General features: G+C 41.4%; 2 protein-coding genes across 2 annotated transcripts; both read left to right on the top strand.

The window, feature by feature from the left end:
* Positions 1 to 24838: 24838 nt before the first annotated feature.
* On the top strand, positions 24839 to 127087 carry prkg1b (protein kinase cGMP-dependent 1b). The gene is made up of 18 exons (XM_036529058.1): positions 24839 to 25362; positions 33075 to 33241; positions 50870 to 50983; positions 79957 to 80062; positions 84005 to 84068; positions 92242 to 92319; positions 93697 to 93791; positions 102180 to 102245; positions 109267 to 109341; positions 120420 to 120516; positions 123092 to 123231; positions 123985 to 124074; positions 124698 to 124839; positions 124955 to 125118; positions 125483 to 125605; positions 125709 to 125771; positions 125996 to 126062; positions 126337 to 127087. Exons 1-18 carry the CDS (start codon positions 25058 to 25060, stop codon positions 126433 to 126435), a joined length of 2055 nt encoding a protein of 684 aa, XP_036384951.1. The 5' UTR covers positions 24839 to 25057; the 3' UTR covers positions 126436 to 127087.
* A 5855-nt stretch (positions 127088 to 132942) lies between these two features.
* Positions 132943 to 134509, top strand: dkk1b (dickkopf WNT signaling pathway inhibitor 1b). The gene is made up of 4 exons (XM_036548380.1): positions 132943 to 133273; positions 133497 to 133638; positions 133847 to 133990; positions 134115 to 134509. Exons 1-4 carry the CDS (start codon positions 133061 to 133063, stop codon positions 134366 to 134368), a joined length of 753 nt encoding a protein of 250 aa, XP_036404273.1. The 5' UTR covers positions 132943 to 133060; the 3' UTR covers positions 134369 to 134509.
* Positions 134510 to 138431: the final 3922 nt, after the last annotated feature.

The following is a 138431-nucleotide window of genomic DNA, read 5'->3' as shown; positions in this document are numbered from 1 at the left end:
TGGCCAGGAATACGCCGGGACTGTGATCTCAGGGCAAGTGTACCTGCTCTGCACACTTTACCTGCCCCCGGCTGTTGACCAGATGTTCAGCCCCGCAGTCTTTCACATTAGCAGTGTACCATGTCAGTCAGCGCTGTTCTGGTCAGTCTTACATGTGCCGACATTGTGCTGCTAACCTGACATTTTGCGGCCTTGATAAAAGAGTAATTTGGCCTATAAAGCCTTCAGCAGGTTACATGGTGTTTGTAAGGAGGGATGGCAATTTCTATCCATTATAGAGGTGTTATATGAGAAGTGCAGCCTAAAAGCATATATCAGCACTCTGTAGTATTGGTTTGCATTTATAATATCTGAGATGTGCTTAACATTAAAAGTCTAAAATACTGTAGTTTGTATTCCTGCACGTGAGTGATTATAAAACTATGACCATGAAAAGACAAACTAGCCACACCTTGAATAGACCCCCCCCCCCACCCCCCCGAATTGTCTCATATTTATGTAGTATACCATGATGACCAGTAAGACATGACCCAGTTCTATATGTATCTTCAACCTTGTACACAAGGAATTGACATTGGTGTAGCATGTAGTGCCCCCTTGTGGCTAAACCTGATTACCATCATCCACCTTGATAGACTGGGGACCAGTTTTGCTGAAAAATAACGAAAAACATTGTCACATCCTCCTATAACAGAGGCATTCTAAATATTTAAATCCAGGTAAGAAAATCCATCTCTTTAAACTCTCCTTTCCACAGAGTGAGCACTGTGTTTACTTGTAGCTATGCGGCCGTAGTTTAGCTGTCGAGGTTTCTCGTGTCACCTTAGTCTGGGCTAATATATGACATTGAAAAGCTATCCCCACCATCATACACCAGCTACATGGAGCCTCCAGGCTGCCCCCTTTTTTTTTTCCTTTCATTTCTCATTATGCAGGATTATGTTGAGAGTCCATGTCTCCTACAGATGCTCTGTCATATTCCTAGACCAATGACTCTTTTATTCTGTTTCAGATGTTACTAATTGATACTACTTGAGTAGTATGAGTCTGCATCTTTTCCAACTTATTTCCGTTTCAGGTAAACTTAATTTATCTGATCTACCGAACGAACAAAATGGGTCTATCTTTTGTCATCATTAAAAGGTACCAGGATGGAATTTCCCCTATATTCCTTCTCTAATGCCCCAGTTTTATGTGGTGATTGTTAATTGTACAGTATATACTTTACCTCTTTACACAGACAAGAGTATTTTGGACACATATCATGGTTTCAGATCCTGTCACTGTCTGACTCCCCCCGCAGGTCACTTATTCCTGTCTTCTGGTAAAGAGTATTTGCCTTGTTTTCCAGCCACTTCACGTCGCGAGTTGCGTTGTTTTTGTGCAGAGTCTTATGCGAAACTTACCGTAGCAATTGCTTTGTTAATGCAACTGTTTGATTGACGTAAGTTAGCTTGTGGTTAGAGGAGAGGGATTAATTAGTCCTGCTCTTCGAGCACAGTGGATTTGTTACTTGCGCCGAGGGGAGCAATGCGGCCCCAGAGGATTATGGGATGCGCACCGAGAGAGATAGTGTATTGCCGGTTCAGCGCAACGTTCTCCACACCATTTACACTGGGGTGTGCGACGCCGCGTTTACCACAGCATCACGTGTTTCAAACGCGGTACTCATACCCCCAACGCTGCTCCCGACAAAAGCACATCGTCATGGTACGCTTTTCCCCCTGTTTCCAAGTTATGTAACCTTGTGAGTTATTAAGAAGTGGGCTCCACGGGAGGTCGCACATTGTGCATGTATAATATCTGACAGGAAACACAGCTCAGACTGTCCAATTTCCCCACATCACATTAGCGAACAGTTGTCTCGGGGGGATAGCTCCGTTATTCTGGGTGACCTCCTCCGGCGCCTCGCGCTGTCGGACGGAAGGGAGGGATAAGGGCACCTCAGGCTGCTAGGCAACAAGGCCAGTTTGCAATGTATAGTTATATAAACGCATATAAACATTAGCGCTATATTGGCTAGTTTAAACCAGATGGTGTTTTTCATGCTCGTCTTAAAACTAAATTTCATTTAATTACTGAGGCTAGCTGTTCGTTTTTATCCAAAGTTCCAATCAGATAAAAAAAAAACAAACAAACAAACCATCCAGCGCATAAGTAGGAAAGCATTCTGCCCTGTATGTGTAATCAGCAGCAGCGTGAACAAATTTCTGCTGGTACATTCACTTTAGTATGATGGCATGTTGCCTTAACGTCATCCTCTATGTTATACATAGCGTTTTTAAATATATGCTTTCATCTTTTACTGTTTTTCAGCTTGTGTACATTTAGTGTCATTCTCGTTTTTCTGTACCAATGCTGTTATTGTTGCACCTGTTATTTGTATTTAATGTGTCATACCATTTATCCATGTAGGTCCATCTGGATTAGACTGCTTGGCACAAAGATACAGCTACTATTTCTACCATTACATCTATAGCCTCTAATAATAATGATGGAAAAAAAACTCTATTTCAGCCTGCGAAAGAAGTCAGAAATAACAGACAAAGTCAACAGAATGTCAGTCATGTGGCTAATTATCATCCTCTCTCAGGGACGTGGCCGCTTCCTGGCTTCCGTTCTCGGCACTGCCTCTCCTGTGGGAGAGATCTGCAGGGCACCAAGGTTCTGAGCGCTTTGGTGGGATGATTGATCCATCGATCATCTCCCCCAGAGCGTCTCACACATGAGAGACACATTGACATGACCGCATGAACCAGGCTCAGAGCTCCCCACAGACAGACAGGGGCTCTGTTCGAGATCTGACCTCTTGCGGATAGATACGGGCGTCTTGGAGAGATAGCTCGGCTGAGAGTCTGCGGGGATATCTGAGCACTAATGGAAGGTTGGCCTCTGCACTCATGATCCTCTGGGTCTCACAGGGAGCATGTGAAACAGGCTTGGTTTGGTTGTCGCTGGGTGGATTGAACTGGAGTGGATCAGTTCAGAGTTTAACCCCTTCACGCGTATGGTCAAACCGGTGCGATCATTCTAGAGTGGTCCCTACGGTGTACGGTGAAACCGGTGTGATTAGAGCACTAGATTAGAACAGCTATTTACAAGCAACACAACAAAGCAACATTCATTCAAAACCCAAGGTATCACATAAAATGTTCCACAAACGCAACATGATTATTTATTTTTTTATGCAGATTCACATACGTTGCAACATAAGCAGCATAACGCAGTTCTGACTCCCAAATCAGAAAAATTCTAGCTAATGTTAATGAAAATAAGGTATATGAATATTTGCTATGTGCAGTTTATATCATATTATGTATTCTTAAAATTGTGTTTTGAAATATTATTATGACATCATAACCAAATTCAAGAACAGCAGGTGTGCATGAGCCGAAATAAGTCACGTTGAGGGGCAGTTGGAAATATTTAAGAATTTATGTGCACAAGGGTTAATGGTGGAAGGGTCTGGAATGCCGCTGGTTCAGAGGCTGTGTTGTAGATTGGTCTGAAATGGAACTAGCTTGATGGCTTGAGGGGGAGATGGGTCTGTACTGGGATTGGTTTTGTGGTTGTTTGGCTGATGTGTCCTGAGTGTGATTGATTTAGGGTTGTGCAGCAGATGGGTCTGGAAATTCACCGGTTCAGGAGCTGAGTTCAGATGGGTCTCGATAGGGCCTGGTTCCGGGATTGTGTGGTAGAAGGCTGTAGAATATAATTCAATCAGGGGTTGTGTGGTGGGTAAGTCTGAAATGGGATTGGTTCAGTGTTTGATGCACAGAGCTGAACAAATAAAAATTCCACCCCTCAGGTGTTTCAACATAAAGGCAACAAATTCCTTTTTCTCATTAATCTTCATCCCACAGATGAGGTGTTTTATCTATCTCGAGAGGCTTTATGACCAGTATGGTGAAGAAAGAGGAGGATAATAAACTCTTTGAAGTGAATTATGTTTTCTGCTTCACTTCAAGCAGTTAGCAAAATTCTGACCAATAAATCTACACTACTCTGGCTTCAGTCACTACATAAAAATATAAATGTGGGATGACAGGCGGTTGTTTCAACGTGTGGAGATGTCATCCGCTGTTTTTTCAGAATCTGTTATAATTCTGCCAAAGTGGTGGATATGTGTCACAAATGTGACATTATGTTACACCCTTCTTGTCCTTGGTGTGGACTGCGGGGCAAGGGCTGTTCTCACTTTCCCCAGCTCCTGAAGGGCTCGCCTCTGACACCCAGCTGGAACGGTCCATTTTAATATCTCGCCAGCGCATCACCTGAAGGTGCCGCGGAGTTCATCTGCTTTGCCTTTGTTTTCTGACCTACACAGCATATAAATAGCACATATCACACCATGTTATAGTCAAGCGTCTCCCTGTTTATCACCCGCTGGCCATTTGGACGGTACTGGGGGATGTTTTCTGCGTTAACCCCTTCACTGCGGGGACGGCATGTGGCGGCATGGCCAGCCCCAGGCCGGACACCGAGGAATGTCTCCCCGGGCCGCCTCAGCTGCTCTTCGTTACAGGGGGGAATGACAACATGGCACTAAAACTGCTGGGGAGGAATTCGGCCGGGCCCGCGCTGACAGTTTATGACAGTCTCTCCCGCCGCCTGAGTCTATGTTTAGCGACGGACCTGCTTGCTTTATGGGGGTCTTAAATCTGAAGCAGGAGTGCTGCGTAGGCTGGCCCCAAGTTCCAGCCACACATGTGAAACAGCGCAGAATGCTCTAAGATTTCTGTGCCCATAGAAAGCATGATGTGCAGTGATGGATACGCTTGTCACTTTAGCGTTCTGATAATGCATTTTGGTGGTGTGAAGTTTGTGCAAGTAAATTGAAATGAGGCCACAACCACAGTAAAATTCTCTCAGCTGCAAATGATCACAATAGAAATGGTGAGCTTAGTTGGGCTGAATGGCCTGTTCTCGTCATCATATGTTCTTATGTACAATGTATGCATGCTTTTTTCCAGTATTTTTTCTAGTTGACATTCATTTCTTATTTTATTTATTTCAGCTTCTTTTCTTTTTTCACAAAAGCATAGATGTTTTCTTTGCGCAATCCACTCCCCAGCTTTTAACTACTTATAAACAGTTATGCTTGATGATTAAATTTTTTCATATTATTCTGTTCATTGCTGCATTATTATTATGCAGCCTAACAAACAACCAGTCTAAAAGCTTCTAAAAGCACGCCACCTTCTCCATAATCGTATTCTGGTTGACATACTTATTGAAGTCGCAAGACATTTAAAAATCAAAGCTTAAAGTATGCATAATTCCACGCTTGTGATTAAAAAATGCTGTAAATAATGGTATAGGGATGATCAAAGTCATATATTGATTTCATGGTTTATTGGTATTGCAGATAATCATTTCCAGTAATGGGGAATTAATAAAAAAAAAAACACACAGGCAGTGATGAGAAAAGATAGCAAAGAAGCCACCGCAGAAATAGCTTCCAGTATTGGTTTCATTCTATACTTTTCTTCTCGTTCTATAAATAGCGTCTTATAATATCCATACTATCTCCTGAAAAGGGAGTCGTGAGATCCTGTTGGCCTGTCATGTGATGTTTATTGATCGAATGAGCTACAGAGGAAACCAGCTTTATTCACTGCGCCAAGTGACGTGGAGGTAAACACACAAACCCCCTTAGATTCAAGGTAATGAGCTCATCTGAATGTTCTGCCAATACGTGGCTAAGTGGGAATTAGTCATGAAAAAAAGAGCACAGTGAACTAATTGCAATTGCAGGCTGTAGCATTTTTCTCCTGGGCAGCGATGTAGAAGTAAGCACCGTGAACCCTTGACCTGAGGTGTCAGGGGTTTGATTTCTAGCTCTGTCTCTATTGTTGCACCTTCCAGCAATGCAGTTTACCTTATTTGCTCTGATGTAAATATTTTATAATAATTTATACCATGCAAAAAAGTAGTACAGACAAATGATACTGTTGAATCTCACCTTGGGTCAGTCATGAGTGCCACACCGTATTTCTGGAGGTGTGACAGTTTGGTCTGATTACTGTGTAATGCTGCTCTTGATAATTGGCCTCAAATACAGTCTATAGATTCATATATATTGGATAGATATTAGTCAGCAATGTTTTCTATGGTTTCGGGCTAGGTATTTATATGTTCCTCTCTGTGTATCCTGATAGAATCTTTACGAAACATCACAATACATTGCATATATGTATATTATTGTTCTGCAGCTATAGTTGCCAGCTGTGATCGACAGATGAATTTGATCATTTGTTCTTTAGCTAAAAAATAACATTCAGATGTTGCATTGTCTTTGATATAATAAGATAAGCATGTGTGGTCGTGCAGCTCAGAACAATACAAAGGCTACTAAAACAATGCTAGTGTCGTTAAAAAGAAAATTGTGGTATATATCTATATTTATTCATTTGCTTTGACTGCTGTTTTTTTCCCCTTAATCCTCCCAAAAATGAAATACTCTCAATGCATAACAAACCTTTCTCTCTCTCTCCTGCTTCCCTGCCGCATGAATTTGTGCTCTGTCCTTCATATAAACATAAGCAGTAGAAAGAATATGCAAATTACACTGACAGTTACATTTTGCATTTCTGTTACAGCTTAGATATGTGTGTTGATGTTTGAAAAAAAAAAAAAAAGCTGCACTCAATCCAGGATTAAAGCATATTCACCATACAACATTTATAATCTTGCTTTCATTAATCATTAATTAAGAACATAAGAAGTTTAATGATGAGAGCAGGCCATTCACCCCAGGTAGTGCTCTCCTGGATTGGGATCACAATCGACAAATGTTCAGTCTGGACCCGGAAAAAAAAAAGAGAGTGACCTCTGCACCTGTTGACCTTTGGCTGCTGCACTGTGGGTTTCCGGGAACGTCCTTACATGTCTGCTCCGTCTCCTTGAAAAAAAAAAAAACATGGCAACCACCTCGGCAGCACTTCCCCACTGGTTACGCCCAGTCCCCCTCACCTTTGCCAAGGGTGATGTTTTACTCCCAACAATAATTTTGTTTCCCTTTCAGGGCAAAACAAATAGCATACCACATTAAAATTCAGTTACAGCCAGAGCAAGGGTAATCCATTCACCTTTTTTATCCCAAATGGCCTCTAAGTATCTGCCTCACGGTTCAGTGAGCAGTACAATGCGTCACGTGGGAAGCAGGTCTACATTCAATAAAGCACTGGCGAATTATGAGGTCAGGGGCCAGTGCAGCACCATTAGAGAGCCATTACTGAGAACCCTCTGGTTCTGAATTAGGCTCAGAAGCCCTGGGCAATATCTTCCTTTATTTGAAATAATGAGCCTCACCGTTAGGAATAAATAATTTTAGATGTGCTTTAATTTATACAGAGATGAAATTACATTTGTCCCCTTAACTAATAATGATTTGCATCAAATGTAATTTTTCCCCCAAAACAGAATGGAATTGAAAATCTGAAGCAGGATCAAGGCATTGTGAGTCTTTGCCATGCTTGCAGATATAATCACAAAGGCATCATTTTCAATGACAGGGTATGTTCCAATCTCTCTCACTCCCCTTCTCCATTAGGGAGTGAGCGTGGTGAATGGAGAATAATCATACCAACAGCCTCACACAGAGAAACATGATTTTTTTTATTTGACTTACTCTGCTATCAAGCTGCTTCAGATAAGACAAAATTGATGAAAGTGCCCTGTTTTCCATTGTTCACTGCAACAGATGTACAGTTTTCCCCCCAGAACAGTTAATAAAAATACATTTACATTTACATTTATTCATTTGGAAGTTGCTTTTATCCAAAGCGAGTTGCAAGTGAGGCAGAGCACAACACAAGTGAAAGCCATACACGGAGTCACAATATTAGAAGTGCTGCATGACCAAGTTTAATTGGCAGACAAGGTACAAGCTAGCTGGTAGAAACACAAGTGCAAATCAGGTAATCAGGTGAGTGCGGAAGAACTTTGCCTTGAGATGTTTCTTGAAAATAGTGAGGGATTCGGCAGAATGGATGAAGTGTGGAAGGTCCAGAGAAAGTTCTGGATAGTGACAGGCAACCACTGAACACATAAGAGCCCACACATTACGCCCCACATTACCAAACTCTCTCATAATGTAACACTTTCAGCCCAGTGAGGAGATCAGCCCTGATGTGCTGTGAGGTGTTGAGCCCACGTATCTGAGGTGTTCAGTCCAATATCTTGCCCACCATATGTGAGTCCGTCATTTTATTTATCTAATTATGTTTCTGCATTTTGTATTCCTGAGATTTAGCTGTGATTTGTGAGAAAGCCCAAAGGACACTTTGTCTTTTTTTCTGTTCTGTTTTGGCTCTGAGTGTGTAGCGTTATCAAACCATGCTATCAAATTGCTAGATTATCAAACCGCACAAAGGAAGTGAATGACAGTGAATTGTTGAACAAATAAAGATAGGTAAAGACAGAGGTGATTAATTTCCGTTATGACTGAAATATAAAGGGTAAAATAATCTGTAAATGGACCTGTTTTAACATGTCTTCTAATTTGATTCAAAACATATTGTTTATAAGAAAATAGAACTCATACCTAAATAAAGACAATACATGGTGTTTATATATATTCCTCTACAAGATAGATACATAGTAAAGAAATATATCACTCAAGTTTATTAGGAAATCACTAATGTTATTTGATAACAATTAACCCACCCATAACTTAATGACTTCATAAGTGAATGAAAAACATGGACAGAGAAGAAAGATAACAAGTGTTTTTTCTGTATCATTTAAATGAACTGGAACACCATGTTCTCCTTTTTTCATTTAACCTATGACTTCTTTAATTGTTTTCAAATCATTTATTTTGCCCAAAATATACATTTGTTTTGTTATAGAAGTGCTCCTTTGCTGACACTGCATTGTACAAGTTTTATGGCTGTCTGCCCAGACGACAGAAGTATTATTTTTCTCATTTGTTATCCTCTCCTCAAAAGAAACACCCAGAAATGTATCCTCTCTGACAGTTTCTCTCTTTCTGTGTTTAAAATAGTACGATAAGAGTGCTCTGACCTTTCCAAATGTGCATTCGCTTAATACACACAGCGAAACAGAGAGATGGATGGAGAGAGAGAGAGAGAGAGAGAGAGAAGGAAAAGGGAGGGGAGGTGAGTGGTGGGCAGTGTGTTTTCCACTAAATCTGTCATTAGGCGCAGTTGACAACTGTTTCAGCCTTTGTTTGTTGTCTCAGGCATTTACTTGAAGCTGTCTGTTGCAGTGAACATCTGGAAAACTACACACTTGAGTGCGTCAGAGCCGAAACAGGCAAGTGTGAGGGATTCCCTTTGCAGCCTGAAAAAGGTCAAGCCATTTTAAATATTGTGTAGTCTAGGCATATCATCAGCAGTAGCAGTGCATTTATTTACCTTTTCACATGCAAATCCTACTTTCATACTTTTAAAAATATGCACTCCCTTCAAGCAGAGGATTATGTAGTTGCTCTCCAGTGTAGTCAATGTCTGAGGCTTTCAGCTACTGATATCACTTGCCGCTTGCTCAGCAGAGCTCAAAATCACAGCATCCAGGCATGAAAAATAGTTTGCTTCCAGTGCCTCAGACAATATGGGAAAAGTGATAAAAATGTCTGTCTGATCCTCAGGTTATTCTAGAGCAAAATATGCTGGAGCAAAAATAATCCATTACAACTACGAGATCAAAGTGAGCCAAAAAAAGACCTAAAAATACACAGCCCTTAAATAACTCGGGAGATGTTGAGCAATGAAGCTTCATGGCAAAACAAAAATTTACAAACGACAGCTGACAGTTTTATGAATGTCCTCGGGAAAAACTTCACTTCAAGAATAGGGGTTTGAAAAACGTTGGTATTGCACAATTGCCATAGATTGTTAAAAACTGAAAAAAAAGTTTTTGTTTAACCAGTGGTTTCATATTTCAACCTGGAGGGATATCATTAACAAAGAAAGCTAGCTCACATTACTGATACCACACCTGGACATCTGCATTTGTGTGTGGGACTAAATTGGGACAACACACATTCCAGCTACTGACCATCTTGACATTTTGTTTTTTGCATTAAAACGACACCCCAGTCCTAGTTGCCAATGGAATGAGGCCAGTGTTTCTCTGCCCTAAGACGTGATTTCTGCAGGCCGGACACAAGAGGTAAACGGTATTGATCTTGAAAAACGCTGTCTTCTCATTGAGGACCCTCTACGGTTTCCATGAGGGACTGTGCAAGCATTACAGGAAGGGGATGACTAATGTCTGCTGTGCTCCTCTGAAACATGATATCTCCTATGGAAACCAGGAGGCTACTTGTTTATTCTGATCTGAGGCTTAGTAATGCTCAAAAATTTGTGAATTACTACATCCACTCAGCAGGAAACAGACAAGACGCAAATGGCAGAGCACAGAGCGTCCTTCCACCAAATGCACTCGGATTAGGAACTGTGGGCCTTCGTGTGAATTTTCGGCAATGTGAAACAATGAGATGAAAATAACATTCTAAAAATAATCTGTCACAGCACTGAGGTATTGTTCCTCTGTGCATGTGTATAACATGTCTACAATAACACACTGCTCAGCTGCTAAAGTACAACACACATGGGTCCTATGTAAACCGATTATTTTTAAGAAGAAAAAAGAATTTAAAATACTCATACACTGTACACATCACTTACAGGAAAAACATGCCCCTCTCTTGCCTGTTTTCAGTTTCCAGGTCACACTTCACTAGATTTCGAAGAGCTTGTAAATATTAACTAAAGGTCATTCCAGGGTGGCTGAAGGGCTTGCATTCCATAGCCTTACACGCTTACCATAAACGAGTGGAACATCCAAAGAAACTCCTGATCTGATATAACCAATGCAGGATGGATTTTGTGTCTCTAGTTGAGTGTTACTGTATTCTGATACACAGGTACACTGTGACTGCTTGGCAAGCCTCTCTGGATAAGAAAATTAGCCAAATTAATAAATACTGATAAATAATAATTAACAGGTTTGCCAGAGCTATTACTGTGCCATTAAATGAAGCACATATGTATTTAAAAAAACATACTCATATCACGTTAAAACCGTGGAGGATGAATTAGCAGAACTAAATGCAATAATAAGGATATGATAAAATCATCAAATTATGCTGCTTTGAAAATATGTTTAACTCTTTTAGGTGGATATTTTTAGACGTCTGTATTCTAGGAAACAACGCCGTGAACATGTTAGTGGAACAGAATCGAACACAGGGTGGCGCTCCTCTGCATTGGGTGTCCGTGTGATCTCACCGATGAACTGTCAGGTCGCGTCTGCTCATATTTCACCCCGCGGACCATAACCTCCGCCCAGCTGACAACGGAGCAGACTGGAGTCGCATATTCGCCAGAGTTTCCCTAGCCGCACGGGTCGGCTGAGTCAGGAAAGATTGCCTTTACCTGGTGGTGGGGTGGGGTGAGGGTTTACTAATCTTGACATGTGGGGAGTTCATTCAAAATAATTGTGTGGTAAGTGGGATGAATAAAAAAAATAAGTTTAATGAAAGTACCGATGCCCCCTGTGTTAATTAATTGCAAAACGTATGATTCGCTCTTACTAGTGCTGGAACTACTAAATGTTATACCTTGTTAGTTATTGAGTACTGATAAGGAAAACATGCTGACAGAACGCGGCAGAAGAAAATATGAATTACAACGGCTGAATGTTCCGCACACCTTGCACACATAATGAATTCTCTCATTCTATTTCCGATTTGTGACTTTCAATTAATCATCCGTCTAGCACCAGACTGACTCTGGTAATAAATTCAATGACGCGGAATAAGAAAGTAATGCAACACCAACATTAGTTTGATGTCTTTCGGGCATTGTCTGGTGAAGACGGTGAGGTGCAAAATAAACATATAGTCGGTAAAAAACGTAGCTTATTAACCAGGAGAATACGCCCAACAAACAGCTCCTTCTTATTTCTGAGCCACTTTAAAAAGACTAAATATGCTACTTCTGCAGAAACTACTGTGTGAGGAGCGTGGGTGAAAGAGATCTGTCTAAACAGATTAATCCTTTTCAGATAGTTATTACGCCGTCATGATCTAACATCCTTTAATGTGGAGAAATGTCGTCGAAGTGGTCAAATGCGTACTCACCCTAAGGTTTGAGCTCATACAAGAAGGCAGAGCAAGCATGACATTTTGCTAACATTTGAGACTACAACCTAAACAGTGAAGGTTTTGCCTCCTGTTCTCCAGGGACGGCACGCTGTTCAGGACTATCATGATGTAAACATTGTCTTTAAGAACGGGATCGAGTTACATGGGACTGCGTCACGCATTGGATCACATGGTAATTGCTGCCATCTCAAGCATCAAGACTTGGGTTGAACAATTTGTCGGGTTTTTTCTTCTTCTCCTTCTGTCAGTTCGTGTTGCTTGCAGTAGATGCTATCGCGGGTAATTCCAGCTCTGATCCAACGCTCACTCCGCAAGCGCTGAACCCCGGCAGAGAGCGACTGTCTCTTTGGAGTGAAGGGACCGTTCTAATTGGTTTCCTCAATGAAATCTAACCACCAAGTCCCGGAGGGTTCTTAGGATTAGCACTGAGTTTACCCATCACTTGCCGCCCTGAACATCATTTTTGTCTTTACCTTTCAGGCGAATCAGCAGTAACTACTGTAACAGGATCGGAAAGGTTCTAATAGGAGGTTTTTGGTGCCAGGTCTTTTCCTCACAAGCGAGAAGCAGCTCGACCACAGCAACATCCACCGGATTTTTCCAGCGTCAATCAGATCGCGAGCGGAGGGAAAGTTTGTACAGGTTCTAAAATGAGTGACCTGGAGGAAGACTTTGCCAAGATTCTCATGCTGAAGGAGGAGAGGATACGAGACATGGAAAGACGCCTGGCTGAGAAGGAGGAAGAGATCCAGGAACTGAGGAGGAAACTCCACAAATGTCAGTCCGTTTTGCCAAGCGCTCAGATAATTGGACCTAGGACCAGGCGAGCCCAGGGCATTTCTGCGGAGCCACAGACGTACAGTTCCTTTCAAGACCTGACCAGTCAAGCATTTCGGAAATACGCAAAGACTGACAGGTGGGGCAGTTTTGTTTATCTTACTTCATTTTGACGAACAATCTGATAAGAGATAGTGTTTTATTTGTATTGCACATACCTGACATGCAAATCTGCCAGTGTGTGTATGCATAAAAGCATACATGAGCAGAATTCATATATATATGTTTGCATTTGTAAATACATGCATATATGTAGTTATCTGTGTATGCACCATAGTTAGCTTCATACATAGTTTGCCCTTTGAATATCCTAGTATCTTCGTATAACTGAATTAAGAGAAGACGAGGCAACCCACAAAACTGTAAGATAGTCCTGTAAAATAGCAGTCGACAATAAAAGTAAAGTCAGACAACACTTAGCTACTTTTTGCAGATGTCATCGGCAGATCAATCGGCCAACACTTTCATTCTGAAGGGAAAAGGCGGTTCTAAGTGGAGAAAATAACATAAGCCATCAACGAGTTTAATTGATCTGTTCCATCACAGAATTCCCTAGGGAAATTCGGTGGAGGAAGTATAGTGCATTATTGGCTTTTAGTAGATGGACGCTGGGAGCCGAAATGCACGTTTAAGGACATTTAATACTCAATTAGAAATGCTTTGTGTGCCAGCATGTTTCCCTAGGTTTTGCACGTCCTCTCTTTTTCTTGATGTTGTTTTTAAAAGCTCGCCAGTTGTGAATAGTTGTGTCTTATCAATGAGACAGACGAATCACTTGGATCAGAAAAAAGCACACATATTTAACGGTAACAAAATAGTTAAGACTTTTCATTTTAAGCATGGTTGTTGCCGAAGAGCTGATGATACTATATAATGAAAATATCTGAATGAACCCTTCCCTGTTGAATAACTTGTTAATTTGACGCACTCGAAACTCGAAATGTCATCATTATTGAACTAGCTGGTGTCGCTGCTACATCTGTGTTATGGAAATCAGATCACGACGTGACAGGAGATAATTAGTTGAATAAATTAAAACTGTTGCAAAAATGAGCTGTAGTACTTTTGAAGTAATCAAACGTTTTTACTCATTTAAAACCTTAAGCGTTTTTATACGTTTTGGCACCGAGTTGAGACTGACGTTTACCTGATTAGGTCTGTCTCGTTTGAATTGAACTTGCTGTATAGAAATGTTTCACTCCTGCATATTGTGTTGCTCTCCTCTGATGAATGCAAATGTAGTCAGATTAAAAGAGCAGCTAAGTGTGTGGACTTAGCAACCAGGAGACTTAAACAAGATGCCTGAGGCCCTAGAGAAGAAGCAACTGATAAAGCATTACTGAAGTTCCTTTTAAGATAAAGCACTGTGAATAATAATAATATGGGAAACAGCCTTAACAAGTGTTAAAAAATGACAAAAAACAATGTTCAGACCCAAGACTGAACAGATTAATGTAATAGTTGCTGTGATTCATAATGATCTTAATAATTTGAAGTATTATGGCACTGTACCTCAGATTATTTTAGGAAGATTAGAGTGTGGAGGGGATGTACCTACTGTAGCTTTCCAGTATGGCAGACTCCCACTTTTTTGACCAAATCCCACTGACAAGGTTATCACGGACAAAGTTTTCTCTAGTCTCCTCAAAGAACTAAGGAGACTTTGGCTTGAAGTAGTGTTTTTGATTAACTGCCGCAGTGAGTGGTAAGAATGTTACATATGTCATTGGACATTTACGACAGATGTCACCACTACTGTTGTGCTGGATTAAAACACTTTTAAATACCAACACCACTAGAATTGTGCTCATGTTTATCTCTACAACATATATACCATCAGTTTGTGATTTATACAATAGGATCTGTATCAACATACTGTACACTCTGTTGAAATACTATGTAACTAAACAATCTATATCGAACATAACCTCAGATTTTACATATGGATCATAACTGTGTATTTCTTTTTGAAATAGTACTGGTATGTTCCTGATGAAATCTTTTACTCAGGTATTAATATAGCAGGTGGCAATATGTAGAGTGATGTACACTGCTTACAGTCCTTACACTTTCTCCATGTAAGGCAAGGTAATTGTTAGCAGTATAACAGTATGCCATGTGGAAATTGAGCCAACAACTTCCAAATGAAAGGCTCCTGGCTCATAAATCATTAAACTACACTACTGTCCTTTATGGGGTATAAGGGAGTGTAGTCTGAAACTAAGTATTCCCATAGTTTCATGTATACAAAGGCTGTACATACATTTCAGAGTAATGTGGCAGAACTGCAAGCAGAGGATTTTTAACATGGGTCACAAAGGCAACTCAACATGTGGCTACATGCAAGAACAGCACGCAAGACACAGCTGACCTTTCACCTCAGTCAGAGAACACACCACCCTCAGAGACTGCCATGAAATTGTGACCACTGTTTCTCACTCCCTGAGGTAAAGACATTCACCCTCTCCGCTGTGGCCAAGCTGCCAGACAGTCTTCCTTCCTGTTCTCATCATATATTAAATATTTGATGTCTTTTGCAATCTAAAAAAATAATTTTCAAGGGAATAGACAGTATTACTTTTGACTTTTAAAATAAACCCCTGATGCTGGGTCCATTTTATAATCTGATCATTCCTATTTGTCACAGGGATACTGCAGATAGTATTCCAACACCTGCAAGCAGTAGATGTCAGATTCTATTAAAATTCCTTATCCTCATTAAAATTTTAAACTTTCTTCATTTAAAATTTATTTAAATTTACATATATTTCTTGTGAATATTAAGTAACTTGCAGCAGAGTTTTGGCTTTAATGTCTTTAAAATGCAGTGCTCTAAAGAGGAAATCCGAATCCTCATTCTGCAGTAAATTATGACATTGCTCAATTAAAGAATCTTTGATTCATTTTAACTTAGGTCTCATGAAGACTTGCAAACTTACTGCATAGCTGAATGACAATATGGAATATTCATCTTGATCAGTGTGACCTTGCACCTGATGTAATTTGTACTCAAAGTTACCACTGGATGGCAGCAAATTTCTGTTTCAATTTTGAATCATTGACAGTTGAACGTTTCACCAAACTGATTCATGTTAAAAAGCAGAGATTAAATATGCACAGACCATAAATTTTAAACAATTTTAGTAATTTTTGATTAACTAAAAAGGGCTGTGATGCAAATAAATATTTAATATATTTACTAAATGTTTGTAACTGAGTTTTTTTCCGGTTTATCCTGAGTTCTGTAATGCTTTGTCAAGAAACTATTTTACAATACAAACTGGAGTAAAATATTAAATATTAGTCAGTATCCCTCCTGACTGCTTAACAATTTCAAAGAAACCAGTGGAGGAGTGGTGTTTTGTCCTTAACTTTGAACAATAAATTTAGCTTTGAATAGCAGATTGTGAATGAGGAAATTAATTTCTTTGATACTATAGTATATGTATTTTTGACTAATGTCAGGAACTGAAAAACACATGTTAATGTATATACATGAAAAACCTTGAATGTGTAATTCAAAGATAAGGACAAATGGCCATGGTTAGATTGAATTCCATCCTCAGTCTTAAAAAACGGACCGTCAGAAAAAGGAAGGCTCACACTGCACAACCCATACCTGAAACTTGCAACAGATGTGGCAATTAACAAGCAGAACTGCAGACAAGTTGCAAGATATGCTAAGGTCTGTGACAGTGAGCCAATAAAAATTGCCAATCAAGTAGTATTGCTAACTTGATGCTTGTACCAGAAAGCCATGGGATAACGCAAATATAAAACAATATGTGTATGTTCACCTGTTATATTTGTGTTGCAATATATGTGGCTCAGCCAAAACCCATTTGATTTAAACACTCTCAAAACACTTTCTGAGGTGAACTGGTGTTTGCTGAGCCATGAAATATTTGGTATTCTTGTTCAATTGGTCTTTTTTTATTTCAAACACTGAACTCTCTTGCTGCTGCCTGAACTCTGATGGTGCTGTAGAAGGAAGCTGGAGGCTGTTGAAATAGATATGACTTTGCTGTGTGGAAAAAGAATGGGGCATGGACACAAATTTGCATGCCATGTGATCAGTTACTCGGATGCCTGTCTCAAAGAGTGGCGATTCATAAGAAAATTTTCCATTAGTGTTAATATGTGGAACTAGAGTCCAGCCTTATTCATCATATTACACTGTCATTAAGCAATGGGTCTGGTTTCTATTGATCTGAACAGGAAGAGGCAGAGCAGGAAGTATTAAAAATTCTCAGTTTAAACCCTCTTTGCATTATAAAGCAGTGGTACTTGCAAAAAAAACTATTCTCAGAAGGCACACACAGTTCTTTAGATATATAACATTTTTGTTTTGTTTTATGCTCAAGAGTCTGTGTGGTTAGGATACACACTGTATGGACAAAAGTATTTGGCCACACCTGTTTTTCAGGGTTTGGGCTGGGCCCCTTATCTCCAGCGAAGGGCAATCTTAATGCTTCAGCATACCAAGACATTTTGGACAATGCTATGCTTCCAACTTTGTGGCAACAGTTTGGGGAAGGCCCTTCTCTATTCTAACATGACTGTGCCCCAGTGCACAAATCAAGGACTATAAAGACATGATTTGATGAGTTCGGTGTGGAAGAACTTGACTCAACCCCATCGAGCACCTTTGGGATGAACTGGAATGGAGATTGCGAGCCAGGCCTTCTCATCCAACATCAGTACCTGACCTCATAAATGCTCTACAGAATGAATGGGCACAAATTCCCACAGAAACACTCCAAAATCTTGGGGAGCCTTCCAAGAAGATTGGAAGCTGTTATAGCTGCAAAAGGGGGACCAACTCCATATTAAAGTATATGTATTTGAATACAATGTCATTACAGTCCCTGTTGGTGTAATTGTCAGGTGTCCAAATACTTTTGTCCATATAGTGTATGTATATATATATATATGTATATATATGTATATATATATATATACACACACACACACACACACACACACACACACACACACACTCCTGAACCTAAACAAAATCTCTGTTGCTTCTTAGCTAATGACATGTCAGAGAAAGCCCAGAAGCCTTTGCAGGAGATCCTCCTCAGGTCTAGTTCAAGTAAAGATCTGTAGCCCTCTTGTTTGAATTTCCAAACTTTTTGTCTCTGCTCTGAAAAAGCTCTAGCAGTGCTTGCCAATACAGACTTTCCTTCACATGCTCGCTCTTGCTTTCCCTTAAAACACGTATATGGCGAATATGGTGTCGGTGAACGGCTCGGGTTCATGAAGTGCAAAACCATGAGTTCTGTCAAATAAATAATTCAGACTGATTGAATGTCAAGGTCAAGGGTAAGCTTGCCCGTGTGTGGAGGAAAAGCCAGTCTGAGCTCGCTTTTCACAGACGTGACCGTGTTTTGTGTGCCTGTGTGTTTTCTTTAATATGCATGCATGAAACATAATATGAATGTTTAACGAGTAGCATTTATATGAACACCGCGCCATGCTACAGATGGTGGCGGTAGCGCTTAGACTCTAGATTATATTTCAATTAATGATCATGCGAATGCTGCGGGTATTTTGCACTGTGAAATGACCTGTGGTTGGGAGCTGTGGTGTCTGGTTGTAAAGGCTGAGAATTCAGCACCTGGTTGCTCTGGCAGTGGTGTACAGCAATGCTAAGACACAACATATGATCATCGTTTTAAACTGATCTTCCATGACGGTGCAAGCACTGAAAACAAAAATACGGCCACTAAGTGAGACAAATCAGCGATTTAGAATTTCCTCAGGCGTTGTCATGCTTGTAAGGATGGAAAAAAAAAATCTCCTCTGGTAAGTGGGGTTCCGTTACCATGGCAACCCAGTGTACCTCATGGGTTTGTCCAGTGAGACAGACCTAAAGTACCTCCAGTAGATAAAATGTTTGGCTTGGGATGCAATATTACAGATAATGTTATTGTTTCCTACACAAATGGCTTTAGGTAATAAGTATTTATGCAAGGGGCTAGAACACTGAATGTTAGGAGTGGCAAGAGAACGCTAAATGGTGGTATGGGACTTTATTCTGGAGTTTGACTAGGCTACAAGTAGTATACATGCTATGGTGAAAATATTTAGGGCATGCCTTTTATGGCTTTAACTGATCATAACAAAAAAAACAACCCCCAACAGCTTAAATATATCATTATTATTTTAATTTATTATTTGGTATCCAATAAAACATCAAATTAGAGCAACAAGTCAAACATGCAACTAAATTAAGTTTAAAAAAGTATATTCATTCATTCATTCATAAATAAACATTTTGGTTTAGTTTTTGTGAGCATGTGCAAATGTTCAGGGATCATACATTTTTTTCCATTAAAGTAGGTATTGCATTGATTTGCAATACATTAATACATAAATTATCTGCATAATTCTAATGTGTGACCTCACTAACAAGGAACACTGTCCTTAACTAACTTTTAGCTGAGTTCTGAGTTTGCATACTTGGTATAACATTTTTCCAAAATTGGAGTGCAAAGATAATACATGGTTTGCTTGTTATATACATTTGTTTATGTTTCAATTTACTGCTGAAAATAGAAATATCAGAATCACTGCACATTTTTAAAAACAATAATGACTGGTAGCTTTCATTAATAAGCACAAAAATACAGATACCGCTAAGACGAAAACCAGACTAGGAAAATGTAAACCCTTATGCCAGGGTTAGTCAGCCTGCCCCAGAGTAACAGGCAGTGCTGACTGTGTTGCTTCATGTGCTTCTGGAGGGGTGACACCTTTAGCGTGAACACTCCTTGCTCAAGAGAACCCTTGTGTTTGTCTACACCGCAGAAGCATTTCATACATTTCATTAGACCCAGCAATAACATTTTTATCTTACGTTATTCCGATTTGTAATGCATGTGCTTTGCCCTCGTGCTCAATTCAGGGGCCATACATCAGGCTGTACAGGTTAGCCTGATAGTCTGTCAGACCGGTATCCAGAGAAACTGACCCAGCTTTATGAATGCAAGAGCTGACAGTTCAGGTGAGGCTGCTGGATACTGTCAGATGCCCTTAAGATTAAAAACTCTCTAAACAAATCATTCATTATTAAGTCATTAATGCCAGGTATGTGAAAATGAAGCCTTCTGAGAAAATTCTGACAGGTCCTGCTACGAAAAGAGCAATAGGCATTCTGGTGAGATGCCAACAATGTGAGGATTGAAAATGTTACAGGATTTGTGCCACATAAGAGGATGCATAGATGCACTCTATGTTTTCACATGGTTTTACACTGCAAATTAGGTCTGTTATGTGATGATACCATGAGGCTGATTGAGTTCTGTTGTATTTATGTCAGCTTTATTGTTTAGGTCTAAAATAATTACTCAAAACTAAATGGTTGTGGTTTTTTGTTGCTTAGGATCCCAGTTCTGTTCTTATAGATTGAACTAGATTATAATGGAACCTGTTCAAACCTCACCTTTTCGCATACAGGTTGCTTTCTTGTTTCAACATTAATCTTCCTACTCTACTATATTGTCACAATACCATTGTAGTTGTTTCTACACCAAAGTTTGTAATGGACATGGTATGGTATCACAGGCAATGCATGAAGCTAGTTGTCCATAAAGTATATAATATTTATGTGTTAGTCTGATTTCACAACACATTGTTACATAACTTACAATTGCATTTTACATTTACATTTATTTATTTAGCAGACGCTTTTATCCAGAGCAACTTACAAAAGTGCATACAGTAAGTATAGCGACAGTACGGGGACAGGATGTGTACAGTTCCACAATGAGACAGTTCTCAGCTGAGAGCAAGGTCTGTTTGAGGACACAGTACTGACACAGTACTAACAGATTTGTACAACTACAGCGTATAGGGCAACTAATACGATGCACACATAAAGGTTGGAGTGGTTTTGGGGTTAGGTGTGGAGGTGGAGTCAGTGTTATGTTTAAGACGGGTTTTATTCAAATATCATGTGTAATTACAAGCACAGTAAATTCATGGTCTACAAAAGTTGACTGTGTGACAAGGATGTATTATACAGTAACTATGTAGTTTTAATGGATTGTTTCTGTAATGCCCTCCATAGTGTGTTGGTAGATGCCTTCAGCCATGAAGTCAATAAAATTCATTTATTACAATGGTAAGAATGCACATGTCTTGCTGTAGTTTACATTTTGCAAATTTTAAAACAGCCTGAGTACTGAGTGGGTCATACGCAGTGGCACATTGGGGTGGGATCGTATATTACAGCAGCACAGTGTTACATATTACAAACAAACGCAGCGCTGCTCTGAATGGTCAACTCAGGATGCGTGATTGGAGAACACATCTTAGCATGTGGCGTGAGGCTGACAATGTGAGAGGGCTCTCCCTGTTTTTGCAACACAAAAGTCCCTAAATGAGTAATCAACAAGCTCCTTCAAACGCACTTCAGAATGGAAAGTGCTATCTGAATCGGGCAGATAAAAAGGGGCTCTTGTGTTACCAGTGTCCCTTCCTCTAGTTCGGAACAGAGGCCCCGGGGGTGAAGGCGCAGCATTAGCATCGCGTCTCTTACGTCCGCACTTCTCAGTCACTTTGATCTGCGTCGCTGCTGACGTCTTGCGAACTCTCGGCTAAATCGACACGAGTCTCATCAGCCTTCCTTTAATTGGGCCCGGTGTGTTTCCTTAAGTGGAGTAAAACAAACGCGGTTTTGAAGACAAAATGCGTGTTTGCTCATTGTTCTGAAGTACACCTGCGTGACATCATTATAGCATGCCCCAATTCGTTATGGACTTACTAGATATGTTTGGTTTATAAACCGTGTGGAATATTTGTTTTTTCTGGACAGAGCGTTAAGGTTTTTTGTTTGACATCAATTTGTTTTCACAACTGCGCTTTTTCATGAAATCCCTCACTTCAACGTGGAGTGCAGGGTGCATTCCTTGGCCACCAGAGGGCGTTTGTGATCCTTCTGAGGTTATTTTGCTTCGGCCCGATAGCCATAGCAGAGGGGTTCACACGGTATGCTGAATATATTACAGGCCTATCTTTTAAACTTTTCACATGAAATGCCAGTAGCAGAACACATAGTCAAGCATGATTTTCACAATATGTTCCAGCCAAAGACATTTATGAGTTACAATGAGAAAAGCGCTCTCCTGAGTTATTTTAGGTGCAGAATCAATTTCTGCTGTCTGCAAAAACGGTGAATTGCCTTTCTTCTGGAAGTTTAAATTGTAAGATTTGTTGAGGCTGCATCATCCAGTATTTCTCTTGAGCAATGACTGGTTAAACCATGCTTCAGTTCTAGTAGTTCAACAGCCAATAATAGCTCATGTCGGTCTCCCTATGATCTCACCGAGAAGGTATTTCTCTGTCATTACCCTTTCTACTATTCCAGCAGACATTTGAGTCCCTTGTCAGGCAGAATAGAGGCGGAAATGTCTTCTGGAAGTAATATTTTCCTCAGGCAGGTCTCAGAGCCACATATCAAAATTTATCAGCCTTCATTCTCAGCATCTGACCACTGAACCTCCATGAGCACTGTACTTCACTGTAGGTAAAGCTTAACTAACCAGTCTATTCTCAGGTCTGAAACAGACTGACCCAGAAGTCAGTTCTTGTCCTATGTATAATACAGAATGCTTCTTAGTGATAAATGCCATTTCTTTTAGTAAAACATTTAAGTCAAAAATCTTCAACAAATAATATTCTGAATGATTCTGTTTGGTTAATGGTTTCAGTATTACTGTATCTGTATCTGTAAATATCTGAGTAAAGGAATTTTTTATTATTCCCTGGTATTACACATTGTGGTTGGATAATTTGTTCTATATTTATTTATTTGCAGCAGCCTTGTAGGTTTCATTTTCGGTAGAAAAGAAGGCTAACATTTGCAGCCTGGCTAAGAGCAGAAACAGGTTCAGCACCTGAAATCAATGGGCACGATTACAAAAGGAGCACATTTTCCAGATTCAGGATCAGACTCACATATAATGTGACTTTTTAAAGGACCTTGAATGCAATAAAAACTTTTGAGCAGAGCAGCAACATGAGCCCAAAGGAAATGAGAAAGTCTTCAAAAAGAATGTCAGATTACGCTGAACTTCAAATCTTAAAAATAACAAAATACGAACAACAAGAATGATGACGATCAGCATCATCACTACCTTCATCATCATGTGGATTTCGCAAGGCAGTTTACAGCATTGGTGGGGATGAGAAAGAAGCATATGACAGGGTATTCTGAGTCATGAGCATGGATCTGTTGACAGGTTGTGGGTTGGTGTGATTGGAGGAGAGAGCCCAGTGCAGTGTCTCAGAGTGAAGGGCAGGAAGAGGAGACAGGAGCAGATGTGGGACATGGAGCTGATGAGTGGGAGGGAGTGGCTCCTCTTTGATGTGTGAATTTGTATAGTGGAGAGATGCACTGACAGTCATTATTAGTTGTATGGCCTTGGAATCAAATTTAAATATGATTGTGGTTTTGAAATATTTATGTAGTAGACTAATCCCCCTTGTTTTGGCCTTAAGAGAAAGAGCTTTATTTTAGCTTACAGAAATGCTTTGTGAATTTGTTATTCCTACTCAGACAAAGACAAAATATATGAGAAAAGAAATGGCTAAAGATGCGAGGAATGAAGGACACATATTGTCATGTAATAATGGAGGTGGATTTGAAAAGAGTTTGTGTATACCATTAAATTGCTTTGCCTGGCAAAGATATGGCACTCATGGGAGAACAGTAATGGTTCCACAAACATAGATGAAGTCACAGCTCAGTGAGATTCAGGTAAAATGGAGAAAAATCTGGAATAAGGATGGATGCTGCTTTGTATGAAGCTGGTACATACATGCATGCATGTCTGTTATCTCTTGAAGGGCTGTTTTGCTGTTTTGGGTGCATAACATGATAATTTATGAAGAATGTAGAACGAAGAACATAGAAAATAGGAACACAGAAATTAAACATTATTTCAGTTGTCAAAGATCAGTTGTTAAGTCTTAGAACAGTCTGGCAATGCATCAACCAGCCAAACAACAAATCAATGAAGCTATCAACTTATCAATCAAACAGCATGTCTGCTGTCTGGAGAAAAACTGAAATTGCTGTGGAATGTTGAGCATGCCGCTTAAACGTATATCAATCCAGCTGGCGATCGTAAACATTTAATTGAACTGCACATTAGTAATGCTGTGCTACATTGTCTGTGCTGAACAAGCTACAGGTACTTAATAGGACATTTAATTGTTGTATGTTGTTAACTACATAAACCCGGCCACCAAAGCAGATAAAATAGAACCGTGACGCCTACGATTAAAATGACCAGTTAATAAAAAGTAAAGCTTGGTCGCTCTTTCGTGGTACTTTGTGTCTGTATTGCCTATGAAATAAATCCATAAATATCGACAAGCTGTCGATTATAGCTAGAAATAAATCATTATTAATATAAAAATGATATTATTATTGTAAATAATCTCATTTACTGTTTAAAAAACACAAATATATCAAGCCTACATTTAATTCGTGTCCTTGGTTTTAAGTCCGGCTAAAATGTATGTACTTCAGCTAATCATTTTAAGTATGTCTTTATATTAAAAAAAACCAACAACAACAACACGTCTATGGTTCCATCTACCTGCGCCGCTTCGGTCCGATAGCGCTTTCCGCCTACTCCCAGTAAGGTGCGTGTGCACGTGTTACCCCATTGGCTGGTCACAGTATTGAGCAGATCCTCAGACTTGTTACTCACGCAGCGATTGCATTGTGCTTCGGCATTCTGCGGGCGCTTCGCTTACTCTCTGGGAAGGAGTGGCCGACGTATTCGCGGAAGAAAATTACCGCTGTGCGAAACTTCAAATTTTCACGCTGCAATGCTCGAGGGCTCCACTCTGGTTCATCACGTCATCTACGATACATGTATTTCTATAATTCATCTGGACGCCACCAGGCAACCATAAATTGACTAAACGAAAGGCATTCGTAGCCTACTTTGATAGACGTTGAAGGTTTCATTTCTCTTTTCTTCGAAGGGGAAAAAAAGAAAGTCACAGGGGTACTTGGTAAAGTTTTCATTACTGGAGCGGTTCTGTCTTTCGACAAGTATGGGCACATTGCGCGATCTCCAGTATGCTTTACAAGAGAAGATTGAAGAACTGAGACAGCGGGACGCACTTATAGATGAGCTGGAACTGGAACTAGATCAGAAGGACGAGTTGATACAGAAGCTTCAGAATGAGCTGGATAAATATCGTTCCGTTATTAGACCGGCAACCCAACAGGTCCACAAACAGAGCGTCCTGCAGGAGCAGCAAAGGACCAAGAGGCAGGCAATTTCAGCCGAGCCTACCGCCTTTGACATTCAGGATCTCAGCCACGTTACTCTGCCCTTCTACCCAAAGAGTCCGCAGTAGGTTTTCGAACACATTTTTTCATGTTTTAGTATTTCATGTTGTGTTCGTCATTTTACGTCTGCTGTCGTTTGTCGGATACAGTTGTTTGCAACACATATTACAGGATAACGTTGCAATTGTGTTTCATATCATGACATCCCGAAGTACCTGGAACATTGGTTCACAACATTTTTGTCCCCTTACCCCTGCTAATTTTATCGTAGCAATTATTCGCGACGTTGCAATCTCTAACTTGTATACAGTTGTGATTAAGAAGTCCTGCTAGGCACCTTACTTACTGTACAGTTATTGAAAAAGTAGCTGCAGCATTCTCGCGTGAATCAAAAGTGAAATATTCTGGAAGAAACTTCATATGATGTTTAATGGCAGACGATTCTTACGTTTCACCTTTGATACATGTCTATTATGCAGCATCAGAATTCAGAATTTGTATGAAAAACTGAAAAATCGAAAAAAGTTTTTTTAATCATGGAGAAAATACCAAACTAGTGTTGATTACGAAGTTTACGGTTTTAAAATCCGGGGTATACATATACCCGCGGTTGAAACATATACTCCCATTTGAAATACATATACTCCCATTTGTAATATGTGTTTCAGTCATCTCTGTGTTTGTTTACATTCTGACGATGACTCATATCATTTGCTCTATCACTCGCACAAGTGTTTCTATTCCATGTAGGCCCTTCCTCGTGCATTTGTACCACAATGTTTCTTTAGTGGGTCAACAGACATGCTACTGTTGTATGACTCAGAATCTCCCACTGATGTTAGTCAAGGACTGAGATAATGGTGTTTTCTGCTGTGCTTTTTCTGGGTGTCTGTTAAAATCAGTAACTTCTGAGACAGAATGAAATGGGTCACAGTCCTTCTGTGTTGCCAATTTCAGAAACTCCCCGACAATGAAAGACAAATCAGCAAATGTGGAAATGTTTACATTTCCCCAGGCTTATTGGGAATTCAAAATTAATTTAAAAAGTTAGATAATCATAGTGTAATTTATAACAAAGGAATAGTCATAAATGTACTTATATATCATGTAATATGGAGGGCAGGACCACAGCAGTAAGGCAATATTAATATGACTGACTGATAGTTGACATTTCATGTTTGCTTTTTGCCTGCAGGGAGTGACTGTTTCAAAAACATTTACATTATCTAAGCATAAATGCAAGGTTAATGTGCTGTAGGAGCCCACGATGAGCTCCCAAGTTCAGTCCTATAAGCACAGATAAGAATAGTTTGCAAACAGAGCTCTGACAAATGAAAAGTCAACATTTAATGGTAGTAATGCAAGGTTTGTTATTTGAAGCAGAAAAGCAATTTACGGTTTCTCTAACAGCCAGTGATACAATCTAAAGCCTTTCTAATCCACTGCCAAGATGTCCTTATTTTTTCGGGAGATGCAAACATACTCTGACTCTTTCCCTGTGAGTTTGGCAACCCCTGGACCCCCATGCCAAGGGGATGGCAGCCTAGGCAACAGAACGATCTCACGGAACCAGACTCACAGATCGAAACCCGCAGAATACATGCGGAAGTCCTGCTCAGTAATGAACTACAGTAAACAGTGGAAACAGTGACGTCTGTCTGTCTGGTAAAAACTTCAGAAAGACATGCTGTAAATCCCTGCTTTAGTTACTTTGTTATCGTACTTATCTTTAGGGATGGCGCCCTTCCAAGGTTGTAAAGCTTTGAGAAAAATGCAAAAAGTTATTTGTTCTACTATTTTCAGATGGCCTGCCTCAGGGAAACAGGACTGGCTGGACAGTGCTGTTTCCCTGTGCTGTGCTTGATTTGATTAGTGTAGGATATAAAACAAACTTGAAGGTATCTTGAATGGGTAGTAGCTTTGTGCTGATCATAGTTACTCTTCAGTTTCCATCATTATTATTTCATAAGCATCTAAGCAGTTTGTACACAAGACATGCTTGGTAAAGTAATCTGAATTCTTAAATGTTCCCAAGCCTCCCACATATCATATGTGCAGGGAGATAAAAGAGGACTGCATTGAGAACTCTTGCCCACCTTTGAAACTTTACTTTAGAATGTGTGGGTTGCAAATAATCTCATTTACTGTTGCAAAGGTGCTATTGTTACATCATCCTCTAACAGCACTGTGAATAACTGGGGGCAGAATGCAGTTAGCTTTTGTCACATTAGCTCAGTATTTTTTTCTGATCATGTGAAGGACAACAGGTAGGATATATCCTGTGTTCCAACTGTAGAATTGCGTATATATATATATATATATATATATATATATATATATATATATATATACATATATATATTCGATTGTGCCAACAATTGATGTTGACCACAAGACTTCCATTTTCTCTCAGACCATATAAAACGCCTTTTTTGAGGTGGCTGTTACAATACTCACACACATAACATTTTATTTATCCATGGGGATAATGAAATCACTTAGGAACTGTGTTATCTGCCTTGCGGTATGTACAGTGAGAGAGGAGCATTGTAAATGGGGAAAATCAAAGACAATCAGGCTAACAGTTTACTCTGAAGGTACCAGAAGTTTTGAATCATGTTCATGACTAAAGAAATTAAGTTTTGTTTTGATTTTGTGTGGTGAATTGCTGCAGAAACATAAAGTTCATGCCTCCCCCCCACTCAGCGCAGCACTGATGAGCAGATGGACGAGAAGTCTCTGAGAGACCACTGTGGTAGTTCTACTTTTGTTTTATAACATACTAGTTTGTTGTTATACCACTGGTACGCTGCTATGTGCAGGAGGGAAAACTGCATTGCGTTTTGTGTTGAAGCAGACCATGGGAAGGTATTGTTCTTTCACAAGGGTAATGTGAAGTCTGGTGGAATGTGTCCATTGTGTTCCCCCCTAAAGGAGCATATTTTCTCCATTTAAGGGAATCTGTCTGTGTTTATCTCTCAGGCCTGACAGTCACAAATCTTCTTTTGCGGAAGAAAAGGAAACAAAAAAAAAGACACACGTTGGGAAAGGAGGGGGGGGGGGGGGGGAGGCTTCCAGGAGTCTGAGAGCGGACGTCACCAGCTGTTCCTGGACGGCTGTGGCAAACATGCCCAGAGTTACCCGCTCCCGTGGAACATGTGAAGGCGTCAGATGTTGTGTGCTGTGTTCCAGCTGAACCGTTCTCCATCTGGGCAAAAAGCACATCAGCATTCCTCAGAAAATGCTGCCAGGGTGCCCGTCAGGTCTCCCCTTTTGATATGAAAGCTCCTGATTAATATTGAGTTGCTTGATGAGGAGTGGCAATTGTGTACCCTTTTTTTCTGTAGTTTCTCCTTCAAAGGGAGAAGATGGCAAGCCATTGAGGTGGTGATCTTCAAAGCAGAACGCCACCTGGGGCTCATACCTTGAAAGGAATCCCTTTGGTCTGGTCTTTTTAGCCGTTTAAATGGGAATTTCGCTTTAGTTCCTTTGAGTACCTCTGAAGATTAAATTCAGAGAGAGGGGAAAAAGTTCTTTAAACTTGCATTAAAATTACATCGGATACCTTTCACTTATGATTTACAAAACATTACAATTCTTTTGTAACCTCTTTGTTTGTTATACATTATCTGTGAAGAGTGAATGTACACATAGTATACACAGTGTGTGAATATGTATTTTCAGTGTTTAATGTGTGTTCAACAAGGTTATAAATGTGAAATTCTTTTTTATGCTCATGTGTTCACATGTGTGAGTGCACATGCATAAGTTTTCCCCTTGGCTGCAGACTCTATGAAGCTATTACCTCCTGAATCAATGTTTCACCTGTCCTGACCTGGATTTTGGATGAAATATTGATGGGCGTGCTCCACTCGTACCCATAACCTCATTACATGCGATTAACCTGATTTGGGGGATCCTAGTGCATTGTTGAGCCCATGAGGATGGTGCTTAAGCGCTGCCAATCTCAGTCCCGTCTCATTCGGTGTCAGGCTGCCTCTGTTGCCATGGCGATGTAAACATACCTCCAATGGCAGACGAGGATGCAGCAGCTCCGTGGAGTGTGGCATGGTGGACTGCCTCCTAATTACTCTTCTTTTGGTTGTATGTAATTGATACCTGGCTCTGCAATAACACACTGTATTCAGTTAGTCAAAACAGCCTTTGATCTGAATGCCTTCACTGCATAATGGGTTGTTTGGTGCTTTATTTCACCTAAGAGGAATCATAGAGGGAGCAGCAACTTTGCCTATTAGTGGATCAGACATGAATTACAGACCAAATGAGTGGTCAGTTACGCAATGTTGTAAGAGAGGTAGAAAGCCTGATGATAGATCATACTATATTTTATCTTCCATCCATAAAAAGTTTTTTTTTGTTGTCAACACTGAATATCAACTGATATGGCTTTTCATTGCAATGATGAATGTCAGTTGTTTGTTAATGACTAATTAGATCGGATGTAAGAATAATTAATATGCACCCATTATCTACTTCACCAGCTGAACTAAAGCACAGTCATTTTGCTGAATCAAACTGGCATTTTACTGCTAATAATCTTAATGGTAGAACAAAGACAACAAGGCCTTGTAATTACAGGAAATGAGCATTGATGCTCCTTGATAAGTATTGTTACACATGATTAGGATCTTTAAAATCATCCAAACTGTTGTTTGGAGAAAACACTGTAGCCTAAATAGTAACATCCAGGCTTTAGTTTGCTTTCAGGTTTAATGAATGTCTTGTACACTGTTTCTTCTCTCTGTCAGATCTCCACCTTGCTTGGTGTTTTAAGAATCTGTGTCATCACTCTGATGACTGCAGCAAAGGCTTGTCGTGGGCTGCTGGTAACAACATCCAACAAAGTGTGTCAGTTTTTATCCCCAAGTGTGAAGATGAGGTGTCAGACCCTCTGTTTGTTCACCTAGTGGTGCCTGTAGCCATAGCAGGTCCAGTCTGTTTGGTGAACGGACACAACATTGTTGTCCTCTGATTACCTCTGCAGACTACTGTGTAACATACACATGAGGCTTGGCAGGAAGGGGAAGAGGAAACCAATTCTCCTTTGTAGTATCAGGCAGCAAACGAAGAGATCTGCAAATTGCTATGACGTTCACAGTGCAATGCACCTCCCCTTCCTGCTGCCCGATGCACTGATCACCTTTAATATTGGTGTGTTTTTTTTTGGCCCTGCATTTAGAGACTTTACAGAAAGTAGTTTGGGGTTGCTGGTGATATTCATACATACAGCTGCATGTGCAATTGTAATATTTGCTTTGCTGTGCACATTTCATAAAGGCAGCAGGGGTGAGACAGAGGAATCCACCGCAGATACGCAACAAGTTAATCAGCTATGCTTAAATCTGAAAACGGAGCAGGCACATCCCGTTAATGTGACTCTCACGGAATACCCTGGGGGGCAACTGTGGCTGCATTTGCTACTCGGCTTGTGGAGATATCGCTGTGAAACTTCCCACACTGTGGGAATGCGTAGGCTTTGCCAGCTTCTGTGCAGATGCAGTGAAGCACGAGATAGATTTTTCCCAAACTACTTTTATCAATACTAATCCATATGGTAAATGTAAACTGGGTCACCAGATGGGGAAAAAACCCAAACAAACCTGGAGGACCTTAAATTAATTCAAGCACGGTTCCTTTTAGGCGGTGCGATAATCCGAATGTCGTTGATCTGTCACTCGAAAGCAGAAATGATGGTGTCCTTTTTCCCACATGCTCAGAACAGATTGAGATCTGTTTTATTGGGTTTTGGGGGAGAGGACTGCAGGAAGAGATGGGATCCTTAATATTTATTTAGCAACTAATATCATCCAGTGTGTTAAAAATACAGTTTATAGCTTGGCCATTAACTTTACTGTACCTTCAATTAGTCTAAGCAGCCAAACATGAAAGGCACTTTTCAAAGTGCATTATGCTGTGGTTTGTTCCCTTAGTCTAACTGATGAGCGTGCTTATCTCTGCAAGCAGGACATCAACACACACAATGGCAGCTTTTAAGTGTAGCTGGTGGGACAGAGTTAATGCTTTGTATCGCAGTGCAATCTGTCTGTTTCCCCCTAATCTCCTCAGGGCTGCTGTAGCCCCCCTGGCAGCTTGTTTCAGTGCTGGAGATGTACCATTTGAAACCATCATGTCCCGAACATCATTTCATTTTGTGAAGTACGGCCATTATATATTTTTTGTGCTTTTCTTTATATGATCTGTGCAATCAAGTCATTACAGTAATGAAAAAAGGAGAGCTTCATTTTGATCTTTTCAGAGAATTGCAAGGGCACTCCATGCTAGTCTGTGTAATGACAAGGGCTTCCGGACAAATGGGCTGCTTATTTCAGGCAGAAATAGCTGCTTTCATAGAACCTCGTCCTCTAATAAAACATGACTCACTTCCAGCCAAAACTCAGGTTGGATCAGCACAGAGCCGTAGGTAGGAGATATTTCATTCCTCTCCGGATAACAGGTTAGTAGGGCAATTCCCTAGCTACCTAAACAGCTGTTTTTAATGCAAGGCTGTCATGTGGGAGATCAGAGCACTATTTGGAGTGAAAAAAAAGCTTTGCCTCAAGTTTGCCTCCTCTTTCTGAATGGCCCATAAAGGTACACGGTGAAGTGAAAATGATAGGGGGCTGTAAAGCCCCTATACCAGTCTTATCTAGGTTTCATCTAGTTCCATTTGCAGAACCTTCCACAGGGGTCAGGACAGCGGTATCACTGGCCATCTTCAAATACAGACTAAAGACCCACCTCTTCAGACTGCATCTTGGTTCCACCTCAATCCCCACCCCCTCACACCTGCTACTTATATTACTTGCTGTTTATTTTATGTGTAGTATCACAATGTGTTTTTGGATTCTGTGATCTTGTGACTGGGATGTATGGTAGTATACTTGGCTTACCTTGTCTAGTCAGGTTGCACAAGTTAATTTGTGTTAGGGCTTGAATAGATTTATGCTCACACTCACTAGTGTGGGAGTTTTGTTACCCAAGTCTGACACGGTTGCCCATTCAACTTGAATGGATACATTGCTGTTTTATTGTGCTGGAAGACATTCTGGATAAAAGTGTGTGTTTAATGTAATGTGATGTAATGGAATGCATTATAGGTGGCCCTAGCAGCTTTATTTCAGCACATTTTTCTTTGTGTTTTGAGAAGAAAGTAAAGTAAAACTTTACCTTAAAATGATGCAGTTACATCTAACAAAGAATATTTCTAGAAGCTTACTTGAATAGGCACTAGTTTTTATAAGATTAGAGGGAATGGTTGAGTTAATGCAGATGTATTAATAATATATGACAGCAGTGTGGCATATCAGAAAGGAGCAGGGCTTGTATCCCAGAAAGATTGCCAGTTCATTTCTCAGTTGGGGAACTACTGTTATACATAAAGTATTTAATGTGGTATTGCTTCATTAAATATCCAGCTGTATAAATGGATCACACGTAAGCCATCTAGGTAAATAAATAATGTAAATGATAATAGTGTAGCAGAGCTGAAATTAGTGGCTGGTGTGAGTCCTGCGTAAAGCCAGCAGGGTAGCAGGTAGCAGAGCAGTCTCAGCGGTAACATCACTCCCTGAGACTTGATTAGCTAGCTTTATTTCCGATAGAGCTAGGGGCAAAAATGCCTGTGGCTCAACTGGCATCAACGCTGGCCATAGAGCAGCAGGAACCTAGGTTTGAAAGTTGCTTGCTTGCTAACATCTAGTAAAAAGACACAACAGAGACTACACCGGTTACAATAGCATTCATTCTCATCCACAGGTCCAAGGAATTAATCAAGGAGGCTATTCTGGACAATGACTTCATGAAGAACCTTGAGTTATCTCAGATCCAGGAAATTGTGGACTGCATGTATCCTGTTGAGTATGGCAAGGACAGCTGCATTATCAAGGAGGGCGACGTGGGATCATTGGTGTATGTCATGGAAGGTATGTTTCAGTTAATTCTGAACATGATTACATATGCTGAAATAATAACAGTGAACAATGAAATCAATATAGTGCAAGGATTATGCGCACAGTGACCTTTCCGTACGTATAGTGTACAGCACAAAGAATATGCCCATTTTCAAAGATATACAAAACCAGATTGAGTCAGCGGAAGCATGCATGTCATACATAGTGGCCACTTGGACCCCTTGTATGAAGAAGTAACATACATATTACATGAAGCTCCAAAACATGGCATAACAGTGATGCTTTTTTACAGTCCTTTTCCTTATCCTTTATTTTCTGTTGGCTGCCTGTCAATCATTTTAGACTAGCTCCTCTAGGCATACTGATATCCTTTCCCTTTATTAGCTAAATTTAGAAACTTCCACTCGCTATTAGCTGAAATTGGCCCAAAACTTTAGATATTGTTGTTATTATTGTGCTTTCCTCCTCAGAGTCAAATTAACATTAGTAAATGGTTAATACTTAATCAAGCCAAAAGCAGTTGCATCAAAAGCCATTATAATAAACTAAGTGTGTTAAATGCATTTATGTGAAGAGATAAAAAATGACTGTAGTAAAATTTTATATTATCATATATTTCACAGCCCCCATGTCTTCTCTTTTTAGATCTTAACAGTTGTAACATTTGATTAAATTTCAGAATCCAGGGTGGAAAACCTGTTCTGTGTAGAAAAAATAAGGCCCAGGCTAACATTATGCTAAAACACAGTTTATTTGTAGAGCTCTTGAATGACTTAGCAACCATAAATGTTTCAAAATGGCCTTTGGATTCTAACAAGGAGTGTTTGTGGAATGCTAACATTAATTACCGTCCGAAATGTGACAATGAATTTTAATGCAAAAAGCTGAATGTACACCATGAATTATGTTAATGTTCAAGTTGGAATAAAAAGGGAATATGTTTTTGTGCTCATTTTAATGCATGGTGGTCTTTGTAGAATAACCCTTGCTGATTTTTTCATATGAACTGTATCTGAAACATTGTGATCAGTATGGAGGAGTGTGTTTGACCGATGAGCGTTAATCCCGCTAATTAACACAGAGGGAAGGCAGAACCATTGAAGCATTTGCACATTAACCATTTTATAATGAGTCTTGCCTGACACATTTTGCAATACAAAATCATGAGTTTCAACTTATGTGCTTATATGTGGAGTGTGACAGTGGGAAATTGCTTGTCGCTTAACACTGAAAACAGCTGGGGACAGGAGCAGATGTAGGGATCATGTTTGTCAGATGCTACAAGAACCCTGGAAACACTCTGAAAAGAGAAACAGGCTGTAGTTTGGTTTTTTTTTGAAAGCCTCATTGTGTGTTCAAAGTACACTGGAGACACTCATCTAGATGTGCGCTGATAATCAAAGGAAAAAAGCACAGACATTGAAAAGGCCAGCTGCAACGACTAGCTAAAACTAAAGATTTCAAGCTGAAGATTTCAGACTGTGAGAGCTTGCATACATACTGTATATCAGCTCAATGCCATGCGTACACGCAGTCTTAAATGCATTGAGTAGGTGACTACCCTTCCCTCTCTCTCTGTGGTCATGGAACAGGGGTGTCTTTAAACAGCAGTAATGATTGATGTCGGCTTTGTTTTTCAACAGTTCTGACTCCTGTGAAAGTTGATGATCCTGTGCTTTAGTGTCTCTGAGTTCATGAAGTCCCGTGGGGAATACACCTGGACCCTCTTAGCTCCTTCTCTCTGTTAAATCTGCTTCTGCCTGACCTAAAATGCCCTGAAAATGAGCGCCACCATGTTGAAAGGCATTTTTTTTCCTTCTCTCTATTCAGTGCTTATTCACCACTCCCTGGTCTCTTACAGGTTTGTGTTGACATTGATGAGCGGTTGACGAGATGACAGAATGATGGAGGTGTAGCCCGTCACACCCAGGGCAATTGTGGCAGCCTGCTGCACAGAGCCCTGAAAATGCCACCCGTCAGCTTATTCAAGCAGAGGAGAGCCCTGCTAGGTTTAGCAAAGGCAACAACGTCATCTTGGATTGAGGCTGAATGCCTTAACATTTAATGGAGTAAATACCAAACTAGAGTTCACATTTATAATATAAAATATCTGCAGATTATGAGGGTTGAAACCAGACTTGTTGACTCAGCAGAAAGCTAGTTATGAGGGATGTTTGTGCTTATTTACAGTATCCTCTTTTCATCTTACTGGTTTGTCCCAGTTATACCACAGATAACCTACAAGCTCTGTATAAGTTGGCAGTGATAGTGTGGTGGAATTGGGAGCCCTGCTTTATTGCTGCATAGTGATGAGTTCCTGTGGTGATGCTCAGTTGGCCATATTTTTCCCCTCTTTAGACTGTAAACAGGGACAGGCCCAAGATGAAATCATCCCTTTTTGCATCACACCTCCTACTCATCCACTTGCCACACCTCTTCCTGTCTGTACTGTCTGTTTGTTGTTGTTTAACAAAACTGTCTGCACAGTTAAACACAGTTGACTTACTCCACAAGCTAGATAATCACCCCCCCCCCCCCCCCCCCCACCACAAACACACACACACACACACACACACACACACACACACACACACACACACACACACACACGCACGCACACACATGCACCACTATCACACTAATGCAGTATACACACACTGTCACACACATACATGCACATACACAAAAACAAAATGTAATTTTGCACCAGGGTAAAACTTTTTTGTCGATGAAAATGAAAGAGAGAGGTGAGAGAGGAGAGAAGAAGCGGTGGAACATTTGGTGCATCAGAATTCTGCTCCCGGTTTGGAGTGGGCCCAGAGAAGACGTCTGAGATGAGTCTGAGATCACCCTGGCTTCTGCTGAGCTACACTCTCACGTTGATTGAAAATAAGCAGGACGAACGCTCTAATCTTACCGCAGGTGGAACAGGGATGCTGGCTTGATGCGGTTCATGGAGGGCCTGTTCAGGTAGGCGAGGTGGGTCATTTGATTCGGAATTGGAGGAAAATTGATTCTTAGTCAAGTATTTCTCATATCGGGTGGGGTTCACCTTGGCCATGCTCAGATGGCTTTGTCTTCTAAATATCAACAGATAAACATTTAGCAAAAAGCGATATAAAATGACAAACTATACGCAGTGAACGTCTTCTCTTCAACACGTACCTGCTCTGTCCTCCTCAGCTGAGTTCATTCACGCTATCAGCGACAGGGATCTGAAAGTGACAGATATTGTGTACTTTGCACAGCTGCAAATGCTTTTACTTCTGTGAAGTGCTTCTCGTGACAACACAGTCTCCCAGGGAATAACAAGAACGCGTTCTGCTGCAAGATGTTCCCTTGACGTCAGTTGCGGTTGTGATTTAGTTTAGTTTATGGTAGCTTAGGTCTGGTAAATTTACTACCCTAGTCTTTCTCCTGTAATATGTGTGGGTCTCTTCATGGTATGTAGTTTGATTTAACTCATCTGTACGTCCACACTGTGTCAGGTGTGGCACTTGTAAGTACTCACTGTTAAGAATCTGAATTGTTTCCACAGATACACAATATGCTTTCATTGTTGGTGTGTAGTTTCCCCAGTCAGAGGTGTGCTGTGATCCTACACAGGAACACAGCATCTGCGTCATTCCATTTGGTCATATATAAATATTTTCCAGTGATTAATCCATGCTTTGTGTCTTTCCTTGGGTTTAAACGTTTGCCAGTTTAAAGCTTTCTCAGGTCTTAATGGCCAAGGAAGAGGTGTCAATGCCACTTTAGCAGGAACAAAAAGAAAAAAATAGGGTCAACTAAGTGAACATGGCTTTTCAATTTGTTCTGCATTTAAATCTTGATCCTAGAGGGAAATATCTGAACCAACATGAGTGTCTATTTTTCCCAAATTTAAATTCTGTCATGTCTGACTGCTCTTCTCATTTGGTCAGAATAATTGGAAAACTGTCAGCCAAATAATAATTCGTGTTGTGTTGCGGTATGGGCGGTGGCCAGCCTACTGGAATTTCTGTTGACTTTGAGATAATGAACAATAAAGCGATGATGTGGGACCATTATTGTTGCAGGAGTTTAACGTACCCTTTGGCACTTAGGAAGAAACTAATTCCCTTTCCAAGGTGTTTGGGTGTACTGCTGTAGAGCAATGAATGTATAAGTAGGTTTTCTCAATGACTCTCTCTGTCTGGAGACAAACCCTTTGTGTCTGTATTGTGGAGGTGGCCTGTAGGCTTCTCACATGATTAATAGGCTTTTCAGAAATTTGCGGGTGTTAGGGACCTTCTGTGAGGATGGCAAAAGTCTTTCAGGCCTATCCACTGTTAGGACTAAAGAACCATTTCTCTGTTATTTCTTTGTCATTCCACATTTCCACTTTACAGATTAGCAAGCATAGCCCATCCAGATTTCCATCATGTAGCTAAAACGGTACCTAACATAAGGGTACAGCAGCAATGCCCCAGCAGGGAATCAAACCAGCAACCTTTTGGTTACAAGCCCTGCTCCTTCCCACTGTTCCACATTGTGCTCCAGAGCCGGCCCATGGCATAGGCGGTACAGGCGAATGCTAGGGGCGCCATCCATCCATAGGGGTGCCCCAAATGAGGGAAGAAAAAAAAAAGTTCAAAATTTTTAACTTTTACAATTTTTTTACTAATACTATTTTAATACGAATCGAAATATTACAAAAAAGGCCACAACAACATAACTACATAGCCTATTTTCTGGGTTGCCCGCAGCATCAAGCCCCCCCCCCCCCCCCCCCCCCGCTCTTAGTTAGACTTACCTGATTGTGGAGGATGGGCGAGTTATCTGAACTAGTGAGTGACACTGACCGTGAAACGTGATATGATTAACATCAGTAGCCTAATTTAAATATATATATCATGTCAAAAAGCCAAAGCCCTCTGGTGCCCTGGGAAGAAAAAGAAGAATAGAAGAAGAGAAAAAAACGGGAAGCAGACAGAGATAATGTGATAATAATAAATAGTTAATGTCAGATACTCCCACCTTAAATACATTAGGGAAAGTTGGAAAGACTATTCAGGTGTTTGGTTAGTAACCTACAACATCATTTTGAGACTGTGGACAGACTTGTCTTTCTTGTCCGCAACTTGTAGGGTAATGGCTTTGCTTATTTAAAACTTGTACAGAAGATACTGACCACATTTGAGGTTTTTCTTTTGTCTATTTATTTTGTTTACATTGTCAGCTAAAACACAAAATGTTTCAAACCATCTGTACAAAAGGTTTGGCATACTGACCAGAATTAAGATTTCTTTGTCCATTTATTGTTTTATTTATTGACATTATCCTTTAAAACACTTTTAAACTTTGCACTCTGAGCCATTTTACATGTATGCTGTATCACATTGCAGCACTTAATTTTTCTATTAAGATATTTATTTTGTTTTGATGTTGAAAAAAAAGATTTTATCATTATAATTGTTTTGAATGTTCTACCACAGATTTGTGAACACTGTTAGGCAAGTGTTTGTCATGTTCTGACCATAAAGAATAGTTTAAAACTACAATTAACCGTGGTGGTGGAATTGGCTGTGATGCAAGGGGCACCAGCTAAAATCTTGCCTAGGGCACCAAATTGGTCAGGGCCGGCTCTGCTACGCTCCCATTAATTTTTTATGGATGGAATTCCCAAAGTGCGGTCTCAACTGCAGTGGGTTAGTAGTGGGTATGTTCTCACAGGCAATAGCAAGCAGTGTGCTGGTCAGTAAGGCAGGATATTGGGAGGGGCGGGCGGCAAGAGTTCGTCTCGGAATTCTATTGAAATGTGCAGCGCACGTTTCTGGGATCAATAGTGCCGGCGGCAATTAACAACCGCGCCACTTCAGTGCTGACGTTAATGGGAAGAAAAACCCGGGTTAATGCTCTGTCTTTCCGTGAGGACTGTCAGTTGGCACTTGACATCTGGAAGAAGAACATAGTAAGAATTGAAATCCCCTGCATGCTGACGTCTGGCCGCGCCGTTGCCTCATGTTAATTTAGTGCTGCCGTCAGTCAGGAACAAAATGACCTAACAAGATGTGACAATTATTCCGCATGCACGGAATGCAGAAGACCTCTTGTATGTCATGCCTGGAGAAATGTCTTTTGTAGCTGATTAGCATGTATGGCAGTCAAATTTCACTATGGTGTGGAGAAAACAGAGAATGAGAGATCTCCCTTTACAAGCAAAGCACACAAATGCGTTAAGTATTAAATTTGTTTACAGTGAGTTGAAGCAGTATCTCTTTTTCGTGTATTTAACAGACTGCCTTATCTGGTGGGATGTAAAAAGCTTTGATTTTATCATGTATTTTATTTTAAATTATACATATTATCCTTTTATACCACTAAATCCTCACAGCAGTAATTCAGGTTAAGTGCCTTGCCTGAGGAAGCAACAGCCTCTGCTTCAGTTTTGATTAAAAATCAATGTGTTTGATCTTGACAGTGCTTTTAATGGGATGATGAAACACTCTTGTTAGTATACCGTTTTCTTGGTTTTGAAATGGTGTGGACATTTGGAACGTTCAAAGGCCCCAAGGAAGAGTTAACCAGTCAGAACCGAAAATGCGTCAAACTCTCTTAACAAGGATATGGTTGCATAGCAACCTGATGAATGCAAATTTTTCATATTTTATCTATATCCGTATTACAATTCATTTTCTCAACTTTTACAGGGATGTGGTGTTCAAAAGGCATGTTTGCTCATTTCAGATTTAATTAAGATGCAAAAGAATAAAAACAATGAGAACAGGGAGCACTGCTGCAAACGGCTATGGCTTGAGGACACGGCACATTGTTTTTCCAGGGGACATGCTATAAATTAATTGGAAATGTAAAGCAAATTACAGTAAAAAGCAGCTTGTTTAAAGCTCTTATGGGCTGAAATGGGGGAGGAGCTGGGGGGGGGGCTTTTGCTGCTGCTGTTGAAGGGCGACGTTTGTGCTGTTTTTTGAGCCGAAACCTGGAAAGGAGCGCGGCCTCTCACAGGGTCGGGATTCCGGTGGCATTGCTGCGGTCCAGCCGCCGGGCGGGAGCTGTACAGGCCTCACGTGACCGCGGGGAGTGGGAACGCTGTTCTGCACCGTAGATTTTAATTGCTGTTTTGTCGGATGCCCGAGTGCCCCGTCGCACCCCTCCCCTCCCCTCCCCCAGCAGCAGCAGCACGCAGTAGCATGGAAGGTGTCACGCCACCCCCTCGGTCCTGCATGCTGAATCTCGGCCCACTCTCCTCCCCCCTGCTGAGGCGGGCCCACGATGTGCCGTGACAGCAGCCTCTGCAGTGCTCAGCGCTCGCTGCATCTAAACCAACAGGCAACACCACAAAGAGGACCCGCTGTGCTAAATGATAATAAGCCACCTGAAAGGCAATGCCTTGTCTCTGCAGTCCTGAATAAAGCCTCAGGTTTCGTGAGTTGTCCCCATTCCTCCCTGCCACAGGCCCTTGTTATGCAATCAGTGCTGCAGTCCAACCCTTGAAATTAAGGGGTCCTAATATTTTCCCAAATTTTAGTGGTGCCTTTTCCCCACCTGCTAGAGAATTAGTGAAGATATTGGTAGACGTAGGTGTGGAAGAAAAAAAAATGAAAGGCAGATATTTCAGAGTTTCATTAGAAGATTGGGGGTAAGTGCTTCGAATGCCCCAGGATGAATCCTCATTGAGAAGGGCACGCCACTGCTGAAAGAGTGGCCAATCAAGTCTGCTGTGGTGAGAGGCGAAGGCAGCCACGCAGAACGAGGAGAGGTGAGAAAACAGCTCAAATGTGATTGATTCTTTTCCTGGAGGAAAGCTTACATACGCACTCAAAAGGACTAATATTGCTATGAAATTGCAGAATGGCCCTAATCTCTCTCATGCTGTACCTATGCATGCAATCAGGTAATGTGTAATTTATGTGCAAATGGTTCTTAAATGTGTGGAGCAGACCATGCAAGCTCCCCTTCAGCTGTTGCTTCAAGACAGAATGGGGAGAACACCAACTCTTCCTCATTAGTATGCGATGGACACGCTTATTCAACTCTCAAGTGAATATTGATGTTTCTCTGCACATAGGCTATATCAATATGCATTAAATGTCAGCTTTAATGGCTAATTTGTGAGATATTCCGGAGTCTTTACGTCACGGCATGTCAATGAATGAAGTAAACTATTTAGAGCCCCCAAGCAGTAAGGCAGGTTGTCAGGAAAGTGGCGGAGAGAGAAGGAAGTTTTGCGAAAAGCGTGTCCTTGATGGATACTTTCTCTCACGCAGAGACTCTTGAAGCTTGTTTAAGAACGAGCCTGCAGGCTTTCTCTGAGGCAGAGAGCATCGAACCACAGAGGCAGTAAGGCCTATTCCTCAGCGCCATATCAGAGAAGAGGCTGTGGGTTGTGCAGCTGTAATGCGAGTTGATGCTGCCGCTGTACAAGACTCGCTCGCTGCTTCTGTAGTCTTCCTGTACCTGGCCAATGAATATGCCTAATGTATCCCTCTACATCCCTCACTTAGTACAGATATTGCCTACTAAACAAAACGTTATGGGTTATTGTAAAAACCTTTAACTATTGAGTTTAAAGAGTCTTGTTTGTTCCCCAGTCTTCATCAGTCATTTATGAATGTATTTGCTGGTGTGCTGTGTTGAGTGAGTCACACTGGTTCCCTAGCGGAGTGTTTAGTACTAACATGGGCCAAATGTCCTTCCACGCCTTTAGGAAATGATTTTGAATCCCAGCTTTACCTTACCTCATGAGATGAGTATGATGACTTCATTGTGGCTAAATGAATGGCTAATGCCATTTTCCTCATGAATTAATTTTATATACAGTGCAAGGACTGAAGAATTTTTAATAACAAATGCACAAGAAGGTTTTAGTAGAACCCGTTATCCATAATATCGACTGTCCTATGGGTAGTGAATGAAGCAGGGCCGGTTTGCAAGCTAAAACAAAGAGACGCAAACATTCACGAATCACATTCATGGTAAAACAGTGTTGTGTTTGTGGAAAGCTGCTGGTGTGTGAAAAGCTGAAGGTCAGCTGGATGTGAAGGTCTTACAAAGCGCAGAAAGTGCTCTGATTCTTGCGTGAGAAGAATAGGCCTCAAAATAGAGGGGAGCTGAAGAAAAAAATCCGAGTGAGATGCGCACACGTCTCCATCCAAGCTGTCAAGCTGGTGACCAACAAAGCTTTGAGACGTTAAAACCCTAGTGGAAAAATAATGAGGCCGCATCTTGGAGACCAGGGCTTTGTCTTTCACTTAGGCTGGCTATAGCTTTGACTATATCTGTCACAGTCATCACATACTGAGTGCTTAGGGTGTGATGGCAAGAACTTGGTATGTAAACATCAGAATGGAAAGTATTGCTCTGAATTGTAGGTGAGACAAGCTGGTTACAAATGGCAGAGACTTCGTTTCATTATAAAAATGAAGATGGTGACCTTTTCAGTTTTCATGTCAGGTTATAACTTCCCTGCAATGCTGTTTGTTTCACTTATATTTTATTGAGCAGGCTTGGTCTTGGCAGATTAGGCAGGAAAAAAAAAAATAAAACTCAACAAAGGTTACAATGTTTTTACTGTTGTATATTTTATACACTGTTTTCAATAATAACAATTACAGTGACTTATGTTCTACCTCTTATTAGATTGACACTGAGAAATATGGTATTTTAATAATACCCCCCCCCCCCCCCCCTCTCTGTGTCTTGCATAAACACACACACACACACACACACACATATATATATTTACTGGATATATTGCATATATATACATATATATATATATATATATATATATATATATATATATATATATACGCAGTAAAAATATGTGTGGGAATATCAGAATGTTAGATGATGGGAATTTTCTGGATCTCTGCCAGCCCTTGGCTCCTTTCTCTGCAGATCCCTGCTAATTGGTCCATTCCACTGTCCGGGGGTTCTCACTCGAGACTAAAGTGTCAATTAAACTGACTTTCCAACATCTGGCAGTGCTGAGGCAGAGATTTTGTGTGAACACATGGGCAGTAACTTGGCATGGAGCTGGGGATGTGTCAGGAGTTTATGCTGTCTAGTGCTGAGTCATACAGTAGCTTGTGTGTTCAATGGAGTGGAGTGGCATTCAGGACCTCCAGCCTACTGCATTTTGTGTGTGTGTGTGTTTGGGGGGGCATATTCTCATATTCTTCCACTGGGTCTTTTTGATTTTCTTCTATGGTGGGATCTTTAGAGGAGAACCTGCATTTTTGCTTTTGAGCCATTAAAAGAAAGAGAGAGGGTACATACTTGCAATAAAGTAAGAAGGAATTTTAATTGTTTCATGGGCACATTTTTATTGCCCTGAAGGTATATTTATTATATGATCACAATTACAATTAAATCTTCTTGTTGTCATGAATTAATTCATTCAATCAAAAATATGTGGGAATTAATTCATACAATCAAAAATACATGGCTATTTTTGTCTTGTTCATTTCACCTTAGCATTTAAAACAGCCACTTTGTTATTCAAATGTGACACTGGAGTATGAAGAAACTTCAGTGATGATATGTCTGCAGATTATAACTTGAGCTTTCTATCCCCCTAATTAGCAGCCACAGTGTCTTTTGCTCAGATATCTTCCAGACCACTTAGAGGATGAGATGAGGCTGTTAGTGTAATTTAAATGTCACATTAATCTCTTTCCTAATGTTGTATTTCTGCAATTATCTGTCAGATGGGTAAATACAACCTTGCATCCTGGTAATGTCCATTTTATTTCCACTATTGTGTGTCTGTGTGTAATGTACAACTTGTCATCATTATCATATTTTATTATCATATCTCATCTAAATGCTATAAATGCAGCCATCAGAATGCATTACATTGTATATATGCATGTGCATGCAAACAGGGTAGATAGACAGCCATGAGGCCAAGCAAATATTTCACGTCTCACTTAGAACCGAAGTTGTGCAGGCCAAGGCAATTCGCTGGGATCCAAATGCCAGATGTGAAGTGTGTTCAGTGACAAAGTACTCTCAACGTAGTGCCCCCATTTTATCTGACTGTACATCATGTTCCATAGAGGAACTGCTCTCACAGAAAGGGCACGTTTTCACTGTTCCCATGGCATGTTATCCAGAGCTGGCAGTAGCAATAGATACCACCAAGTTGAGGTTGTTGAGAAGGAGAGAGGAATATAAGAAAAAGTGTGATTTAAGCTTGAGCACCAGCATTTGATTACCAGCTTCAGATTTGATCAAGGGAAGACTGAAAGCAGTTAATCATCATGCAGTAGAATAATAAATAGTTGGTTTGGTAAGCCAGTAACTAAAAGACACAATCTACACTTTTTAAATGTCACCTACTGTGTTGATATGATTATGTTGTTTGTAAACCACTAGTTTTTACCAGGCGTTGAGCTGACAAGAAGTATTTATTGCTTAAAATGAACATCAATAATCTTCAAATAAACACTGATTATGCTTTACAGCTTTCAAAGGAGTGCAAAATTTCATCTCTTCTTCTTGTTCTCTTGTTCAGATGGTCTCTGTATGCGGTCTGTAACATAAATGTAAGCCTTTCCCACTTCAACTATAATGAATACACTCTAGCAAAAATAACATGGGTATAGACAAAACAGATGTGAACAAAGCGGAGTGTCTTGTGACCCTGCATGGGGCATGCGGAATCGAAGGGTGTCGTTTGCATTTCAAATGAGCACATACACACGCATAAAAGAGAGCTTTACTGTAGGAGTTCGCTTTTCACTTGTAGAATGCATCTACAGTACAGCGCTCGCAGGAATAACCATGTAATTATGACATCATTGACAGTTTAATCAGCTGGGCTTGGCCTATTTAAAACCATATACAAACAAATAAACAAACTTAGCATTTGAAATGTTAGACATCAGAGTGTCTGGCATTTAAAAATGCCATTTGGAAAAATCAGTCAGCAGTGACTACACCTGAATTTTTTTTTTTTTTGTGCATGCCTTTGCAGTAGTGGAGAAACACTAGAGATCGGGTCAATTGCAGCCAGCTTCCCTGTATGAGATAGTGCCCAAATGTGGCACTATGCATTTGCATGTGACCATCCATTCTGCATGACTCTCAGTGCAGGAGTGGGGTGAGAGTTGTACTCAGCCGGAGTAGGACCCTGTATTGTCAGCCACATGAAACAACCCCAGCAGAAAAGCAAACTATGCAGTGCTCAGGTCTGCTATGTGGAAAAGCTTGTCAGACCGTTTGCCCTGTTTAATGCCTTATCTCACTCAACTAAATGTGTCATAACTCACTGAAACATATCACTAAATAACTCACAGATTTCTTGTTATGCGCAATTACTCTGTAATACTGGTTTCTGACTGACTAAATGGAAGCTGGCCTCTTCATAAATGTGGTCAAATTAGTAAATACTGACTACCCTAAGATTCTCGTAAGTTTTAGCAACTCTCTGATTAGACACTTTTGGGCTTCATCATGGTAGAGTCCCTATTATTATGCTTTAATGTATTTTGGAACCCATTGTGTATTTACAAAGAGGCTTCAGATTTTAACAGCTGCACTGCCTTTAATGCATGCTGGTTACGCATGTGTGAGTAATGCACTAGCCGATGGATTAACTCAGTTGACCGCTAGCAAACATGGCAGCAGTAAAGATCAAGGCCCTCCTATAGATAAACATTCAAATTGATTGTGCAAATACATGAGTATATTTTACTAAGAATCAGATACGACAGCAGGAAGACAATGGCTCTGAGTAACAGTATACTGTATGCTCCAGTGGCACTGCAATATTACCTTTGGCCACACTGGATCCTGTAATACCATCTTGCTCATAATGCAGCAGTGGTGAGTCATGTGATTGGACTCAGGGTCTTTATTTCTGAGCCTGACTTTCGCACAGTCTCTCCATCACCTGCAGAATGTACAATGTCATGTGTAATCACACGCTTGGCTGGGTGCCTCTGAGCACTGAGAAATATTGACCTGTTTGTTCAGGTATGTTCATCGCATCATTTCTGGCCTCAAGTACCGAGCTCGTTTCGAACATACGGACTCTATTTCAGTTGGCTAATGCACAAAAATGCATCCGATGAAGGGAAATGGATCATTTGGTTTGCTCAAGCAATTTGCGGAATTTGACATCTGCCCATAATTGGACTCAGACCTGTATTTGTGCCAAGAAGAAGAACATTGATAGACGGAGAGGAAACACCAGACAGGAAGTGCCGGAGAGCCTGAACTGGTGAGAGGGAGGGGGCTCAGGACGCCTCCATGTTTGCGTTGGGTCGACGGATGTTTTCAGACACCGGCGGCGTACATGCAGCCCGTCACCTGGAGCCCAGGCAGCTCTGTTGACAGGGCTGCTAGGAGCCGTGGCGACGCCTGTGACTGACAGTCGTCAACAGAGACTTGAGAGCGGCATCCAGCTGCGCTCGGGAAGGGGCGGTGAAGTGAGTAAACATTGACGCTGCCTCCATCTGTCCCCTCTCCTGTGGGTCACTCGTTTAACCTAAACAGGGCTGCTGGATGCCAGGCGCAGCTGCGATCACGCACAAATGCAGCCCTCCTCCTCTTCTCTCCATTCAAAAGAAAACGAGCTCCTGCCGCAGCTTGACAGAAGGGAGATTCCGCGAGGCCTAAACACTAGATCAGAGATTACGTTTATAATGGATAATAACAGAGGACTGAATCAGATAAAGCAGCCCTGCCAGACTCTGTTGTTCAAGTGAATGATTCATGTTATGATATTTCTTTTTTCTTTGTGGCAGAAATTTCCCAGAATTTGACTGTTTTTTTTTTCCTGTAACTGAGATTAAGTTACTGATTTGCACTGAATTTATGGTTGCGCGTAATTTGGAGATTTTGGAGACACAGTCCTCAGCTGATACCTCAGAGGCAGCTGTAGCCCCTGAAAAGGGTTGTGACATGTGTAAATGCTTACCATATTTTCTCTGCATCAGTGAATTCACACATTAACAGTCAGATGACCATCATTTAATACATGTAAGCATACCTTGCAAAGATACCGATGCAAAGAAAAATATGAAGTAATATTTTGTGATTTTGTATTTTTAAGTGTTGACTGCTGGAAATCAGTGAGAAATCCAATTAGAGATTTATTTCTGGAAGAAAACATTTGTAATAATATCCTCAGAGATATTATATAGAGTATCTGACCTGCAGTTTCATGTCAACAATTATTCATGCACATATGGAAAAATAATTATTTGCCCAGCTCATAATCAACCAACTCATAATCTAAACCCATTTTTGACATTTCCCACCCATTTTATCTTTCACTAGAGGTCATTTTGTAGTGAGCAGGGTGTAAATGCATATATGGCATCTGACTTTGACATTGGTATTTCACATCTCTGCCAGCTCTCAGCAGTGAAGAGCAAAGACATGATCGTGATGTCTTGTAGTACAGGGGAAGTGCCACAGAAGAGGATTTAGTTTCTTAAGTTTTGACACTTTTGGGCTTTCAGAAGAAGCTAAGCATTGTATCATGTTTTTAATCCTGGGAAAGACACCATAACATGCAATTATCTACCTATATGAAGTAAGGTAAAGACACAGCATTCACAGTGTAAATTAGCTTCTGTATAAATGATGAGTTCAATTTAATTCCTCTGAACTAAGGGAGGCCACATCCCTGAGCAGAGTTCTATCTGAGTGAAGCACTGGGCCGTCCTGGTATTTCAGTTGGACTGGCTGTGGTCTCTATTGGCCACAGGTTGTAAGGTAGGTTATAATCCAGATCACCTGCATATTTTCCATTCCCCTGCTCATGTTGGCACTTCCTGTTGAATAAGACCAGTAAAATATAAAAAGACTGCCAAAATCAGGTCTTCAGTAGCTCACAAGAAAAAGTTGTCCGTTTGGATTTCATTAAATCAGGTCTTATTCTGGAGTGTAATTGATTCTAATTGATGAATACGCACACATGCACAAGTGTAATCCCTTCGTCTCCTCGAAGAACAAATTGCATTCAGTCCTGTTTGATCTTTTAGATCGTTGTTTGATCTTGGGGCCAAAAGCTGTGTGCAAACATTAGCAGTGAATCACGCGCTGAGCTATGTCCATCTCCACGGTGTCGAAGAGCACCGAATGACACTGAACAAGAGTACTTTGATTTACATTGAATGTTTCTGTGTTGCCCAAAGTCAGGTTGCACAAAAATCAGAATGAGTAAGCGCTCAAGCTAAAGGAGATAACGTGCCTCGGTCTGTCTCGGTGCCATTGACTCAGGAACACAACAGAGATTTTTTTTTAAAGAAGGTCTGAGACTGAAAGTGCTTGTGTTAAGAACAGAGTGTCGCTGTCCCCTGGGGGTGAAGGGAGAACAAAGGGCAATCTGTTTGGGAGGATTGTGCTGTCAGAATCACTCCAGCTCTGCTTAAAACAACCCAAAGTGATTAATGTCATAATCACGCTTTAATGGGACCCCTTATCGGTTGCCTTCGACACATCGGCTCTGTCACCGCGTGGCAGTTTGACGCTTCGTGCCGGCTAGACAGATTCATTTCCTCTCCCGCTCATGATACACCCTCGAACCCCGATTCCCTGCTTGTTTACTGATAAGAGAATTTGGCTCCGCTTGTGAGCGTGCGTGCAAAGTGAGGTAATAAATAGTGGTACTGCACGGCGCCCACCCCCCCTCACATGTAATCCGTCCATCTACTCCGGCACCCTGGAGCTGGGGCACACGTCCACAGAGCGCGGGCGGCAGAAACATAGATCCACTCTCGTGCGCCGCCATCGCTGTCAGGAGTCCATTCTGTGATGCTCTCACCAGCTGTGAGAGCCGCTCTAAAAGTTCAGCACCGCTGTGGCGAGGAATGCATTGCTGGGATGCTATGGCAAGGAGGGCATTTTATTGTTATTATTTTGTATGTTTTTTGCTTGAGTGTTTACATGCACATGGACTCCTGGCTTTCGAGGCTATAACAGGGTATGGGTACACTGTGTACCTGTAGGGATATTGCAGCTGCTATCTGTGTCAAGTACTTTGTGTCTTTTGTGTGTACTTGCTCTCCCACATACTGCACCTGTACTGTGAGAGGTCACAATAAGTTATGATTTTTCTGTTGGACTATGCAGGCATTAAGTAATTAAAATCCAGCAAGTGTATCAATCCCAGTCAATTGGCTTATTTTGACATGCGAAGACAGCTGATCTTACACGGAACTTTGTGTCTTTATGGAAATTGATGTTTCGCAGTTCTCATAATGCCTGAAGGAACATCTCTGTCACTTGATATGAAAAAAAAATATTTTTCTTTTAAACAAGCCTACTTCCCTGTGACTGATCTCAGAACCATGTCATATTCTCTTGAAAGTAAACTGCCTTTGAAAAGGCACAGCTGTGCATGAGCTTGTCTTCTCTGAGTAGTAACCTCACAGCTATTAAAAGTGACATGTTCCAGGTACATTATACATTTGGTGTCAGTGAGGCCAGTTTGAGGCAGTTTGTGTTAGTGACCCCCCCAAATAAGACCTGTACATCACTGTAGGAGAAGGAGTGGCCATCCTGAGAGGTCTTAAATTGTGGGACATCTTTACATAGTGATGTTGGTGGAAAGTTGCTACAAACAAGCTAGAGCAATGGGGTTTAAACATTGCATAAGCACTCTTCTTTGAACCAGCAACAATCAAAGATGAAAGTTGCCTTAATGGAGCATGCATGGACCCAGGAGTCTCTGTGCAGTACTATAATGGTAACAGCATTGGAAAATGATGGCTGCAGGGTATGTACGAAGGGAACATAGAGGGCAAACCACTGTTTTTGAAATTAGTTGCTGTCCAAGTTCTCTTCACTCTTAGTGAAGGCGTTCACATTTGCTTTGTCATGCCTACATGTTTTCCATACAAGTTGGACAGGCAATACAATAAAGATCAAATCTAAATTCAAATGATGCTTCCGGGAGAATTTGCATTTGTTCCTTTTTTATTTGTCAAGCAAACAATAATACAGAAGAAAAATAAACATCACAGAAAGAAAGTCTGGAAAAGCATGATCACTGACTGCCTCTTTGTCACTTTTGTGTTGCTTTTATCCGCCAATGCACTGGGACCACCTTTACCTTTACCAGAATTAATATATCATGATATCAAGCCGTGACAAGGCTCATGATACCATTCTACCACTATTGTCATGATGGTAAGTCTCTGCTGCTATCACCAGTTTTTAAAAACAGGTGGTGGTACTATGGAGCCAACATGCCTGGCCAAATCACACACTGTAGTGACACGCAGAGGTTTGGTAGTGCTGTGTTTATTTCTGCGTGCCGTTTGGATGCAGTGCGCTCGGATGTCTCTCACACGCCGGCTGCTTCACAGTGACTGAAGTCCAGGACCTGGTTTACTAATGCCTCTCCCTTCATTTCTTGGCATCACAGTGTTTCTCAGGGAGCCCCCTAATTTCAAATGCGGTGCATCTCTCCCGCAACAAGCCGATTCTTTTCTCCGAGCCTCCCACTCATGTGCGTTCAGGTAACGAGATGAGACTTTTATTTCAAGGCAATAGCTGCCGCGCTCGCCGGTACGAGATGACTAACGCAGCAAAGCCCACTATTGAATTTCTTGCCTGTCATGGCCAATTTGATTGGCTTTGCCTCCACAGTGATTGTGTCCTTCTGATTTTTTTTATTTTTATTTGTTTTGTTTTTAGACGGGAAGGTGGAAGTGACGAAGGAGAGCATGAAGCTGTGCACCATGGGACCTGGGAAGGTGTTCGGAGAGCTGGCCATCCTCTACAACTGCACCAGGACGGCCACGGTCAAGAGTAAGTCGCACGTCATCATGCACGTGCCCCGGCGCTGTCCTGCCGCCAAGCGCCGCGAAATGCAAACAGGCGGTACGCCCCTGCGTGCCTGCTTATTCAAATTTCCGTGAACACAGGGCACAGGGCGCGCCTCCTTTTATTGCCACAATGGCAGCTTATTTGTTCTTCATAATCCAGTCAGCCAAGGCAAACGCTCTGGCTCCGTTCTGAGGCGTCCTGCAGACTGCGAGGAGGGACCGTTTGTTGTTCACTGTTCACAGAGGCACATGCAGTGCTTTACTGCTGATGACCCCCTACCAAGGTCAACACGCTCAAAGGCAACGTTGTTTATTATTGCCAGCCATGTTTGTCTGTTACCTTTAGCTTTAGGTAAAAGAGCACTGGAAAAACAAATGCCGCCATTAAGCTGCTAAGCTGGTGCGGATCCTGTCCGAGACGGCCATATATTTCAACTTAGGCTTCATCTGAGGACTAAAACGAATGCAAATTCTGAGAGTAGCAGCTGCTGCTTTGGGAAATTTGATTAGGCAATTTTGTGTGCTGCATCCACTTCAATTGTTTTCATATTTCAAACGGGAGAGTTCTAGGGGAATAATTCGGCAGGCATCGCACATGGACAAACACATGCCCACGACCGTGCTGACGGGCAGCTTAAAAGAACATTTGTGAATCTCCAGGCAAATTTTTTTATTTGAAATCCTCCACAAGAGAAATTATGTGCCGTTTACTGGTGCGTGATCTGTGCGAGAGACTAATTATATCAGTTGGATACCTGCATATTAACACAAACCACTTTTCAAATCAGAAAAGCTCTTTTTTTTTCAGCTGGCTTCCCGGAGTCCCTCTTTATGTTTGAGCTGAACCAATTAGGGGGCTTTGTTTGATTTGTTCTCTCAATCAAGCTCAATCCATTAAACTTCATTTAGTACATTGACTTTTGCAATAAAGTGTCACAAAATACTACAGTAAACACAGAAGAGAGACATTGATGCTCGTATTAGAGGCTGATTTTCAGGGGAGCTGCACAACAGTTACAGACATGCTCTATTTACAGCAAACACACTGAAACAGGAATGCATGTTAGAGTGTTAACAGCTGATCGTTGGCTGAATTAACACCACACTAAAGGGTTTCTCTGCAGAGCTGACTTTGCTGTGCTTGCTGTATAGGCAAATGTCGTCTGACAATATTGGCAGGCACTGTTGAAATGTTACAGCTTAAAAATGCACCATAATTTATAAAAGGGATGTCTGTTGAAGGGCAGACTGCCTAGAATAGCTCATATGCAGTGATCAGAACTGATTTGCATAGGTTGGCCTCTGAGGGCGGGGTCCCAGGAGGTAGACCTACCCAGTGCCCCCTGCTATGACTCAGCCTTCAGCTGCCTGTGGGCTGTCAATCATGAGTGACAATTCCCAGGAGCCCCCTCTGCTCCATTTGGGAGGGACACAAAAATTCATCTAAACCAGAGAGCCAGACAATGAGGCTCTGGATGCTGTTGGGACATTGTATAGGCCATTCAGTAGTCTCTTTAAGAAAATAAAAACATTTTGAATGAATGCAGTTGTGATGAAGATGTCCTTTTCTTTAATACTTGCCGCTGTCCTAGTTTTCTCTAAAGATAAGGTGCGTTGTTCCCTGTTCTGTTTAAAGAGTGGCAGAATAAGGACACTGCACATGGAGGCCCGGTGGGGCCAGCATATTTGAGCAGTCCAGCATCTAAGCAGTAGGACGTTTCAGGACGTAGGACGTTACAGTTGTGTAATTGAAAAAATGAGCTCCAACAGCAAGGAGCAGCAAGCATTCATAGGAAGTAAGAAGGTACATGACTGAATAATACTGCCATTAAAACCCATCTCACAAAGCCTGAATTGAAGAATCGATCGAAATTGAAGAAAAAAAATACATATTCTCCAGCAAAAGAGGTGGACCAGAATATCACATAAAAAACTGCACTTTAGGAGTGTCTGCGCTCATCCTAGGCATGGCCAGAGCTAAATCTCATTTGACGTGCTGTTTTGTTTTCCAGCCTCTTCACGCTCCTGCTCTTTTGTACTCTGCTGGAGATTGTCTATTACTTCTCATTTTTCACTCCAAAGCAGGGGCCGCTCACTCCTATCTGAGGCGGCCCCCTAACAGCATTTTCGTGTGAATTGAGATATCTGTCGTGAAGCTCACCTCACAGCCTGTGCTGCACCTATAGAGTGCATAAACCTTCACTGCCTGTGAAACAGCCATGGACAAATAGTGTAGTTACTATATACTGTACTTAGGGTCGTGATTCAGGGAATGAGGAGTGTGTCTCTCAGGTGTTGCCGGGGAGTGCACTCTACCGGACTGGCGCTAAAGAGGGAGACTCCGTGAGGCCTCATCTCCCTCTGTAGTGGTGCTATCTGGAGATGGGAACTGTGTGGGAGCCTCCCCCATCCAAAGTGTGCCTGCTTTGCAGTGGGATTTTCTTACATGAAAACACACAATTTAAAGGTATGAGGAACAGCGGGGTGGGTGGGTGGCTGGTGGGGAAGGGACGAGGGAGGGGGGTTTGGTGCACAGTGTTGTCAGTCAGTCCTTCTCATTCAAATAGCATGCTCTGTGAGCAGCTCGTTGCCATGGTGACGTATCCATCCGGACTATTTATACTGAACCTCAGGAGAGGGTGTATTTCACCCTTCATATGCTAGCGTGCCCTCTGGAAAGCACTCGGACAGACGAAGATATTGCTTCATTAATACTCCCTTATGGGTCCTGGGCAGTAACTTGGGTAGATGGCTTCTGCAGGGCGGTTGCTATTGCATTGAGTCGATCGGATGCAAGTGCTGCCGTGAGTATAGAGAAGTGTAGACAGTGGGGAAACTCTACAGCCTCTATGCTCTTCATGCAGATCATGTGGAATAAAGTTTTTCTTGTAGATTTGCATGTTCAAAATGAAGGTGTGCATTATCATTCCTTTTATATATTGCTTTGGAGCTAATTTTACTCTTGGGTCAACCTGTTGACCCATGCGTTGGCAGATAAGGGACACTTTCTTCACTTGAATGCCTCTCATCTGACTACCTGCATGTGGCAATATCCACTTTAAATATGCGGCAGTAAGGTAACACAGATATATCAGGATTTTCTAGAGGATCTATTTGGTTAAAATGTGTTTCTGCCAAGTGCAAAGAGACCCAATCAAAGAACTGGGTAATTAATATATTTCTGCAGTTTCATTTTACTTTTTGTTGCATATGACATGAGAGACTCCAGTACGTGACCTGTTTAAGTGTATTGAGGCTGTGTGACTTCTACTGAATACATTTTTTTCCAACACGTTTATTCTGATGTCAAAAGTATACGATTTCATATTCCTTTTGTGATTTCAGTGTTTTTTTAAAAAATTATTCTGTTGAATCCACCAAGAACCATAAAAGATGAATAAACCACGTTTATTATTGAATCTTAAGTTGACATTGCTGAACATATTGCTGGTATTTATCTGTAGATAGTCCTCCATATATTATTGACTTGGCGCATACAAAACTGAGAATAGTCTTCCACACACTCTACAGGAGCTATTTAATGTTTCACAAAACCTTAATATCCCAAACGTCAGCTTTGTGTGGATTATCAAGATCTTCTAAGACACCCCCTATTCATTTCATTCAAGCAGCAGAGGTACAACCTGCTTATCTGTGCCTAAACTATTAATATGACAGTGAAGTCTATCTACACTTTACTTTTTACCCATGTGTGCATTGTGAAGTCTTTAAATAGGTAATAGTTTAGACAGAATGTATATTACCTTATTAACATTACAGTTAGGCATTATTCAGAAACAGTGCTCTGTGATTAGGTAGGTATAGTGTTATGGTTGAATTGACCACCTTAGTCAACTGTCATATATCTTTTGTCAGATCTTCCTTATGATTTGGCTGTATAGATGGCTTAAATCTTTGATATGCTGTACAAGTGCTCAAGACTCACAACACAGGAGGAAAAATAAGTGTCCTACGTATAACAAATGTACATCTTGTAAGAAATATTACTCCCTTTTTTGGGGACATCACATTTTTCATGCTTTTCTTTTACTGATAGCTGTAATTATGTAATTCCTGTGGGTATTTGACTACATATTGTAAGTCCAGCATTGCAATCCACTCTTGGTCAGGGTATATACAGTTCACTCCCGTGTTATGCATACTGTGTGCAGCTGCACTGACCAGATGCTTCAGTATTCATATGTTAGTTCCCTTAATTGATTGGCTTTACAAGCATGAAGTGACATAACAAAGGATTCACTTTGATTAATTGAGTAGGAAAGGAAACAAATCAATGCTGTGAAGTTTGTGTAATTGAATTCACGTATTGATCTTCTCTTCTGCTCTGTAGGGGCTGTGAATGTGCCTTCTGTTTAAAACTGACAGTTTGCTGCTACAGCTTATTCATGGGAATTGCGTACAGCTAAAATAACACGCACATCATATGAATGCAGTTGTATTGGCTTTCACTCAGTAACCTTAATCTTTAGTGTGGCGCATGTGTTGGAACATGATGTTAGGATCGACTGGTTGTAAATTCGTACATCGATGAGCTCGACTTCTATATCTGTCCATGGAAGAGTAAGGAGTTGAGTTAAGGGCCACGAACTTCTTGAGATGTTGTAATCTATCTGGAAGAATTCCCACTCTGGCCACGTAATAGATTTTAGAATACGGGACTGAGCGTTACAGAGGACAGATGTGGCTGATTGTTCATTGTTGGACGCAGCGGGAGCACTGCAGATGATTGTTACCATATGTGGCTAATGAACATAATGAGCACTCACCGCATGTGAAAAAGAGTCTAAATTGCGTGGATGAATTGAATGAGATGAGCACAGGAGGGCTGAGGGTCTCACCAACCCCTTTGTGTGCACAGTTCCTTTTTAGCCTCAGCCAGCCAACAGAGGAGGACACCCTGCCGCTCTGGGCCAAGGTGAACTCTGTTCTTTTTGCTCTGACCGTAACCTGACAAAATGTTTCATTCTTCATCGTCCCCATCATCATCATCTTCACCATCATCATCACCATCATCTTCTTCTTCTTCATTGTCACCATCTACATCATTGTTATCGTCCATGTCATCACCATCATCATCACCATCATCTTCTTAATCATCTTCATCATGTCTCTTTAACTAAGCAGCAATCCCTTCTACATGATTAATACACTTTTCACCAACGTACCCCACATTACAGGGTTTGAAAATATCTGTTCACTCTCCATTCTCCCTTGTGTAAGGTACCAGACCTACAAGGTCAACCCAACCTTTCTCTGATGGCTCTGGAAAGAACATCATATTTGCTGTTATCTCCCTGTTTTATTCCCTTTTTCCAGTTATTGCTTTAGAATATTGCTTTCCAATTACACATTTCATCAACAGGATGCGTAGACACATTTGTTGACAATTGCAAGCCCATTTCCCTTTCTCATATTCCTTAATTAGTTATAAATGGAAGTAAATGTATAGGGATTGCTTCCGCTTTGATAGGCCAGCTACAGGGTGCATTTGTTAGCATGTAGACCGTCTTCACTGTAGACAACTCCTCCGTTTTTGGTTTAATTCGTTTCTTTAACCGTTGTGAAACCTGTAATCATCAAACAGAGTAAGTGTTGTTTTTAGACTTCTAGTCAGTAGTAATGGGTAATTATGTGTGAAAATGCTGAGCTCTCTCTCTCACCTAATTACATTTCTTGAGGAGTGCCATCAGGTCTCAGAGGCTGTTTTCGCTGGTGGTTTAAAAAATGCTTCCTCCACATACAGTAGGATTTATTGTTTGAATAAAAAACTAATTTAACTATAAACTTTAGTTAAAAGACTTATTTATAGTGCTGTTTACTGATGCATATAATGTAGGTGGCAGCATGCAAACATGATGTTGGCAGACCTGATTGGTAGCACGTGGCTGTTCCACCCTTTTGCAAGAGTACTTCAAGTCAGTCGCTTGAGTGCGTATCCACCTTTACAGATGGATAATATGTTAACAGTGAGCTATGCCCATTGCTCTGGGAAAGAAAAAAACATGCGGTGAATTAGGTACATGACTAGCCGGTTAGTCATACTTGCAAATTCACAGGATTACAGCTTCTGGGAAAACCTGATGTCTTCTGTTACTGTTACTCATTGCAAACCCTCACATGTTATTTGTCACTGTAATAATGCCATTGAACTGGGTACAGTGCTCTCCAGGCAAGTGGAGATAATGAAGCCCTACAGTGTTGCTCAGCATCTCCCATGATGCATTGGGAATCTGGCTCTAAGGGGGGGTAAGCAGTTTTCCTGGCTCCTGGTGTTAGTCAAATGCAACTTGTGTTGACGAGAATTGATTCAGCAGTGATGTTACTCTTTGTGAGGAAACAATTATCACTTTAATGTGGTGTACATGGTGTTTATTGCTTTGGGCAATCTAATTACTTCCTGATGAAATCTAACACAGTTGTAGGTACGGTAGATTACAGTCGCCCTGGAAATTTCGATCCTCAGGCTAATGTATTGCACTCATATACCAGCTGCATAATGTTTGTCACTGGGAGCAGCGCGTTCATACACCAGACATGCCATCTGTATAGACAGGATGCCCATTCAAAATTAGGCATGGGAGAGAAAAAAGCTAACATTATTAGCAAGTAGTGCATTGAAGATATTGCCTTGCTATTGTTTTTGACAGCACACATATGGAAAAAGGACAAAAAAAGAAAAGAAAACAAAATTGTTCTTCTGTCATTTTTTTTCTTCCATTCAGTGCTGCAAAGCTACGACCTACTTTATTGTAGTTAAAAAGAAAAAGAAACAAAATTGTTCTTGTGTCATTTTTTTTCTTCAATTCAGTGCTGCAAAGCTATGGCCTACTTTATTGTAGTATTGGGACACAAAGATTAATAATGAGGCAGAAGGAGATTTGCAGGCCAACCATTCTTTAGTGTATGGAAGTGGCCCTGAAAGATGTCACTTATTTTTACCATCCAGAGTTGTGTGGACTGAAGCAGGCTTGGAAGAACATGATGATTTTAGGTTTACTGTTTTTACAGTTAACGTCCTGTTAATTTAATTGGTAGAGGAGAGCTTCACTGATGGAGATTCTGAATGTACACTAAACATAATGACAGAGTATGTTTTTGTCCTCGCTGTAGATGTCCTTTCTAAGGCTGATATGTAATTGACATTTTTTTGCTATTGAGGCCCGCCATTAAGCCATCTAATAGCATTTTCAGATTCAAACAGGAAGGAAAAATGAAAGGGCTTGTGATTCATGTATTTCATCATTAATAACGAGTTTCCTGTATGTCATATGGCCATCATAAATTATTTTCAATACTTCTTCTTAGACAAATTCCTCTGAGCCAGTGATTCCTCAGATCTGTGCTTCTGGGTGAGTAGCAGGTGTGCTAATGTTTGATGACAGAGATGACTCACCCAGCCCTAAACCTTGTTTAGTGCTTCTACATATGTGTCTACATCACTCCTTTTTGTCATAACTCTACCTTAGAAGATACATGCAGTGTGGTAATAACTGTGGACTTCTAAGAGTTTAAACGATGAAAAGAAATTACAAACCGAATTTTTACTTGTACCGTTTAGTGGATAAAATCTAGAAGTTTTAATGTTTTGAACGTTGCTGATATTTCAGCCCATAGCTTGCCCTTGGATGTGTTTGTATTGTGAAAGGCTGTTTAGAGCATTTGTCAAGGCCCTTTCTTGCAGTGGTCTGTTGTTTCAGAGACAGGAAGCACACGCAGACATTATTTTGTTATATAAATGTTAATCCTTTTGCTACCAGACAAATTAAAAACATAGGCTGGATATATTAGGTTGTTGATGCAAGTGATTCATTGCTTAAAATAAAACCAGTCTCTTGTTGCGCCATCGCAAACTAAATTAACCATGAATATGGAGCAAAATATTTCTGTGCCTGGAGATTGTTTGGGTTCCTCAGAATGCTGTAGCTGACTCTACATGAACTCTGCATTGGTGTTGGTCAGCTCTTTCTGAGAGATCTGTAGGATGTACTGTTTCACGGTCGTTAGAGTGTATCTTCGTGTCTTGAAACACTCCTCGAAACACTTCTGCTCTTGAGTAATCACCTTCATATTCGTCAATCTAGTGACCGAGTGTTATTGACCACATCTCAACCTAATACAGTACTTAAAGCATGTGGTGTGAAGTGCCCAAGCACTGTGGAGAGATAGGAGTCAAGCTTTTTTCGTGCGAATGTCTGTGTGTTGTGTTATGTTTGCTTGTGTGTAAAACTGTACATGTGTGAACATATTCGGGGGTTAATGTATTCATACACATGGCGGATGAGGGGAAGAGTGGAACAGTTAATGCAGGGTAAATTCAAAGATGTTTTTTCAACATTGCGTAAGAGTTAAACTGTTTATTTGTAAGTTCACTGACACCAATAGTTAAAGTAATTAAGATGCACAGTACAATGCTTGCACAGTGCGTGACTTGTTGAGATTCCCACCCGGCAATAAGCTGTGACCAGTGAGTTTATCTGACCTCTGCCTGACCTCTATTTGCTCGAATGCATAAAGTAATGATCGCCCGACTGAGCGATGTGCTTCGCTTGTTTAGATGCTTTTGTTTTTCTCCTGGAGAGAGTCTGACGCAGAATGGAAATGAGAGACAGTCTTTGTAAAGAGCACTGCCATGTGTCCTGGCTCTTTATTAAATGCCACCTGGGGTAATGGTTTCAACTCATGAGGAGAGGCATTCCCAGGAAACAGTTCTCTTTTGACTGAGAACATGGTGGAGCCCACGCTAAATATGGATATAAAATGCCAAAGTCAATGCTAACTTTAGTCTAAAATAAAACCGAAGACATATAATAAAGTAGTGTATTATTGCAGTAAGAGTTGAATCAAGTTTAACAGCACACAAAGGGAGTGTAGTCAAATCCAAGTTAGCAAAGTTAAATTTAATGTCATGCTCTCATAGTCTTCCTTATGGATTTGCGAATGATACAAAAAACATGCATGAAAGTTACTCCTGGAGGAATTTTGAGGGCATGCATACATAAACAGATTCTTTTAAATTCAGATAGACAATGTATGTCCAAACCTAATGTAAGATAATATAAATAATATATGTAAGATATGTAATGTAAATAATAATATAAATGGAATATACATTTACACAAACAAATATCACATCTACATGAGCAATGCCATGTGTAATACCAAACTAAATGCCAAAAGAAAGTATTACAGTAGATACTTCCAGTATATACCTGGAGGAAGATTTGTGGCAAATATAGCATTTAAATCATATGCCAATATTTCAGCGCTGTTGACCGAGCCTTAAGCCATTGCAGTTACACAACAGAAGAGGTCATAACCTGATTGTCAGCGGAGAGTTTTTATGTAGGTTATGAAAACATGCTCTGTCTGATGACTTTACATGCTGTAAGTGTAACCCTGGGAGTTGTGCTGGGTGTATCAGTGTATCCATTTTTATGAGGTTTCAAGTGTGCTTAAATCTCCCATCTATTGTGGTCTCCCTGGCTTAGTATACTAGTCAGTATAAAAATGCACTTTCTGTGCACACACAAAATGGCTCATTATGTGAAAGTCCCTGCTTGTATTACCTTATCTTGTGAGGCTTATCCCCTGCATTTCTGGTCTGTTTTTTTCAGAGCCCAATTTATCCCAGATTTTTATGCCTCCAAAATTGAAATTCTGCTCCTGGGGAAATATGGCTTTGCTTTTTGTGGAACTCCCTCAAAAGACAGAAATGTTGTGGCCAGTTCTAAAACCCATCTTTATAGCTTGGCTCATTCAGCACTGCTAAACTCTCAGTTGCTCTCCATTGTTACTCTTACTTTAGTTGATTTAGATCTTATCTTTATCTGTATTTTTTTCCATGACTCGGTGTATTGTTTTTCCATAATTATTGGAATGCAGCTTTTTAAGGGGATGCCAAAGGCATAGTGCATCTCAAAAATCTCCATATGACAGCAAAACAAAAAACAACATACCCACCCTGTGCTGCCACTGGAAAAAAAAAGTTTGAAACTCTTAGCCTCTTGTTTGATATTCTGATTTTATAATCTGGTGTAGAATTTGGTCTAGAATCAATCAGACCAGCCCTGTGTGTAGTGCAGACATTCATAGATGTGTCGGAATTGCTCTCCTCCCAGGTCTGTTATTGCCTGTCATTTTGCTGTTAATTACATGTTGATTGTGAGCAGCTACATTTGGAGTTGCGCTGCATTTTGCCACATGGAGGACGCGAAACAGAAATGATCAGTGCCGGCAGGGTCGTTGGTTAAATGGTCCTCACAGAGACGTGAGCCACAGGGAGAGTACAGAAACAAAAACTCTTATTTCAATTAGTTGCCATGGTGACACACTCTCGCGCAGTTGTGCTTCCAATGTGCCGAGGGATGAAACAGGTTGAGGTGCCCTTTGACAAACATGAGACCAACACCCCTGTCAACCGTGGCGTACTTTCCAAGGCAAGATGCGTGTCGCTCAAAGACCACCTCAAAGACCACCCCCCCTCAGATGACAGATATGAATCATCTTCCCCTAAATGAATTGTTTGTGGTGGCTGCTGTGTTCTTTTGTTGTCTTTTCTTATTTTTGGGATAGGCCTCAGGTACTTTGTTGAAGTTGGGCGTCTCTTGACAGCTGGAAAGATTGACACAGTAAAAGAAAGGAACAATGAAGCCATGTTGTAAAGAAGGAAAGACAGAGGGAAGAGAAAATAACCACTGCAATTTTTTTTTCACCCTTGCCAGAGATGGATACAGATCGCATCTCGGGAGAGGAAACGCTGTGATCTTTCATTCAGCTATGACGCGCAAGGGAGGATAATGTTTCTATGCAAATATTGCATTAGAACGCTCAGGGTCTGATACAGATCAGATATGATTCTGAACAGCTCCATGGCTCCCCGGATGAAGCCTCCATTCATGAGTTGTTTCCTCCTCCGGCACTATTTGAAGGTTACCTGGTAACCAACAGACTGCCTTGATCCACTGAATGCACTGCAATTAAAAAGAAAATCTCTGTGGCAATATTGTTCTTTTACTGGAGGGCATCTGATGGGGCAGGGCCATGCTTATGCTGTGGAACACTGGGTTTAGTTTAAGTAGATTCTCTCTCTCTGTCAAGGTATAAACCTTACGCCTCCTATTCAAGCTTCATTTAGGGTTCATTGACTCAGTTAAACTGAGCAAATTTGAAGAGTACTGTTTCAGCATTCAAAAATAACTCCAGTCAGTTGTAGCTTTTACGTTTGTTTTGATCCTGTTTTTTTCTGTATGGCTCGACAGGGATGTCATGGGGTCATAACATAATGGGGAAGAAAGAAGATAAAGGGTCTTATGCATAAAAGATTATCTGGATGGTAAACCTGCTGGAATCAGATACCATTGCAGAAAATGCAAGGCAGAAAATCACGTATTGGGAGTTTTTCTGCCATTTTCCATCAAAGATGGTAACTAACTAAAATGGACCTAGCCATTTAAAGTGATTCGTAAAAAAGATGTCCTCAATTTACTACTTTTAAAAATAATAGCGGGTCATTTGTAGACTTAAGCAAGTGGAGAGCGAAGAGCAGTCGATGATTTTACATCATGCGTATAAATATAATACGAGTGATACATTGTAGATTTTCAAGATAATTGATAATATGAAATTTCATTTCATGGATGTGGTTATAAATTAAGTAATCAGTGATCAAATTTAACCTAACTCCCAAGACAGCAACCATTACTGATCATAGTGAGACAATTGACTTCAGCCATTGCTCGACTTTAAAGGGACTGTAACAAACCTGCCACTGAGTTTTATTCATGCAAGCTGATATCTGGAGTTCAAGGGGCAGCACTTTCCTTTTATTAACATTATATAATTGGTTAGCCTTAATTAATTTCAGTCGTTGGAAAGGAGGGGTTATGGAGTCCATGTGCAGCCTCTGCATGGACAAGGGACCTCATTGATTTGGTATAGTGAGTCCTTGCCGATGACGACATTGTCACCTTTAACCAGGTGTTCAGAGCTTTGAGGGGAAACCAGTATGGAGATTTGAGTTTGTCTTAGTGGAATGAATGTCTCTTAATCTGGAAGCTGACTGCTGTTTTAGCCCATTGCCATTCACCATACTCGCCACATGAGAAGCAAACATACTACAAGATGACAGATTTTAGATTAACCAGGTAGCCACAATTAGAGTGAGAAGTAAGTTGAGTATATGATGTTTTTTTATTTTGGTTTCTTTGGGGACATCACAAAGGAACATCTGGTGAATACATTTTTTTTCATTACCAGACAATTTCTGTTTAGTTCAAATTCTAAAAGCAAAAAGTAGTATTAATACAAATAATTACTCTTCCACAAGGATAAGATGGCTTGTAGCCTGACAAGGGTAATGAATTGATACACTAGGTTTGTGAGGAGAAGTTGGGATTTTTTTTTCTTTGATAGCAGAAAAAGCCAGCATAGAGCTGTCTGTTTTCTCATCCTTTGATGGTTGCAGAATTCAATTAGAGATTGCTCAGAGCACCAGTTAATTAAAATATTTACACCTAGACTATATTGTTCCAAATAGTATTAGAAGTGGGAAGGGCAAAAATATAAACATGTGAGGTCAAAGGGGCCATGCCTCCAATAATGAAGATTGACATCCTTTCATTTTAGTCATTTTAGTAATTTTGTTCTTGATTGAACTGCAGTTTTAGACTGGCTCAGAGTGAGACCGCAAGAAAGCAGTTTGAAGGAGCTTGTATCCATTAGGTTTCAGACTTGAGTCCCAGATAGTGGACTGCCATTGTGCCCTTGGCAGAGGTACCAATCTTGAAGCTGAATTGTATTGTTAATGATGGTAGACCCTGCTGGACAAATAATGCCCATCTCTGCAGTACTTGTGAGACTTGGGAATTAGATGTATAGTTTGGTAGTAACAGTGTTTATGTGTAACAAAGTACAGACATAATAGTAATAATAATCTCATGTAATATATAAAAACCTTAAATGTTTGACACAAAAATATACATCCAACCAATATATGTGGAATTACATTAACTATTTCACTACCATTAACTCATAACTTAAAATGCAGTGACAATAAAATTACATGACTATAACTACTGCCACATCAAGAGACATTATTAGGGTCCTGGGAAAAAATGATTGCTCATTTTTACATTTTAGTCAGTGGCATTTTGACATCATGGAACACATGACAATTTTCTTTAATGTTCATGTCATTACTGAACCCTATTAGTAGACTGCAGCAGTGAAAAGGGGTAGCCATTTTTGTGAAATTCAATTAGTCAGCCTTTCATATACATAAAGGACTTGTGTGTTCTGAAATCAACTTTCTGGGGATTACATGACAAATACAATTTGAATGGAGTTTTACATCCAAGCTGCTTCAGTACTGGGAAATACAGTGTAAATCACATGTTGAATTAATGTCTGAAATAGCCGTGGCAGTGCCGAATTGAAGCAAATGCAGCTATTTAGCAAAAAAATTGAATGCTTACATAAGGCAGCGCTCTCAAGGCTGCTGTATGGTTTAACAAGGACAAATACATCTACTTCTAACTGATTGCAGAATGCTCTCTGTCAGAAACCAAGAAAGACATTTGTTACACACTGTCCTGTTAATGATGTAGTTTAATTTCCATTTACATAATTTTAAAGGTCAAGTTAAAAAATAAAAAGAAGTTGAAAGGCTAAATCTATTGATAAGTTGAACAAATACTGGGGATCTTGGGATCTTATGTAAACCTGGAAATACGCAGCAGTCTGTGAGATACACTTGATTTTCATTACTGTTTTGTATGAATTGTGCCTGAGATGTAAGGTGACAGATCAGACAAACAAATCTGAATACCATTCCATCTTAAATACCGCACTATAACACTTTCACAGGGGCAAACTGTACCAAATAATCCAGCACATATATTCCTAGATTTAACCCCTATTGTAGCTGAAGCTGAGATTTTTTGCAGACTGAGATATGCTGGTATATCGCTTTTATTTCTATCTTTGCATGGGTGCATTTGTGTTTGGACAGTGACACATGGATACTTTGTTGCATGGAAATGGAGGTGGTGGTGGTGGTGGGGTGCTTGTGAGAAAGATGTATCTTTGGATTTGATTGTACAAATATAATCTTGGAAAACAAATGGTTTTGGTAAAATAAACCATCATTGCTGCACAGCTACTATTATCTGAATACCTAAGGGAAAGAACAATAATAATGGAACTCTCCATTGGCCTCATTTTGAGCTGATACTGGTTCATATATTATGTTCTCCAACATTAGTATAGAAGTTCATTATAGCTTCGCGAAAACCACTGGAGAAAAATGAGTATGCTGAAAGGGAGCACAAGGAGAACAGCTTTCCCTCTGATAATGCTTTCTGTTAAAGAAAAATAACATTAAATCTAATGGCATTGGTAAAAGCCAGGAAGTGGGATCATTTTGAAGATTCGGTTAAAAGCAGGCATTCCGTAATTTACATACTGTGCAATTCTTTTGGCTTTCCTTTGTTTCTATTCTTTGCTGTTTAATAGCCACTCATTATTTAAGTTCTGCCTTTTATATTTTCCAGCCATCAGCATGTAGAAAGTCACCCTCATAACCTTACCGTCCCTAATTCATGTGTTATAATCCTGGAGAGTCAGAAAAGGGAGACTTATTCAACCATTGCACAAGTCCGAATCAAAGTATTTGGTACTAAATTGGATAGCTCTGCATCTCCGCCTCTTCAGATAGTGTTTTTTGAAGCAGCACGGTCTCTGGATTATTATTCAACCTAGTCTAATTTACAGTTGATTTTGTTGCCAAGTGATTTGTGTGTCCACAGTGTGTTTTGATTGCACATAGCATTGGTGTGCATTTTAAAGAAAAGAGAGAGATAAGAGTGGTTGGTTGACTTTGCAAATACAAGCAGGGAATGGGAACTGCAGGGATATTAATGGTTTTTTTGGGGTGGGTGTAAGGGGGGTGGTGAGGGAGGGAGCTTCTCTTGTTCACTGCCCTATGTTGTGTTCTGTTGTTTGGATGATGTGCTAGTTCCTGGTCCCCCCTGTGTCCCCCCCCCCCCCCCGAAACCCTCTGGCACTGCTTGTCTGACTAGCCCTCCCAAGAGGCTTTAAAGAAATCTACAGCACCTTTTTAAAATTCCATCTCCTCCTCACACCTGTCATGACATATCTGACAAAAAAAATCTCTGCCCACTGACTGCTTGGTTAGGAAACCCAGGAGGAAAATGGCACATAGAGGCTTGTTTTATAGTGGGTGTGTGTTTTATGGTTAGACTGGTGTGTAATAATTGCGGAATGCAGTTATTTTATCTTGTCTGAAGAGTGACCGTGACAGCACTTTTGAATTGAATTGGGGGTACATATATTCACATTGAATACTGTTAATTTGCTAATACTTTGGTTGAGACTCAGGGTTTGACATGATGACAATTCTAGATGTGCTTAATGACCTGTTCTCACCATTAAAAATTTTATATTTCTATAAATGAGAAGATATTTCACATTAATATTGAGCATTTTCTACTGTAGTGGATAGAAAAATATCATGAGAATATGCTGAAGAAAACTGGTTGATAGCTAATACTACAATTTTAGAGGAGCCATGATTTTTAGACATATAAGAGGTTTCTGGGGGGGATTTTATTTCCCATGTAGAAAAGGTTTGAGGAATCTAATATTAAAGCGATGTTGTAATGATGTACTGTACCACATGTTGATTTGCTATTTGAATTTCTGAAGTTGAAATATTGTCCATTTATGATCTTATCGCAAAGGGATATTAAAAAGGGCAGCTCCTCTCATGCCGTCCATCTAAAGAAGTTGTGAGATATTTCTGTGTAAGGTATTTTTGAGAAGCAACCCCTGGATTATATTTTTCAAATATCATTTAGGTGCTGACCATACATTGCATGATAGCGTTTGAACCCACATAACAGTATCTCAGACCAGTTAAGCATACAGTCGGAAGAAGTTTTCAGAACATTTTTGTAAACTGTTTAAAATTGTAACTACAATATTTCGCTCTGATATGGATTCCACTCCATAGTGATGGGGTACCACCATGACAGTTCTCCCTGTACATGAAAAATACATGGTCATACGGTCATCAAAGATTACAACTAAGAAATGATACATTTTGTCACATCATGAATGATACCAAAACCACTTTGCTGTTGGAATCAGTCATACCCTGAAGTTACTTTTGCGCTGTCCTTTTTCCAAAGGTTATTTTTGCAGAGCCGGTAGTAGAATTTATCAGCCACATTTCATGACGTTAGCTTTCAAAACCGGCTATGTTTCACACACCAAGTTAGGCAACTGTACCATTGGATGTAACATATTAGCCTTTTATGAGGGTGGTAGCAAACAGGCCCATATATAGAAGGCAAATTAACCTGACGTGTCATTTAAATGGCGTAAGGTCTTTTACGGGCTGTCTCTTCTGAGGTAAACAGTTTTATGGCTGTATAGTTCTGCCATGTCCCCGGATGGAGCTACATTTTCAAACCTTAATGGTGCGATAAAGGGAGACATAGGCCTGTACATTAGTCAAGGATTACTTTGGAAAAAAGCTGAACGATCAGAGTTTGCTGGAACAATAAAACGAAGTTTCCAAATCTTTGTTTTCATTCACAAGTTGTTTCTTCACTGAACAAATAAGACACTCCACATCTAATGACAGAACTCCCTAGACTTTTTAATTTTTTGCAGAAATTGGTCTAAATAAGAATGGTCACGGTTCAGTCAACAATTGAATTATATGCAAATATTTTAATTTGAAATTTGATGTCTCTGCGTTTGTAGGCTTATCATAATTAGCTAAATGTAATTTGCCTGACAGATGTCTTTGTGAGGATTTTTTTTTCTGTTGAAAGAATTACTTCAGATTTGTCTGCTGTCTGTGTGGGGCTAATTGTGTCTATCTTGCTCGCACATCCTCCCTACCCTTCCTCTGGGCAGGTGTGGTATTAATCGCACATGAATTTTTGTTGTCATCATTAGCACATATCATACTGAAGCCAATGGACTCATTGCTTTCCAGCTGCAGTTAACCTTAGATCCTCAGCTACAGCATAGCTCAAAAGCTGGACATATACAAAAGAGAATTCAGCAGGAGAGTATTCATAAGTATTGAGAAGGCAGACCCTACTGTATATCCATGTCTGCTGGGAACATCGGTTAGCGGAGTTAATAAATGCAGTTTTATGAGAAATTTGTCATTTGACACTAAGACAAAGACACACAATTCTGGTGTGATGGTATAATCTCATACATCCCTCGTGTTTAAAGCTTCATTTCATATTCACATGGAAATGAGACCAAGCACCACATAACTGTGACGGAGAGGTGTATGTCCTGTAATGGTGAGGCGTTCTGCTCACGGTCATTATGCAGAGAGCCCACACTGGCAAACATCTGAGTGATGCCCGAGATACACTTGAGAGATAAAGTTGGATTGTGAACGAAGACAACGGCCCTTTTCTTTTCATGCTTTGAACTGGGGAGAGCACAAATATCGTGCTAATGAATGAATAATTCACAGACAGCACAGCAGCACTGATCTGGGATCAGCACAAGATGCTAAAATGTCCTTTTCATTTGACATCGGACGCTTCCAAGGGGTGGGGTGGGAGTAAACAACCTTTGTTTAGCTTTAAATTATGGTCTCAGGGTTCATCCTCGACATCGGCCCACTGAGTGGGAGTTAAAGAGAGCGTGAATGCTTTGCATGGTATGTGACTGTGCTGTTGAGCCCCTCGAGGGATTGGTCTGTGACACGCTGCCAGGGTAATTAACATGGGTATCCTGTTCGGCATCTCGTAGCTTCGCTACAATCAGAGGCGCACTGCCATTAGCATCATTAAAAGACCTCTTATCAAACAACTGGGTTCTGTGTGCTGATGTATTTTGTAATTGTCAGACAGTTTTCACAGAGAGGGTTGTTTTGTTTTAACCCTTTCTGTGATGTAGCCCCTTTTTGTGAGTAAGTTAAGTTAGGCTATGGCCATAGTTCAGGAAAATGAAGGCGGTAATTAGGCTAGACTGTTCTATTGGTCATCTGTTTAGAATGCATAAAAAGTTTCTGCAGCTTTAGCCAATGTGTGCATACAATTGAGTGCGTATACACACCCACGTACCTGTACACACAATCTGTCAGCATATTCGCATGTCTGCATTTAACATTTAACAAACTCTACACGTCTACATGTATTGTGTTGTCCCCAGAACAGTCATATATGATCTGAACATGCATCACTAAATGGCAGTTATCCTCAGCTGTCACTTAAAAAGAACCGCTGATGCCAGTAATTGCTGATGGTAGATGCAGTACAGTTGCTGGTAAAACAGGCTTTGTTGTAAATGCTGGACATACTGACTATCGTGACAAGGACTCTGCCTGGGAATAGCTTGATTTTTCTCTTTGACATTTTAGTATTTATAATTGTATATATTTAGTTTTGGTTTTGATTGGATATGGCACAATACGAACTTTGGAGAAAAAAATATGAATAAGTGAATGGGGCAGTAATGTCAGGCCAGCTTTGTTTACAATGACTTAGCTTTCAAATATGAACCTGTTATTGATTTCATTAAAAATTACAGTAATTGCTCAAAAAAACAGCAACAGATTGAGAACAGAAGCAAGCTCTTTGTCATTTTGACGTTTAACTCATTCAATTAGTAATTATAAAAACATACTTCCAAGTCCCAGGGCAGAAGTCAAGTAGCCTGAAGGGAGGAGCAATAACCGTTCACACATGGATATAATTATGCATTAAAGCATATGCCAGACCACCTATGGGATTTGACTGGTATGGGCCAGTAGAATTAGTGTCCAATTAGTGCCATTTCTGAAAATCATGAGATGTCAGTTGAAAAGATTTTTTTTGGTTCTTTTACGAAGCAGGCAAGACTTTTTTATCCAGTTATGCTCAGCTGAAAGCATTCTCTTGTGTTTGCTCGTGTTGTGAAGAAACAGGGTCTCTCAGTGCCTGACTGTGTGGGAGACCAATCTTTCCTGAACAGAATTTTTCCCTGGTTTGTGTAAAGGGGATGAGTCTTTCTGTGGATCGTACTGCCTGCTCTCTGGTGATAGCTTTAATCGTCCCTGAGTCTGTAAGGCCTTGTGTATTCTCTTGAAAATCGTTGGGCAACGGTTCGATGGAGTATAATGGTATGAGACCCGCTCTGTCAGAAGCACAAAGAATTCTCCTGAATATGTTGCCAACTGATGTGAGAGTAGGAAATTGAAGTTTCCATTCCCATTGGCTGTTCCCTTCTCACCGACATGGGGATCTTGAGTGAGCAGTCAGATGGTATAGTATAAAACCTTCACTGTCTCAAGCATACAAAGAATCCAGATGATTTTTTTTGTCAAATAATTATGAAAATGGGTAACTGGGGTTTTGTTCCCCATTAGCTATTCCCGTCTTAAAAACTTGTAAGTCTTGATCAAGGCCCTTCAACTATTGGCTTCTCGGTTATTAGCATACTTATTGTAAAGAAGCTGGCTGTACATCCTTGACAATGCAACTATGCATAGTTCAAGTTCTTTTTGGATCCCTTTTTTGGATTCGAACCCAGGACCACGAGTGCAGTCTTCCAACCCATTCTCCACAGTGTTGCCCTTTGCAGAATTTTCAGTGCTGCCACGTCAGCGCTCCGTGCTGACGTTAATGTCCTCAGAGTTCCTCTCCTAACATTGAAATCCTTGCACTCTGCCTTTCGCTGGGTGACATCGCAAAGACGGGGGCACTTGAAGTGGTATGCTCGTGGTCCCCTGGTGACGCCTGCACTGACACGTGACACTGGGGGGCTCCCGGTGGTTACGTTCCCTCATAAAGCGGGTGAACCTCAGGCTGTTTGTGTGATGGCCCTCACAAGACCCTACCTTTGTGTTCTCACTTCCTGTACAGGCCTTTTCATTTTGGCGCCTGTACACTGTGTTTTAAAAGCTCCATTCACCTGTGAATTAAATGCTGAATTAAATGAACACAAAGAGACATAAACAGTGCATCGAAAAAAAAAAAGATCCAAATATACCAACTGCAGGTAGGAAGATGCTGTAGCCCTAAAAAGACTATTGAATTATTATGACCGAAAAGCAATCTTGTTGCAAGTAGTCCAGAAGTAATTTATTTCACTGGGTCATGAATAACATTAACAATTGAAGAATCAATGGTGTGATGACACCTGATTTGAGCTGACCAATTTCCTTCTGTGTTAATGGAAAAATCTGTATAGCGATATTTTATTATTCATCTGTTAATCACTGACTTGAAAAGAAAATGGTGTGATTGTTTTTTAATATTATTGAAATGTGACTTATAGCTGCCCAAATCATGATTGTATAACATTTCTTTACAAAACTACGCCTTTAGATTTTCTGAGGGGGAAAAAAACAGACGGAACAGTTGATGTTGTTGGAATTACAATATGTGCTATATTTTAAGGGTTTTTTTAATGATTTTTTTTTTCAAATAAGATTTAAGATAATAGCTGACTGTTGGTGGTTGTTGGTGAATATTCATCAGCCTGGACAGCTGTGAGCATCTGTTCTCAGATGGCTGGGGGCCAGGGGTGTTATTGTTTTAGTAAACATGTCTATCAGTCTGGGTATTGTCATTATATCTGTGATGGGACATGTGTAATCACCGCCTGAGTTCTCCATACACTGTGAATGACGAGGGAACCTACCAAGCACATTCTCCATGAAGGGAGGATCCGACTCGGTGCCAGGAGAAAATACAGAGGGGTGCAATTGCAATCCACGAGGGTGCACAAAAAGTGATAAATACTGTGTCGACATTGGGATATAAGGAGAAAAGTGGGGGTGCACTGAGGTCCGTCTGGGACTGCAGTGCACACCTACGCGCCCTCATAGCACCAGGCCTAGGAAGGATGTGGCTATACTGCACAGGCCTGGCCTTACTGTAGGTATGGTGTGCATATGACTGGTAGACCTATCAGGAAAATGTATCATACAAAATTAATTTTACAGTTACTGTTTCAGTCTCAACTCTCATCAAAAGCAGAAAACTTACATGGCTGGATAGTATTTTCTTCAGTTGTGGTCAACAGAGCTCCACTTCTTCCAGGTCAAAATTGGCCTAATTTGAAACAAAGATGTGTGTTGGTGATGTTAAGTGGTGTACAGTTCATAAGCCTTGATCATTTAAAAAACAAATTACTTAGTTTGCCACAGAAGGGGAACGTATGCTGTATTCATTATGTTCAATAATTACCAATTATTTCTGATCCCACAAGAAACTGAATGGAAAGCAAACCATCAGCAAGCCATGCATCCAAGCTGTCAGCTTTTATGAGGAACTATCAACTTATTGAAGTATGTATCTTAGCTACTGCAGTTTAATTTCTGCTTCATATTACCATTACAAAACAGCACCTTATGGTAGACTCCATACTCTGTATGGCATTTGCCTTTTTCAGTCCAACCTTTGAAGACCTCGCCTTGTCACCTGGCCAAGCACACCCGGCCTTAATGGAGCCTTTAATTAAAGTAATGATGTGTTGCTTTGCCCAAACAATGAAGGAAGAGCATATCTGTGGAAACAATAACAGAAAACAAGTTGGAGCAAGAGCAACATGGATCTGTGGGCTTTATGGTCTTTGTGGTCAAGGATGCCTTATGCTCGGTTATTTCAGCCCAGATAATCTCACACTGACATAAAGCAAGCTGCAGTCACAAGTTCATAAAATGACACATTTGCTGTAGTTTACACCCCTACACAATCATTTATGTTTGAATGGATAGTCGGTTGTTCCCCTGATTGTAATGAAAGCTCATTTGGTAACAGTGTGCATGTTTGAATAAAACTCTGTCAGATGAGATAAATGAAATAAATTAAAGGCAGGGGATCAAATCTCCACTTTGCATTTCCTTTTCCATGATTCGAAATATGAAGCACAGAGGTCTATTTCTTGACTAGATTAATTTTTCGTGAACCCGTCCTCGTTGGGTGTCTCTGGAGAAGAAATTATAAGAGAGCTCTTAAACCCGGCTAGAAATGATCTTGACAGGATTAATTTGTGCGCTTGTAAAAATGATAATCTGAAATAATGTGACTTCTGAGTATGCATAATAAATGCTGTGGATATTCTCAAAATGTGGTGAACAAAAACGACACGCTTGAAGCTATTCGTCTGAAGCTGCAGTCAGTACTCCTTTTAGGAGCTGGATGCTGACCCAAATGAGCTGCATTTTTCATGCATTCCGGTCATTTCAGAGATATAAAATTCAGTTGAAAACAAAATACCTGTTGAATGGGGGAGTTTTGTTTGAAATGTGCTCTAGACAGGACTAAACGTAATCCGCTCATCTGAAAACATTCTTTGATAGACCTGTCTATGTCAAGCTCGACTATCCAGTAATAAAAATAAACAATTATCATTTTAAGTTATAAGAGAAGCAGTATTTCACAATAGAGTAGCATCTAGCTAGAGGGTTTATCTCAAATGAAGCCACGCATCCGTGAATGTGCTCCTCAGCTGTGTTGTCCTCACCTCTCAACAGGACATTATCCCCAGTGTGCGCCTGTGTCAGACTTTGAGAGGAAAAATTATTCCTGCATTTTCATGCATTTGTTATTTTGCTATCTGTCTGAGGAGTTTTCACCTCAGAACAGGACGTTCTCAATTCCCCAAGAGCACATGAATAACTGTGGGAAGCCCGAGAGTTTCTGAGCGGTTCTCTTAGCGTGGCTGAATTTGAAGGTTCGCAGCCAGCTGAAAGCCATTAACCCTGCGGTGATCCCGCTTCCTCTCGCTGCATCTGAATGTGTGCGGCCGACAGGATGTTCACACGGGTTATGGGAAGACAGCCGGCCCTGAGGCACGGTGCTGTTGGATGGGCAGTTGTGGCCAGTTCCTCTCAGGCCCGGCTCATGGACGCATGAGAAGAGGAACGCCGCCATGGGTGAATGGGTAACAGTTGCCGAATTCAGGCTGCAGCCACCGCTGTCAGCTTTTGAAGCTGTAATTGCCTTGGCAGCAGCTGTGTGGTGAAATCTCCTCAGTCTGTGACCGTCATTAGCCATCCCAGCACCTCGTTCCTCCGGGCTAAAATGCGCAGGGGTGCAAAGGCCGCCTGTATCCCCTCCAGATAAATCGGCTGGCACTAGAAATAGGCAGTGGCTGTAGTGGTATCTGTAATCGTCAGGACTGTTAGAGTAAGAGATATTTTGCTGTGGCAGGCAGGGGCTCTCTGCGCCTGGCATCGCAATATGAGTTTGATGAGGAAAAAGTCTGTCTTGACAGCTGAGGCCCCCTTTGGACGTGCTGTGCGCTGACAGCACCCTCCTCTGCTGTCACCTGATGTTCAGTTTGTCTCCTTGCAGCATGGTGTAAGCGTTTGACGGAGAAAAACAGAGCTCTCGGGTACACACGGTCCATGTTGAAGAGCTGTGAAGGTGTGTGTGTGTGTGTGTGTGTGTGTGTGTGTGTGTGTGTGTGTGTGTGTGTGTGTGTATGTGTGTATGTGTGTGTGTGTGTGTGTGTGTGTGTGTGTGTGTGTGTGTGTATGTGTGTGTTATGGGCACTGTGTCCATGACTGCCAGCTGAAATTCAATTTTCAGGAAGCCTCAGAAAACTGGGAGCTTTCACTGTATCTACTACCTTTTTTTTTCAAGCATCTGCCTTGACGTATAATACCACATGCTATATTACAATACTTCCTTTCTGGGAAGCAGTAACGTGAAGCATTTTCCTAAAGCATAACAATCGTTTCAAAATGAACTCTCACAAAAGAAATGCCTATTTATTTGCAGCGTATATTTACACACTGGTTCAGTTGTACAGCGCTGGGATATGTCAACGTCCAATGGTACATTTCAGCATAATTGCGTTCTGAGAGTCTCAAAATAGGTCTTTTTCATAGTTAGAGTTGCTGAGCCCTAATTAAACCACAGGGGATTAACCAAATTGAAAGAAGAGCTGCACAGAGATGGGGTTACCACATCCCTATTACGGCATGAAAGGTTACCTGGGCAACTGCTATCTTGATTGACTTTCAATCAGTTCACTGCTAGCTCAGAAAGACATCATTTAAAAGGGACCAATCAAAGTATTAGAGTCCAGCAATTGTATTACCATAATATAGGGAGACTTCTTCCCTCCACTCTCACATGTGGACCTGTTCTTACGCTGGATGTCATTATTGCAGTCTGTGAGGTACAAAGATCATAATGTGAACTATTCAAGGTTGGAGATTCACTGAAAATTACATCGTTTCACTTTATCGATCGTGTATCAAACACTTAGAATCACCATTCACTCTATTCACTACTCTGTGTAGAGTGTATATATATATATATATATATATATATATATATATATATATATATATATATACACCGGGGTCCAAAGTTATTGGGACACTCACTTTTTCTGAAAACCCACAATATTTTTGCTGCATATTCCATCAGACATTGGGAAAGTCATATTTATGTCAATGTCAATTTCAGCTTCATCTTCTGTGACCATGTTCCAACCTTGTTAGGTTTATATAGGCTTCAGTGTGAGTGTTCAATTAGGGGGCAGGGCAACGTTCAATCAGGCCTAATTGAAGTGATGGTCATTTTTGTTCACTTGTCTGCACTCAATAAGTATGTAGGTATCTTTTAAAATTAAGTTAACGTCATGGAATTCTCAGTTTCTTGGGCAGAATTAATGTCATACATATTATTAAAATGTTGGAAATAAGGGTAGTCATCAGGCAATCGTGTGCCAACCACATAAAGAGATGTTTTGAAAATGTTAATAGTTGCCAAAACATGTAACTGTTTTCGCCACACCATAAGTTTGAGTGATAAAACTAATAGCTACATGGACACATCCACACTTAACCACAAAATGCCCAGGTGTCCCAATAATTTTGGACCCTAGTGTATATATAATGTGTGTGCGTGTATGTGTGTGTGTGTGTGTGTGTATGTGTGTGTGTGTGTGTGTGTGTGTGTGTGTGTGTGTGTGTGTGTGTGTATGTGTGTGTGTGTATGCGTGTGTGTGTGTGTGTGTGTGTGTGTGTGTATAATTTATCACTTCCAAGTAGTACTTGAATGAAAAGTGGGCAACAGTGCAGCTAATACAAAGTCCCCGTTAAAGGCTAGGGTTATTTATATGTACTGGTGCCATGTTCTGTTGACTTACTGATTTAATTATGATTTGCGGAAAAGTTATCCAGTGTCAAATGTCCACCATCCACTGAGCGGGATGGGATTGTTCAATTATTGGAATTCATTTCATCAACGGATACATCTGTTCCATTTGCGCAATTCAACTCCTGATAATTAGCTTGATTTTTCTTCCTCTGCAGGAGCTCAGGCCATACGGAGACTCCCGGTTGCTAGTGTTTTGTTTGTCATTTGTTTGAGTCTTCTCCAGAGTGGCGCTGATGGCAAATTCGTGATTGGGTGAAGGCTTTAAGATGCTGGTGTCTGATGAATATCTTCAGCAGGGAGTACTAGATTCCTCACTTTGACACTTGGCAGAACACATGGGGGTGTTTTTCTCATGCGCTGATAATTATTTTTAATCCCCTTGATTGCTTTTGCCTTTGTTGCGGCATCGTGGTATTTCCAACCCCAGAGAGAAAGAGAGGGAGGAAGAAGGGGTTAAGGAAGGAAGTGAATTAACAAGGATCTATTCATGCCACTTGGGGTGGCAGAGGAACTGGACCTTCTCCGATAAGCATCGTTTGCAAACAAACACTGCAGCAGCTTGAAGTTTCATTTTGCAAATGCTGGGAACACCCAAACCAAGATCGACTATCAGTGAATTTAGCTGTGGCATTCAGGACCCTGCTTGTTGTCACAAACTTCATCAGCAAAGGAGTTTTCACAATATAGGGAGTTCATTAGACATCAGAGACCTGTTACTTTCATTCAGTCTTGCATTTTTTAGCATTCCTTTTCTTAAATAAGAAGAAAAGAAACTAATGTCAATCATCCATTGTATAACCTGCATTTAAAAGGCAATTTTACCTTGGGTGAAATGCTTTATTAATTCGCTGTGGATGATGAAGGTTAGCGCCACTAATGAAAAGAGCCTTGGAAGATAAGCAGAGAGTTCTCCCAGTGATGTCCTCTTTAAATGATCACACTCCCTCTCAGATGATAGGTTTTAGCCCAGATGGAAAACATTGCCTGCTTCCTCACACAAAGTTTAATCAGTGGGTTTTTTTGTCGTTTTTTTGCCAGCAGCAAGGAGGCCTTAAAATGCACCACTCTTCACCAGCAGAAAGCGGCTTCATGGCCAGGTCTCTGCAGACAAGATGGGTTTGAACGCTAGGTTTTGTGAAATCTTCTGTATAATTAGCACTATTGTTGTGGGAAACTCAGCTGGGTCTTGGTGCTGCTCTCTGCATGAAGATTGAATGTCCCCCATCTGCTTTATTGAGGTCGCTGTTCACTTCCAGCAGTAAAGCATTAATAATAACCGCTTCATGGAAACAAGAGCTTAGGACGGATAGGCTGCCGCCAAACAGATTGATACTTAACTGCCATAATTTAAGACAATCTCAGATGCTTTTGCACTGAATTGTTTTGGTGGAGCATAGCGTTACATAACCCTGATCAATCTACGCAATCTGCAATCTACGCTATATAAAATTTATGAAAATTACCTGAGGCAAGGCCGTGTGTTCATACAGTATGTCCATGGCCTTGAGACGTGGGTATTACACTCTGCCATTGTTATTGAGTAAGATGGGGACGTTACGGTCCAGATGAGGGTTGAATCATGCTTCGGGTGTGTGCGCTTTTATTTCACGCTGCATTGTGAGTACGCCATGTAATGACTTTGGATATGTCCATTGGTGTTCAGCGTGCTGGAAAAAAGCGGTCTCCCCGGTAAAGGCGCTGGCATAGTCCAAAGGAAATGAGACTTTAACTGGGGAGGAAAGGCATCATGTCCGTGTGGCTCACCGATACCTGACTCGGAGCAGACATTCAGCACACGTGTGCTCCAGCGAGCCGGCGTCTCGGAATGCAGCTCACGCCCCTGCTGCATCTCTCTCTTCCTTAGCGCGGGAATCAGTTTCTCGTACTCCTTGGAGAAATCCCACGGCACATAAACATTAATGCATCAGTTTTCCTGAAATTACGTTTACAGTGCATTCCACATCCTTAGATCGATTCATCAGAGTCCCCTCGTAACGGACTTAACTGGTTTGGCAAAATTCCCCCACAGAGCGCTCGTCACGTCTTTTGACTGTGTTATAAGCTCTCTTAAACGCTACGATTGATCCATAGAAATAAATCTACCGCTCACATACAGTAGCTTGATTATGCCTGGTTTGATTGCCCCTAACCAGCATATGTTATTGATCTAGAATAACTTGACGAAACAGCCAAAGCAGAATAATTAAAATGTGCCAGGTCTACAGTAATGCGTAGTAACTCACGTCAGTAATTTTTGATATGATAATCACTTTAGAGAAAGGCTCCCAGATGGTCCATAGCAAAGCAGCCAAGGTTTGTAGCTAGGTTTCTGTTACAGGCATGTGGGCCAGCTGTGTTATCTAGGACAACAAAGCCTTCCAGTGTCCAAAGCGCAATATTCTCCCAAGATGTGGCCTCAATTTAAAGTGAAGTAAAGGTGGTGCTCGTAAATCAACGTTGAGAGGTTTGCCATGTGTGTTTTATTCTATATCCGCATAAAGGTAGTCTTTTTGCAACTTTGCTAATACACTTCAAAATAAAAAAAGAAAACAAACAAGGAATATGGAGAACAGAAAGAAGCAGAAATGATAGACAAAAGGAGCCAGAAAGAAGAGACTAGAGAGGCATTCAGTTTTATGTCATAAACAACGCAGAATGGCTGATGAAACATTATGCAAATATTGCCATCTAGCCCTCATGCTGTGGAGGTCTGGGAGTGATCACAACACTTTTCATCTAAAAGCAATTCCGGATTTTCCCCAAAGCACTTCTCATATTCCCATTAACATCTCTGAATAACGTTGGTGAGATGACGGCTATTTCAGAGCAATCAATGTGTGTATGATGAAGCAAGACCCCGGTTGCAGATCTACAAAGTGAATGGAGTGATGTGTTGATTTGAAACAGACATGGAGCAATAGTCTGTTTTGACATACTGTATTTGTTGCTACTTTTGCCATTTTGTCTTTTTCTATGAAAAAGTAAATCCAGGGAAAGTTTTTGGTTGGTCAGGCCAAACATTTATTAATCAGACTTGCAAAGGCCATTGACTTTGGGTGTGCTTGGTATGGCCAACTCAACACCGTTCACTGTGGTGCATCTAAAGACATTTGTTCAACATTAAGACATTAAGTTCCATTTACTGTAGATATACATCTTCAATCTTGGTGATTGTGAGACAAATTGTGCTGAAAAATTTCCATGTAAAGCCCCAGGTGTCCTATAAAAAAAACAGTGCGTATGGTTGCAAGGTAGCATCTTCAGTGATTTGGGATCACAATTATTAGGGCATTATGTTTGCAAATCTGCTACTGTGCCCTCGATCCAAGCACTGAGCCTCAAGGATTTCATTAACAACCTTGCTGTTTCAGTACGCCTCGCTTCAAAATGGATCCCTTAAAAGTGAGAAATTATAAAACTGCTGTGGGTCTTATTAAAACCGGGCTGAAGAAATGCCTTCTATTATAATTTTATTATGTTTTTCTAATTTCTTCCCTTTCATTTTGTCCAATTACTTTGATAAACCAGTTTCGGCAATAGCATGGATGAACACAACAAAACGCAGGACAATCTGCTTATGCTGTCTGTGGGGATATTCCTCACAGCTATGAGATGACTCACTCATTTAGTAGGATAAATAGATCATTTACATTTACATTTTTGGGTGATAATGTGGTAGTGCTTTCTAGTTTGATTATTATGCTTAAGTGAGTTAAGCATAAGCAAGCATAAGCCAGCTGAATGAATGACACTGTTTTCTGTTTTTCTACAGCTCTCACTAATGTGAAGTTGTGGGCCATCGACCGACAGTGCTTCCAGACCATTATGATGAGGACAGGGCTGATCAAGCACGCAGAGTACATGGAGTTTCTAAAAAGGTGGGAACTCTCTACTCTACACAACTCTATTCTTCTGGCACGTGCCACACAGAACCTAAAATACTCTGCATGCAACATGCGGAATGTGGAACAATGTGTATGCACCACGCAGAACCTGGAATGCTGTGCATGCAGCACACAGAACCCGGAACACTGTGCACGCATTGTGCAGCACCCTGAGGCAATATGCATGCACCACACAAAAGCAAGAATGCTGTGCATGCAGTACACAGAACCTGGAACACTGTGCATGCACCATGCTAGACATTAAACACTGTTCATGCAGTGTGCGGAACCCTGCATGCTGAAAACGCACTTCTCCATCCTCTTCATCCTCTGATTCTTTTCATCATTCCTACCATTTGAATAAAGGCTGATGACAAAATAGCGGCAAAGCTTCAAATCTAGCTAAGCATATTTTACATATTAAAGACAGATACTGGCATTGTGGCAATGCCAGATGAAAGAAGTATTCATCAAAGAGCATGAAACATTAGTGCTTAATAAAGGCTATGTGTTTCTGAGTCTGTACTGGTTAAGTATAGTCCAGGCTTTATGTGCCTTGCATCATGCTGCAAGTCATGGCCATCATGTATTATAATATAGGACAATATATAGGATATAGGATAGCTTCCTTTTTCTTAAAGGGGGCCATGCTCACCTCAGCTATGTGTACATGTTCTCTTCTCAGTGGAATGCACTTCTCTGATCCGCAGTCTCTTAAATGCACGTGAAAGTTAATGCGTTCACTCCTGTCCGTCAGATCAACAAGTTCACTTAAATTATTTGAAAGCAATCATGAATTACGCAGTGTGTGGATGAAAAAAAGTATCACTTCAATATAAGTGTTAAAAGTGATTCATACATTTTGTTTTCATTTGTTTTTCCAACTGAAAGCAATATTAATATAATGCTGGCTACTGTTTAATTATCCTTTCAAAGTACCATAGGGAAACCGATAAAGAAATACACCGAGCACACATAATTGAATTTGCTCCATTACTGCACGCCCATGGGAAACAGGACATTATTTCAGAGTCATCAATGTCCTGTGGGTACCTAGCGCATTTGGTTTGGAGTATTAAAGCCCATTTTTTCTGTTTTATCTGTTATATGCATCTAGTGTATATTCATAGATAATATCCATTTTCAATCTTCTACTGGTGGAATTCTCACCCCAGGTGTAGCTGTGCTGAAAAAAAGACATGAAAGTGAGTGAAAATCTTTAGTCAAACCAATAAGAAGATAATAAGTCAACGGCTGTTTCTGAAGTGCGCTAATCTGCAGGCACAGAGCTGCCTTTATCATCTTAATATCTACATTTGTTTCACACTGAGGAGAATAATCCCAAGATGTGAGTGAGGAGTGTTTAATTTCCCTAATTCTCTTCTTATTTCTTCAGTATTTTGAATACTTTTTTTAATCTTCATTAAATGAGAGAATTGAGAGAACTTTCTTAAAAGATTTTAAAATGTGTCTGTCAAGTTCTTATACATTTTATCTTAGCACTACAAGAACAACAATGCAAATATGGAGGAAGAATTTAAAGTCATCAGTATTACCTGTGGTGGAAAAAAAAACTCTACCAAGTCCTTCAGGTGACCGTATAACTGTGACGTTTGGAGAAGTCGAGAGTTTCAGTCCTGTAAATTAAGAATGGACCTCAGTATGTTGGCGGAACAGGAGACCCTGATCTGGAAGTCTGTGTTCTTCCTACTGCCACTAGGGGTCTGCAGTGACTTTTGAAAGGGCAAAACTGAGGGTTACCCTCCTTGTAGTCATGATAGGAGATGATAAATTCAGACATGAAGGAGTGTCTCTTGATTTATGAGATCTCTTGCTGCACTTGTACTCAGTATCTTTCGTAAGTAATGTTTTTGTAGTATGCCTCTACTCCATGCATTCACTTGCATGTTACATTTTGAGCATGTGCCATGTGAATATGTTAGTGTGTATGATGGTGTATGTGTGTGTGTGTGTGTGTGTGTGTGTGTGTGCGCATAGGAGCATGTGCTGGTACATGTGCACCAACGAAGGTGTGTTATCTTGGTACTATTCTGGACTATTTTCAGCAGCAATGACACCCCGCCGCTTTTCCTTTCCTGTGCTAAAATAGATGATCCAACAAAAGACAAAAGATTTTGTGTGCTAATTGTGGCTCCATCCCAATGGCCTTCGATTGCACTTTACGGGAAATCTTTTGACAGATGATGTCACACGCAGGAAGCAGGGGCATTGATTTTGGTGAAGTCAGCTTTTAGCGGTAACGTAAGATGCCTTCTGCGGATTGCCGGGCAGGGAAGCGTATAGGGGCTGTAGCTGCCTCTTGAATCAATCAATAATCTCGCTTTACTCCTTCCGTTATGCCATGTTAATGGAGATGCTTACTGAAGTTTATCTGATGTTTCTGAAGTCCTTTTTGCCTTTTTTCGTGTAGCATGCAGATATTTTGAAATTTTCCAATATTTCCTTTTTTGTCCCTTTAAAAATTAAACCACATAATAGGGTGGTGTTAAGGTTTCAAGTTTTTGCCATCAGTATCTTGTGAATGATGAAATGAGAATTGAGTAATAGAACATTATCTGTTACTTTGCATAATTTCTTTCTTTAGCTGGTGCCCTTATCTGGAGTGATAGATGGAGTTTACATATCATCCATTTACACAGCTGGATATTTTCCTTAATTAATGTACATTGGGTACCTTGCTCAAAGGTACAACGTCAGTAGAAGGAAACCAACAGCCTTTGAGTTGCGACAACTGGTTCCTACCACTGTGCCACATCATTGATGCTTACCACACCTGTATCTACAGTGGATAAGAGATAATATGATATAATGCACCATTTTGTCAGGTTTTACCGTATGTGTGGTTGACATACTGCTGTATTAAGACAACGTGTCATTTGTTGCTAGAATCCAATTAAGAGAATGAACATTTTCGCATCAGTAAAAAGAAAGCACTCAGCAGATACACATGCGCAGAAACGAGTTCCCATGGTAGCAAAGAGTAACGATTATTAACTGTGGGCTTCCTGTGTTGTCTGTACTGCCTTAAAAAAACAGTCCATTGAGGAGATCATCTGTCAGGGGTATGAAACACAAAGAAGGGTATGCCGAGGCAGCCCCGCTCTGGTTTCCTGGAAAGGCGGCGTTCACTGGACAGCGCGGCTCTCCTGCTTAATCTCACACTCGAGCAGAAGGGTTCAGGCAAAGCTCAAGTCTCTCAGCAATCTCTCCCCAAGTAGCCCTTCAGAGGCCCCCCCTCTCAGGATCTGCACAGGGCGCTTATTCCCGTAGTCCATTGTGACCCTTCAAGCCCCTTCTGATATCAGCTGATACCAGAATAAAAGAAGCAGAGTACTGTCAGTGGAAAGATTATCCAAGAATGCAAAACACTTGGCGTTCCCTCTTGCTGGCACAAATGCAAGATCTGTCTATGTCCATACACGAGCTTTGCCTTTATTGTTTTCTTTTTTTATTATTGTAGCCTTATGAAGTCAGATTGGTTTAAGTCTTTGAGTATCACATACTCTTTGAATGTTGCAATTTGCAATTGTGAGCACCAGCAGCCACTGAAAGCACACCACAAAAGTGCACCCATAGTGCTGGGGATTTGGAGGTTGGGCGCAAAGAGGTGAATGCAATATGATCGAAAATGCCGTGAAAATGAAATGGCCGCTTTCATTATAAAAAATGTTTCTGAATCATAGCACGGAACCGAATAAATGAAAGAAACCTGGCGGATCATTCAGGAACTCTGTAGCGCGCTTTCGGCACTGCGCTGCGGAGCTGCGCTGCGGAGCTCTGATGCTCCGTGCTCCTGTTTGTATTGACCTGCTGGGATAGGAGCACACGTGGAGCTTGTTTCAGCATGTGTATCGAGCGCTCAGACCCCTCTCTCTCTCTCTCTCTCTCTCTCTCTCTCGTTCTCTCTCCCTGCAGTGTTCCAACATTCCAAGGCCTGCCTGAAGAAATCCTGAGCAAGCTCGCTGACGTACTGGAGGAGGTGAGGGTCACGGATGTTTGCTTTGCTCAGTCATTTATTCATAACGCACGGAAGAGCTACGAGGCGCAGTTTCTCTGGAGGAGGAGTCGGGGCATCATAGTAGCACATTGTGGAGAACAGAGCGAGCAGCTCACTGTCTCTTATTGACATTGTCCATAATGTGCTACTAACAACTACTAGCAACAAACAACATCAAAAATAATAGGGAATATTGTAACCAGTCGGTGTTTAGTGGTGAGCATATGCCTCTGATATTGCATGCCACCAGAGTCAGAGTCAGAGTCAGAGTCAGAGCGATTTTATAGTCAGCTCATCCATATGCAGTATACAGCAGGGTTGAAATAACGTTTCCCTGGGACCCATGGTGCTACATCCAAAACAACTGAATAAATACACAAGACAATAAATAGACAAGATAAAGAGACAATAAATAAATATCCAAAGGTAACATGATATCAGATTTTTAAGGTGGTAGGCAGAGAGTGCAAGTGAAGTTACACCAAAGTTACAGTGCAGACGGCAGAGCTAAAATAATTTATCTGACATGCTCATCCATGCACCATTCCCATACGGCAGCTTTGCCTGTGTAGTGGATGAATAGCTAAGTGAGATACTCTCTCTGGTCCCTATGATGCCATTAAAGGGGATTAAGGCACGGTTTGTTTTCAGGCTATAATAAACTGACTCTGAGCAATTAGCCCCATTTTCCAGCATCTACCAAGATAAACCATGCCATTAAATCTGCTGACCCTACTGTAACCACGTTAACCCCTAGGGCCAGTAGCCACGCATTACTTTACAGTTGAGTGTGATGGCAATTGCAGAAGAGGTTTAAAAGGTCCAGAAACAAACAAAATATAGCAAAACAAAAAAGAAACGTAAGAAATGTTTATTATAAACCTTACAAGGTGCAAGCATTAAATTTAATCAATGAGAACGCTGATGCGTGACCAACGATTTAGCTTGCAGCTGCAACCCTCTTTCAGTTTATGACTGAGCAGGGCTGGTGTGGTATTTGCATTGGTGGGAGCCCGCTGTGAAAGTCCATTTTGCTGCTGGAACTGATGTTGGTGGACCAGTAGGGGCCACACTTCCCTCTGAACCAAGTTGAAGGCACTGCCCCCTTGCAGTTACGAGGAGAAAGCTTTCAGTGGAGATGTTCCAACCTGACCATGACAACGCTCAGCAGTGGTAACTACCCTGTCATGGCAAAAATCTTTAACCAGGCTGTCTCAGACAGATCCTTATACCTAACATGATAGGTACTCTTGTAAGCCTTCCTCTCCCCCCACCCAAGGCCGTTACTGTAACACTGTCATTTGTCCCTCCTGGCAAAATGAATAAATGATTGAAACAATTTTTTGTCATAAACAAAATAATAGAGTTCTGCCATTTGTTGATTAAATTTTCCTTAAGGCACTGCATCTGAATCTGTAAGATTTTTCTGGCACTTGCAATTTAAAATCAGTCGGGCTTTTAAGAAATGAAATGCAATGTCAAGATGATACAAAATGTAATATAGATTATTATGTGTTTTTCATGATGATAAATTGTTTTGAAACTTAATTGGCTGTCTTTCTGACTGATAATTGAATTCTCTTTTTTGCTGAGACTGACACTTTTTATTTCCTATAAAAATACCCCCTTTAATGGGCAATTTACAATAATGGTGCTCATTACAAACTCCTTCCTTTGGCTGATACTTACGCCCGGTGTTCTCTAAGCGAGAGGCAAATGGGGTGGTTCAACCTGAAAGACCGTTTTGTAAACTCTGTAAAAAATCCCCTCTGTGTCATTGCATTCGCCCAGCAAATACATGGCATGAAATTGGCGTGGGCTGTTGACATTCAGGCAGTTTTACATTTGCATTTGCTGGCCTTAGAACAAGAGCTTTATGCTTCTTTTCGAGACTGACAAGAGCCTCTAGTCCCATACATTTTGGTAGTCTCTGTTGCCGAAGACCTAATTAGTAATCAGCTTGCAAGTGTTTCTCAAAACAGGAGAAGCATTGCCCTCAAGTACACTCGAGAAGAGAGGAAAAAACAAGAAATTATGTAAAACTATGCTAAAAAGTGTCTATCCAGTCCTTGTGGCTTTTTACCTCCAAATTATTATGTATGTTCTTTTTTTTCTGAAAGGAGAACGTTGTCTCTACATGTAAATACTGGAGGGTGATGCAGGGTTACAAAAATAAGCCCACACTCCAACATGTGAAAATCTAATTGGGTAGACTCTCCAACAAATACTAATGGTTTCCAAAGAGTCGTGAAAAATGTCTTTGCTAATACAGGAAAAAAAAAGCAGCATTCTGTAGGGTTTGGCAGAAAACTGTAAAAATAAAAAAAAACAACTATCTCCTTGAAATAAAGGATACAGCTGGTACCAATTGGATTGTACTGTACTAATTGGGCCTCACAGACACCATTATTTTTGTCATGTTCACAGCTGCAGGCTCGATAGGGTCAGCACAGACACAAGTCATACACAATTACTGATTTTAATGTTTTCTCTCTACAAATTTTTCATGTTCAAAATTGTAATTTTTGTTTTTTAATTGTGATGTAGATGTGACTTTTTCAGATCCTACCCTGAGCAGAGCTATCGATGAAGGAAATAGCAAATATAATTTGGGCTCGTATTCATAATCCGTGTGTTCCTGTGAAAAGTAAAGAAACGGGAGTCAGGGAGTCATGAAAAGCCCAACCTCAAGACTCAAGAGGAATCCTGTGGATTTGATAAATGAGCTGGCGCAGTGGTGGTGTCTACATTCGGAGGGGGGTTTGGTGAGTCACCTGGGGGAGCCGAAGGGGCTGCCAGCAAGAGGATCTCAGGGGGCTTTCTCCCCCTGAAGAGCCCTTGCCTGATAACACGTCACAGCAGGACTCCATTAATCCCATCTCTTTCAATTTTCAGAGATTACGCTCTCTCAGCCTCGCGCTGGGAAAGGGGGGGCACGTGGGGGGGGGGGGGGGTTCATTCAGTGCGAGAGGTATTTTTGTGTGTGCTGTAATCAATCAGAATACCGGTATTTATAGCGGCGACGCGATAAAAAGGGATCCAATCCCTTAGGGTTGAACTAATGTTACTAGAGATCTGGTGCTCCAGATGTCACCTTGTCTCTTGTGAGTACAGTGTGAACCCATTTTTCACTATCCAGCTATTTCTAATGGCACACTGCCTTTCTGCTTGCTTCTCTCATTGTTATTAATGAGTGGGGATCTGTGAGAAGCATTTCCTAGTGGTTCTGCATATTCATTATTCTTTTTGACTCTATAGTGACAGACTATACTGTTAAATTCACTATATAAGTATTACATAAATATTATGGTATAGTTCTGTGAATGTATACGATCCGTTTGCTGTTTCATTTGTCTGCTCTGTGATAACTTGACACACAGTAGCTGTGTGCTTTTTATGATTTTTTTGGACAGTGCCAAGTCTTTGAAGACATCTTCTGTTCAAATTGATATTTTTCAAGGTAGTTGTTAAGGTGAGCGAATTTGCATTAATTGCAGAAAACAGGAAGGGGTATTAATTAAGCATTTGGAAGCAGTTCATGTTCATGTTCATGCTGAGGGAGAGAGGCAGCTCCTGAGGTGTAAAGAAACTGTTTCTTTGCCGAATGATGGACAGGCCTGTTTTGGAGTGAGTCAGGAGTAAAATCACTTCATTACAAAACCTTAGACAAAGTGAGAAGAAAGACTGTGCAGGGAATGGGGGAAGTCCATTGGCAGGTGCAGCCAGCCAATGATGCGGAGCAGGAAGGCCCCGGGGGGGGGGGAGTCCTGCTGGAGTACAGCACCCTGTCATCCAGGTCAGAAGGCACTCGCATCTCAGCCCTGGGTGACAAAACATTACCACTTTTGACACACACACACACACACGCACACACACAGCATGACATTTAATTTAAGCCTGTGAGGCACTGAGGTTTTCCCCATTACTACATGAAGGCTGTCTGTCACAAGCTTGGAAAAGATCAACTGCTCTTTCTCCTTTTTCTCACTCTCTATTTCCCTCATATCTTTATTCATGTGTATGTATCTGTGTGTGTGTGTGTTTATGTGTGTATGTGTGTGTACCCACCCACACAGCACCAAATATTTCACTCTTGGCATTACGACATTTTTATAAAATGTGCAAGTGCTGCACAGACGTGATTTTTTCGACAAACAGCAACATCAAAGACCCCCAGGGAATCTGAGGATAGGACACAAAGTCTAACAAGCACTGCAGTGTGGGATTATGATAACAAGTTCCTCTAAAGTGTATAGGAAAGACTGCATGAATAACAATAAATTATTAATAACAAGATGGGCTCAAACAGTAGACAATACATGGGTCCCTGGTGGGGTTCTTTTTCAAATTAGACATTGTGTTCACAGCTGCATGCCATTATACTGCCAGAATATTGCTGGAGTTTGTTGCTTAATGTGACAGACAAGTCCCACTGATGGCGAACTGTCGGAGAATTCACCTGTAGGTAAGAAAAACTGATTTTCTTAAAGATGAGCCACTTTTGCAAGGAACTGAAACAAGTAAAGTAATGGTGTCATTATTTTTAAAAGCTGAACGGCCGTATAAGTACTCCACTAAGCAGCATCCCGGCTTTCATTCCTTTTTTTAAAACCCAAAGAGACAAGGGCACCGAGGCAGAAATGATCTGATTCATTTATCAGGCCTCTTCTTTATCTGGTGTTTTTTTGTTTTTGTCTGTATTCGGAGTTTCTTTTCATTCCTCGGATCCTGTCTGCCTCGTGGCAGCGATATTAATCAGACAATCGGAATCTGCCTACGCTGTTTCCTTCCAGGACTCATTCATCTGCTCCGCGGGCCACAGTGATGGGGGGGGGAAATGCCTTTAAGTGTCTCAGATGAGACATTGGCGCGGCAGACATCAGCGTTCTGTGTTGTGGGATTTTTTTAACCTGTCACCACATCGACATGCTTATATAAGGGCAAGTAGGGTAACACAGTGGTCAGGGAGGTGGACGTGTTAGCAGAAGGTTGCAAGTCATTAGGTTGCGAGTTTGAATCCAAGCTGGGGCACTGCTGTTGAACCCTTCAGCGAAATGTTTATCCTGAATTGCTTCCATAAATATCCAGTTGTATAAATAGATAAATGTAAGCCATGTACATTGTCCTGGATAAGAGGATCCGCTTACCAAACAGAAAATGCAATTGCTAATCCAGCAGTTCTTTCCAACAGAGGTGTTATTACTGTGCTTATGTGCGCCTGACCAGGAAGTGACCCCACCTCTTTTATACACAGTTGAGCTCCCTGGCACACGCTGTTCTGCAATGCCTGTAAGACCTATCATACATCTTACATCTCGTACTGTTAATTCTTGTGGTGGAGTGGATTAATTTCAAACAAGTTGGTCCATGGCTTTTTGCATTGCATTTGGATTGAATAAACCCCCTACACCAGTCAATGGTATGTTCAGTGCATAGTTTGAGTTTGGGTGCGCTTCAGCGTAGCAGTCATCATTATTGTTTTCTGTTTCTTTGAATACAAAAAATGACAGTTGCACATTTTTGGTATGACTTGCAGGAAACCTGTGAACCTTTGTCACTGTGCCTCAGTTTCAAGTCTTCGTTTCTCTGGTAAATACAGTCTTGTGCAAACAATTATGGTTTAAAAATAAACCAGTGAGCTAAAGTTGTTTATCACACCCCTATGCCAGAATTGAAATAGAAATGCAAGCTTGTGGGTCACAGAGCAATGAAATCAAGTTACATAAATAAACAAGTGAATAACGCACCATTATCTGCTCTTAAAAAAGGACAAAAGTGGATGTGATCGACACAGGGCGTTTTGCTGAAGTGGTTAAGCAGACCTCATAAAGGTCTCCAGTTTATTTTTGATTCCAGACATCTGGGCTGTGTGGGGGAGTGTGTATGGGGGTGGGGGGGGTGGAGGGGGGGGGGGTGAGAGGCCGTTCCCACACTGTTCCAGGCGACATGAAGCAGTCCATGTCAAAAGTTCACAGTTTTCCATTTTGTGGATGAGGGGTGATGGGGGGAGTTGGTTTATTTTTTTTTGGGGGGGGGGGGGGGGGCAGGCTAGGCTCTGCCTAGTTTGTGGTGACCCCTCCTGTTGGAATCTGACATCTACCTAGCAGATGTCAAGTTAGCCTTATAAATTTTTAAAGGAGATAGAGAGAGGGAGAGGTAGAGAGAGAGAGAGAGAGCATTGAGCAGATGGTGTCGATCGATACACTGCAGACAGGCCTCGAGCAAGACAAGAAGAGTGAATTTCACAAGACAGCCTCTTCCTTTCAATAATCAGCCTTGTTTAAAGGCTAAATTCTTCAACTGTCTGGCCGTTAATTGTATCTGTATCGTTACATACATAGCGGCATTGGAAGTCCTGGACTTGCAATTAAAATTTCACTTTCAGCCTTGTCCTTCAACAGCAACCATTTTTGGTGTGAAATTGATTATTTACACCTTTTTGCTGTATGCAAAGATACTGGCATTCACTGCATTAATCCTTTTCCTTGCAAATCAAAATGCATACAAACTGTTTTGATTAAAAGTATTACAAGAGCCTTACTATTAATAGAGTTACATTTATAATAAGAGTTACTATTCTTTTATGATAAGAATTGCAGTTATAATAAGAGTTACTATTCTTCCAGTTCGGTGTCTGTTTAATTATTAAATATGTTTGTGGCTAAACAAGGAAAATGGATAATTGTATGTAATGGGTGGTCCTGCATTTAATCTATTGCCCTGAATTCTGTATTTCTGAAGAGGCTATTGCATGTTTTTAACCCCAGCCTGTGTATGCTGGCATTTGGGGTTGGTGTTAAGCAGCCCACTCTGCAGTGCATCCCTCCTGGACGGTGCTTATCAAGAGATCAGAAGAGAGGTGTTGTGCTTCCTGTCTGTCTCTGCCGCCGTCAGCAGTTCGGTGACAGCGATCCCCTCCAAGCATCAGCCTCCTGAAAGGTGGTGGTGGGGGGGGCAGTGTCATCAAGAGGTGATGGACATGTTCTGGGAAAGGGGCAAGAAAAGCCTTTACTCTGTGAAATCTGACCCAGAGGACAAAGAAAAACCGAATTCATGTCGAGCCTTCAGAATCCCGGCTGTGTGCTGCTGGTGTCTGGCCCTCCAGCGCGGAGCACAGTTTCGCAGGTAGCCATCAGGAGGTCTGACCCTGGTTGCCTCCTTTCCGGCATTGCACACCAGCACAGCAAGAGGTGTGGAAAACAAGCGGGTCAAAGAAAAGGGGGCGGTTATTCCATTCAACCGACTGTCTGCGAATGGCAAATGTCAAACGGCGCTCGGGTTATTTCGGAGCCACTTCAGAAGTCCCCCTCTGACTAATCAATAGCTTCATTTCCACAGAACAGTAGGGGATCCAAGCTCAGTGTCTGTAATTATCAGCAGTGCGCATGTACTTATTTGACCTGTCAGCTGAGTCCTCGCATCCTGGCAGAGCCAGTTGATTCGACTTGCCCCTGGACTCTTTAGCCACATGTTGATTCGTAATGCCAACATGGTGACAAGAGGGCTTTTGGTGCTGAGTCCTCGCATCCTGGCAGAGCCAGTTGATTCGACTTGCCCCTGGACTCTTTAGCCACATGTTGATTCGTAATGCCAACATGGTGACAAGAGGGCTTTTGGTGGTTTTCGCTCACAGAATTGCATTAGATAACCAGGAGTGAGTAATTCCCTAAGCTGTATCCAACATGCCCCTATCACTTCTCAGTGAAAAATCTGAGACTTTAATTCCTCATTGCTGTACAGTAATATTCAGAAACAGATGATCTGAATAACTAAAAGTTAATGTCGTGATGTATCACAGTGTCTCATGGAAGCAAAGATGAACAGGTGCAGCAAGTCCATGTTGGGATGGTTGATTATTATGGCCGCGTTGCTTTGCCTCTGAGATGGAAATCTGTTACCCCCCCCTCCCCACCACCACCACCACCACCACCACCGTGTTCCAAACGAGCACAATCTGGTGGGAGTGAATCACTGGTGCGGTAATTCTTGAGCTGCCGCCTTGGTTGGGCCACCTGGCCGAGGCCGCTGAGGGACGGCTGGTGTCCTCATTCCCTGCACGCTGGGGGACGGGCCAGCCACTCAAGTCTCATGTCCCCCGAGGAGGCCGGTGACGGAGCCGCCCCGCTGAGTGACGCTTCTCCCCTTTTCTCCGCAGACGCACTACAGTGACGGGGAGTACATCATTCGGCAGGGCGCCAGAGGAGACACCTTCTTTATCATCAGCAAGGGAAAGGTGAGACTTCTATCTGCCAGACAGCAGACATTATTAATGGTGACCGAGGGCGCCGACAAGGCTGGGCCCAAACTGCCCCCGCACCACAGGAGCAGAGGTTAACACTTTTCACATTCAATTATTGCCCTGTTTCAACAAGAACTGTCTTCCCTTCTTTCTTTCGCTCTCTCTCTCTCTCCTTATGTCTTATTTCCCGCCCACTGTCTTTGTGCCTTGTATTTCCCTGGTAGTCAAATCTAATTAAAATAAACCAAATCAAAATAGATACTTCCATTACATACCAATACGTTTTTTGCCTGAACATTTGCACAGAAAGTTATGCATGGAAAATATCATTCAGATTAAATAAATTGGATTTAAAGAAGGTTAAGATCTCTCCCAGACTTGTACAGCATTTCAATACATTATCATCACAAATGCTTACTATTGCCATATTTTAAATGTCTCAAATTAAATAATTGCAGAAGCCCATCATTTGTGTGACAGAGATGTCTATTTATAACCAACATTATTCACTTGGAGCAATTTGTTAAAAGAATCAAGAGCAGCCCAAAGATGATTTACTGTGAAACTGAAATTGAATGTGAAGATCTGAAGCTGCATCATGTCTTTGTCACAGAAATGTTTTTGTGAAGATATGCCTGTGAATAGTTAGGAGAGAGACACTTTACAAGGCAATACTGCTGTAACGCAAGCCAATTGTTTCACGGCATGAAAGGGAGATTGCCAAAGAGATGGAACACCATGCATTTTGATGAGACACTCCATGGCTTTATGGCTTTATGGAAAAGTTTGCTTTTGTCCAATAGATCATGTGACACATTTAGATAAAACTGCTGTATGTACTGTTAGAAATACTTATTTTTAAAGAAAGTATTTTAGCAGTAATTTCAGTCATTTCATTGAAATAAATTAAATACATAGATTTGTAAATTTCACAAATTCTGTGTTCACTCTGAAAAAAGGGATAAGGGTCTATTTTAGGGAATTGTTTGTTATAAACCATGAATATTACAAATGCTACAGAATCAATCCAGACAGTAGTGAGCAATGTCACATAAACCAGATTGTGGAATTTCCCAAAATAAATATAGGGAAGGACTGACAATTTTTCTGACTTTTTTAAAAGTTTTAAGATCATATAGGGTCTCATGTAAAAAATGTGCTCTATATGGTATTATTTCATTTTAACTGAAACTTGAGATTTGGACTCATTAACCAAGTGTTCTGTCTAAATATGTATCAGGATCCTTCTGTCTCTGTCACTTCAAAAATACCACAAATCCACACAAGTCACATTTACAATGAGCATGATGGCTCCTTAAAGATTCACTTTTAAAGTGAAGAGTGTAAGACCAATGTGCTCTTCACTGGCAGGTGAACGTCACACAGGAAGATTCGCCCAGTGAAGACCCAGTTTACCTGCGCGCACTAGGAAAGGGTGACTGGTTTGGGGAAAAGGCCCTTCAGGGGTAAGACTGTTTTCCGTTTCCACTGAAGCAGCCCTAGACTGGGGAATCAAAGCACTTGTCCTGACTTAAAGTTCACTAATTGAGGCCAATGCTCTGGCTTTTACCCAAACGTGTCATCACCTGGAAAGGATCTGGAGCCTGCAACGGCCAAACAAATTCACTTCTTTCCAAAGGGGATACTAGTGGATAAGTTGGCAGGGGTTTCCTCATCTCACTGCTCTCAGGCACTGCTCATAGCAACTGCTGCACCCAGCACTCCTGTGAGTGTTCATGGGCTATCATAGTGGGATAAGTCTAGCATGCACCATTCCTTATTTTAATAATAATTTCATAAAAGAATTTGTCCTTATGTTACAACTTTATTTGTTTGGCATGCACCATTCCTTATTTTGGGCAACTGGAACTCATTTGACTTGAGTCATTTGTATATATGAAGCATTTCAGGGTGTGTACCTTGCTGTAGGATACCTGGTAGTCAAACCTGCATCTTTGGGCTTCAAGCACTACTGCACACTGCCACTCTAAACCCATCAGTGCAGTGAGTGCAGTGGCTATGAGTGGTTCAGTGCCTCCTTTACAACTGTCCTTAGTAGGCAAGTGCACAGAGTGCCTGGGGCGGGATACTACCATTACCAGCAATCCTCTCATTTCTGCATTGGTCCCTGTCCCATGCACATTGTGTGTTTTAAATCTGCTCGTTCTGAATCACATGAAGCTTTCATCTAGGTATGGGTGGTGTCAAAATTTTTATATTGTGATACTGTCTCTGAAAAACATTTGTCATGTATGATAATATCACCCCCTGGTTTGGGGGAGGGGGGTGGTATTGACAGAATGGGGTACACACCTACCAGAAAAAGCCCTGTTAACCCTAATATGAGGTAACTTACAGAAAGCTATAGGTGTAACAAGATGCCAAGAGAGTTTTTTTTAGCTAGGTCCGTATAAATTTGGATTATTAACTCAGCTGGTTAATATAGCCAGCTTGCTAGCTGTATATTATAGTTAAGATGAGGAGGGGTGAGGAGGGGTGGGGTATATGATATTGAGGAAATTGAGGAAAATTGAGGATATTGAGGAAAATATTGTGACGACACAAATATCACAATATACAATGCACAAGCCTATTCTCATCCCATTTTCCAATCGGTGGGATAATTAGAACCAAATAAGAGAAGAACTATTTTATGAATAGCGATTTTAACGCACTGAAATTGCATAGATAAACATTAACAGAGCTGCAGGTTTTTAATGAAGTGCATTAACTTAGCTTGCTGATAGCCTGATGATGCGGCAATCCGGCAGAGAAGTGAGAGGGTGAGACTGCACGGCAGAGCGTGTGCTCCATTCTGGCCATCACGCTGCCTCTCGACCGCATCTCTCCATCAGAAGCCATTGATTTTCCGCTGGTGATTTGAAGCGTCCGAACAGCCCAACTCTCCTTCTCCTTCTCCCATCACTCAGCCGTGGGAGCCCAGCTTTTCTCCTGTCGTTAATACAGTTAGGGATGAGGTAGCCTCAGGCCAATGCCTTTCATACTGCGTGTTTGTTCATGTAATAGGTGGTAAATGTGATGTGATGTTGACATATGATGGTGCTAAGGGGGGGGGGGGGGGGGGGGGCAGGGAAAGGACACTATCTATCTATATATATATATATCTATATATATATATAATATGTATAATCACATCACACACGCTTACACATAGATGGCATCTAGCAAAGATGATTGGGAACAGAGGTTGCAGTGACACCTTGTGGATGAAGGTAGATCAGTCATTCTGCTAATTAGACTAATGCACGCCTTGACTAGATGCATTAATGTTTAAATAATCTGAAAAGAATAACTGGTTTTAACACTTAAGCGGCCACCTCCTTATGCATCATTACACTCATTGATGGCCTACAGCTGTAAAGAAGCTGATCCTGAAGGCTAAGGCCCTCTGCCATGGTAAATCACAGAGGCTCCTGGAGTCATTGAGATAGACAGTGCAGTGTGAGGAGGAATATGTTGCCTGGATTCACTTGGACCGAGGGTGCAATGATGGGGTGTCCAAAGCAATTGAAAGCATTGTGTATGGTACATGAGTTGGCATGTGAATTTTCTACAGAGTTTTGACCCCTGAAGATGAGGTGGGGAAAGTGAGGTCATGTCTTTTAGGGAAGTGGCTGCCTTTCAGACAGCACATTCAGACAGAGGTTGAGGTGAGCTCACTTCCTGCAGGGCCAGTTGGCCAATGGAAGAGAACCTTAGCACCAGCTGCTTTGGTGCTGTGCTTTTCACTTTCATTGCAATTCAGTGAGAATTAACGCATCTGAATCTATAACTACGATAAACTCCATTAAAAAGAATCAGTAAAGAAGAAAAAGTATCATGGAAAGGCAGTACTGAATCTTGAATTCTGCTACATTTGAATTCTCCCCTTGTTTGGCCTAAAACGATTACATGATGTTATTGGCATTTAGCAGGTGCTCTTATATCAGTTACAAAGTCATCCATTCATACAGCTGGATATTTACTGAGGCAGTTGGGGGTTACGTACCTTATCCAAGAGTACAACAGCAGTGCCCCAGCAGGGAATTGAACCGGCAAGCTTTTGGTCATGAGTCTTGCTCCTTAACCACTATGCTACACCGCCACAGCATTACTGTCTTCATTTTTTCAGTTTATCAACCAGCTGTCAGGCTATTGGGAAAGATGTGGCTTGGATTTGAATGTGCCTGCTCCTGGTTGCACAGGAATGAGAAGCAAGAGAAGGAAATGTCAAAGCATTAGCATTTATTGAATGAATATTTGTTATTAATATTTCATTGTTTCACCATTTCTTAGTATTTTTTCAGTTTACATACTTCATTTCCTAAGGAAAAGAGATGTTCTAATCAGTAGGCTTTGTTGTTGCCTTCTTAATCAGCAATTATGCCAACAGTAACAGATTAAATGCTCATTATGAAGCTTAAGTTAAGTTCCATATCACAAATTAAGTGCCATGATTGAGTAATTATTGCTTTCCACACATTCATCGTTAACATTTGTCGTGATTATGAAAAAAATACACGACAATACAAATGACAATGGAAAGCAATGTAAAGACCAGTGTAACCATCTTGGTTTTTCTTTACCATCTTCTCCAAAAGTGTAAGCAGCTTCCTGTGGGATACTGCTTTGATGTTGACCTAAGAGCAGCACTAGAGAAGGTAGATTTAAATATCCCATGTAATCCATTAGTTTTATTTTGAAAGGTGCTATTTTCTAAGAGGTGCTTTTTTGTCCCCATCGCTTTTGATCTGCCATCTCACTCCTCAGTTTTAATTAGAGGAAGATCTTGTGTATAAATGTGTTTAGCAAATCAATTGGTCCTTCACAAAAGCTACTTTATTAGCCCAAGACAGTGTCTTTGATCTTTTGCAATATTTACAAAGTGATTCTCTTCGGTAAGTAATTACTGATGGTCTGAGGTAGGGGGTGTCGGGGGGTAGGGACGCCTAAAGATTTGGTGTCTGACAGAAGTGTAGATGAACAGTTGTCCTGCGTAATCCCAAGAGATGTTGATGAAAAGGTTTTGTGCAGCTTTGATGGTAAATAAGCAAGATGCAGGGACAAACTGGAATGCCCCTCTTTGACATAACACCTTGTTCAACCAAATTAAATCTAATTGTTGACAAATAAGGAGAGCTTAGTCTTGCATAATTTTCAGATTGCAAAGCCATGGACACACAGGCATGTGCATACATACGCCACCGCAAACTGATTTACGCGTGCACACATACACACATGCGTGCACGCGCGCACACACACGCACGCGCGCGCACACACACACACACACTTCACTTTTTTTTAAGCTTTTAAACACGTACATGTTTGTGTGTTTGTCTGAGGATAAACCTGTTAATACAGACCACCCATCTAAACCATTTTGTTCTCTGCTCCACCTAGGATCGTCCAAGCATAAACTGCTTCAGGCAACACTTTCAATTAAACTTTCTTTGTTGTTTCTTTTCCAGCCAGTTTGACAATGCTGACCTTTTCCTTTTGAAAGTCATCCCTAGTTGTTATGATTGCTGTTGAAGGGGGGCTAGTCCGCCTGTTTGGCTGGCGGGGCCTAACGAAACATTGATGAAATCCGTTAGATCTAATTGGTCAGTATGTTGCTACTGAAATGCAATCAGATCATATCTGTCCACGAGGAAACCTAGCATTATTTACTGCAGCCGCTGCATGTATCATGCATCATACACCTGCGATGAGAGAGGTCTGACACAGTGGGCCTTTTTTTCCTTGACGTGATTGGCTCGCATTCCGGAGGCTTTTGCGAAGGTTCTTTCCTCAGTGGGAGGTATCGCTTTTCAGGTTTCTGCTGTACAGTAGGATATTCCGATGGTGCTCTAATGCCCGGCCCGGGGCCTCTTTAAAGTTCTTGACCTCCAGTGTGGGCAGGTCTGTCTTGACATTGCACAACAGACTATGTCCTTGTGAAATGGACCCCGGGGTTTCAAGATTTTGTTAGTGTAAATAGCTGCTGTCTCTGTTACCGTCTCTGTTACCAAAAGAGGAACCATTAACTGGGGGCTAGAGGCTATTTAGTGACTCCATTGACACAGATGTGTTTTGTTCTCTGTGACAACCAGAATGTTGGAAGAACTTTGCGGGACCTTGCCCCACAGTTTCACACCTACTGCCGGTGACACCAGATAGTGCTGGCAAATTAGATTATATTCATGCCCTCCAGCAGAAAGCATGCGCTGCGTCTCCTTGGCACGGGTCTAACAGATGGGCCAAACAGTTGCAGCTGCTGGGCTTCATGCGAGGTGAGGCTCCTGGGTGACCAAGGACAAGTGTAGAAAATTATATGTTATGTAACCATGTTCTTTCTTGGCCTGATGACAGTACAATTGACAGCTGTTCCGTAAGGCATATATTTATGTGAAGGTGTTGAAACCTTTTTAGATTTTTCTGAAGCCCAGTCCACTACTGAGATAGCAAGCGCTGCTGGAGAAGGAGTAGCACTTTGGATCATATCATATTCCTGTCACCTTCATGATAAAAAATTTGCCTGCCTACTGACATCAGGAATTGTGAGGGCAACGTGTGGTGCACTGGTAAGAACACTCGATTATTGACCTTAAGTTTAGGTTCAAATTCGAGGTGTGACGTGATTGCTGTACCCCAGAGCGCTGTCATCTCTTGTTACCACCATTGCTTCTGTGAGAATAGAGATGGAGAATGGGCCACGCTGTTAAAGATCTGAAATTGCAACCTTTTAAAAAAAATCCTGGATCTTCAAAGTAAAATAAATAAATAACAGGAATATCAATAAATGTGAATAAGAAGTCAGGTGGAAGCGACTGACAGTTTGAAGGAAGCCAGTTGTGGTAGAAGGGATGAAGGTGAAAGAGACTCTTTGTTACAACTGTAAAAATACATGTCTCTTAGGTGGCAGGCATTTTTGACCCACAGATCCAGCTGTCCCCATTTCAGTAGCTGCTCGTTGACAGCTTGTCTATAGCATGAACAGTTCACATGGAGTACAAAATCTGATGCAATATAAATGAAAGTATTTTAGCCCTCATTTTAATTTCATTTTTCAAAAGATGTCATGTTAACTTTAGTAACACCAAATGATCTTAACCTTATAAAAACAAACCAAACCAAATGGCTGGGTTTCATAATTTGTCCTTATATTCTAATATACTAATTTATAATATACCATTTTCTCATTATATAGGTTATCATATAGTTTATTAGCATTTACTCATTGATTAACCCGTGTCATTAGCGTTGACTTGATAGATTGGTGGCTTTGATGTGTCAACGAAAGATATACTAAATGGATTCAGATTTTCAGCATCTGTGCCAGCTGCATTTGGGATCCTTTCTCAGAAGGCGTCTCCAGTCTGTCTTTCTCCCATTGGTACCTGGTGAGGTCATGCTAATGGCTAATGGACATTAGTGCCAGGATATCATGATATATTCCCCCTCCTGAAACAGTTCACATCACAGGATTCCTGTGACCAGGAGCACCCCAAACCATCTGGTCCAGTGCTCTCCCAAGTCCCCAAGGGAAGGCAAGATACCCTAGTCCAGATACTGTCCCCAGATAGCTTTCTGTCCCAGGAGGTAGACCAGATGGGACCCACAGCAATAAATAGCAGATATTGACAGACAACATATTTGATGTTAATCATCTTGCTAATACGAATAAGGTTGTTTTCCTCAACTTCTTGTATTGGATGCTGTTTCGTGGTTCCGTCTCTACACAAAAGACATTTATACTTTGTTTTCTTACTTCTCCAGTGTAGCTGACACACTTACATTTCAATTATAAATGGTACAGATAATAGCATTCGCTCAATGCCTGAACACTTATTTGGACGGCTCGATTAGATAACGCTCACCTTTAAAGGTCTCCATGGAGGCCGTAACAAACATGCTGTACAGCTGCACATTGGAATGTGCTTTACGCATGACAGGAATAAGGAGTGGCATCTCCAAGAGGAAGATAGATCGCATTCAGTTACTCTCTTGGATGACAACCCATTTGATTTTCTAGCCATCTTGCTGCTGTTAATAATGACAAAAATGCTCTTCATACTCTTTACAGTTAACCCATTGTCACATTTGTGTACATTTCTACATTTTATATAATCCCCTCCAAGGTAGTTGACGGAGTTACTATTCAAGTGAATGCTGCAGACAATATAGATGGCTCAAGGCCGAACAGTTCTGAGAGTGGTATGAACAGGTAATGCTTTCTAGATGCAAGTGCACATTGGAAAATGTTGTACATATGAACTGAAAGAGTTTGGTTCAAAAGTCACTGTCAGACCCTGAGAGGAAAACAGTGCAAGCAATTAAAATAAGTGATTGAGGTGGCAGTGTGGCGTAGTGGTAAGGTGCAGCGCTTGTAACCAAAGGGTTGCCGGTTGAGCTCCATGGTGGGCCACTGCTGCTGTACCCTTGGGCAGGGTAATTAACTGACAATTGCCCCAATAAATATCCAGCTGTATAAATTGATAACATGTAAAAAATCGTAATATATGTAAGTTGCATCTGCTAAATGACAATGAATGTAAATGTAAAAAATGTAATGATTAGTTTTCCATTTCCGAGCAGAATAGTATTACTTTCTCGTTCCCGGTAAAAATAAAACAAATACAGCACGCAGCACATAGGAACCAGCTATTTTGGCATGAAGTCACAGCTCGCAGCTAGCAGGTGTTGGTGTTGTGTGTCAGGCTCAGCGATGCTGTGTTTTCCCAAATGCGATGATGACCAATACAAAGATCTGATACCGGACACAGAATTGGGGACACTAAATGCCCCCATGTGCCACCTGCCCGCGTGGACAGTGTGTCGCTGAAGCTCTCGTAGCACCTCACCGCTGCGTGTGTGTGCCCTCCGGGCTCCGCCACTCCGGTGTGTCTGCGAATCCCAACTGCCGCTCGCAGCTGCAACCTTTCAGGAGGAGCAGAGCAAGGGGAGAATTCCTGCCCCTGTCCAAGTGAAAGACACTGAGTGTCTGAACGCCGGCGGTCAGAGCGCACGGGGGCGTCTCGTCGGATGGGCTGGAGTTCACCATGGACCCTGTAGAATCCGACACAGACTGCGACTGGGGAGATTCCTCCTCAGAATGTAGCGAAGAAGGTTCCAATGATGACGTACAGAGCTGCACAGAGTAATGCTCATTAATGACCTGCGTTGCACGGCTGGCGGTCAGAGATGTCCGAGGGCCAGAATGCTTTAAATATTGTAACATCTTAAAAAAAAATACAGCATGCTGGTTTTGCTTTTGCTTTTTTTTAAGCTTTACGCAAATCTTCAAACTCTGTTGTAAAATGAAATAATTAAACTGATTTGGTTGTGAAAGCTAAAATGTGATTGGACTTTGTAAATGAGTGGTGATTTTGTTTTGCAAAAGTGCATGGGCGTCAGTTTGTTTTGAAAAGTACTAGGGACAATGACGGGTTCGACGTGTTCACACCTTTTTAAAGTGGTGTGGCCGAAATGGGCCACGACAAAAAGTGGTGGGGACATGTCCCCAGCGTCCCCAGCATAAATGACGCCTGTGCAAAAGTGGATTGAATATGTGTGTAAATTCTCATGGCTATTGAACACACTAAGCAAGATTTTATTTTTACTGAAGGACAAAATTTGTCATCATTCATTATGTTATGATATTTATACATGAAAAACAATTTATCCTCATCCCACTGTCTTAGATGTATTTCTTATCTCTTATAGACACAAACTCCAAATGAAAAATGGCTTGCAGTTTTAGTGTATCAGAGAAACTATTGCCCAAGTGAATGATGCTCTCTGGCTGATGTGACTAAAGGGCTGTAAAGTTGTCATGTTTTTCACTGATGGAGTCTTGTTTTGTCTTTTGGCAGGGAAGATATAAGAACCGCCAATGTCATCGCTGCTGAAGCCGTCACTTGCCTGGTCATCGACAGAGAGTGAGTACCACACAAAGTCCAGTCAGTTTCGGCTTTTGGATTGGCTAATGCTGTCAGCCTTATTTTCATGATGATGTTAAAGCCTCAGTTCACTGGGTTGAGTCAACACCACCTTTTTTAATTATTTGAAGGTAATTTTAAATGTATGCTTGATTTTGATGCCTGTTGGTGTGTATGGACCCTGTTTTTAAAAGAGGTGAAATGGAATGTGACCTGTGCAATATGCCATGTCAATTCTTAACTCTTATACACTATGTCACAATACTGAAAATGTATGCTGTGCTTCATGTGTAAGTATATTTAAATGTACAACTATTTATACCATATAAATTTTCATATGAATATTTGAGTTAATACCAAATTTAAAGTCTTTTTTTTTAATAAAAACTCACCCATCCTCAGCAATTCAACCCTCTGTTTTTAAGACTGTGTCAGTGGGTCCCGTCTGAGTTCTCCTCCATCTGGCCTGTGCCATTGTTTCCAAGACTGTGCTGTGAAAACACATTGCGTAAAGGCCTGACTTCTTGTACCCGTGAACTCAGCTGCAAGCTGTCTTAGCGCCACTATTTTATATCAGTGAGCATGCCCCAGGTTTCAGTTTCAACTGAAATTTTTTAGTTTCTTATATAAACCAGATTATTATCTCTGTATCACACCTGCATTGGTTTTTTAAATGGAATATTTAACCAGAACAGCGATAATGTCAAGAAATATTGATTACAGCTTATGAAAGCCTTTGTTGATTAGTTTTAGTCTGCCTCACTCACAGATAGACATTGCTCACACAGTAGTTCACTCTTGGGATCATCAGTAGGCACAAGTACTGCACGTCTCTCAGCATCAGTTTAAAAAGCACCAATGATGTCTACTAAATCAAAGACATCAGCATATGTTTTTAACCAGGTAATTACAGTACCAGTCAAAACTCTGGGCATACCTACTCATAGAAGGGGTTTTCTTTATTTTGACTATTTTCTACATTTTAGAATAAAAGAATAAAAGTAGTGAGCAAATGTGTTAAACAAATCAGAACTATCTTATGTTTTAGATTCTTCAAATTAGCTAAAAAACATTTTTTAAAAATAAACTTTTTTTGGAAAGGAATGCACACATAGGCGTCAACTTCACTATTTATATTTGTCTAAGAAACAAGCATTCAAGCATTTAAACGTAAATATTTAGATCAAAATGTCTTTGACTGCATATTTCCTATTATTTTAATCAGGTGTTTCCAAACTTTTGACTGGTACTGTATATTCAGAATGTTTCCATACATTTAAAGAATGCAGTTTACATTTTAATTCTATATTCATGCTACAAACAACAGGAAGTTTTTACAACTGAAACACCAAAATGTACAGCTAGTTGGCCAGTAATAGTCTAATATCTCGGGAAGTAGCAATCGATCAAATAAGTAGGTTATCACACTCTGAGGGTCACCTTCTCTGATAGGACAGCGAGACCTAATTTCTCGGTCTGTAGGCCATTGTAGATTGTGCCCTCACTTTACCCATCAGGCACGATTCCATGTGTGTCAGAACCGTGTGGCTCCGAGGCAGGGCTAAAAAAGGAATTCCTTAGCGGAGGGATTTCGAAGGGAGCAGTTAGTCTGCAGAAAACCGGCCTGCTCGTTTTATCGTGGAGTCCAGCTGGAAGGTTTATGACGCTCTCCATTAAGGAGCTGCTTGTTTTGGCCGTGGCACTGCGTTCAGATGCTGTTGTGCGGCGCAGATAATTATTTGATTTGTGTGGATTTCCTGGTGCTGCCATGCACTCGGATGCCAGATCTGGGGGAATTAAGAGATAAACAGGCACACTGACTGAAGCCTGCAGAGATGAGCTAGTAGGACATATCAGAGACGGTATCAGAAAATGTCATCTCTCTCTTTAATGTTGGGGGGGGGGGATGTTTTAAACGCAAATGAAAGGTTTTCTTCCAGGTCTTTGCCCTCTCAATCAATATTCAGCCTCTGTTGTCAGGAGAGTATATTAGGGAGAGGATTACACCTGGTTGCCATAGCTGTCTCTGAGTGTGCTGTAAACATCTCAGCTCAGACGCATTGCTATTATTATTAAAATGAATTTGCTCAGCAGACTGCATCGCATATGACATCCAAGCGCCCTTTCAGTAGGTGTGCATGTTTAGGTAGGTAAATATAAATGGATTAATGTCAATATTATGAAAAATGTGATTAATGTCAATATTATGAAAAATGTGAAGTTTAGAGTAACAGAGGATAGATGCACAGAATAGAACATCAAGAGGGTCATATATATTTAGCGCAGAGTCACTCATATTTTAGACATGAATTTATCGGCTTTCAGAGTTCACATTACCAGTCAGACACCTGAAACCAAGTGCAAGAGACTTATAAAAAAGAATAAATAACCCTTGATCTAAAATCATAATGAGTCAGACGTCTCATTTGTTTGCTTGTGAACTGTCAGTTAATCACAGTTAAAACTCGCCATCAATAAAATCCAGAGTAAGACTTTTTTTTATCATGCATAAATTGCAGTCTGTTCTGTTTTGGCACTTTAACCTGTTTTAATAGGGTCTATAAATACCTGTGTGTCTGATGGTGTGTTTCAGGTTTGTAACATGGCATGATACTTTAGAATAAGGAGAAAAACATAAATATGAAAAAATCAACATGTCCTCTATGTAGCCAAGTAGAACTTTGACAATTTGACAGTGAAGCTTATTTGTTAATTTAAGAATGTCACTATCAGTATCATCTTTCAGCAGTGGTACAAAAAATGAATACATTTATGTTCATTGCAATTTGCCTACATGTAATTAACATGAAAATGGTGGTTGGCAAAAATAAATAACTGCATACATAACGACTGGTCTAACATTGCTGCCTATTAATTGAAGTTATCTTTTCCATCTCTGCTTTTAAAGGAAACATTATAGTTACATGGAAAATTGATTGGATTAAGGCAGTCCAGTGTGTTGTATTTTGTTTTCAGCTGTGTGGAACCACAATGCATTTATCTAAAGGTAGTTTTTGTATTGTGTTATCAAGATTCTAATGAGGCACAACGACAGTGGAAATCTGGGGGAAACTGTGCCTGTTGCTGCCCAACCAACATTACTTCCCGTAGGAGCCTAATTTTTCTTGGAGATCTCACATGCAGATACAGCCTAATTTGAGGCTTGCCTTGGCTTCTGCTCTTTGGCAGCAAGCCTATGAGGTGTCAATGCCAAGTGGCTATGTGGCACATTTGCACTACTAAGAACTTGCAGCATTTTTATTCTCCATCTTCATTGCCTAAGGGGGAACATGCAGGTAAGGGAAAGGTACCTCACCTGAATAGTAAGAGGGATTCTTGCAGTGTTTTTGTTTGGGGATATTCATGATGAGGCAGTGTCACAGCAGACACTATTAATATCATTGAAGTAAAATTCATTTTCAAAATATCCATAGTAATTCATGCCATCCACAGAATTATACCACATTACTAAATTTGTTTTGGTTTAGTCACCAGCCATGCTACGTTGAAGCGTAGCTGATGTAATGTTGAAACATTTATTAATCATTCACAACGATGTAATGTAAAATTCAGTAAACAACTCTGTGTAAAATGCCATCCTAAACCATTAATACAAAAAAGTTAAATCACAGCATTTCTTCTGAGTTCTTCCCGGTCACAGCGCTCAAAAATGTGAAATTGTAACAGGGTGGTCTGTGCAACCCTCAAACCATATTACAACCTCAGGCAATAGGCATAATTAACGCACTGTGCAAAGGCCCCAGGTGTCCGGAATGAGGAATGGAACTGAGATTGCGTCATGACTTAAAGGGGTGATGTCACAGTACATCCTTGAGCTGAAATACACAACCATAACTATCAAACGTGATTTCCGAGTGTTGTGTGTATGACACATCATTACGGCCCTCTCCAGCATTTTGTCTGCTTGGTGGAAAAAATTGATTTGCTTTGTCCCTCGCTGTTGAAACGAAGTTGGAAATAATGGACTCATTCAACAGATAACAGTATCTTTCAATATTGCTGTGACTGTACCACACAGAGAAAAAAAACTTTGCTGATACCAGCTGAAGCAGTCTACTTCCAACTTGACCCCAATGTTGAAAGATGGTTGAAAAAGCAACAGTTTTTACAGTATTCAGTTCCAAACCCATTTTCACCTTAAGAGTAGCCCTGAAAGTACACCTGCGCTGAGTGAATTTTGTCTCCCCTCTGGCACGGATTTGCAATTTACAAGACCCTCTTGATTGCCTTTTTCCGGTGAGATTCTTTGGATTGCCATTTTATGAAAGCCGCTGTAGGTGGCGTATTGTTATATGTGGCAGAGGTAAACATGGTTTGAAGCAAGAGCAAGAATGGGCTCTTTTGAGGGGCCGCTTTGATTTACCCCCCTCGTTAGCGCTTTTTTGTTAGCTGATGGTGAAACACTGGCCCATGGGGAGTCCGCTCAGTCAGCCAGGTCAGTGAGTGAGAGAGGGTTACTGCTATTTAAAGGGCTGCTTAACGGTGGCCAAAAATACATTCCTGGTGCTCCCGAGTGGCTCAGCTGGCAAAAGCACTTGCTCTAAATGCAGGCTGAGCCCCCGAGCCCACACACTGCTAGTTTGACTCCAGGATATGTCATTAGCCGACCATTACTTGGAACCTTCAGCACAGGAGTATGATTGGCTTTGCCCCGCTGGGGAAAAGTGGGCATAAGTTGAGAAAGGGTTGTGGGATCACTGCTGTCTAGCGCCTCCTACTGACTTGTCAGGTGGCTACATCTTACTGATTGTCCTGTTATTGATCAGTGAGAGATGGGCTGCTCTTCCAGTCAGCTCTCTTGTAGTTCACTGTGTGAGCTGCAGTGTGAAAAAGTGCATTTGTGTAGAAGAAGTACTGACAATTCTTAGCATTGTATTCCTAATTGCAAAACTCTTTACGATCTCACAAAGTAATTAAATAGCTGTCTTGATGTGCTTGACATTACAGAACTGTATGTGCACTTAGACTAATCAGTATTACTGTGTAATCATCGTTGCTTTAATTAATAATAATAATATTAATAATAATAATCTCATGATTTTTATGTTACTGTTCAACAGGACACAGTTTTACTTATAAAAAGCAACCAAAGAACATTTTACTCATTATCCATTGGTGTGAATTCAGTTGAGATTGGAAATAAACACTCTCAGAAGAGCTAGGGGTGCTGAGAGGGGCCGTAAAAGTCTTTATTGAATGTTTATTCATTGGAAAAAACGAGGCGGCTCTCAGTCCTGTCCCAGAGCTCCAGCAGCAACAGATGATGCCACAGTGCCTGGGGAGGGGGAGATTGGAAATCATTTTGCAGACAGGTTTCAGAGATGAAACATTTGAATGTGTGCAGTGACCTGCCCTTATAACTGAAATGCAGCATGGTAATCGGAGCCCTCTTAGCCACTGATGTTCTTTGCTGTGGTATGGAACAGATGGTGCTATGCAGCATGCTGTAAAAACACTCAAGAGCTCTAGCTGATAGACTGACAGGCACAGGCCATCCAACGCACAGGACGAACGGACACTTCTTTGTTACGTTTTGCCACCATTTTGCATTTTTTTAATAAATTTGTCCATTCTAACCTGTGCTGTGTCTCTGAGACGGCAGTGCGGATGTCTTTGTTTGAGTTTAGTTGTGTGTAAAGTTTTTTTTTTTTCCTTGTGTTTATGACAATTAAAAGTAAACATTCAGGAACAATTCATTGATCTAAAAAATCCATACCAAATTTCCTTGTTTTGAGGAAATACAATGAATGTTTTCTTGACATATAAGTTGCATTCTGGAAAGTTAATTGGCTTTACAAAATAGAATCTATTTATTATGAAACAGAAAATATTGGGCAATGATATTGTCACCATTGGTGATTATCTTTATAATCGCAACTAACACGGTTTTATCCGTTCCACCCTAAAGGGCTTTGAAATTCTGTGTTTGTTACTTTGGTCCTTGCTTTCTGATTTGTCAAAGTATTGAGGTACCTAACTAATGTGCCTTTTGAATCTGAGTTATGGATACTTATTGGTAAAAAATAACATACATACATGCAACCTTCAGCTTAGTCTGAAATACAGTTTCTCTTCGAAAGTAAAATCTGTTAAACTGTGTAATATGAATGTTTTTTTCTGTTGAACTAGGACAAGCATGACCGTAGTTCTCTCATGCATCTAATTACGCTGAGAGGTTGAAGCTTTCGTGAAGATTAATATTCCATTGCGGATGCAGGTAGTTTCATAACTGTCTCATTTGTATAACACAGTCACCCAGGCTTTGGCTGATCCCGAATTACATTAACATAAGATACCCTGGCAAGGAAAGGCTCCGAATCAAAAGTGGAATTGAAACCATGTCTGTCCCGCATAGCGGTGATTAAACATTAAAATAACAAAGTTGGAGTCAAATGGCGTGTAAGTGCTTTTGTGTTTAAATAATACCTCACTGCATTTTTAACCAGATTGAAATTCACTGGGCTGGTGAACTGGTATCACCTTTAAGCAGGCTGTTTTTGAGCCTGGATTCAATTAAGCTTTTAGCCACCCTGCATATCAGAAGTGCCTTCGCACTATCAAGTTTGAGTAAAAGCATATTTTACCATAGATGAGTTGCATTAGGTTAGGTGTTGTCATTACTATTTAGTATGGAAAACAAATGTTGAATCACATGTTTACATTTACATTTATTCATTTGGCAGACGCTTTTATCCAAAGCGACTTACATAGGTTACAGTTGTTTTACAATGTTATTACAATGTTTTTACTGAGGTAGTTGTGGGTTAAGTACCTTGCCCAAGGATGCAGCAGCAGTGTCCCAGTGGGGATTGAACCGGCAACCTTTCGGTTACGAGTCCTGCTCCTTAACCACTATGTTCCTGTATTTTGAGGAGTTAACCAACAATGCATACCGCACTGCTGAAGACATTGTTGTCTATATCTGTGAGGACTGTGTAAGTGTGAAAGACGGTTGGCTTGTAGTCTTTAACGTGACGCCTTCTCCTGTGATCTCTTTCAGCTCTTTTAAACACTTGATTGGAGGCCTGGACGATGTCTCCAACAAAGGCTATGAAGATGCTGGCGCCAAAGCAAAGTAAGTTATTGGCTCTGTCTTACTGCAAGGCAGCTTTCCTGATCTATACAATGCCTGTGTCAAGGCAGTGCCACAACACTGTCCCTTGTAAGCATGGATTTTATTCAAGGGGCAAAATTCACTGAGCTGGCACTTTATAGGAGCTATTAGATTCGCAGGAACATGGATTCTTGAGTTATTCATGAAAGAAGTACTGGAAAACGAATAGCAGTAGTAAGTATTTGACATTATGTATCAACAAGTGTCTCAACCTTTCAGAACTTCAGAAGTGCTTCTTCGCAGGCTGGTTAGAAATGGATGCTGTGTTGGAAGCGGACCAGAGGAGTGAAGCTTATTATAATCGCCCTTTTGCGGTCAGAGGGCTAGTGCATTCATCTTTAATTATGGTTACGCCTACTTGTGTGTACCTTAGTGTGCTATTTAAGGAAGGTCACGGAACCTTCTGCCAGGAGGACATGGACTGCTCTTTACTTTATGTTTAGTTGCCACTAGTGTATGGACAGACAATTTGCCAGCTTTTCTGCACCAGCAGTTGAGAGTTTTTTTTGTAGCACGTTACTGTATGTAAGACTCCATAGTTCCCATCGGATACTTGAATTGGAATTGGAATGCAGCCTATGACATACTCCGTTACAGCTTTGCTAGGACTTTTGTTAGGAATTTGGTCATAGCAGCTATCCCGGAAAGCTTACTTTAAAATACTGGATGGAATCGTCAACAACGTCACACATGGATGAATGAAGCAATAGCAACTTTAACATTTGCAAAAGTAGCATATTGTGTCAACCACCAGCTGCATCAATATCATGAATGCTGGGGTCCGGTAGCTGCTTACCTTAACCTGCACTTAACACTCCCCCCTTTTCACGCAACTTTACTAGTTGCTAGTTATGCATTTGAACTCCCCACTACCACAGTGACAGCTGCTAATCCACCGAGGAGTGTGGGGCAAGGTGCGCGCAGTCCTCCACTACACATGCATGCGTACTGTAACTATTCACACTACAAGTCCCACAGTGCACCAGGAGGCAAATGCCATCAGAGGATAGGCGCTACCCTCTGGCGCTAACACAAAGGCGCCCATGCGGGTCCCAGGGTGTAGAGAGCGGAAAAGCTGACCCTTATACCCGGTGGAACGAAGCAGATTTGCTGCTGATCTAGGTTCTCGGTCATTGTCAGAGAATGTTTGATTGACGACAATTGATTGATGACTGCAAGTAAGACAGTATCTGACCTTGAAGCTGTGAGGAAAGGGAGTGGTAGGGAGCAGGGCTTGTAGCCCAACAGTTGCTGGGTTGATTCCCAAATGGGATGCTGCTGTTGAACCTGGGAGCATGGCACGAAACCCAAATTTCTTAGGTAAAACAAAAAAAAAAAATCAGTTGTGTAAATGGATAAGCAAATTATGTCATTTAATGGGAGATGGGAAGCTTTCCATAGCGGCTGTTTGTCTGACCCACTCCTCAGATGGTCCATGAGGAAAATCCATAGGGGATGTTTAAGATGAACTCACCACTCATTATCACTTGGTTACTGTGCAAATCCAGTCTCTGAGACAGGATTTTATGTTCCATGAGTGGTATATAATGTCAGGGGGAAAAGAGACCCTGCGTGTCTTTCTCAAGGAATGTCATAAGTTCTTGTCACCAGTAAATACTTAATAGTATTGTATGAGATGCTTCAAAAGTATTCTGTATGAATTCACACACACACACACACACACACACACACTCATGGGCATCTCATTAATAGCAAACATGCTAATCGCTCGCAAAACCAAGTCATTAATACAGTCTTAATGAATGCGGGTATTTGCTGTGTTGCGAAGGTCTAGACAGTGCATTAATTAATTTGCCTCTGTAGTCTTTCATTTGATCTGAATGATTATTGCAGGTCTGACCATGTCTCTGACCTTGTGGTTATAATTATCTGTGCCGGGATGGCTTTCCTGATGATAGCGGGCGAAACATAATCAGACAATATGGTCTGTCGTAACGAAGGGCCGTAATGACTTGTTTGGCATGCATTGATGTCTGAAAAGACTCCGTGTTTGATAGGATTTGGATCTTGGTGATGGGTCCATTTTAGACAGACCTATCGAAGGACAATGCACATGCGTGACATTTAGATTGAATAAGCCTGTTTCTGAGAGACCATTTAGGGCAGTGTGCGCTGGTGTGGACGCTGTCGCAAAAAGTACCATCTGACTTAATTAAGCCTTCAGTTTCTCGCAGCACTTGTCTCTGTAAAACAGGGTGTGAAATCGAGCTACGTGGCTATTTTTAATTGCTTTCTCATTGGAGATTTTTGAGGAATGCACCGTCGTTAACTTCCATCTTCTTATTAATGTTGCCCCCCTATTTTTCCCCGCTGTCGTCTGAGAGTGGCAATTAACTGCAACCCTCACGTCACCGAATAGCTTATTTAGGTTGGTTTGCCGCTGAGTGTTCTTGAGGCGAAACTCTCGTGCGAACATATCTGAGCTGATATGAAAGTGGATTCAGCTGTGCCTTGTCCACGGAGTCTGACGGCGTGTGCCATGACTGCTTTTGAGTCAGTTAGTCGATGCCTCAGACAAAGTCACAAAGTAAGAAAAGCAATCCAAAGGGGACCTGAAAGTAATTCCCCAGTTGAGAGTTTTTAAAAAAGCTTCTCTTATCTTTGGGGTGATGGCAAGCGGTAGTGTGCATGGTGGTGGTGCGTCGGGAAGGGGGGTGGGGGGGCATCCAGGTCCACATGGGAGTGCTTGCAAGAAAGGAGTTGGACGACCCAATCAGGAGTCATTACAATCTGACCCACTGTGCTCTCTGACGATGGCGACTCGAATGTCAGCAATCAACCTGAAATACACAGATGCGTATTCCCTGATTGTTCAAAAACCACAAAAACCACCCCGGATGACTCAGAGGCAGAGCCGCTGGGAACAGAGTGGTCCCTTATCCCCAAGGTGCCGTGATGTGGGCCAGCCTCCTCGGAGATTCGTGTGCACGTAGGCTGGCAGCCCTCCTTTGGAAGCGTCACATTACCCATCTCCGCACCACGGTACAGGGGAAATATCCTCAAATCATCTGGCAGGCACAGACAGTGTGGGGGTAGAAGGGAGTACAGGGGCTGTCAATTCATATTGTGCCTGATTTCCTGTTGTGTCTGATTATTCCTTCAGTCCTTTTATTCTCTGACAGGGGCATACCCTCTCCCAGTCGTGTGTCAGTGTGGTTATTATGGGCAACTAACTCGGTTTTTACTCCCACCGTTTGGATCGATCACATTTCTCAGTGGAAGGCCTTTGAGGGTTTTGAGCTTGTGACTGAGTGGCCACTGCATAATGGAGATCCTTTCTTTTCAGTTATAAGTATAGGAGCCGTCTTGATGGGAGATGCCAGAGATCAAAAGATACCCTCCAGGGTTTGCTCTCACCCTTTCCTCCCCAAGTTAACTGGCACGCCATTGCAAATACGATTAGGATGATTGAAGTTAAGACACATGCATTTGGGTGTTTTTCTCGGCTTTAGCATAATTTTAATTATTTGTTGTATTTGCTGATTTATTGTAGTTGCCTATTAGAAAAAAGGATGGTACAAGTGCACCCTCTGGTGGTTAATAATGGCATTTTCCCAATAGTTATTTCTGTCATATTTGTTGGACTACTCACAAAAGGATCATCTCATATATAATGACTGATCACTTCTAAATAATCATGGCTCTCATTGTGTTGTTGAATCCAATTCAGTGATGTTATGTATAATCTTTAATGCTCTGAATGTCCAAGACAGTGGCTTATACCAGAAGATTACAAGGCAGACTTTCTGACTCAGTGTTACAGATGACAGATGACAGCTGACAGACCGTCACTGGTTTCAGAGACTCTTTAAGCTTCTTACAAAGCTGCTCTGCCTTGACTCATTTCTTTATCGGATAGTATTGTCTTAGGTACAAAAGACTGTGTCATTGTCATTGTTCTTCAGTATTTTGTATTACTTAGTGTAACTAATTATCATTAATATGGTGCTTAATTACCAAGCCCTCAGACATAGCATACTATGCTCAATAGGCTCTGTGTGCATTAACCAAGTCTGAAAGGGAGACGGCTCTTATTGTCATCACATGCAAAACCAAATGGCTCTGTATTCCTGATGAGCCCTTGAGATGATTAAAGAATCCACATCTGAGAGACAAAGACCATGTAAAACAGCGCAGGGAGTGTGATGGGAGAATTAGCTCCTCTTCCCTGTCTGAGTCTGCCCACATACTCTGTGTTATGGGGCCTTGAGGGAAAAGGGCTGGGAAGGAGATTTGAATATTCTGTGTAGATGCGGGTCACGATCAGTACTTTTCCTTTGCCTATTCGCATAAAGCGGCACATCCCTGCTTCGCACAACTGTCGGCGTTGCCATGACAAAGGGCCAAGCGGTGCGGTTCATGACTCGGCGCAGGACGAGTTCCTCCGAGCGACTCGCGCCAGATGCCGAGCCAACGTTGCTTTCAATAGCCGTGTGCGTACGCCGCTGCGTTCAGCGTTCGACGGGGGCGTCGGAGTGTTGTTGACAAACAATGGGAGCTTAGTGTTGTGTCACTGCAGTGTGCTCGTCTCACAATGGGGTTTACGTAATGGCAGAACAACAGTGCCATGATGAAGTGTATCCACGGAGGGTTCAGTCATTCCTGGGTTACTAAGATACCTTCAACGGACTGAACAATGGCTGTGGCATTTGTGCAGCAATAAATGTTGTGTAACATTCTGTTCAGTCAAATCAATTGTCCGCTGCATATATTTGTTCCTAACCTCAGTTCCCAGAAAAACTTTCAGGTAAGCACACTTTGAATTGATAAATGTGAGTACTACATTTCGCTTTACATAATGAAGTCCTTGCTCTGCCCTTAGAAACATCCCAGACATTCGGTTCGCCCTCACTCCTCTGACATGTAGGTTCGTAAACAAATCCAGGAGAAGAAATGCAATTTCCTTTTTTGGATTTACAATAGTCAGAGTGAACTGGTACACTAACACATCATACATTTGAACATAGGCTTACTTCTGCCGCAGGTCAACAGGCATCCTTCTTACTTCATATCATACGTCATAGATGTCTACCATCGTCTATCACCCACCAACGAATAGTTTAATGGCAAAGAAAATGCAGCAAACCAGTACACACTTATAAACCACACACACACACGCACACACACACACACACACACAGAGCTGTTATTTGCTATATAGATGTATATGAACAAGATGTTATTAAATTGTGATTGAATGTATCTGGATAGAAAAAAAATGATTCTATAGAGTTTCTTATAAATGAAGAAATACGTGTGTGCGTGCGTGCGTGCGTGCGTGCATGCGTGCGTGCATGCGTGCGTGCCTAACAAGAGACCTGTGCTCTGGTCCATGACTGTGTGTAATAGACCTGTGTTACCCTGTGCTTCAGTAGTGCAGGATGAAAGCAATACATTGCATTAGCTTACCTAGAACAGTGTACATGGTTACATATATGTCATCCATTTACACACCTGGATATTTACTCCATTAAGTCAAGTACCTTGCTCAAGGGTACAACAGCAGTGGCCTAACCCAAGAATCGAACTGGCAACATATGAGTTACAGGCTGTGTTCCTTAGTGCTGCACCTCACTGCTGCCTGTACCCTGGGTACAGTGCACCAGATGCCCAGGAGCTCTGGTGACAATACCTCCAGCATGTCACTATCCCTTGTTGAACTGTGCCCAGATTGTGCCCTGGCCTTGCTGTGCCACCCAGGCCTCAGGCCTCAGATGAAATCCTGTATTGGTAAACCTGAGATGGGGCAGCTTAGGAGCAGCTGTCTGATGTCTCTAAACACATGTTGTCTTTCTGAGAATCGCCGGGCATAAACAGCTTCTATATGTGGCAACGGCGGAGACCCCGACCTTGCGATCCACGTGCGTGATTATATTCCGTATGTGCTCTCTGATAACCAGCCCGCTCCGCAAGGACAGCACAACTTGTTTTTTTTTCTTATTATTGGTGTTACCTACAGTGTTTACAAATCCTTTAAGCCTCCCCACTACACTGAAATTCTGTCTGTATAAATCAGCGCTGTCATATCCTTCAGTATCTTCAGCATGTAAGTTTTCACAGTGGAAAACATGGGTGGGCTCCAACATTGTTTGAGTCTGGCTTGGAGAGTCAGCGCGTAGCAACTGCAACACAATTTCATTTGTAACGTAAACCATGTTATGGGAACTCTCTTAAGTGCGTGTGGTAGAACTTGGCATACACCCATGTTGCCTGGAGAAATCCAATCTTGAGAGACAGTTATGTAAGGTGATTATTTTTACATTTTGATTCTCGATCATGGCCAGAATCCGTTTGACAGCAACAGAAATTCTTAACAGTATGGTGACAAGGTCAGTTATGTTTTGCTGTGCTGACAGGAAGTCAGCTATTCTCAGCTGTTATATAAAAATGAATTTGCTTTTGTGTCCTCTTCTATGGCAAGTGTTTAAAAAAACCCTAGTTATGACACAATCACTTAACTCAAAAGAGCTGTGGGTCCCATGTGCTTAATAGTGTTGCCAATACAATGAGATGTGAAGTGCGTGATGAGCAACCTCACATAGATTGCTGTGCCTGGTGTTATTTCTAGTATGACAGCTCCGGAGAGTGGGAACAAATTTCAGATTAGTGGGAGGTCAGCTCTGCTGTAAAGCAGTTATACATCCAAGACCTCATGTTTGTGTCTAAATGCAGCTGTGTGATTTGTCCCAAATAAGGCCTCAGCTGACAACAGCCCAGAAACATAGCGCTTTGAACTGTGAATCCTGGAAGCAGGTGAACAGTGATATCTGTCTAGCGAGAAATGTGAATTCTGATCAATGTTAACTCAACAGACATCCCACATAAAATCTCAGTGTAATGTGTTTTACGATATTTGTGTGTAATTCTGGACATTTCAAACAACATTAGAATTATAGGAATTAGAATTGGTGCACATTATGGTAGAAGCAAGCTTAGCAATGAGAAGTACTATTACTGTGACACTATATAGCATGACAGATAATTTACTGATCATTGTTGAAAGGCAGAAAATTTCTGAATCTGGGTATTACGAAGACCTGCAGAACTCACAGACTACCAGTTGAGTCGTATTTCACCTGACTGTTCAAACCAGGGTTCTAGATTATATCTGACATCCTGTTCAAATATAACCCACAAAGCCACCGAGCAGAATATAGCCAAATTAATTGACCAACCGAAAGTTATTCTTTTTAGTGTTTGGTCAGTTAGAGGTTAACAAAACCTAAATAAGCCAAGGAATGTATTATTCTTCAAAACCCAGGTGTAAAGCAGCTACGCTATAAGGAATATAATGTGACAAGTGAAAGGAAAACTTGAACTGCCTGTGGCTTAAACTAGCATTTTTGCGAGGCCCTGGGACCTCAGGTCATGGGGACATAATCGGGTCAACTGTTGCATTGTGACTTAACACCTGGCAGGCTGCCTCTGTTCGTGGTTATTTGTGTCATTTCTTCCTCGCCGGTGCTTTCGGTGTTAAACAGAGGGAGCCCCAAGCCCCCTCTGGGCTGGTCTTAACTGTCCACTGACCTGTAACGAAAGGGGCTTTGGTCGGGCTGAGGTTGGGGAAGGCTTATTTGCACAGCTGAACTTGCAGGAGGCAGCGACAACAGCGGCGGAGATATTGGAAGTGACTGTGTCAAATCTGCGGAATGCGGCGGCCGCGGCACGCACACTGCTTAGCGTGGTTAAACCGAGGCTGCGCTCTTCAGGAGCGTGCCGAATCGAACAGGGCTGTTTGGAGAGGGATTGACCTTTCCATTGTACAAAGTTTGGGATAAGCATTTGTGACATCTACTGTAGAAGCAGGAGTGCTTGTGTCTAATGAAGCATGACAAGGCCTGTAGTTACTACACTATATATTTGCTTAGGAGCCATCCACATCACGAGGGACTTGGAAATTATGTTAGGTAACTCATTTGTACAGGATTTTTTTCTCGTGTTACTGAATTCAAGTACCTTCGTCAAACATACAACAGGACTTTCTGAGATTCAAACCCATGACCTTCAGGTCTGGAGTACAGTGCTCCAAGCATGAGCTGCTCCAGAGTTTTCTCTTAATGCGAACAGGAAAAAGTTAAAGTAGGCATTTGCCAGGTTGGCCATGTCTCAGGGTTTCTGACCTTTGGCCAGTGCTATGGAAAATCTCTACAGTATCTAGATTGGCCACAGGAACATGCCACCCCTTGGAGGCATCGTTCGACATATCATCTGTCACTGGCTTGCACCCTGGCCTGGTCACGTGGTACGGCTCTGGGCCCCCTTCCCTCTTAAGGAATCAGAGTGAAGACAGGAAGTCAGGTGTCACCTGTCAGAGGTCAAGCTGGTAGCTATGGCGACAGTAAACAAAACAGACACAGTGATACTTACCAGCAAAGGAGCTATATGGGACTTGTCTTTGTTGGTATCTCACTGTATAGCTGTCATTACTCTGCTGGCACTAGTCCTGCTTAGTTTTGGGCATTTTGTGTGCTTCGATAGTTACATAATGCTGATAAACAATGTTACACTTAACTCTTCCCCTCGAGGCAGCGCTGGGTTAAGTGGGCAGTTTTCTCTGCACGCCCACATGCCCTCGACATGCCACCGTGAGTGCTGACACCACCCTCCTCTCGTGAAATACCCGCAGCCTCTGGGGTCAACAGTGCTTTTAACTTTACAATCCACTTTCCGATCCCCAGCTCTCTGGCAGCTGCGTAGTGGCTGAGCGTAGGATTTATGGCTGGAGGGCAACGGGTTCAAACCTGGGAACAAGCCATTTTTTTCTGAGCAAGGTGCCCTTCTTTGATCACTGTGTCAACACTCTTTAGGCTGTTACGCCCCCTCACTGTGTGCAATATAACCATCATTCTTCTTTTTGGGCTATCTGAAATTGAGCTTAAATTTTCAAATGGTATAATGGAGTTGTTGGTTATTGTGGCTGTTGGCAAAGCCCATTGCGGTTGGTTCGTATAGAGGCACTAGGTTTCAAGAACAAAGCCCATTGCTGTTGGGTTGTATTGAGCCTCTCAGTTTTAAGGACAAAGCCCACTGCTGGTTGATCTTATTGAAATGCAGCCCTTTGACTGACTGCAGTGAGTGGTGGTTGTTAGTGCCCACCGCACTGTGGTGCGGAGAACGCAGGCAAGGGTGGTGTGTTGGCAGTGTGAACCCCCCTATCTGGCCTTTCACTCCTCTCCTGACTGATCGTGTCGCGGCGGGATTGGCTGTCCTTTGGGGGGCTGGTATCGTTCTCTCCAAACTGAAAGCGAGGCGTGGTGACGTCTCATTTCATCAGGACGGGAGTGGAGGGCTTTGGCCATGCCCAGTGTCCTGGCAGTCGTAGCTGCTGGCGGGCCCACTGTCACCCTGTCGTCTCCTTTCAGACAGCACATGTGCCCGCTGATATGGAGCAACTGTAGCCCAATCCTACCCCCCCCTTACCACACACTGCTGGAATGTTGAGAAATGGGTCTGCGCTGTGATGTATTGGTACAGGAAAAGATCTTGTAACCCAGATATGGGGTACTACTGTTGTATCCTTGAACACGGTAACTTTAATTGCTTCAGTAAATACCCTGCCATATAAATATGTAAACTGCTATGTGATATCCTACCATCTCCTCAGCAAATAGGAATTCAATATAGAGTATATACAGGGAGCTCAGATCAGATAGGTGAGGCAGGAAATACATGATGCCCTATTGCAGATAATTGGAGAATAAACAGCATCACAAATGACATACTTCATCAGGGAAAAGAATGTGATGGCCCTGCTCATTTGTTATGTTCTCACAGAATATCTGATTTTTAATATGAAAATTGGAACTAGGAAAAGGACTCCACCAGCACCCACAATAGATAAAAATCATTAATTAGAATTACCGAGATGAAGCGAAGAGATTGTTGTGTATAAAATTGCCATGATGTAGGAAGCCTGTAACATTGGTATGTGATGGAGGGAGACGTTGATGGGAGGATAAGGAGGAAATGATGGACATGACCAATCACATATGGGAGAAAAAGAGGGCACCCATAACAGGCCTGCTAGCTCCTCTAAAACAGGGCATCAGGTGATTCATGCAGAAGGTTGAGAGTGAATTAAAAGGCCGTTCAGATCTTGGGAGCTTTTTTTTTTCTTTTTTGGCAGGCCGTCAGAAACGCAGGAGCTATGCTAACGGGGTGAACCTCATGCAATGTCTGCATGCTAAAAATACCGATGGGTTCAGGCAGGCGGTATTTGTAGGGGCTGGTACGTTAAGGGTAGCATACTTTGAGTTGTTTTGGCGCATAGGCTCACCCCATGCGTAACGGCTGCAAGTCCTTTCCAGCGAGGCTGTCTGTGCTTCAGTGGTCTGAGGACGCTGGAGAACCACAGCAAAGCTAACCCCAGGGAGCAAACCTCTCACTATCTCAGTGCTGGATCTTTCCCACTGAACTCCGATGGTGTCATCGGGCCCGGCAACGAGGTCTTGATGTCTGCTGGGATATTTTTTTTTATTTCTGATTTCTGTCGATTTGCTCTCAGTCTGAGGGTGCCTGCTTACCGCACCGTGGTGTCATAGCTTTGAGCTCAGCACACGTAGCGCGCGTCCAGAAAGCTCTTGGTGGACTGATCTTAATGCAGGGAGAGTCTAGGTCTTTGAAGGATTTTCCTTTCTGCTGCTGGAGGATAGCTCTGCAAGGCGCCCAAAATGTAAGGTGGCGATGGCACCTGTACTACTCCTTTAAGAGGGAAACGGGACATTTGTTTCAACTCCGTAAACCGTGCACGTGAGGAGAACCGAAGAAGAAACGGCTGAAAGTGGACTTTAGGAACCGTAAAGAGCACAGTCGTTCAGGCAGCCCGCTGTACAGAATTGCAGTGTTTTCCGGTCGAACCAGAGAGAGGGAAACATGCGCGAGCCCGTCCCAGTCCCAGTGAGGAAGGAGCGGGAACAGCAGAGCAGCCTCCCCTCGCCCTCCCCGCCCCTGTCCTTCCCCGTCACCTACTGGATCCACACGTCTAAAAAGTTCCCCTTCTTCCATCTCAAAAAATGCAGATACGAAGCGGAGAACGCCTTCTTCTCCAACCTGAAGCTGGTCGACTTCAACATCATCGACACGCTTGGCGTGGGAGGATTCGGCCGCGTGGAACTGGTAGGGCGTCAAAAAGGCTTTCTGTGTTCCCTCCTTTCATGGGTTATTGAATCCTTTATTTGATTCTTTTGTTCATTTTCATTTAGTCTTTTTGTTTCTCTCTCTGGGCCATAGTTGTTTTTTTTTTTTGGGGGGGGGGGGCAAATCAAGTAGAAGAAGCTGTTAAGAGTGTCATAATCACAGTATACAGTTGGGGAGCAGGTAAGACTTTAAAAGCTTACAGCTGGCAGTGTTAAAATCCTTGGAGGCCAAGGGAACAAATACCAAGTGTGTCAGGGCAGAGGTGCAGGTGAAATGATGGTCTGAAAAAATGCTCAGTCAGCCATGAATATGTAAGTTATGTATATGTTATGTGTATGTACAAAAATTACTCACATTTTATGTTCAGGTGGGTTAGTTATGCTGAGGTAGTGAGGCATGTAAATGCATCTACAAAAAAATGCATAGCAGCATTCTTTTGATGGGCAAAGGCCATTTTATGACAGCTATGTAAATAGTAATGATCTGATTTGAATAATTCAGTCATTATGATTTGTGAAGTACCATCGCTACTTTAAATGCCTTGCAGAAGATTTTGGGTATTCATTCCTTAATTTTTAACAAATTGAGACACAGCGAATAAACCAGACAATTTTTGCCAATACCCCGCCCCCCCCACCCCCACCCCCACCCAAGATTCTCTTTAAAAGGTGTGAAGAGCTCCTTAAAAATTGTGAGATACCAAAACTTGCACATGAATAGCACCTTAATGTGTTGAACACATCAACACGTTCAGATGTGGGAATCTTGTTTTCCGTTAATGCTCAAATGGACCAGAGCCAGGTCAGGTTTGAGAAGGCTTCTGGTCTATTTGAGGGTGACTTTCCACAGAGCAGGCAGAGGGGACACTGGGAACCCTGCCATGTGAAGGAGATGGAGTTGAAGTGACAGAGAACCAGTAAATATCTGCTCTCAGAACATAGAGGTAAATTAATTGCAAGACTTGTGTCTAAAAATAACATGGAAAGATATATTGAACTGATATACCTAGCAGTACCCAGAGATACTGTGGGGAAAAATAAAAAGCAAATAAAAAGAGCGTTTCTTCAATTTGTAAATCAATGCAAAGAGGAATTGTGATCTTTCATACTTAAAAATGTGTCTTTTCAGTAATCAGCCATTCACCAGTAGGAAAAAAATAAATACAAATGATAAAACAAATGTTACAGCTTATCTTCAGTTCTTCTGAATAAAGCAAATTTATGATGTCGAAACGATACATCAAAATTTGTGATCAGACAAACATTGTTCATATTGTACAAACTGTGACATTTTCTTTCTCTCATTCTTATATATCAGTCATATCGATTTTAATACAGAAGATACCCTTTTTCCACTGTCACAGCAGAATTTGCCTTGCTGGCCTAGGTTCAGAACCCTCCGTTTTTTTTATAGAGTGGAGCTCCTTATAACCGGTTTGGTCCTGGCCTGGTCACAAGCACACCAGGGGTGACGTCATCACATTGCTTACTGCCTTTCATCAGACAACCCCACATCTGATTGACAGGATTAAATGTTAATGGGATTATCAGATGATATTTTGTGGGGTGTAGCTTGCTATTTAGTCGTCAATGTCCAAATCGCCCTGTAGGACTTCATGTTCATTTCAAATTTTAATTCTTTTCACCTCCATAGATTTCTGAGAGTTAAGCATGATAATTTACCGTTTATCACAGGTTGCTGTTTACTTAATCCACGCCAGTCTAAAGAAGCTTAATACAAAAGATTGCTACAGTAAGAGTGCCTTGACTTCATTTATATGTTAACAATCCACATGCACTTACATTGTACACTGTGCATCATTTCATGTACTCGGGTGTATATCATGGTATGTAGTGTAAGTACTGTACTGCGATCGAAAAACAGGCAAGCCTTGTCAGCTAGGCCCGGTAACGCTCAACTCGTTCTCACCAGTCGCAAAGTCATGTTACGGAGGACATGGTCGATACACCACCGCTAACATTTTCGCCAGTGGGAAACCAGTATATTGCTGTTACCGATTAGCCAGCTTAGTGGTGCAGTGCAACAGGGGACTGGAGAAGCCCTCTGGGACAGAGAGAGGGTGTCGCAATGCGGGAGTCTGTTCCCAGCTCAGAGAAGGAAAAGCCCAGCAGACAGGCCGAAAGAGGAATCCCCGGCGAGGCTGCCCCCGCTCTATTTTAAGTGTTGCGGCACCCTTAAAAAAAAAAAAAAAACAACGTGGCCTTTCGCCTGGGGCTTCATGTTCACTGCGCGTGAACTATTGCTAGATAGTGGGGATCGGGTGACCTCTGACATGCGGTGCTCCCTGGGATACGCGATGTGAAGAATTCGGCTCCTGCTGAAACCGTTCTTGGGTTCGAAGTTATGCAAAGACCATGACTCATACGCTATTAAAAGACAAGCAGGGCGCCTCGCATCTGCAAAGCAGCTCAGCCCGGCGTTCGTCTTAATGGCCGATGTTTATGTTGTCCGCGCCGTGGAGGTTAAGGCTGTACTCAGTGCACGAGATCCTGGTTTTACCCCCTGAGCCCCCTCCTCTCTGCTCCTCCTGCAGGTCCAGCTCAAGAGCGACGACGTGAAGACGTTTGCGATGAAGATCCTGAAGAAGAGGCACATAGTGGACACGCGGCAGCAGGAGCACATTCGCTCCGAGAAACACATCATGCAGGAGGCCCACTCTGACTTCATTGTGAGGTACGGCCCAGCCTCATGCGTGGCTGCACTGTCGTCACTCCATTGCACTACTTATTTGATCATCAAGGGTAACTTAGTACTTCCTGTCTGAATTCATACTGTAACCACTATATAGTGTGATCTTTATGTTTTGAGATAAACGACATTTTGATACCTCACTAAACCAACAATTCCAGTGCCTCAATGTGAGTTGGCACCCATGGTCGTCAGGTCTAGTTGTAACCATGGCAACAAACGCTACGCACACCTATGTTAAATGGGCTGATATCTGACACCATACATGAAAATAACATCATTGAATGGCCCTGCAGACCAAGTCCAAGTCCAAATGACACTCTGTGACACATTCATAGAGCTGGATCCTTTGGAGGTGCTGAGAGGGAAGGTGAACTATAAGGCAACACATCAGCTGTAAAACAGCAGTGTTTCATCCTGGTACCTGCGGGGCCCACAGAGTGCAGTGTGCTAAGTGCTGGTCCGTACTGCCACACATAGCAGCACACAGTCAGATTACAGTCACATGAGGTAGCAGAAGGGCTGTACTTTCTTTCACAGTGTAATGGTGCTGTGGACAGCCTCTCACAGATGAAGAGATTGACAGCTAAGCACGCAGTGCATAGATCAGAAGCTGAAGTGAAACAGAATTCCACTGGTTAGCGATGTTCTGCATTCTGTGGCTGTCCCATCTTCTGCTAACTCACCTGTAGAGAAAATTACTCTATTCTCTGATACTCTGTGTTTCTTTGTTTCCAGACTGTACAGGACGTTCAAGGACAGCAAGTATCTATACATGTTAATGGAGGCTTGCCTTGGAGGAGAGTTGTGGACCATTCTTAGGGACAGGTAAGAAAAAGTATATGGAATAGAAAACAAGAGTTACATAAACTTCTTTGATGCACAACTGAATTAAAAAATAGTTGTCCCATATGAAAATGAAAAATAATGTGCTATATTGAGAAATATGTTGTTCAGCCCAATAAAATATTACTAATACATTTAAAATATATTAATGCAAACAAGAAATATATTCCAATATACCAAAATGGCAATAAATTACATATTTTCAATGTATTGAATGTGCTCAAAACATTCTCTAAGATATATTCTAATTATGTTATTTCATTTTTGGGTGGTGGATATGAAACAAATTTGATTTGTTATAGTACATTTTTGCAATGGAAATTGTCACAAACCACTAATATTTAAAGTATATGGTAGGCAACCCATTTCAAGGCCTACACCACATGATGAAAGCCCCTAGTTTTTAGTTTCAGAGTGATTGCAGTGTGGATAATAGCCCTGGGTATGAAATATGTTATTAGAACTGAGTTCCAGTATTCTTATTCAACAGGAGAGACCCAGCAGCATGGCTTGATCCCTTCTTGCTCTGCCATTAACAGAAAACTGTATGTTACGCTTTAGACCCTTGTTTTTTGACCATTGTTTTTCTGCATTCGTCATTGCAGAGGTTCATTCGAAGATTCGACAACTCGCTTCTACACGGCATGTGTAGTCGAAGCGTTCGCTTACTTGCATTCCAAAGGGATCATCTACAGAGACCTCAAGCCAGAGAACCTCATCCTGGATCACAGAGGTTACGCCAAGCTGGTGAGCGCAAACTTCAGCCCCCCCCCCCCAGCTCTTCCATGCCCGCCCCCTGCGCATGCTGACTCTGCACCGGCCACCCGTGGAGAGGTCTGAATGACTCTTGTATCTTCTGCAGGTGGACTTCGGCTTTGCCAAGAAGATTGGATTTGGAAAAAAGACGTGGACTTTCTGTGGAACGCCGGAGTACGTTGCTCCAGAGATCATCCTGAATAAAGGCCATGACATCTCTGCAGACTACTGGTCATTGGGCATCCTCATGTATGAACTCCTGACCGGCAGGTACTGGGGAAAAAACCTTTATTTTGAAGGAGGAACACGAGCATATTGATTGTGGCTATATTTATGCTTACCCTGCCAGTGAAGATGTGGATTTTGCTTTTGGCTTTTATTTTCTCTGTTGTAAAAACAATATGTGCAATGAAGAAAATAGCTTTTTCAGATACATTAAGTGTATACATTGTCTAGTGAGTGTGGTATATTAACGATATATTTTGACATTAATTTAAGTATAGATTCTCTCCACTCGGAATATCTTATTTAATTGTTTATATGGGAATATATTACTCTTCCATGAAGGTCTTTTCAAGTCATTAAAACCAGAAAAATCTTTTTAATGGCTGCTTTCCTCTTAAACTCCTTCTAGCCCGCCATTCTCCGGCCCAGACCCTATGAAAACATACAACATTATACTGAGAGGTATCGACATGATTGAATTTCCAAAGAAGATTACCAAAAATGCTGCCAACTTAATAAAAAAGCTATGCAGGTGAGTCCTTATGAGCGTGCATCCTTGAAGTAAAGTGCCTGTATATTAAATATTCCTCTAAAAGAACACAAATATTAATATGCTGCGCATTTACATATTTCAGGGACAATCCTTCTGAAAGACTGGGAAACTTGAAAAATGGAGTCAAAGACATCCAGAAGCACAAGTAAGTGAGAGAAGCAGGAACAGTGTTGCCAGATACCTGAAACAGCTGGACACCAGCATTCCTTTTCTTACCTGGAGTCACCAATGAAGACTTCACTGTTCTGTGTTTGAAAAAAAAAACCACTTAGAACAGGTGTTAGAGAAGTCTACAGGTGCCGGAAGCTAATATTGAATCTAACAATGTCTGTGTGTTTTTTTTTTTCTTTTGTTTCGCTCTGATCCCAGGTGGTTTGAAGGCTTTAACTGGGAGGGGCTGCGGAAGGGAACGTTGACTCCGCCTATCATCCCCACTGTGAGTGAATTCTTTGCCCTCAGATTTGTGCTCTTCAAATGTGATCTTCTAAGAACAAGTGCTGACAGCAGCAGAAGAGGCACCACAGGGGGTGTGAGCCTCTGATATAAGTAACACAGTGACTTGAGTACACAAATGAGCGTGGCAGAGTGATCACAGGTGTCTGTATCCGCCGTTCGGCGCTCGCTGCTCTGCGTGAGTGAAGCTCCGGCGGAATGATAATAATAAGATGAAATGATCGGGTTGTTTGCTTGTTCTTTCACCCATCCCTCAGGTCACGTCGCCGATCGACACGAGTAATTTTGACAGTTTCCCAGAGGACAACGACGACCCCCCTCCAGATGACAACACCGGCTGGGACACAGATTTTTAACCCCCTCCCATACCTCCCCTCCCCCCACCCCCTTCCCTCCCCACTCCCCGCTTCCCAAAACCTGCTTCTGTGTAGCCTGGGGCAGCTTCTTCAGAACAAAGCTGCAAAGCAAAAAAAAAAAACTGCAAAGAGAGGGAAAGGCGAAGGGGAACGCGACGCTCTGGGTCACCAAGATGCCTTCACTGACGCAGCTGCGGTCACCGACGTGACACCGGGACTAATGTTACGGTCACCGGAGGGCTCCTCCACTGTTAAACCGCTGCATTTAGCACCAAGCTCAAATGCCGTCACGAAGCCAGGCCTTTTTCCTTTTTTCCATCATTTCATTTCCGCTGCCACATATCTTCACCCCCACCGATATCCTTGTACGAAATGGAACGGTCCGGATTCCATTCCACGTTCTGGTTTTCCTAGTGGTTTTTCTCCGTGGTTGATTGTACCGACAGTGTGTTCAGTTGTCTTTGGGGCTGGTGCGGGAGCGCTCAGAGTGTGAAATTTCACCTCTCTGTTCTCTCGAATCTTCAGGACCTCAACGCTGGTTGACCTTTCAAGTCAGAGTAGTTTCTGAGTCAATCATGACAGACCTGAATGTTGTTTTCAAGTCAATTGAAATGGTATGATATAAGTATACAGCATACAGTATATGTATATGTATATATTGCACATATATATTGACGTACAATGCACACACATACACAAACACACACATGCACATATATATCAGTATATATACAGTTTACCCATGAAGCACAATTGTTATGTCTTTATTTTCATTTTGAAATCTAAACCTGCATTGTCCATTCACCTTTAACCATGGTTCTGTCATTTAGGTACAACAAGAAGAATTAAGGTACTGAGACATTTTGCACCAACACCTTACCTCCAGAATTCACAGTTAGTTTGCCATTAATAATTGGATGGCCTCTTTTAGAAAGCAACAGGGAAGTTTAGAAATTTTAATGTGTGTTAAATCCTGAAGAAAAATAAAATTTCTTAAGGATTTAGCAAATTTAAAAAAGTCATGAACCTGAGACAAAATTTTATAAGTAATCAGTGCTATAATATTTTTCCTGTTATGAGTATACAGTACGAATTGTAACAAGATGCACATGATATTTAAACACAAGACTCAGACTTAGAGGTGATGTACTCAGCTCACCACCAGGGGTCAGGCTATTAAAGACAAAAACATGAAGGACCTTCATGACAAACAGGAGACTCTTCTCAGACAGCTTTTGCATATAGTTACAGGCCTTTTACCTATGATGTGGTGCACAGACCCTCAGGTACCCCTCAGAGAACAGTGGGATTCAGATTGCAAGGGGGTCACCACTACATTCAAATTAGCAAGGGAACAGACATTAGTCCTGAGTTGTGGGATTTCTTTATAATTCTCACTTTCATACTATATTCCATATGTCATTGTTTTGTTTTTTTTTTCCTTCATTTTTGTTATGATTCTGTGAAGTGCTCAGGCAATATATTTCAGAGGGCACCATAGCAAACTAAATTAAATAGATTCACATCTATGACAACATTTAGTGAGGCAGAATTCATATTCTAGAGTCACGACACTCAGCTTTCTCTGAGCAGGCGTTTACTGTATGATAATGTCACCCTTTCAGTGACGGTTTAAAGACGGCAGTCCTCCAGGCTCAAAATGACACATATACACTGTGCTGGATAAACAAATGGAGATACCTTATTTATTGTTTGGACCAGAGGGAAATATTTCTGTAAATAAATATTTAGTGCTAATATTTTGTGATACATGTACAACTTTGAATTGTTAGAGTATATCAGCGTTATTATATGATTTAAATATTTGAGAAATTGTGTTTTTGTCTTAGAGTTTATTTAATCAGACTTGAACAATCTCACAATGTAAATCATTGACTCAAAATACCGCTCCCTCAGTCTAGTTTAGTAGTCAACTATACATGGCTGTTTGGCATTATTGCAAGTGCCTTAAATAAATGGCATCCAAAAATATCTTCAATGTTTCTTTTAATGCTGCATGACAAAGCCAGACACCTCAAACTGTTGTCCTTTCTCAGCTTGCTGCTTTTTTATGGTCCAGCTATTTATATGCCTTTTTTCTTACAATAAAATGTAACTTTCAAATGACACGAAGTGAAACCCCTCATTTCTGCGGCTAAGCTGTAAGTCTGTTCGTTTTTTATGCTGCCTCATTTCTGTGAAATGTAAAATGACTTGTGCAGATTAACATAAAACAAGGAACTTTTCATGCTGGTGATTTAGAAGTAGCGCTACTCTGCTGGGTGGTCTTACTGCGCTTGGCAATCCGTCACATGCAGTGAATACAAGACTGTATTGAAATGATTTCCTTGCATGCTTCTGCTCCCATGAACCTTAATGCGGGTGGCCACATGGGTGGCGAAGGCCTCAGACATGCCTTATGTGGAGGCCTTTCTGCAAGTAGAGTGACATGCGTAACTTTGGACCTAGCGTGCCACTTACACACACTGGCATGTAGCAAGTTAATCATTATCATCAGTTAATCAGCACCCCCACCCCACCCTCAAGGAAAAGCAGATGATGATAGGATGGATGTCTGGAGTATTGCAATCCAAGCTTTCTCTGAGGCTGTCATCAGAAAGAAGAGGTGTTGCACGGCTAAATCACAGCACTGTGCAGCGCCGTGGAAACATTGCATCAAGGGACATGTATATGCAACTCCCCTGCAAATGCAGGTGAATGAAAAAGTTACACATACACTTTCTCTTTGCTGCAATGATGTTACTGTGTTGCTTGAACTAGACATAGGAACAAAAGACTTTTCCAGAAACCAGAAACCAGAAACACTAAGAAGTTGCCTTTGGCACACAACAGCTCAGTGCTGTCTCTCGGTGTGTTTGATCAGTTTCATTATATTTTTGTTGCTTTCATAGTCTTTTTTCGCTGTTTTCTCATCGAAATTAAAAGTGGTGATGCATCGGTTGCAGTCAATGTTGCCTGAAGTGTGTATTCTGTCAGTATACTGCATTCCTTTTTGTTGTGTATTTTTATTGCAACTTTTCTTGCCGAGTGCCTATTGTAAACCTCACAAAACTTAAATAAATACAAGTTGCTACTTTGGGATAAATTGTACATGTATTTCTCCTCTGAATTTAAAAACCTACTCTTTCAATTATCCAAAAAATGAGGGACAGCACCCTTGTAAGACTGAATGATTCAGCCTCACTACAGCAAAGACCAGAATTCTGAGAAACCTCACAAAACGCCCATTGAGAATAACAGATCGGAAAGTCTTCTCTTAGTCTCATATCTTCCCCTCTACCCTCAGCCACAGGTCACTTCACACTTGGTTTGTCCCAGCCCTGTCTCCCAGGATCCTGCAGGACACAGATGGTGTCCAAGGGGTCGGAAAGTGCTGAATCAGAGACCAGAACCTTCCCCGCGCTGTCTGAAGCTGCCACATGTCCCACCACAGCTGGGTTACGGTGTGCTAGGTCAGTGAAGCCACTGAATAATTATAAAGTATAAGACCACTAACTGCATTGGTATATATGGTTTACAATGCAATTTGTAACACTGTGATGTAATTGTTTGGTAAATTATGACAGGTACATTGCCTATCTGTTTCAATTAAAACATCTGTATCTTCTATGTGTACTGCATCCTTCAACTCACACCTCACATGTAGCACAGTATTGCTTTTGTCTTCATAAACCACTATTTATAGACCTGACCCAGTCCACAGTGGCAGCTGCTGTGGAATTTCCAAAATGTGGCAAACTTGTTGGCTCGTATTAACAGGACTCTGGTTGCAATTAGTGCAACAAAAGGCTTGTTCTTTATTCAGCTTCAAACGACCGAGTCCTCAGCAGCATGCCCATGTATAAACACAGAAACAAGTTTGTATGGGAGACTCTTCAGAGAGCGACCGATTACCCCCTGAGTAGTAGCGGTGAAACATTGTCACCTAGAACAAGGACAGGGCTTTGCCTGGAAGAGTAAACGCATTCAATTCACTCAAACATGAGTCAACGAAAACGTGTCAACGTTTTACCGAGATCTGGTCTATAAAGGAAATTCGTTGTTAATTGTTAACATATACGATAATACAAAAAAGAAATGTCAAAGAACAGGTTTGTGGTCAACGCACGCTGTAATTTGCGCCCCCTGCACCAAGTCATTTAGTATGAGCCTATTCACGCAGACAGCCACCAGATGGCGTAAAATGCACAACTGTCTTTGCGACGGTCTCACGCTAATAAAGTTTAATGCATCAGCACTTATTTTCAATTAAACAGAAACGATTCTGTATTTACTTCCCACTTTACGGACGTGGCTAACTAGGGATGTCTACTAGCATGAATGGATTAAGCGACAGTCAGGCATTTGAAAACAGGATTACCTGGCATCCAACCAAATGAATTTGCTGAGTACAATGTCTGCTAAAGCCCGCTAAAAGCCCTGCAAACGGATTGTTTGTGAAGATGCCATGCCTGCTGAAGTCTGATTAAGACATGGGGTCTCAGTTCTGTTTGATCTATCCTCATCAAAGGGTCCCTTACACAAGCTTCATTTTACACCACTGTAAGCACTGGATGTACAATTAAAACAAAGCCAAAAAGACCAAAGAATCGGGATGAATGCTGCCAATTCACGTTTAATGAAGTGTATTGAACGTTTGTCTTGTAGTTGCCTATTATAACTAACCTCTGTCAACAGCATCAAAGCCTTTTTTATTTGGGAGGTTATCCCAAGTATTTGGCAGATTTACGCTTAGAAACTGTTAAATCGTTAGCAAATTTTGTGGCCGCAAACATCTGACCCATAGAGTTCACGCAATAAATGCCGCTTTTATCACTCAGATATGTGTAGGCCGTAGCTTGGTTTGGAATTGGTTGCGTTAAACACGCCAGGCAAAGATTTTTTAAAATAATTTTTAAAAATCAGAACAATATTTTATTTACCGCTAATGTCATTCCCCCCACTAAATTCAATATGTATTTGCAGGGATTCAATGACATTTCGTATACACAACTTGGTGCAAGGATGGGGCGTTGCTTGCATAGGAACTCCATAAGTGTAAATAGAACACCAATGTCTACAATGCAGATATGTCTTAAATCTTGATAGTACCAGCGGTTATCTGCTTGGTTAGACCATACCGGAGGACTGGGCTGTACAAGCTACCTAGTCAAATGTAGCCTACAATCTCCTGCCATCATAACAGCAATACTACGATAACCCGCGCGCAACCCTGCAATTCATACAGAATAACAGCAGAACTGTTGGTTTGTGGCACCCAAATACTTTGCTCTGTGGGCAGTTTTACATGGACTTACACTTGGACAGACTGAAATGTTTCCAGAAAATAATTCCTTACGTTTGCGTATATAACAAAATTGTCTTCCATCTAAACAAAAATGTACGTGTCAATGATAAACTCTGGAATTTAGATTATCGGAGTTCTACTTCTGCGTTGACATAACAATAGCACACGGCTTCCTTGAGAAAAAAAGAAGAATGAACACAATTGAGGAATACGGGTGTAAAGCTGCCTACGACTTCTGAAAATAGCCTACGTGTGTCTAATTGTTTAGAGCGCACAGCTGAAGTTCAGAGAGACCGGTGCCAGTTCCTTATCGCAGAGTGCTAATCAAACTATATTTGTTTTAAAGCACTTAGCCTGAATGATAATTAATTCGGTAAACTTTTCACTCCCCACAATTTGCATATCCGTCTTTGATCTTCGCCGCTTGTTTAATCAAGTGCATTTCAAAGTTCTCCCATTACAATTACGGATCAAATGCTGCTAATGGACCGAAAATGACTTGAATAACCACCCATTACAAAAAAACCAAAGGACCGTCTGGGCCATCAACCTTTGTTGTCCCGTTATTTGGCGCTGCATGGTACTTTTTACCGAAATGACAATGAACAAATGTAACTACTAAACTCTGCAACGCATCACAATACATCAATTTGATTGCCTTTGATAAAACGTGTAGTTTAATTTAAAAATAACTTGAGGCTTATATCGATTTTGGGTAATCGTGCAAAAGTGCAAAATGTTAATGGATCTGTTGACAGCGTAATATACTAAATGTTCGTTACTGATCAGGTCTAGAGATGTGCACTAAAAAGAAACACTGGTTTACACTGTGTTGACAGTAAACAGAAAAGCAAATGCCATAAGCTTTTAAGGATGTCCCCTTACATCTCTACCAGGTTTGGTAATATCCTTTAAATCCTAAGTATGGGCAAAGGGTGTATTAGCGAGACATTTTCGGTGTTTGTTTGATGTCATCTCGAGGAGACTCATTGATAATTACACACAAACATTATCGTGAAACCCTAGGATGAGAATTCCCTTTTAATAGGTTAGCTGCTGTGGGAAGCGTCATGCTCTCCAGCTCTTTGAAATTTCATCCACCCTTTTGTTACACATAGCTAGGGGCGGGAATGCAAACAACTCCACATTATAAATCGAGCATCAGACAGGCAGGATCTTCAGAGGAGACAAGGAGCTGCAGTACACTTCCATCATCCTCACAAGCTGCACACTTTACAAAGGAATACTACTTCTAGCTTAAAGCCTTGCCAGCGGAGTCCGAACTTCTCGACATATTGTTGAGATCATCTTGCAACAATGCTGCGGGTTTCGGTGCCTGTGTTTCTTGCTTTTTACTTTACCGTGTGTGGTTACTTTGAGGCTGCCTGTGGTGGGTCAGTTCTGCTCAACTCCAACGCCATAAAGAACCTTCCCGGAGGAGCTGCGAATCCTAGCCTCCCGGTCAGCGCGACCCCAGACGTTATACCTTTTGACAGCGGTAGTCAGAACGTGGCGATTGACACTTTACAGGTAAAATATGACAAGAGCCCTATGCTTACGATTTAAGATTACCTGCGATTGTATACACACATTTACAAAATCTCTAAAAACGTTTACTTTTCAATGATTTGTAACGATTTAAAATATAAATCATAGAATGAAGCACTTGTGTCAGTATTCCAAAGTCCATTTCCTCTGTGTTTTTTTTTCCTCAAGATTCTGTATTTACAAGTTATTTTCTTTTATCATCCAGCCTTCTACCTGCGTGAATGACGACGAATGCGGTGATGAAGAGTTCTGCTACGGACCTCGAAACTCCTGCCTTCCTTGCAAGAAGCGCAGGAAGCGCTGTATCCGGGACGCTATGTGCTGCCCTGGCAACCACTGCAGCAATGGTGAGCGCGACTTTTGAAAAATCAACTGCTAAAGAAGTTGTATTAATTTGACTTGCATTCTTTAATCTAATAAACGTTCTGTTGTCAATCTCGAAGAACGCTTGGGTGTTAACTGTTCACTTTTGAGTCGCTGGATCTATATTTTATTAACATAACATATTCCAACAGTGCCGGGTATTCGGTATTTAACCCCTTATCTCTTTTTCAGGTGTGTGTCTGCCCAACGACCCGGACACTGCTCAACACACCGCAGCTGACGATACCATCACTCCGGGATTTGTGAACGAGGATAACTCTACAGTGGAAGCCCATTCCAAGCGTGCACCCCAAGGAAGACCACAATCACTCAAAGGTATGTAACGTTACAGGGTTCTCTTAAACCGATCCCCAAGGTGCATAGCAGCGTATGTACCTCCAACAAAGATATGATTCTGTTGTGTTCAGGGGGTTCTGATTGTGGAACTTTACTCTTGCAGGTCAGGAGGGCGACAACTGCCTGAGGTCCACAGACTGCTCAGAGGGGCTGTGCTGTGCCCGTCACTTCTGGTCCAAGATCTGCAAGCCTGTTCTGAAAGAGGGACAGGTGTGCACCAAGCACAGGAGGAAAGGCACCCATGGCTTGGAGATATTCCAGCGCTGTGACTGTGGGGATGGTCTTTCTTGCCGAACGCAGAAGGGGGATAATGGCAGCAAGGCTTCCCGAAGCCTTCACACCTGCCAAAGACACTGAGCTCCAGTCTTGCACCCTGGAGAAGCTGATATCTGAAAGGATGTTGTTTAGCCCGCCGGAAAGTTTAAAGGACTCGTCTGACTTCCCGAAGAGCATTTTGAAGTGCCGAAGAGGGCATTTGCATTGGATACTCTGTTTTTTCCCCCCTTCCAGTTTTGTTTTTCAAAATAGCAGAGTAGCTTTGATTGTTTCTCTTTTATGGAACTTGAGATTCACAATGGTTGCAGTAAATTACTGTATTGTAAATACCATACTGAAAGTGGCACTTATCTCTAGCGATTTCTGTCAACACAACTATTCTAAGAGCAAGTGCTACCTGAGTCTACCATGTTATTGTAAATTTATAAGCAATGTGATTTATATTGTTATTTAGAATCTTGATATAAATGCCTATATTTTTATTTGAAATAAAGAAATTGTAAAAAAAAATATTTAAGTGTTTTATTAAATCATACTAATAACAAAACTAGTAAAAAGTTGTCTTTTGATTTTTTGTGGTTGCCTATTCCAAAGGAAGGTTGCCATCAGACATGAATGAGACTTTTTAACCAAAGTAGATGAATGGCATGGTTCACAAAAGTTGGGAACATACAGAGCAAGGAATCAAAGACAGAGACAAGTTCTACTGAAGCCAGGGTAAACCATTTGAAATTTGACTGGTAAAATTCACAGATAAACGGGAACACTAAATTTATTTCTATACCTCATTTTATGTTATATTCCTACGGCTTTGCACACTGGCATTTCCCACTGGCACAGAGCTTTGATTTCCCACATCACTGGCCTTTATTACAGCAATCTCACATTTGCGCTGTCCCATCAGGTGGTTAACCCAGTTTTGCCAAGTTTTATTTGATGCTAGCCTGTACCCCAGCCTCTTTGCTGTCCACCATATGGCTGTTTTATTGAACGTTCTGCTGGAAAAGGCCAGTGCTCAGGTGAGACTCCCTCCCCACATGCTCCAGATGAGCTTGCTGAAACTTCAGTCCCTATTCCCTGGAGTAACCATATGGCCCAGCATATGTGAAAGTGCTTCGCAGGTCTCTTCAATTTTTTCTGTAAGCACGTGGATCCATGAGGTCCACCTCAAAGTCGGATTTTCCTTTGCTTCAAATTGTAAGTCATCACATGGATGGACTTCTATACTTGACTGAAATCCCACTAACATATAATTCTAACACATTTAAAAGTTGAGGGAGTACACTGTAACAGCAGAATGAAAACACACAGTGGCTGGAAGAAAGAACAGACACTGTCTATTTATTTGTGTGGTTTTGAGTGTGTTTAAGAACCTTTTACCCACACTATTGTGGTTATGTTCAGTTTGAAAATCCAGTTTCAAAGCCCCAAATAAAAACAACGATAATTTGATCTTCGTTTCGTCTCTGTCAATATTTAACCAAGTTTCATTCTCTACAAATGGATTTGTAAAAGTTCCATAGCATTCGCTCCTCCTTTTAGGTAATCAGAAACTCCGCAGTTTAGGTCTTTACTTCAAACTGTCATGAAAGACAAAGACAAGGGGGTAGGCATTTCAAAGCCCAGGATATACAGTTTGTGATTGTCTTTTTCCCATAGAGGTGGCTCAGCCAGTGATGGAGAAGGTCCCCCCAGCCTTTGTCAATACCATCAACGGCAGACAGACCCAAAACATCTGTGGTAGGAATCTCAAACAGCACAATGGTGCAAAGGAAACTCAAAACCACCTGCTAGACATACAGTAACCAAGACAATTCTTAGGAGACGGGGGGTGGGAATGGGCATCTTTTGGATTCCTAGGCAGGACAAAGCTATTTGATCTACCTCCCTTAAGGGGAAGCAAGAGTAACCCAGAACACATTTCTGGTATCCATTCACAATTATTCAGCAAAACTAGTATTCAATAACGGATCGCCCATTCTGCAGTTGGTACAATAAAAACATAAGATCCACAGAACACAGTGGTCTGAATGTATACAGACTGCCTCAAAAGGTTGGGGTCTCCTTTAATCAGTGAAATCTTTGTGACAAGGAGTATTATTGCAAATAGTAAACACCCTAAAGGATATATACATAAAATACATAAAAAAAAGACATTAAAATAAGATTGCTTAATTTTAGCATGACCATGCAATATCCTGTGAAACAGAAGCCACTGGTATCCCCAGGAACCTTAATGAATAAAGACCATACATGCGCTGTAATGTATTTACACATCAGGTCTGCCTTAGCCCGCTAAAATCCCTTAAACCAATTTAAATTATACTTGGACGAAAAAAAACCTGGGCTCTGGGATTACTTCCCCGAACGTGCAACCGCAGCAGCTACATCGGATACAAAGCTCTGGAGATCAACTCTGTGACGGTGTTGAGTTACATGTCCTTCAACGTTGCTGACAGCGGCAGGCAGAAGCACTGCTGTGTTTCCTCTCATGGCAGACAGCCCCATTTCCTCACCGAAACCTCCTCAGCGATCTTCTCAGATATCTTACCGGAGCTCTGCAGACACAGGGCATGTGACTGCCCTGGTCACTGCAGTGCAAACAAGGCAAATGTGATTGATCAGAAACTTGAATGGAGTTACGCAGTGGCCTAGAAGTCATGTGCCACAGGGACTTTGAATAAAAAATTACCCAGGTAAGTGATGACTGCAAAATTAACACAAGAAAGAGTGAAGTTTCTGTATTTTACAGACAGAAGAAAAGGTGCTTCACATATAGTGTTTCTGTTGGTGCAGGCTTCAATGTACAAAATCATAGAAAGCCACCATCTGATCACAGAACAGAGGTGAAGCGTCAAACAGACAGGAGTTAATGGTTAATGGCTAATTGTTCAAAACATTTATTAAAATTTTTCCTCATGTCTTCAAATCATTATGGGTGGACAGTGCAAGAGCAGTGAGAGCACAGTGTCAGCAGCTGATGTGGTGCTGGAGTTTGCTAAAAATACTGAAAACAGTCACATCATTATGGTATATTCTCAAAACACCTTCACTTATGAACTGTGAAAGAAATGTCCATAATGGCAATGAGCCATAGCTGAAGACTATGGTACTAAAACACAAATCAACGTGTTTACTTAAGTAAGAGTGCATCTGTGAGTCACTTTGTCCTTTTGACCTGGATGATGGCAGAGTGCCTATGTAAGCCGTAAATGAGATATTAAATCTCAGATCACATAATTAAAAACTGTGTTGATAGGACACAGCAATGGGGAACAGGAACACAGTATAATTTTTATCAAACAAAAAGAGGCAATAATAAGCCAGCATCACCTGCTAGCCGATAGCCTTTCTTCTTATCTGAAACTTTGGTGTCTCTGGCTAACATTTAATTGACCCTTACATCTCTTAAAGTGGGTTAGAATATACAGATGTCTCGGCCTCTAATTACTTTATTTTGCTGAACCCAAAACAGGTGTAAGATATGAAGGATACTGTATTACCTTGCTCAGGGATGCAATGCGAGTGTATAGCTCAGACTGCATGGCTTTGGCATATCACTTTTCCAGCACTTGCTTAACTGACAGGTAATATATAAATAAGGATACAGCACAGTACATGTCTTTAATTTAGGCAATGTGGGTAATTACCGGTAGGTACCAGTGAGATTGCTGCCTATGCTGTCTATGACTCCCTGCTTCTGATGTTTGCATCAAAGGGATGAAAAAGTTGACTTGACGAGGAAAAAAAAAAAACAGGAGACACTTGTGATTACTAATTAAATCTCCCCTTCCGTCAGGTCACTGCCCATTACCGGAATGAATCATTAATGTGTTCTCCTGTAAAGGCTTTCTCAGTATAGCTGAATATCAAATATAGATAAATGTGTCCAAGCATGCCTAAGAAGACATAGAATTTTATTCATAATGTGTGGTACAATATCTCAGATATCATATCTGCAGACGTCCGCATTTAACATTACAGACACAGGGCATAATTTCTCTGAAATCCAAAAACTCTTTAATATGACCTTGTCCTACGGGTAACAAATGCTTTTTAAGGTAGAAAGAGGTCTAGGAATATGACTATAAGTATTATTCCTTTAACTCAGGTCACCTTGAGACAACCACACCTCTCTGTTACT

Source organism: Megalops cyprinoides, chromosome 1 (genome assembly GCF_013368585.1).
Source record: "Megalops cyprinoides isolate fMegCyp1 chromosome 1, fMegCyp1.pri, whole genome shotgun sequence".
NCBI lineage: Eukaryota > Metazoa > Chordata > Actinopteri > Elopiformes > Megalopidae > Megalops > Megalops cyprinoides.
The sequence above is the reverse complement of the archived record's forward strand: the minus strand, read 5'-3'. Positions and strand labels throughout refer to the sequence as shown.

Bases quoted from the DNA above. Each gene is read 5' to 3' on its own strand.
- dkk1b (XM_036548380.1), top strand. From the start codon at position 133,061: ATGCTGCGGGTTTCGGTGCCTGTGTTTCTTGCTTTTTACTTTACCGTG. The intron at 133,274-133,496 runs GTAAAATATGAC...TTTATCATCCAG, and splicing joins TGGCGATTGACACTTTACAG to CCTTCTACCTGCGTGAATGA. The intron at 133,991-134,114 runs GTATGTAACGTT...TTACTCTTGCAG, and splicing joins AAGACCACAATCACTCAAAG to GTCAGGAGGGCGACAACTGC.
- prkg1b (XM_036529058.1), top strand. From the start codon at position 25,058: ATGGGCACATTGCGCGATCTCCAGTATGCTTTACAAGAGAAGATTGAA. The intron at 33,242-50,869 runs GTATGTTTCAGT...TTTTGTTTTTAG, and splicing joins ATTGGTGTATGTCATGGAAG to ACGGGAAGGTGGAAGTGACG. The intron at 125,772-125,995 runs GTAAGTGAGAGA...CTCTGATCCCAG, and splicing joins AAAGACATCCAGAAGCACAA to GTGGTTTGAAGGCTTTAACT.